General features: G+C 36.1%; 6 protein-coding genes across 7 annotated transcripts; 1 reads left to right on the top strand and 5 right to left on the bottom strand.

Moving 5' to 3' along the window:
* Positions 1 to 3,856: 3,856 nt before the first annotated feature.
* On the bottom strand, positions 3,857 to 13,274 carry LOC129257729 (uncharacterized). The gene is made up of 5 exons (XM_064096511.1): positions 12,927 to 13,274; positions 11,868 to 12,151; positions 11,151 to 11,522; positions 6,583 to 6,775; positions 3,857 to 5,650 (listed from the first exon to the last, which is right to left on the bottom strand). The coding sequence occupies exons 2-5, from the start codon at positions 12,066 to 12,068 to the stop codon at positions 5,514 to 5,516; spliced, it is 903 nt and encodes a 300-aa protein (XP_063952581.1). The 5' UTR covers positions 12,069 to 12,151; positions 12,927 to 13,274; the 3' UTR covers positions 3,857 to 5,513.
* Positions 13,275 to 26,459: 13,185 nt separating this feature from the next.
* Positions 26,460 to 51,656, bottom strand: LOC129257728 (protein DD3-3-like). The gene is made up of 14 exons (XM_064096512.1): positions 51,145 to 51,656; positions 47,886 to 47,939; positions 45,946 to 46,032; positions 43,739 to 43,834; positions 42,577 to 42,715; positions 40,650 to 40,766; positions 39,112 to 39,279; positions 37,923 to 38,128; positions 36,583 to 36,684; positions 35,698 to 35,850; positions 34,840 to 35,010; positions 33,589 to 33,824; positions 31,388 to 31,604; positions 26,460 to 29,846 (listed from the first exon to the last, which is right to left on the bottom strand). Exons 1-14 carry the CDS (start codon positions 51,213 to 51,215, stop codon positions 29,360 to 29,362), a joined length of 2,304 nt encoding a protein of 767 aa, XP_063952582.1. The 5' UTR covers positions 51,216 to 51,656; the 3' UTR covers positions 26,460 to 29,359.
* Positions 51,657 to 58,239: 6,583 nt separating this feature from the next.
* Positions 58,240 to 83,977, top strand: LOC129257727 (protein DD3-3-like). Of its 2 annotated transcripts, XR_010292961.1 has the most exons (15): positions 58,276 to 58,457; positions 61,698 to 61,858; positions 62,771 to 62,848; positions 66,513 to 66,690; positions 67,242 to 67,424; positions 69,296 to 69,485; positions 71,116 to 71,285; positions 73,172 to 73,415; positions 74,345 to 74,407; positions 75,435 to 75,592; positions 76,965 to 77,108; positions 77,992 to 78,063; positions 79,638 to 79,818; positions 80,273 to 82,642; positions 83,185 to 83,977. XR_010292961.1 is itself a non-coding variant. In XM_054896119.2 (14 exons), exons 2-14 carry the CDS (start codon positions 61,709 to 61,711, stop codon positions 80,478 to 80,480), a joined length of 2,019 nt encoding a protein of 672 aa, XP_054752094.1. In that variant the 5' UTR covers positions 58,240 to 58,457; positions 61,698 to 61,708; the 3' UTR covers positions 80,481 to 83,977. The 2 variants fall into 2 exon arrangements, 1 of the variants encoding a protein (XP_054752094.1); XM_054896119.2 differs by having other exon boundaries at positions 58,240 to 58,457; positions 80,273 to 83,977.
* A 2,120-nt stretch (positions 83,978 to 86,097) lies between these two features.
* LOC129257726 (ubiquitin thioesterase OTU1-like) lies at positions 86,098 to 98,079 on the bottom strand. The gene is made up of 2 exons (XM_054896118.2): positions 97,990 to 98,079; positions 86,098 to 91,439 (listed from the first exon to the last, which is right to left on the bottom strand). Exon 2 carries the CDS (start codon positions 91,418 to 91,420, stop codon positions 90,524 to 90,526), a length of 897 nt encoding a protein of 298 aa, XP_054752093.1. The 5' UTR covers positions 91,421 to 91,439; positions 97,990 to 98,079; the 3' UTR covers positions 86,098 to 90,523.
* Positions 98,080 to 116,676: 18,597 nt separating this feature from the next.
* On the bottom strand, positions 116,677 to 119,949 carry LOC135153541 (uncharacterized). Its single transcript, XM_064096513.1, has 2 exons — positions 118,294 to 119,949; positions 116,677 to 117,746 (listed from the first exon to the last, which is right to left on the bottom strand). The coding sequence occupies exons 1-2, from the start codon at positions 119,137 to 119,139 to the stop codon at positions 117,414 to 117,416; spliced, it is 1,179 nt and encodes a 392-aa protein (XP_063952583.1). The 5' UTR covers positions 119,140 to 119,949; the 3' UTR covers positions 116,677 to 117,413.
* Positions 119,950 to 140,915: 20,966 nt separating this feature from the next.
* Positions 140,916 to 142,757, bottom strand: LOC129256503 (tyramine receptor 1-like). The gene has a single exon (XM_054894689.2). It carries the CDS (start codon positions 142,755 to 142,757, stop codon positions 140,916 to 140,918), a length of 1,842 nt encoding a protein of 613 aa, XP_054750664.2.
* Positions 142,758 to 144,179: the final 1,422 nt, after the last annotated feature.

Genomic DNA, 144,179 nt, shown 5'->3' on the forward strand with positions numbered 1-144,179 from the left:
AGAGGTAGGCTATATTGATACTTGCGATATGGTTTTCAATCGGCAAAGAGGAGAGCGAAGGAATTGAAGTAGATGGGAGGCAAAAAGAAAAAAATGTGTGTGCCCAATGATGATCGATGAAGAATACAGAGAGAGAAATTGGAGGGTTGAGTGAAATGTGGAGATAAGAACATGAAAAACGAGGAAAAAAATAAACGAAGAGATATACAATGCCTCTATAATTATTGATGAATACATAGTTCATAACTGTACCCGGCACCTTGTATACCCCCTATCAAAATGAGCATATTGTTGGCGCCGCCACTGGTTATACGGCATGTCCCAAAGATCTGGACTGGGTGACGTAGGTTTTAATCGGCAAAAAAGTTGAAGGGGGATTTGAAGTATGGGAGGCAAAAGTGTGTCGATCCATGAGCAGATGAGGGATACAGAGAGAGAGAAATGGTGGGGGGGGGGCTCAGTTGATGATAGGATGGTAAGGAAATTTGCAGGGGAGGAGAGAGTGAAATTGAGAGAATGATGAGAACAGGAAACACGAGAGGGGGAGAATAAAGAAGAACGAAGGTATATAGAATACCTAGCTATCATTCTATTGAGGAAAACAAAATAAATGACGGTACCCACTATCCCCTATCAAAATAAGCCTATCGTGGTCTGGCGCCGCCACTGGTTTTTGGGCTTACCAAATTCATGGACTTGGAGAATGCGTGGATCATTCCTGATGCAAAAAAAAAATGCTTATTACCACATTGTCAGCCGCGGAAACTTTGGGCGCTGGGAGCTCCTGCCCCTATTTTATTATTTTTTTTAAAACGTCTTAAACGTAAATCACCAAAAATTGTTGTTACATATAGGCCTACATTCTTTTCAACATGTTTTTTTTATTACGGATTTCATCAAAAATCTATTGTAAATCCCAACACCCCTCCCCCTTTTTTTCACTAATCGTTTCTCAGGTCTAATTCTCTACGTTGTAATAATTATGTTTGTACCGTCGAGATGGATATCCATCTCTATAGTGGTGTACAGATGGGGGTGGGGCTTCTTTGCCCCCCCCCCCCCCAAAAAAAAAAAAACATGACCAAGGAGGACAAGAATAATGTATGGTAAGACATTTCTCAATAACTGGAGAAACTGAGCACGGCAATAATGAGGAGAAGATGGAAATGTATTGGGCACATACTAAAGGGGAAACCTGCAAGCATCTGCAACACAGCATTGACCTGGGCACCAGGGGCCCGTTTCATAAAGGACTTGCAACAGTTGTAACTTTGCCATTATGGCAACTACCATGGCAACCTTGATTCTGATTGGCTGCTGAGCCCTGTTACCATGGTAGTTGCCATTATGGAAAAGTTACAAAAGTGGCAAGTCCTTTATGAAACGGGCCACTGATGGGAAAATGAAAAGGGAAATGCCCAAAACAACTTGGCGTCGAACAGTAGGAAAAGATAGGACCTTGGCAGCTGGATGGAGGACGTGGACAGAAGCCAGAGCTGTGGCCTCTCATAGGCAAAGGTGGAGACGTTCGGTGGAGGCCTTATGTGCCACTAGGCATCTGGAGGATGACAACAGGTAACATTATGCATAATAGTATTATGCATAATGTTACTTGAGCTGTTAAATACGCCATTTCTACCTCCCTCAATTTTTTGGCTCATTACGCCACTGCCTCTATAATTTGTACCCAAAATCTCGATGCAACCTTCACTGTCGGTATGGTAAGACATTTCTAAATAACAATAGGCCTACATGCTTATTTTATTTAAAGTTAAACAGCATCATCATAATAAATAGCATATTCATATCCCTGTATTTTAGCATTAAATAAATGGTTCTTAAAGCATAGACCCTCACAACTCATTAAGGGATAGGCCTATACAAAATATAGTTCGATGAGTAATTTCTCAGCGTAAAGGGGATCATGGGCTTATAGGTCCATGCTGAATCAAGTGGAAATGTTCGTGATCAACATTGCTCAGAGTGTAAATTTGCTTCGCGCTCGCACTAATTAGTTAGGGCTTATTATTTATTTATTTATTTTGTATTTGTCGTTTTATTTTAACAGGGTAGCCCTTTCAGTTAGATACAACGATCTTGTTTATTTAAGAATAAAGCTAGGAAGTAACTGTTGACCCCCCTAAGCTTTAAAGAAACCCAAAAAAAAATCAGCTTTGGGCGGGGAAATGTGGATGTGATTGCTGTACACATGCGTGACCAAATTATTTCCAAACACCCCTAAACGGGGTTTTTGTGTGCAAAATAACCCCCTAAACAGGTTTTTCGAGGGCTTTATTTACACATTTGGCCCCTAAACAAGTCGCCAGAATATGACCCCGGGGAAAAAGCTTGGGCACATACCCTAAACACGTTCGGCTAGTCTTTAAAAAAAAAGCTTTGAAAAAAAAATACCCTGAATAAGTTTGACCCCGCGATTGACCAGTCTTTCAAAACCAACCTTTTTCTTGAAATTCGGTGTTTTTGATACCCGTAACGAGTGCACACTCGGCCCGCGTCCACTGAAAACTGGAAAAATACCCCTTAGTTAAGGACGTTCCACATTTAAATGAAGTCAATGGCATATTCACCAAATTTTGCAAAGTTGTAGAGGAAGGTATACCTAAGAGGTGCAAACATTAAAAAATATGGGTTCATGTTCTTGTTTTCAAACTATTAGCACTTTTATAAGAGCAAAATGTGCTTTTTTAAAACACCCCAAAACGTGCCAAAAGCTTTGTATTTGTGTGAGGAAAAATTCCAAACCACTCTACCATTTCTTCAAACTCGGGGTCATATTCGTCATACTTTATAGCACTACATAGTAAAGTATTTTGATATTGTATAGAGGAATGTTTAAAAATGGTCCATGGAATAATTCCAGTTTATTAGCTTCATAAAATAACACGTCGGATCTGGATCGGGAAAATACGGGTGTACTTTTTTTCGCCCCCTCCCCCTTTATTGGCAAAAGCTGATAGGCCCCTGAATTTTGGCCTACTTCAGCACCCCCAGCCAAAAAATCGTTCCTAGGACCCTGCATAGGCCAATATAGATAGGTCCAGATTTTAAAGTTAATGCGCTAGCCTAGGCTAGCCATAGCTTAGCCTAGAATTTTTTTCTTACCATTGATGGCAGTTTGATAGTGTTTAAGAATTAGATCTAGATATAGATCTAAGGCCAATAAGGGTACCGGCCATTTGAAAGTGCTGATTCATTCATTCATGGCAATGCGAACGACCACAATTTTGTAAAGATCAAGTCCACGCGCATGCGTATTCTTCCGAAGACGCAAGTCATGAATATTCATATTGGCTTCCACAACTGCGGTGGGAAAAATCATTTCGCGCCCGGGCCGCGCGCCGTAGGGGAAGTGTGACTGAGGTATAAGAGACACTAACTCTGATTATAATGACGTCACTTCAGGATTGAGATCATCATTTCATTAAACTTGAAAGCACTACTATAACAGTCAGATATCCACAATTATGCTTTCTTTTTAAAGGGTGGAACTTAAAATATTTGTTTTTAATTTAACTTTTCAAAAACAACAATAAAAATATCTGGTGATCATTTCTTGTGGCAAATGGTATTATAAATTGGCGATGGTTTAGTGCTTAAGAAAGGATCACCACAGTCGTCCCTAAAGTCGCTCCTAACTTACGAACAGCTTTATGAAATGGCCCCCGGGTTCATTTGTTTGGAAACAGGCCGCCATGCATGACACCATGGCAACTGACGTCATCGCTTCGGTACTCTGTTTGGCTTGTCATATTCCTACTAGATACAGGAGTGTGCTCAACTTTATGCGCAGCTTTCTAGTTATGTGCCATGAAGGAAAATAACACGAGACTAGAAATAAATGATATTTGTATGATTTTATTGTATCAAATCATGTCATTAACGAAAACAATATATGTCCACGATAGATACACCGTATACAATCAGGAGGATTTTGTCTCCTAATGCAGATCACCTAGATACACTGTAAAAACGCTGTTTGAAATTTTAAGCACGTTGTTAACGCCCGTCACTTACAACTAAACTTTTAAACAATTACAAAAATGTTTAAACAACTTGTTGTTAGAGTGACAGGCTTAAACAACGTGCTATTTTTTTTACTGTGTAGAAATACATTGAAAGATAGATAGATAGATATAAAGATAGATATACATGTAAATAAATAAACGTTACATTACAAAACATTAATATGATTCATGTCAAGACAAAAAATAGAACAAATTTTAGCATATGAATAATTTAGAGAGATTCAATACAGTTTGAGTTATCGAATGATTATGATTTCGAAATAGTAATAAAACAATCGCAGAGTTATTGTTATAAGCCTATAATCAGAACCAAGAATTAATGATCTATATCATAACGGTTTAACGATATTATAAAATATAGGAATATAAGCAATAACGGGGATCAACTAAAATTGGAAATTACTTTATGGACCTTCGATTTTTCATCATTTAACATTGTCGTATGGCAGAATTGAACATGTTCAAATTCAGATAAGAGATAAACAAGTATTTAAAAAAATAGTCAGAATATTTCGATTTATGTATTAACACAGACTACCAGTATGACAGAAATGAACATGTTTGTATCAATTAAATCATTTAGGAATTCTTCACTCTCAAATAATACCAACAAAATGAGTATGTAAGGTCGATTATATTCACGTGCAATATCAAAATGCGAAGGTTTTGGAGAAGAAATCGAGTAAATGGCAGCACTGCGGCAAGACTATTAAAGAAGCAGTGCTGTAATGAGGCTAACATGTTTTGAGGGGTCCAAGTATGCGGTGCACACTATTGTAGGGATTGACCAAACCATTAACATGTACACTAAAAGACAAAGTAAAATACAAAATCAAATAACTTGATATCTCCTTAGCTAATTATGGACGTTGAAATAAAAAAGGAGTTACTTTTCAATGCTCATAATGGCCAGTTAATCAAAGACAATGCGAAAAAAATCACGTTGACAAAATACCTTAACATAACGAAAAGCAAAAAACAATATTAATTGAAATTTCTTTAGAAGGGTCAGCAACTCCTAGCCAAATCCACACCAATAGGTCAGTGAAAAAAATATGGTGCCACCAGAACGTCAACAAAGAAATCATGAGGAATTTCTTTCAAGAACTTAAATTCAATAAGCCCAATTTTACCCCCGAAAATCAAACATAATGATCATCACCTAAAGTAAAAAAGCGTGTAACAAAATTTAGCTACTAACACAACTCAAATTTTAATTTGTGAGTTAAAAATAAGTAAATGGTTTTAAATGCCAGGATATACCTGTTCATCGGAATATCATATATATACAGTTTAGATCCTAAAATTACGAGCAAGGGCATGGCGACTGATTATTCAATGTAGACTATAATATTACCGATGATGGCTGAGTAGTAAACAGCCCGCCCGAAGGTCGTGGGTTCGATCCCAGGTCGAGTCATCCAAAGACTTAAAAAGGGAACATTGAGGGGGTTGATTATGTAATCTTCAGACATGTTGAGTAGGGTCTCCCAGATGGATGTGAAGTTGGGGATATAGATTGTGAGGAGGATTTGATGATGGCTTAAATGGAGGGCGCTCTAGTAGAGATATCTTTCCTTTGTTGCGCTCGTCCACTCGATCAGCTGTAATGGGAGATATTTATGGGCCTTATAACCACTATAAATTACATGAAATAGATCACTACTGTAACTTCAAAATAATTACATGTATTGCAATTTTAATTCAATCTAAAAATCAACTTTATGATTCACTACCAAACAATGTTGGCTTAATTGTAGAGAATAAGACGAGTATGTTAAAGATGGTAGATTGTGGGGGCGTCGAGGTCTAGTGTTAAAGACTTTCGTCTTTCAATCAGTGGGATGTGGATTCGAATCCCAGCCAAGCCATGGCGTGTTTCCTTCAGCAAGAGATTTTCCCTCATTGTGCTGCACTCGACCCAGGTGAGGTGAATGGGTACCCAGTAGGATTTATTCCTTGAATGCTTTAGCCCAATATCGCGGCTTATATAGCTACGGCCGGGGTAATTATGATACAAAGCATCAAGCTAAGTATAGTAGCTCTTATATATTAATCGACCATATTATTGTTGTTATTATTATCATTATCATTATTATTATTATTATTATATTAGATTATACATGCCTATAATGTGAATCGTGTCAAAGTTCACCAGCTACTTCCTGTGAGACTGGGACATGCGCTGAAATTTTGCTTCTACCAAAACGGTCAATTCCAATGGCTTTTTCGTCACAGCAAATTGTTAAACGATTTTTTTTTTATAATGTTTTCTAACTATTTTTCAGTTTGCCCCCCCCCCCCGAAAAAACCGTACCTGGGGTTGGCCTCCCCCCTTTCCTCGCTCGTAAATGACCGGGCTCAAATAATAGTGAATAGCACTGGCGTTTTTGCGAGACTAGACCACGGAAACATAATAGCCCTACATGAAGCATTCCTTAAGTCCACTAAACACTTTAGCCGCTATTGTGATAGGTGTATGTCGATTATCAAAAAGAAAATGTTATTCTGAAGAAAAAAAAAGAAGGGCACATACCGTAAGTTTTTCGTGGTTTCTTGGTCTGGTTTTGCGCCATATTTGTTTGGTTTCCCTTCATGGTTTGAGATGAGTTTCTTCCACCGCTCTGCCTTGAACCTGGTCTTGAACCTGACCTTGAGCTACTTACTCTCTTAGATGGAGCAAAGATGGTGTTCCTTTCAGCGCGGGTGATTGATGTCCAATCTGCAGTCTACCAAAACAATATTATAAATATTAAAAATCAAGAAAATTATTTCAAAGAGAGAAAGAAGTTATAGAAAAAAATCATATCAACTGTTTTTTTTGTAATCTCTTTATTAGCATACAAGATAAATTAAACATTATAAGGCCCTACTATTACCAAATAGATCAAACAATCAATGCAAGGAAAATGACAGGAACATTTTGAAATTTTCTTGATATTTCAGAATGCATTTTATGGAAAAAAAAAATTGTGATTACACTTCCGGGCCGACTTTGTCGAGTAGGATTTGGTTAACTCATAATTTTGTAATAAACAGGTAAGAATAATGTACTAAAAAATAAAAAAATCTTGGCGAAATCGTATACCCCTTAATTGCTCTTTGAATAATTAATATAAACTTATTTGGATAGATGGGTATATACTTGAAGCCTTTGGCTTGTTGTATGTATGCATGTCGATCGGTGTTCGTGATGGTGTAGGGGGCAAAAATCTGTTTGAAAATAAAGTTGCGAGCGAACGAAATGAGCGAGCAAAAATTTTGACATCAAATTTTTGATAGATTTTGAAATATTTAATAATAGATTATATTTCACCCTTTTAGACTCTACAAGACAAGTTGCTTATATACGTGTCAGGAAATTACGATTTGTCACGCCTCTTCTTTCAATGTCTCACTTTTATCTAGTTTTTGAAAAAACAAATTTTATCGTGCAAATTTACTTTATACACAGGCCACCACTATGTCACTAGTGGTACTGGCAGTACTATCCAACAACTTACAATCATACAATGTCTTGTTAATATACTTCAATCCAAGGCTTTTAACAAGTCAAATAAGGAAGCTGTTATATTTTTTACCTTGCACACAGCAAAAACGAATTTGGACGAGCGCTTAAAAAACACCTGCTTGTCCTAACACAGCACAAAACCGGTATTTCTAAACACTATACACTGTACGCCTATTAGGCACAGGTGTCTTTTTTTTCCTACGTAATGATTACACGCGCCGATAACAACTTGCTATTGTGTACAGACGAGCACGTATGCAATTGTTCGCGGATAGCGGTACGGGTTGTTATAGCAACGACAAGCTGACTGGAGTCGTAAATTGGACAGGAGTTGACGTAGAGGGACCATAATCCAAAGGGTCGTCTGCTATCACTGGACGACACCGATAATCATGTAAAAAATGCCAAATATGTAACATATCGCTGTTAACAATGTAAAAAATTACAACAAACAATTCCTGTTTACCCCCACCCCCTTTATACATATCGATGTAAGAGAAGAACTACCCTAGTAGATTCGCAGGAGATGACGTACACGTACGTGAAACTGTTATTTCTTATTTTTCATTTAACTTTTACAAGATGTTCTCTACAAATAAAAGTTGCTTTATTATTTCCCAGTAACGCTTTTCTGTCACACTCAGGGCTTCAAAACACGGTACTTTACAATTGGGTCAAAATATGGTTGGGGTAGGATAAATGCAATAGGCCCCTTAATTGGCCAGAACGTTTCGTCATGTACCTGCAGAGCTCCTCCAACTTGTCCAATGGTTTCATAAGTTTATGTAGAAAAAACCTTGTGCCTTCTTATACTCATCTCAATAAAATGTATACCTTTCTATCGCTACGCACATTACATGCATTACGATGTGCTAGTCACACCATGGTCACACCAAAATGCGATACCAGACCGATTAATGTATCTTGAATGACACATCATCAATCGCTTTGTAGTTGACGTAATTGTCATCTATCTAAGCAAATTAAGGCATTGATATATACTGTCATAAAGCATATCAACATACTCGTTCATTATATCCTCTTTCGTTTTGTCAAACGTCCGGCATTATGCATTAGTTGCTGATAAACGTTTATACTAAAACTGAATAAATAGCAATACACTTGAAAACTCTTCATCAAAATGATGAAAATTTTTGTAGCACAAATTACAATTTTTCAAAAACCCAGAAAACGAATCTATTTCTACTATAAAAAAAAAACATAGTAAAAAGTGTATTCAATTCAATCTTCGCATTGTCTGTGTCAAAAATTTGCAAATACTAGTAATTTATTTTCATGACATGAAAAAAATGAAAAAATGATGAAAATCCATATTTTATTGTTCGAAATAGACATGAAATGAAATACTCCGAAAATTTGCTTTGCCCAATTGATCGTGGGCCCGGCAGCCGCTGTGCAGCGCCAGATCGACGAGGCTCTATCCCTTTAATCGTTGAACGCCAAACAGGGTAGCAGCAACTCCCATCTTTTTAACGTCTTTTGGTCTGACGCGGCCGGGGTTTGAACCCCCGACCTCCCGGTTGTGAGACGGACGCTCTACCAACTGAGCAAACACACCGGTGTGTTTATCAGCGACATATCAAAGATGACCGCCAAAATTGCAAATTTTGAACTCAATGGGACACGATTTGTCAAAGGGAACATACATTCATTAACTAGAGACACTTAAGGGAATTAAATAAAAGTTGCTAAAAATCAGTTCTCCGATGGTGCACGAAAGTCCCCATTTCCGACTAGACTGTCTACTGGTCACGTCTTTCGGGTGGTGATGTTAAAGGCTGGTCCCAGACGTAAATAATCACATCTGATCGATACACATCTGAATAAACTCACCCCCCCCCCCAACTCTTTGATACACGTAAATGACAATCAGTTGAGCAGCGAACAAGATATCAATATTGTGTTCTTGGTTTTTTTTAACACCTAACAATCTAATACCGACTTATCTAGAATAGTTAATACGTGACAAACCCCAAATCATAGGTCAAGCTTTTCTTTAAATTGCCCCCTCCAACTTCCCCCACTCAACTGCTCAAAGAAAGAATGTAAAAGAAAAACGGTTTTATATGTTGGAGCCTATTTGTCATTGACTCCCTGTAAACATGGTAAATGTTCGGACTGTCTTGTAAACCCATGTTAAGATAAAAAAATAAAAAATAAAAATATGCAAACTATATTCAATAGCATTTTAACAGGGCTCTCCATGCACAGTATCTACTTTTGAGGTTACCATTTATCCACTCTTGGTGTTTTTTTTGTTAGTAGTTTATATTATAAACCTCTCTTTAAGAATGTCGAATAATCCGTTCCTCTGATTGGTCAAAACTGAGGTCATGTAAACGACCATGCCTTCAAAACAACAAACTAAGGTGGTAACCAAGGGCAACGGGCATAGTTAACAAGATTTCTGCCCGTTGCCCCCTGACCCGCCCCTTAACGACGGGCATAGCAACATTTGGCTGAGATCCCCATTTGATTGCATGCAAAATGTTGCTTTCTGCGGTGATTGCGGATACCATAAATATCCGCGCGATTTGATCGAAAGTTTTAGACAATTCGCGCATTTACGCGCTTATTGCGCAAGTGCGCGCAACGGATATGACATATCGATGGAACGATGCCGATCTTTGACTTTTGCTTGTTAATTCCTGTTAAAATATATGGCATTTATTGAAAAGAAAACTAACTTATTAAGGACATAACGGATGTATCAATCATCAAGTCTTGTCGCAGACCGCTCAAATGCATGCTCGCAGTCGCAAAAGGTGAGTCGGGTGAAAAGATTAAAGTTAGACGGTCACTGCACTTTCTAAGGTTAACATAACGTTACTCGTTACTTAGCCTTAGGTATGACAAACGACAACGTTATGACGGGTAGGGCCTAGATCTAATGTTAATTGTCGTTAGTTAGCTTAGCAGTTATTAGATCTAACGTTAGATCTAACATTTGGACGTAGGTTTAGTCGACTAGATCTAATGTTAGATTACACTCTAATAGGGATTTATTTCTGAACGTTAGATCTAGCCTAGACCCTTTTCAGAATCAGACCCTAAATAGTAATTTGGTTCCTAAAATATCTAGATCTAGGCCTAGTAGGGCCTATCGGTATGAACTGCTCGGGAACTGCTTATGATATTCGACTTTGAGACCTAACTTCAGGGCCTTCTTATTCTTCTCTATAAGTACAGGCCACCGTCTAGCGTATTGTCGTACTGTCAGTGTCAGGGCTAAGTAAGGGCCTAGCCCTAGACCTAAGTCCTAACGTTAGCTTGGGGCCAGGGCCAGGGCTTTTAGATCTAGACCTACACTAGCCCCTAACGTTAGATCTAATGTTTAATAATTCGGTTCATAAAAAATATATAGACTGCTTTTATATTCGAGACATGGTTGTTTCAATTCGGCTCGCGGGTACCGCATCGGCCAGACCATGCCCTCGGGCAAAGCCCTCGTGCATAGTCGCGTTGCGGTCCCCTTGAACCTCTAGAAACAACCATGCCTCTCAAAGCAGTCCATATATCTATAATATTACCTTACTCTGTATTTTCATGTAGAATGATGTTTGTTTACTTACCGCGTTATACACATCTTGAAACTTGGACATAATAACAGGAATGAGATTGAGAACAGCGCCCCAATCCGACACCTCGCCGGTATTCAAGCCCCGAAGTTTTTCAGTCGTCTTGTGTGAAGCCAACTCGTGGAAGTCCGTATCCTCCTCTAGGTACTTCCGACAAAACTCGATGTTACTTCGGATCTTTTCGGCTTTAGCTCGTTGTTTTTCGTGTACAGTCAGGGCCATGATATTCTCTCCGATACAGCTATGAATTTCATCGCATAATTGTTGAAGAGTTTTTACTGATACGAGAAACAGTTGGAGGACTTCGGTGAAATGGGACGTCCTATCACCATCTAATTTCACAGAATGATCGTAACATTCTCGTACCTGTGAATGTTAATATTGAGTATGAATTATCAAAAATATTAAGATTATTGTCAATATTCAGATGATATTGTGATGTTAAATGCTATAAGGCATGAGTTATGAACGGATAAGCAATTTGACCTAAAAATTTACATTATAGAGCCTATCAGTGATGATAATGATGGCGAAACAAATTGTTAAAATCATGATCTAGAATTCTTCTTCATCTGTTGTAACAGATAATATATATTTTGACCTTATTTTATATTTTCTCTGAATTCTATAAGACTCCTGCCCTGCGTGCTACTCCATTTGGGAGCATTTATTATATTAAAAGTCAAATTCAACATTCCAATATAACTGCACCTGTAAAATTGTGTTGATGCTGGGTCCATATGTTGTATTTTGACCTGCTGGTGAACGTTGCAAAGCACCAATAAAGCTTCTCGTCTTTTTATAAAGCTCTTGACATGTTCCTTCTTTGAGAGCACGAAGTTTTTTAGCCAGATCCGAGTTCACACGATCTATGTACGGCAAGACTTCGTCTGGATCCCGATTTGTAGCCATTGTCTATTTTCCGATCGTAAGCTAATGACGGATGCGACACCCGGGAAGCGACTGGAAACCGGTATCTGTATCTGTAGCAATTCCTGTCATAGTAAATCGATGGGCAGATATTGTGGAATAATAGGGTTAATACATATATAAAAAAATATTCATTTATACCATGTATACTGCATTATGTTCGCAACTTTCTGCCGTTGTTAGAGCTTCCACAATAATATTGTCTGGGTGAGACATATTATTTTCTTTTACTATTTGTGCAGCGTCATAGCCCAGTGAATTAGTCTCCGGACTTTGAAACAGAGGGTCGTGGGTTCAAATTCCAGCCATGGCGTAATTTCCTTCAGCAAGGAATTCATCCACATTGTGCTGCACTCGACCCAGGTGAGGTAAATGGGTACCGGCAGGAAGTATTCCTCAAAAAAGCTATGTGCACATGATTAGGTAGCCTAGCTTAGCCGGGTAATAATAATAGCAGGGCCCGCTGAAAGAACAGTTTGCGGAACTGAAGTGGCTACCCTGGGTAAATATAGCGTTATTATTATTATTAATTAATTAATTATTATCATTATTATTATTAAGAACGATTTGAAAGTGCAATATGTTCAAAAGAAATTGTCATACAATGTATATACTTTATTGTTACTTTATTGAATCATCATCCGCACCGAATGTGGACCGGAGTTCTATTCCTAACTTTGTTTATATATCTTGGTTATACTTCACTTAGAGATTATATATAATATATATCCAAAGTAGCCTCAATATTGACAAAGAAACATGTGGGAGAAAAAGACATTTTGGGTAATCAATGAAGGCAAGACGGTCACGAAAATATAGATATTCCAAATAAGAACAAACCGATGGTATCAAGGGCGTAGGCTGGGGGTGCACTGGGTGCCCCCTCCCGCTGAGGCAGAGGAGTTCCGACACTGGCAAGGAAAACGAAATTTGTACCCCTTCTTCTGCTTTCAACAGGTGATTTTCCAAACTTTAGTTCCGGCTCCCCAAGATGTGCACCCCCATAACACTTTAGCTTCACCTTCCCCAGGATGTGCACATCCCCTGCCCAAACCAGCCTATACCGTGGTACGTTAATAAAAAGCATTCAGCATTTGACATTGTTTCTCCACATTTCGAATGTATGAAATATGTGATGACAATATTCCCAAAATAATATTACCAGAGGAGTGTTCATTGACTAGGACCTCCTTGATATGATATGAGCAAGAACGTGCGCGTGCTGTCACCAGGGAAACGGGGTATATTTTTTTCTGTTGCATCTTCTATTGATTGTGCCCGTCACCACTGATCAAACAACTAATGACCAGCTTCATTGAATTCTAGTAGGGTGTGAGCAGGATAACAATGAGAGCTTCTCTTCAGCATCCATTATTTTATTTACTCTGTCTCCTGTCAAGATGAAGTACTGAGTAATAAATTCATTTTGTGTCGAAATTAAATCCAAATATCAGTATAGTATGTATGATATATACATTTTTTTTTTTTGGGGGGGGGGATTATGACACTGACTGGAAGACCATGATCATTATTTATATTGCTGTGAATTCGACCCCAAAATACTACAAGATGGACCCATTTATATTCCAGTTGAGCTGTCTGATCCAATATAACGATAAATACAACATACATTATCGTCAGAAAATGTTAATAGTAATGACTAATGATGTTAATAATATGATCACAATCAGACTATTAAGGTATAAATAATAACGAATCAAGATCGTTGACGTGGTGTAGGGGAAGGCGGGGTAAGTTGAGCATAGGGGCAAGTTGAGCCACCAGCTCCAGGCCGATAATGAATGAGTCGGGCATTGTGGTGGTTTCATGTATTGATGACCCATAGCATAACCCCTAACCCCACCACATTGTTTTCAACTTTGAAACAAAAAGTACTTTTTTAGAGGGAAAATATGAATTTCAGCCAAAAAATTAAAAAAGAATGTGAAATAGATAAGTGCTTTATACACACACACATCTTTAGGTATAATAAAATACATGATAACAACATTGTTAGTCCAGGTATGGATCTTCAAACTTGTCACAGTCTTTTACATGATGGATGCATAAGAAATGTGTGGATGCGAAATTATCGCATTAAGTTCGGACTGGGGTAAGTTGAGCCAGACAACATGGGGCAAGTTGAGCCATGGTAATTTTTATGGTTATGTATTTTAAAAAACAAACAAACCTTAAAATCCATCGATATGCAGGCTGAAAGGAGCAAATTTACACGACTGTTCATTTCTTTTTAGAGGATGTTAGTATTTATAGAGAATTAGCAAATGAAAACACTTTAAATAAAAAATTGACATGCTGGTTCTTCCCCCATACATTTTGTATATAGTTTTTGTGGCTCAACTTACCCCAGAAGGTGGCTCAAACTTACCCCGCAGATGGGGCAAGTTGACCCATTTGACATCTCTTTTTCAAAGGTGACAATGACTTTCAGTGTGGGGTAGAAAGTTATATATAGGTGAAAAATATTTCAGAAGAATTAAATTTTAAGGCAAGGTACTTATTTCTACAAGATTATTAATCATATCAATTCTAACATGCAAAAAGCAAAAAGTGTCACAACTTACCCCGCCTTCCCCTACTGTTTGATAATCATTGCTAACAAATTTCAGTTACATGCAGTAGAAAATCATATTGTACTTTGTAAGATGTAAAAAATCCAGATAAAATCTAAATACAAGAAATTTAATAAAACTTATAGCTCTTATCAGTGACCATGGGCGGGTAGGTATAAGACGGTCGTCCCTCATATGATTATTCCAAGAAAACAAGAAAGGAAGTGGGAGGAGGTCTTATAGTATATTAATGTTCATGATTGAAGTTCAAAATCAGCATTGAAATTTGTGTATATAGACAATGTATTGAAAAAAGTTGTATTTATTTATTTATTTTGTTTTATTTATTTTATACTGCAGGGTAGGCCTGTTCAGTTCTTAAAACTGCTTCACAAAGGCGCCCTGCAGTCTAAAATACATGTCAAGATAACTATGAACAACAACAGCAACAAACAACATCAAAAATACAAAATACAAAATATCTAACATCAGAAACAATTAACACCAAAATATAGAGTGGGAAGTGACAATTTAAACATACATAGCATTGTAAATCAATGGAATATCATTTCGCTCTTTATCAATTCGTATGAAAGGCTTTGCATAATTTTTTAAAAACTAACAAGGAGGTACAAACTTGTAAATTTGAAGAAGTGCATTAAATAATTTGGGTCCGACATATGCGAAAGATTTTCTTTTATGTTCAATTCTAGCTTTGGGAAGCTGAAGGGGGCATCGTAAAGAAAACCGTGTCCTGTATTTAACGGGCCGTTTACATACTAAAGGTTTTAAATAATTTGGAACTAAATCATTCATTATTTTATATACAAGAACACAATACTGATATTTTATACGCTGATCTACTGATTGCCACTTCAGTGACTGCAACAAAGAAATTTGTGATGTATTATAATCTTTTTTCAAAAGCATTCTGGCATATTTATTTTGAAGTTTTTGTATCTTATCTAAATGTATTTTTGCACTGCTTCCCCAAGATGTAATACAGTAATCAATTTAAGGTAAAATCATAGAAAAGTACAGCTTCTTCATGATATCAAAGGACAGTAAGTGCTTAATCCGCCTTACACAACCTATTGCCCGAGATATTTTACAAACGATATTAGTAATATGTTCGCACCAAGTCAAGCCCGGATCGAGCATGACACCTAAGTATTTAATCTTTTTTACATTTTCTAATTGTATGCTCCTGAATTTCACTGACAAATGAGCACCCCTCAACTTTTTCTTTTGACCAAATACCATGGCTTTTGTTTTTTGCCGGTGTAAATGCATATTATTTAAGTCTAGTCATTAACTTGTTGAATCAAAATCATCTTGCAAATACTTTTGTACCTCCTTAATTGATTCACCGTGATTAAAAATGGCGGAATCATCAGCATAAAGAGACATTTTAGAATGTACATGCAATTTCAAATTACACATGTCATTAATAAAAATACAAAATATCAATGGACCCAGTATAGATCCTTGTGGGACACCTGATTTTATCTTCAAAAATTCACTGCGACAACTGTTAATCATTACAAATTGCCTTCTGTCTGTTAAATACGATTCCATCCAGTTGTATTAATTGCCAGTAATACCATAGTACTTAAGTTTTGCAAGTATAAAATTGTGAGGAATAACATCAAAAGCTTTGCGTAAGTCCAAGAAAATACCACCAGTAACATGTTTTCGGTCCATTTTATCATACAAAAAGTCCGTAATCTCAGTTAGACAAGTGGCAGTAGAATAAGACGGTCTGAAGCCAGACTGACCATTTGCAAGTAGATCATTTACATTTAAGTACTTATACAATTGATCATGTATTGCTCTCTCTAGTATTTTGGACAGGACTGGAAGCACATAAATTGGTCTATAATTGTCAATATCAAATGATCCTCCCTTATATTAATACAGGAGTAATTCTTGATGTTTTGAAATCTTCTGGAATAACACTATAGTTTGTAAAGTTGCATTAAATAAATGGGTTAAAGGGCCAGCTATACTCTCTGCTGCCAGCTTAAGAAACTTAGGGTGAATGCCATCTACTCCGACCGCTTTCGAACAATCAATATGTAATAGTTCTTTCAAAACATACTCCTTTTTTATTGCATAAAATTTAATTTCACAATCTGGAATAAACAGAGTTTGTAAATTGTTTAATAAATCTTTCGAGAAATTACCCGAAGCGGCTTGCAACCTTGAGCCGACTTCATTAAAGGCTTTGTTAAGAACGTGAGCTATTTCATTGTTAGGTATTTGATCATTATCAATTGTTAATTTAACATCATGACTCGTGGTTTTATTTTTCTTAGGTATAAGCTTCGATAAAATGTTCCAGTTCTTTTTTATGTCATTTTCGCAGCCCTTAAATTTGTCCTGATAATACTTCTTTTTCAAATTTTTAATCAAGTTATTAGCTCTGTTACGGGAAAACTGAAATTTATTCCAGTATTCACATCCTTTTCAGCATACAGGCCTCATGGATATTCAAAAAAACTGAAATTTATTCCAGTATTCACATCCTTTTCAGCATACAGGCCTCATGGATATTAAAAAAAAACTGAAATTTATTCCAGTATTCACATCCTTTTCAGCATACAGGCCTCATGGATATTCAAACACGTTGACAATGCGAGAGAGAGAGAGAGAGAGAGAGAGGGGGGGGGGGGAATGAAACAGGATGATGCATGATTATTTCCAGTCAAAGAACAAAATATTGGCAGAGCCCAGTGTTGTCATGGATACAAGTAAACAATCATAGAGAAGAAAGCTGATTCGCTTGATCACCCTATTCTATGCACGCATGGATAAATCATTTATAAATTAATAGATCAGTAAATTAAATTTTAATCATGGAAGACTTTGTGAGGAAAACATTGTTGATAATAGTAACAAAATAACATGATGATATCGTTTGATATTATCCGGAAATACATAATAAAGTACATTGAAAAACCTTCTCGTAGGCAAGCCAATGTCATCATTATTTTTGTACTATTAATTATAGATTTTAGTCGTGATAAAGAATCATTCTTTTACAAGAAAAATCTTTTTTTTTAAATATACAACATGTATAATCTATCATTCAACACAGGACTAATGTCAACATCACCATGATCACCGATACAGACCTACTATACAGTATACAGGATATTACAACACACCATGTTTGACTAGAAATGAATTGTACTTGCTGCGAACTTTGAATACATAAAACATTTTTAACATTTCGAATAAAAGTACAAATGAAACGAACCCCTTTTCTTCAGAGTAGCATACATTCATGTTTCAGAATACTTTAGAATTCGCCAAATTGGAACGATTAAGATGCCACATTGAATACAATGAATAAGTGACAGCATCGAGTTACTTAGAATAAAAATTGTAGGAAAAAAGACGACTCTAGCATCGAAATAACGTAATTGGACTTACAATTTAGGCCGATACACCTTTTTTCACATACTTATACTAACTTTATTTTGATAGAGATAGTTATAAGTATAGTATCCAGTATATGCTAATCGACAATTATCATCAAAATAATTAGTGAAATATACAGTACATGGTGGAATCACGTCGATTTATTTAAATTCACCTATCACAATATACTTGCTAATATTGCTTTATAACTTTCAAAATTTACATCCGAATCTGAAGAAATCTTCAGCGTCATGCCTTTTTTTGAGGGGGGGGGGGGGTCTTTATTCATTTATTACTAGCCCCAACAAGTAATCTACATGGTCACACGTTTGGAGATACACACTGTAAAGACAATGGGGTTTTTTCCCATGAAATAACGCTAAGATTTTCAGCCTCCTCAAAATGAATCATGGTGTTACCAAGACAACTTAATATTTGAGCTTACCTGCTGGTATATCATCTATAATTTCTCACTTGTAAGGCTAGTATATAGCGTACAGGTGAGAGATTGTGTACGCTTGCCCCCCCCCCTAATTTTTCACGACCAAGAAACACAAGAGAAATTTAAAGAACAGAAAAGAGAGAAGGGATATATATGTTATTTTCTGAATATTGCATAAACAAATCTATCTCTAAATTTGATTTTTGCGATAAAAATTTCGATTTTTTTTTATTTATTTATTTATTTATTTTTTATTTATTTATTTTTTTTTTATTGCTCGCTTCGCTCGCTCACAACTTTTTAAAAAATAAACTTTGCCCGAAACGCAATGTCTGGCCCCCTAAAAAATGTGGGCTTTAAGGCCACATTAAGACACACTCACAGCCGGTTGATGAATGACTGTATACAAACTTTAATAGGATAGAGAAAAAATGACGAAATTTGATTAGGGAGATACTCCTCCCATTTATTATTACACTTCTTAGAATTTTCCTGTTGTTATAGGTCTCAATATGATTAAAAAAATCAACTCGGGCTTTGCTCTCGCTTTTTAATCATTATTATTGTTGTTGTTGTTGTTATTATTATTATCATCATTTGGATGTGTCCTCTTCATCATATTCCTACATGTCAAGCAGTGCTTAAAGTTGCTTAAAACGTTCCATTTTCGCTTCGCGCGAGCATTGTTTTTTTTACTGAGATAAGTGGCATTATTACAAAAGATATTTAGGATGTACTATTTTCAGGTCTGAATATATAGCAAAAAGATGGGGCTTTCGCTTTGCGTTAGCACCATTTTGTTAGTGAGGTATTCTTCATTGATTCTTAGAAACGGTCCTTTTATATCTCTTATCAGCTCATGGCTATTGCACGCTTAGTCACAGACTCACAATTTCTGATCGTGCCCTCCCCTCCATGCCGTGACCCACGGTACGCCACTTAATAATGATGATGATAATATATTAATAATAATGATAATAATAATAATAACTGATCTAGTCAATTTGACTGATTTATTTTAAGAGTGTATACTCTATCCATTCTTAATGGATTTCATATCTCAAAGATTGTGTTTTTTTATTTAAATGTTCTAAACTATGATTAATCCTTTTGGAATAACTTGATTCTAAATCTCTTCATAATGAAAATCAAATCTGAATTATATTTCTGACCTTTTTTTTGTATAATTGTAAGTTTAAAACAGGTTTTTCCCCAATACATAATTATCAGAATCCCATGCTAGTAATATCTACTGAAATCTCACTTATGCATGACTCAATCAACCAACTGTTTCTCATTTATATGTGAATAATTTTTTTAAGTGTATATACAATCTTCAAATGTAAATAATAATCAATGTAAACATTGCACAATTAGTCTTCGGACTACAGCATTGTATTCTGTTTTATATCTAATAAACCGAATTGGATTGAATTGAATCCTAACTCTATAACCCTATATGCCCTCTGAGATAATGAAATGTCGTAGGAGCATATGTCGTGTCACTTTCTAGGTTCTAGTAGGTTGGTATAATTTTCACAACATTTTGGATTTGTTTATTATCTAGTTTCATTTTCTTAATTTGTGTACCAGTAACGAGCATGCTAAAATAATTTCGATTGCTGAATTTAAGCCGTGCTTCAAAGTCCACCTTTCTTACCACGTTTCAAAAAAATATATATATCTGTAAGTATGTATCTGCTCGTGTACGTGTACAAACAACTCACGCCTAGTATACTATTTACATCATCATAACAGATTCATTATCTTCCACAATAAAACATAACAAATATGATATTGATAATCTCTGAGTGATAAGTTTTTCAAAGTGCAAACTACTTCATCTTCTAAAATACTTTTTTATTCTCCCTTTCGGAGACAAGAAGATATTAGGTTATTGCTATTCGATACTATGTCAGCAAAACCTGTGACAACTGGGTCATGAACATAAAATATAAAAGCGACCCAAGTCCACGATTTGTTCAAAAAGTTGAACATTAATTACTCGGTTTAATTTTATCGAACGGGTGCTCCAACTTCCGTTAAAGGGATACTCCGGGCTGAAGATATTTATATCTAAATAAATAGAGTAAAATTCGCAGAGCAATATGCTGACAATTTCATCAAAATCTGATAACAAAAACGAAGTTATTGAATTCTAAATATTGGCAGTATTCCGGTAAAACAGTTCTAGGCATGTCTTCATGAATATTCATTAGGTGGGCTGATGATGTCACACCCCAATTTCCTTTTTATGTTATTAAAATTTATGAAATCATGATTGTGTCATTTTTTCATACATGTGTAAATGATGTGTCTCCATTGTGATGAAATAAGTTGCAAACAAGAAATAACTAATGCACTTAATCAGTTGTCAGTCCAATAGTTTTATTTCTTGGTAGAATTTTTTTTTAATAAACCTGATTTCATATAATAAAGTACAAAAGAACAAGTGGTGATATGACATAATCAGCCCAACTAATGGATATTCATAAATTTTCCTAAAACTGTTTCAACGGAATGATGCAAATCTTTAAAATTCAATAACTTTATTATTTATCATCTGATCTTGATCAAATTTTCAACATTTTGCATTGTGAATTTTACTCTATTTATTGAGATACAAATATCTTCAGCCTGGAGCATCCCTTTAAACTCTTATGGATCGACCGTAAATCAGAATTTATACAAGTTATGCTAACCCTTGTTAATTTAGTTTTTACTGTGTACCAACTGTTGGTATATGTACAATACATTCACATGGTCTTTATCCGTGTAGTTTACAGTATAGCCCTTTGATATGTTACTGATGAATAACAACAGTTATTGCTATGTCTGGCAAGCCTCTGACATATTGCATGTTAACACGAAAGAAGAAAAGCATTTGTTTATCTTACTCCAGGGGGCCGTTTCATAAAGCTGTTCGTAAGTTAAGAGCAACTTTAAGAACGACTGGTGATCTTTTCTTACGCGCTAAACCTTTGCCAATGAATATACCATTTACAACAAGACGGGATCACCAGTCGTTCTTAAAGTCGCTCTTAACTTACGAACAACTTTATGAAACGGCCCCCTGGTATTAAAGCCATAGCTCATTCGCATAATAATGCAATATCAACAGCAATGCCAAGAAATAACCACTTCTAAAGCCCCAGTCACATATAGACACGGATCCTCACGGATCAACACGGCAACGCCGGCATGATCCGGGGAGGTCCGGGATCGTTTTGCCCCGGATTAAGCGTTGATGACTGTAAACACGGCATCTACACGGCATCTTCACACGGATCTACACGGACCATGCCGGCAGAGCACGTCGTCAACACGGACCTACACGTCAGCAACACGGACCTACACGTCAGCAACACGGACCAACACGTCAGCTACACGGACCAACACGTCAGCAACACGGATCAACCCGTCAGCTACAAGGACCAACACGTCAGCAACACGGACCTACACGTCACCAACACGGACCAACACGTCAGCTACACGGACCAACACGTCAGCTCAAGGACCAACACGGCAGCTATATTGACCAGCACGGCAAATGAAAATCTGTTCATAATAATGAGCTGATATTTATTTATTTTTTCTCATCCTTGTCGCAACATTATATTATGTTGTTTTTAAAAAAGATATCAAAACTTAAAACTTACTTAACCAGTAAAAACGCTGTTTTTTTTATACAACGCAGTTTACTGTTTTAACAGTAGTTGTTAAGTACTTTAAATATTGAACGACAAATTTAATTTCGATTTGATTTGATATCACTTTATTGAAATCACAGTAAAGGAAAGAAATTTACAAAGCCAATAGAAAACATAATAAAAATTAAGATAGTCCCAGGTCATGACGCATAACTGTCGATGCAGGGCAGTGGTATAAAACTTAATGTACAATTTTGATGTAACAGGTACATAACATTTATTTTAAGAAAATGAAATGTGAAATAGTAATAACAGACAAAGTTGGGGTGAATATAAAAAAAAAAAAGAGAAAAAGAATTATTGATACATGCACTAAGTTTACAAATATTAGGTTGGGGCCAATCTCCAAAGCGTAAGAAAATATCCTGAATCGTTAAATCATCCATTTAATCATAAATAAATTAAGCATGTTTGTGTCAACTGTTTAACAACTCCTGAAAAGTTCATAAAGTAAATAGCGTTGTAAATATTTGATGGGAAAAAAGAACACGGACTGCCAAGGATACTCCAGGCAGCCACACGGACCTACACGGCAGCAACACGGACCTACACGACAGCCACACGGACCTACACGGCAGCCACACGGACCTACACGGCCCATCCCGGATGGCTTTGCCAACCCGGCAGTCCACGGATGACGCCGGATGTTTTTGACAGTCAAAAACTGCCGTGTTGGCCTCCCGGACGTTCAAGGACCAACACGGACCACCCCGGACCTCCAAGGATGCCCAAGGCGCCAACACGGATCTCTCCCCGGACCACCCCGGATCAGATCCGGGATGGTCCGGGGTGGTCCGGGATCTATATGTGACTGGGGCTTAAGCAGTATAGTTAAAATGAATACTACTCACCGTAGGCCGAGACAAGAACAATATCGCAGAGTTCTTTTCAGCTGCCAGTAGTATTGAATAGTCCAGAAATAATGAGGTGCAAATTGCCTGGTGATCTTGATTCTCTAATATGATTTTGATTCGTCAATCCCGCGAGCTACTTTGGTAGCACTGTCTCGGTTGGTCTTTATTTACCAAACTACACCATTGTTGTTTTGCTCTCAATGAATGAATGGGTAATATGAGAGATCGAAGTGGTTTGTATGCTTACTACACACACCCTTTAAGCATTATTCGTATTCTGAGAAACGAATCATTTTTATGTGACGGAGAAGAAAACCTCGCGGAAAAACTGGACAAACAACGTTTTTGTTAACGGTCGGGGGAAAATGCCACAGATGTCAACAGTATAATGTGTCTGTAATAGACACAATTCAAAAATAAGAAATCTCAATAAATTTCAAATCCAAGATTAAAATTAAAATGCGATGACACAATAATTGAAATAAGGCTAGGAGCCCATCAATTCGATGGTGAATATGAGTTCTTTATCAGTCATCTTTGACTGTCTTCGATCGACATTGACCCGATTGGTTTTTTACACCGTTCCAAGTTGTTTTCGATCCCACCCCTGGAATACAACGACGGGAACCGCTGTCAACAATGACGTTGCCATGACAACCGATCGCCTGTCACTCCGCTTTTGGCTTATCCCTTTTTTTCAAGATCGATTTCCTTTCTTTGTAAGATTTTTTTTCAACATGTAATTGATCACTAAGTTTGAGAAAAATCAATCAAGTAGAGAAACAGAGAAAATAATAAAACTAGAAAGTGAACGTTGAACGATACAAAAAAGAAGGTGAAAAACAAGTAAACTAAATAAGTAAAACGAGATAAATGAATAAAATATATTTTTCGAAAATGTACACACCTTCCGCACTTTCACAGTGCCGAAGGTAATAAAAGATTAATTAAAGTATGGTGAAGAAACGATAAATTAATCTTTTTTCTTTCTTTTTTTTTATAAAAGAGGGCCAAAAGAATAGAAGCATATTTGTATTTTTTGTTCGGTCAACAGTGGATGCATTTTATTTTCTATTGAATCCAGGGACGGCGGAGCGAAGTTGAAAGTGGGGGGGGGGGGGGTGCACAGGCAAAAATGGCACTTTCGAAAAGGGCACTATCTTAAATCATGGGGAAAAAAATCTTATTTACAGTGGTGTAATGGACCCAAAATTTTGAGGGGGCTAGATCAATTTTTTTACACTTTTATAATAAAAATGCAATTTTGTGATGAATTTTGACATAACATTCAGAAAATAATTTCATATTTCACCCTTCTCTCTATCCATTTTGTTCCTTTTCTCTTTTTTTTTCTTGGTCGTGAGAATTGGTAGATAAACAGTGGCATACAGATGGGGGGCCTTTGGGGATCTTGCCCCCCCCCCCCCCCCGGACGTCACTGCTTATCCATCCCATTCACATAACTCATGAAACTTAAGGCAGGAATAATTATTCTTAGATTTCTTTTCCTTCAAAATAAGTAACATAAATTTAGAAAAATTCTTGTTTCAAAGGGGCACTCGTTAAAACATAAAACGGTTCGAAAGGGGGTATTTTCTGGTAAAAACTGGCACTTATATGAAAAAGAGCACTTGGTAACACCTAAAACGGGTCCGAGTCCTCAAACAAGAAAGGGCACTTTGTAACACTTGACATGTAAAACGGGTCCTCCTCATGTGAAAGGGACACAGTATATATTTGTGATGCATGGGGCATTTTCCTTTAATAAAAAGGGCAGTTTTTTAAGTGCTTCAAAAAGTGGGGGGGCACTGTGCCGCCCCCAGGATCGCCGCCCCTGATTATTGTCCGACGTAAAAACATGCCATAGGGTTGTGTTTTTATAGCATGATCGCGGACATACAGTACATATACATGACATAGGCTTCAGTCACAACTTACTCAGAGCGCTATAGCGGCGCCCGACCGATTAACGTTAGTTGCTTGCTCGGGCCGCTGGAATTGAGGCATCACCCAAAGAAGTCGAGCGGGCTGTAAAGACTTATCGGTGGCCGAGCAGTGTCATGTCGATTACTCAAGGCCAAATCTGGGTCAAATCGCGGGAGTAGTTTTCTGTTTTGCGTCCGAGCAGTGATCGGCTGACGACCCACCGATTCGCGGGCGGTCTCCCACCGGCCATCGGCCTATTTTTTAATCGCCCGACCGATCTTGAATTCGCGGCGAGATCATCGACCGGCGACCAGCCGGTGACCGCTCGACAGCCTTTGATCCGGCGAGTTCAATTTTTTACCTAAATCGCTCGACGGTGCCCGCTATATTACGTCGGCGCCCGGACGGCAACCACCCGGGCACCGACCGTGGTTAGGGCGGCGACTGAAAAGTGAGCGGGCGCCGCCAAATTTCTAACTCCGCACCAAGTCTTGAGCGGCGACCGAGCGATGCCCATCTACGGCAATGACCCAAAACCAATGGTGCCCAAACGGCCACCGCTCGGTGCCCGGGCGATATTGGCTAAAAACTCGCCGCCCAGTCGCCGAGCAGGCTAATTTTAGGGGTTGTGACTGCATGAAGTCTTAATATTCAATTTAAAAATGTTGAAAAAAAAAGAATGGATCATGGTAACTGAAAATGTTCTCACAGAATTAGAAGTGAATGTATCTAATGACATTCTAGGTCATGTTATATGCACATGTTACAAACATTTTATTACGTGTCATGGGAAAGATGCTTGTACGATTTTCGTTGAAATGTTTAGTTTTTTTTTTGTTTTTTTTTTGCTTCTATGAAAACACAATTAACACGAGGCCAAATTTCTCCTTTTAGATTCACCTATAGGCCTACCTTTCTTTTTTGCCAAAGAAATAAAATCGTTTTGATAAGTGCCCTTTATCTTTATTCACAAAGCGTCTTGGGCATAATATTCAAAGTGGATTATTTGGAAATTTCTTTATTTCTCTCTCTCTCTTCTACTCCACCTTCTCCATTTCACCTCTCCCCTCCTACCTTGTCTATTTTTCTTTAAATGTTTTCTCCTTTGATTCCCTCCCTCCAAACATTATTCCCTTCATCTCTGCATCACACCAGAGATTTGATCCCACACCCTCTCTACATCTTACTAACAGGCTGCTAAACCATTTTGAAGGTATGTTTGTGTGTGTGTGGGGGGGGGGGGTAGCATGCATAAAATCGCAATTAGATTTTCACGCTTTTGTACACTTTTTTTTTTACATACTCTCTCAAACACACACACACTCATCCACAATACTCTCCCCCCCCCATTCTCTAAATTCCTTCATTTTTCTCCCCCTCATTAAATTTCATTTAAAAAAGCTTCATTTGTTGACATACAAGTCAATAACGCTTACAGATCATTATCAGTGCAAAAATATAAATGTATTTATTTGCAAAGAAAAACAATTATCTACACATACAAAGTCCATGAGAAATATTACATGATGAATTTTCCTTTTATACAATCAACCTTTGTATTAGCCATCATAGAACTTCAATTATAGCCACTAAGTAATTTCTTTGAATGAAACCACAAAACTGATATTTATGTTACATTGGTCTTTCTCCTTCCAATTTAAAAATGATATAACACTACCTAAATTTTCAATCAATCATCCAGACATCAATTTTTTTCTTTCATTTCTGTTAATCTGTAAAAAAAATATTTCCTTCTCTTTTAAATTCCAACAAGATAATATAAACTTTCCTCTTAACATCTCAACATCCGGCCAGCGGACAAGATAACTCCATTTCTCCAATCAAGTTTACCTCAAAATCCTCATTCAGACAATATGAAACATATGATTTGTAAGTATTTGGACATTAAAAAAAAATCGCTCTACTTATATGGTTCAAGTCTCAATTTGTCAAAACTTAGTTAAAATGACTAACCTATATTACAATGTCATGAATCATGTTATATATAATGATATTCCTAATAATGTCACTGTTAATGTGATCATCGTTTGTCCCTGCAATTCTGGACAATGCTTAATTTGTGCTAACATTTGATTGGTCTGCTTTTTTCATAGCAAACCCTGTCTCCTTTAAATTTTTGTTTATGCAGCCTCATATCTCATTGAATTTAACACCTTTTACTGTGCTTTCATTGTATAATGTCTGAAGAGGACTTAAGAATAACAAGATTGCAAAATACATGACAACATTCCTGCATTGACATTCAGTCAACATTCCTGCATTGACATTCAGTCAACATTCTTGAGACTCTTCCTCTATTTTCATATCAACTCTTTTACTTCTAACAATGTTAACCAAATTTAAAATGCACAAACAGATAATTCCCACTTGGGGATTTGTAAAAAAAAAAAAAAAAAGCAATGATTTATATGTGAACACTAATATACCTAACAATGAAGTTTTACTGCAATGTTTTACCCCCTCTTGATCAGTTCATCAATTTACTTTTTTCAAAATCAATCCACTAGGTCATTTTCCTTCAACTCACAACATAACATTAAATACCACCAATTGTAAATCAAACAAAATGACTAAATTTATTCATTTATATACAAAGAAATCAATGCCATGTTTACCAGGGCCTAATAACATAAAGCTTTATGATTGATTGTATATTTTTATTTTTACAATTAATGAGAATGAATGAAAATAATCCTGCATATCAATCTTATCATCAATCACTAAGCTATATGTTTCAGGGCCAAGATCATAATCATAATAGTACTTTTTGTTATCACACACATTTGTATTGCAGAAGAGGCACTAAGATAATCACAATGAAATCAATACCTCCCAAAATCGTTTCTTTTATGACATATTTTTTTTAGACTCAGAAAGTCAAAATGAGTAATCATAAAACATCTAAAAGATGAGTTTGGTCTGTTTAAGCCTGACAGCTAAGAAAGCATGTATGCCTGTATGAAAGACACAGTATTTGGTGCAATGGACTTGCCAGTAACAACATTTAATATAAAATTTTCTTGAAAAATAAGACATGTTACAACTAAAAAGTAATATATTGGAATCAGAATTTCAAAAAAATCCTAAAATAAGTCATAAATATTGTATATAGCACTTTCCTCCCACTTTGTCAGAATTTGCAGAATTCAATTTGAATAGACAACTGCAATGTATGTGAACTCTTTACTACAATGAAATATATATTTTTGTACCAAGAAAGAAATTGTGATATTAATTTAATCCTGTCTCTTGCTATTGGAGCCACCACAATGGCACTAATGACCATCAGTATAATGGATACATATATATGTGAGAAATGCAGTTTGACACAATTTTTTGGAAAACCAAAAGGTTAGATATGTTTATTTGTTATCAGAAATACATTTTTTGGAGGTTACACATGGAAGTATGAAAATTATAAGAAATATATTTTTGTTTGAAAAAAGATTTAAATTTGGCATGTGTAACAAATATAAAGAAACCAAACGCTAATATGTTCAAATGTAGAGTGGAAACCAAAAATAGGGCAAATAACTTTTAAAAAAATTGAATGATAACAATGATGCTAAACTTAAGAGTGAGACAAAATTGGGTTTTCAGAATGCATAATATTATCTGATATCAAAACAGATTGAGTTAATTATGTGGATTGTGGACCACATTCATCAGAAGCGAGCCATCCTTGATGACAGTAATCAACCCTTACATTGAAAACTGAAATTTGATCATTTTAGGTCACTTGGATGAAATAAAAGGGGGAAGCTGACAAGATAAAGAGCTGGCTAGTAGAGAAGATATACAAGGATAGAACTGAATTACATGATATACTATATGAAAATGATAGATATATCTTATTTACAATATCCCTTTAAAACTTGAATTATTTAAATATAAACACATGAGAATATCAGCAACATAATACCTAAAGTTACAATGCATGCTTCAGTTTGTAATGCGTCAATGGTTTAGCTTTTAAAATTACTGTGCATGTTACCGCTACTATTATAGTTATATCTCTTTATGATAATGTTTTCCAGGGTTATAAAATCTAATCATTTTCTGATATATAACATGGTTAATTCAGATTAAAAGGCTTTGAACACAACATATTGCTTAGATCCAATCATTACACATGATTGATAATCCAATAAATTTTCTTTAAAAAGGGCACCAGTTTCTTAAGAACAACATATCATCAGAGGAGATGCGTCTATATTACAAATAAGTAAGACTTTGTATTTCATGTTAAACAAACAAGCATCACGAGTCTTGTAATATTCAGGCATGAGGGAGGAATCTACACTGATATAAAGGCGTGATGTTAGACTGGACCAGATTTAGTCAGGTTTGAAAGCTTTTCTGGATGCATTCTGAAGTAAACGACGCCACCAATAATCAAGACGGCTGCTGCTATACATCCAATGACAATGCCAGCAGTCTTTCCAGCATTGCTAGATCCCGTAGCCACATAGGTACCACCCATCTGTGTTTCCACAGCTAGAGCATTACCTTCTCTGGCATAGTCCACTTTCTCCCATGTTGTATAGGACTGCGGGTCACTACGGAAGAGCTCAATGACATCAGACGATGATCCATTGAGGAAGAGACGTAGGGTGAAGGTCTGATCAGCGGTTGTGATTTGACCGGTTGGGAAGATGGTGATAAAGTTACTCTCAATCTTATCTCCAGGGATATCATCTGCTGAGCCACTGACACGCTCTATCTCCCATTTACCTTGCTGAGGATTCCATTCAACTACCTTGATGTCTTCAAGATGATCAAGAGAACCTTGACCAAACTTCAGCTCACTGCAAGTTACATACAGAAAATAAATTATGGTAATTCAAATAATCATCCAATCAATAGAGTACTTGGTATAACACATTTCCTTTGCAGTTACAAAGTAATTTGATGCTACAAAGATATATTGCTATAGCTCTAATTGACAATTTGTTTACACAAATTTTTAACCAAACTTTGCGATGCCCAGGTATGTGGTTTCGAAGGTCACCCAAGTAAATGTCAGACCTGAAATAACTCTAAACCTGTCAATTCGTGTATAAACATATCTAATGCAAAGTCTGTTTCTAGCCAAGATCCATAAATGTATCATTATTTTTAATTTTTGAAAATAAAAATACAATTGAATAAATTTTTTGCCAATGATTTTCCATTTAAAATAAGACAATTTTTTAATTCATAAGAAATTTAAAAATCAAATAAGATTTGATACCCATATTTTTTATGTACAGTTGATAACGATCCTAATCACAGAATGTCTAGAAAAAAATCACAATTTTGGAGGTTTTATTGAAATATTCAGAGCTGAATTCTAACTTCGTGCTGAAATTAGTACATGTATTACTACTTAATAAAGAATTACTTTGAATAATGTTTGAACAATTAATGCTACAACTTTGTAGATCATGTGGTAGGTGACACATCATTGACGGTCATCCGAACCATCGTACCACACATACGACAGTGCAAACCCATATCAGAGAAAATCGACTTCAATGATTACTATAGCTTTCATACTTATAGTTCCCCAGCCTTACAACATATTCATTGCTAGAAAAATATATGGTTGGAAAGACCAAGACAATTGCTTCACATTGGTATCTTTATTTTTACACAAAACCAAGGATCAGGGAAAATATCGCAAAAGAGCTCCATGCTTGTAATATCGGTTTGAGCGGTTTAGATTTCGACTGTACAAAAACGCCATAGGGCATACAACAATCCTGACCGCAATTTCAATGCGCACGATAAGTCAAACGTTGTATCACTTTTTCATGTACAAAGTCAATGCAATGCTGATACGTCGGTTTGGCTGACCGCGTATTTGCATATCAAGTGCTTGCAGCTGTTGTTTGCCTTGCTACAGTACACGTTTCCAATGGGATTTAAGTAAATTATCAACAACTTTTATGGCATCGCCATGGAAATCCCCTCATATCTAAGAAACTAAAATAATTTGCAGCCTAGAAATCTAGTTATGAACAGAATAGGACCAGTACTTTCATTTTCTGCAAAATTCTCAAAATCGACTTTTTGACCAAAATTGATCGATACGACGATTTGGATGAACGCCGACGACATGTGCCGATTTGATGTTGTGATTACACTATCAATGGCTGAGATCTCCACAGGAAGGGGGTGATTTACAAATGAGGGTATTTTCACAACCAATGCATCTATATTTCTTACTTCCTTTTATCTCTCTATTATTTTTTCTTATTCCCCTCCCATTATTCATTACTTGATTAATCATAAAAATCACAGGAGAAGGGTTACCCAGTCCCCCTGTAGTGTGTCCCTAAATCAATGAATGACATTATAAACTCACCTATGCGAGGTAGATACATTGCCTCCAGTATAACCAATAGAAACATACTGGGTCTGTTCAACACCAACCTTCATACGTCCTTTCTGGCTACGGTTGGAGAAGTTGTTGTTCCTTGTGCACATGTAATGGTATGTACCAGTTTCTGTCACCTTGAGGGGCTTGGCATCAAAGTAAGTACCGGCATCATCCAATTCAGACATTTCCCCTCGAAACTGCCCTGTAAGTTAAGACGGTAAAAGTCAAGAGTCAGCCACTGTGAGTCTTGTGAGATGAAATGTAATATGGTAATACTTAAGAGCCAAATGATATTTGGAAAGGCAACTTGCACAGCACAATGTTTTAATAATGACAATTAGCATTTTGAGAAACCAACAGTTCTGGGGAGTGTTTCATCAACATTTTCATCCGACAAGTTGTCAGATCTGACATCTTTCTCTGATGTTGATTGGCTGAGAGGTACTGTTACTATGGTAACTGTCGGATAAAATGGGACTTGTCGGATAAAACGTCCGACAAGTCCTTTCATGAAACGCTCCCCTGATATATGTGCTGATAAGTAACATTATTCTCAATATCATTATGTGACTGTGTGCAGTTTCCTCATGCCTTGAGTCTGATGGACTTACTAAACAGCTCAAGTTCATTGATAGTCCTGACTATGACTTGTTTTGGGGTGCTCCCAGTGTTGGAAAACTCAACTAAGAAGAAATGATACCAATTTGAAATTTACTTTCCTCATTACTGTTTACTTTAACTCTATCAAGTCCAACACCTTGCATTCATTCAGCTAAACTATATCAAGTCCGACACTTTGCATTCATTCAGCTAAACTCTATCAAGTCCAACACTTTGTATTCATTCAGCTAAACTCTATCAAGTCCAACACCTTGCATTAATTCAGTTAAACTCTATCAAGCCCAACACCTTGCATTCATTCAGCTAAAGTCTATCAAATCCAACACCTTGCATTAATTCAGCTAACCTCTATCAAATCTAACACCTTGCATTCTTAGATTTTCCTAGCACCATCTTGAGTTGATCTTCATAAACTTAACGAACAGCTAAAGGTAATAGAAACAAACACATTTTTCCTAGACTATTTGGTAGCAGAATTGGGCTTTGACATAAAAGATACAACACAATGGTCTAAATCAATGAACAACTTTATCAAAGGCAACAGGATATATTTTGAGATTATTTGGTGGCAGCAGTGGGATGTGATATCAATGATATTCATGTAAATTTAGTGAGAATGTGAAATAAATAACAAAACAAATTTATTAGATAAATTCTATACTAAACACTAGACCCGAGTCATCCCGTTTTTTTTTTCTTTTTTGACCAGTGCCAACAGGATTTTTCAGTGGAGCGCAGTGGACTGCTAAAATAAAGAAATAAATAAGAAATTTTGTGTCGCCAAAGACTATGAATGATCAACCATGGACTACATTTCCTTATCTAGATCTATATGTCAAACTTTTCACATGATTATGTCCAAGCCTTATCAACCAAGTAGAGTTGTATTCCCAGTGAGTGTGCACTGCCATTTTGTTCTGTTTGTTTGTTTGCGATCTCATTTTTCCTTTGAGAGGTGTTGTTTTCATTCATGTTTGTTGGTTGCAAAAAGAACAATCTGGTTGCGCACACATGTATGCAATGGCATTAGAAGTCAGGCCAATAATTGAGAAATCCAACTTTGTATTATCATTCTCATAACTATGCTTGGTTGACCAAGGTTTGTAGACAATATAAAAACATACAATATAAATATTATGTATAAAAATATTTTATATACTGATCTAGGTAAGAAAATGTAGGCCGAAACTTGGTTGATAATTCAATTGCAAGTCTATTTTCGGTCCCTAAATCTTAATATACATGTATCTCTTTATTCTGGCGGCGCATTGGTCAGGACAAATTTCCATCAGTGACCACCAACATCGGATGGGCACCGGTGGACTGCCCGATTTGACTCAGGCCTACTGCACACAGTCAAGTTCATAAATCCACAACTGCCAGATCAGATATACTGCATACATAACTTCTAATTTGTGCAATAACTAAGGGACATTGTGACCGCAATATGTTACCAAATCATTGTCACTCCTAAATGTATACTTGGACCAAGTCTATAGTTGATCCCACACATGTTCGTCATCGATGGCCCACAAACAAAAATTGTTGACTTTGGGATTACTCACCTGGTTGAAGAACAGCCAGGTTGATCAGAGTCTGAGCATCTAAGCCAAGGAACGTTGTATCAGCTAGATTCTTAGGATAGCTGTTACCGTATTGCCCACTAACACCGAAAGGCTGATAATAAGCTCCGGTGCCTTCTGGGTAATTCTGTTCCGTAAGCAAAGCAATGTTGCTACGATCAGTACCCTGGCGACCCTGACCGTCATTGTTGTTTGGATTGGAGTTGGATCCAGTCCACCTACATGGTAAAGGACAGAGTAACATTGTCAAGAAGACAGATTTTGTGGAGTGAAAAAGGAAGTGTACCCATTGAGGTACAGTATACATATGATGCAGAGATGGGAGGGCATCGGTATGCTTTGTGAGCATAATAAGTATAAAACTGTTAAACCCATGAGGCGCAGCAGAGTGGGTTTAGACTAGTTTCCATAATTAGACTACCACATGCTCACTATTCCTCTCAATGCACAAACAAACCTGTGTATTATTTGTTTTATAGAATGGTGGAATATTTTGGCTTAAAAATCATTTTTTTACAACCATGCATAAATAATTACCCGACGCATGGCTAGCCATGCATCCTGTGAATTTGCCATGCATTAGTATTGACCAGACTATGGCAAATTTACCGGATGCATAGCTGATACCCATTCTATAGTTTCTCTTACATTTTTTGCAGTTCCTCTTAACTGCTTATCCATTATGGTTATGACATGATAGGACATAGCAAGAAGGTTCACTCTCCTTTTAATAACAACATTTTCATCCTTTTAACAGGTTTTCTTCAGGGGCTTGATTGTGGCATGAGGAGGGGGAGGATTTGATATGGATGCGGTGTCTTCTTGTACACCAAGTTAAATAGAAAACAATTTACAAGAGTTTCTTTGACACCCCTTTTTTTTTGCAAACTGCTTGGAAGTTTCGACCTGATTGCAGAGTGTGCACATCTCATGTTTGAGTGAACCCTAGAATCCAAACTTTCTTTTCTCCTTATTTTTTGAAGCTCTCCAAGAATTTCATCTACATTCAATCAAGTATTTTGACAAGTGAAATATCATTTAAGAATGCATAAAAATGTGTTTTTTTAGCTCTATTTATATCTCAAAATTCTTTGTGGGCATCTTATTGTTGATATTGTGGTGGTTGGTAACAAATATACTTTTTATAGAAATAACACTACCATTCTAGATCTTTAAAGGAAAGTTAAGTGATTGCAAGCATATCAAACATTTCTCTATTACTACGGTACTTACTGGGGGTGAACAAAATCTTCAGGCAACATTTCCAAATTGTTAGGAACAAAGTCATATTCCACTGCGGGGAAGACTTGAACAATGTTACCTCTCTTCCCTCTAACGTTCAGATTATATACAGTGTTATCACCAACATTAGCTGGCTTAGGACGAATTGCAAAGGTGTGAGACCTGATTGAAAAAAAAAATATTGGGTATTAATAAATGACGTAAATGACATCTTTCACATATAAATGGATCATTGAAATATATTGCAATAATACTTATTGTATGAAGACAGCTTATTACAATCATCTTTCAAACAACATATTTACTGAAAGAAAACTAGCTCTATTGAATATTTCTGTTACTCAGGAGTGGGTGCCGATGGGAGGGTAGATTAAAAGCTCCTTTCAGAAACTGGAGTCAAAATGTTTCATAGCTACACCCCAACCTCTTCAACAAAGAGGAATGTACCAGTCAAGAGTTCTTTGTCTTCCGTTCTTGTAGAATTCATATTATCATAACAATTTACAGAATAAAATAAATGAAATAACATGTAGCATTATTATTATTTATATCAATATTGGTGAAAATTTCACAAGCCTAATCTCAAGTGAAATTCCCAATAAACTGGCCACACCACATTCATTGAGATTGAAATGGGAGTTTAATGAATAAGGAAGAACCTGGGTAAACGATGTCATCTCTATTTTATTATGAAATAAAAATTACTAATGTATACGAGAAGTCACTTAAGATGCTTAAGGAAATAGATCAGGTTTTTGTCATCTATAAAATCAGAACAGAAAGTTTTCAATATCTGAAAAGCTTTCAGTAATTCATATTAATAGAAATATATTTTTGTTGTTGATTTACCTGTCTTGGAATGTTCTGCCAAGTTGAGCAGTGTTAATAGCAAGTTGTAGCTCAAAGTTATCACCATTAGCAGCATCAGTGAACATCTGAACCTGTGGGTTATTCTCAAAGACATAACCCCTATCCTCTGCTTCCTCAGCAGTTAAACCATACCTATCAAAAGAAATCAAAGAGTATACTCTACTTATATTCTCTACTAGGACTCTCTTAATTACAATCTACCAGTAGGGCTTACCCCAACTGTTTTGCTTTAGACACATTCCGGCCCTACTCGTTCTTGACTTTACAAAACTAGCCCCGCTGGTTCTTTGTCCAAAATCCAATATCTGAATTAACATATTAATTGTTTAGTGAATTTAATAAGGGTGATTAAAAAATACAATCCCTGCAATGACATTTCTTTGTATTCATACATTGACCAATAAAAGAATCTTGAATGAATTAAATACTTACTGTGAATACTTTACTCTCTAGACTAAGTTAGAAACGTAATTTTTGTTAATCATTTTTTTCAGATGACATGGTGAGTATGATAATCATGAGCTTCAAAGTTTGTCTGCACACTAGTTGGAAGATTATATTTATGTCTGAGGAGTAGTTTTATACCAATGTTTTTTTCTCTTGTGTTTGTGAAGTGCCTTGGACATACAATCAATGGCAGCTAAAATTTCAATGAACTTTGCAATTTTTCAAAGATCCTTGTTTAATTGTCTCTTTTCTTCTTCCTTTATTCAATTTCTGTTGCCCTGCATCGAACATCCTTCTAATATGTGCTACATGTTTAGTTTCTGTTTTTAAAGAATAATGATAATAGTTGAATAATGTAACTGTTGTGATTTACTCGTCATATTCCACCCCATAGGTAATATATAAAGACAAACTTACCTTGTATAAACATCAAGTGTACTTTCCTGATTACCTTCTGCATTCAATTCAGCTGTTGTAGAACCATCCCAACCATTAAATTCACCAGTAGAGATGTTATATCTGGCAAAAAAAACAAATTAATCTGTTATATGAAAACAAACCACCGTTGCCAAATAATTTAAGATAGGATGACAATAGTGACAGTCACATCAGAAAGACTAGAAATTTGACGTGTCCAAAGGACACAGTTGCCCCCGCTTAACGCGGTCAGAAATTCATTCAATATGATTGAACTTCATATCGTGCAGAAACCAATAGGCATATACATAATGAAAAGTTTAGACCTTAGAACCAACTTGCATATATAATGAGATGTGACCTTTGACCTGCAGACTCCGAATTCGAACTTAGCCTGTATTTTGGTGTCATCTACCTACACACCCCAATATTTTTAAATATTGATATAGAAGATATTTCATGGAATGTAGAAAACACGAGACCATATTTAATTTTTATGCCAACTACCCTTTAGCTATCACTACTCATCATAGTCTTCCATAGCTAAAGTTGAAACTTTCTGATCATATTGTTATATTGTTTTGTGGGCACGTCATGGTCTAGTGGTTCTGACTCTCGCCTTTCAAACAGAGGGTTGTGGGTTCGAATCCTAGCCATGGCATGTTCTCCTTCAGCAAGAAATTTATCCACATTGTGCTGCACTCGACCCAGGTGAGGTGAATGGGTACCTGGCAGGAAGTAATTCCTTGAATGCACGAGCGCTGAAAGGCAGCTCAAGCTAAAGCCAGGGTAACAATAGTAATAACAATGCGCCTCGGAATAGATTGTTTCTAGATAGATGGTGCTATACGAATGCCTATTATTATCATTATTATTATAGCAAGGTATGTTTGTCACAGATTGGGCCTAAATGAGACAAATATATCCACAATATAGGCTATACATTCAACCACGTTGTAACAAATGGGAATGTTCCTGGCAGGAACATTCATTCCTTATAACATTTGTCCATCAGCATGGCGGTCGGGCTACTGCCCGCCAATAACGTTAGTTGGTGCCTTGAGCACAAGTTGATTCTCAGTATTGTCATTTAAATGTTAAAAAAGTAGGATTTCCTTTTTTTCATTCCATACACTAATAAAGTCCTGTATTACATAACAAACAGCCTTATAACCGCCCCATCCCTATAATAGTAGTACACAACGATGTATTACCAAACTGGTTGAACATTACAGGCATGCCAGCATAAATCGTGTGAAAAACAAAGCAATATCCTGGTACTAAAAAAAAGAGAGATAATTCGTTCCATGAACTTCTACCAGTCAAATAATGTTAATTACCTTAGACGTAATGCACAACTTTCATGGATGGTGTTTGGTATAGTCCAGTTAAACGTGTTTGGTTGTCCATTGACTCCGTTGCCGAGATGATTATCTCTACTCCAATGGTTTTCTCTACAAACTGGAGCTGAGATGTTGAATGATGGGTATTCTCTCCAAACCCCACGGGTGGCATTACCACCTGCAGGGTTCTCTATCTCTACCGCCTGTAACCATATCAAATAATAATATAGTTACATTTAAATAGTGCTTCATACGTTGGTTTTTAAGCGCTTTACATTGCAATCATTATTCCCCTGGTCATCAGATTCCACACATAAAGTGCACCATCTCCACTCCCTGGGGAGTATCCTGGCCAGGCAGCTGTTTATCATCAGTACACATGTTCCAATCTAATCACATTGACATTCACATCCTACTAATACACATTCATCACCATTTAAATATAATATCAGTTGTAATAACAATATGAAGATGAGTTTGAACATAATGCAATGAAATCAATTCCAAAGTGTTTATAAGTATAAATTCAAGAAAAATATAAGCCACATTCTGGTAGAAAATGTGTACTAGTTGGACAATGAGTTCTCCTCTACTGCAGTACGGGTATGACCTCAAGTGAAGCTAACAATGATGAATGTTTTCTTTTGACATCCAAGAAGGTTCTAAATAATTCTCAAGAACATAAAGAAGCATGAGCGATCAAGCATATCTTCAGTTTTGGTAAAACCCCCAAGAGTGCATGTCACTATGCCCATTCAGAACTAGATTATATGAATAGTTTATATGAAGGATACAAATTAAAATGTGTTTTATTGGATAAATTTATAGATTTTACATTACCTGATTGGGTAGCCAATCAAAGTAAAATATCTGCAAATCTTTATTTTATTTATATGAAATCCATTCTCAAACATGAAATGGGCTGAAAATTTCAGGACATAATCTTTGTCTGAAGCCTATTAATGCCCGTAGGGCTATTTAAACAAATAAATAAAAACATCAACAAGAGGGGGCGTTAGATTCTAACAGCTGAAAAAGTTCCAAATTAGCATTCTACAAGCTGAAAGACATTCCATGATCACTGCACTTTTGTAACATGGGAATGCTAGATGATACTTGAGAACAACTCATATGATTGACCCTATAGCAAAGCTTTAGACAGGATTTAAGATGTCTTTGATCATACCTCACAGGCTTCTTGTGTGATGGGGATGACTGGTTTGTTACGATTAGCATTCCTGTTTTCTTGTAAATAGGAGAAGGGAAGATCACAAGCCCATCTAGATTTCACGTTCTGACTCTCTGCTTGGTAGTATTCACATCGCTCAGGTTCGTTTGTAAAAACAGCAATGTCCTATATGCATTAAAGGTATGATACAATACAATATTTCAAATAAGAACATCAATGTCTTTCAAAAGAGGGTTCAAATGGAAAAGGATATAAAATAAACACAAATGAATCTTAATATAATTTGTCACAATTAATAAAAAGTAGAAATATGAAAATATGACATTAAATCATCATGGATATATATACACTAAAAGTCCTTGTCACTTCAGGGGGGGGGTTATTCCCCCCTTAATATCTCGGCCACTCATCAAGGGATTTTGATAAAAATTTACATGATGGTAGATGACTTAATCTAAGCAATTGCATCAATGGGTAAATCTTATTTAATTCATATTTTATATGAATTATTTATGCTTATTCATTCATTGAGAATGAAAAAAAATCAATACCAATATAGATTTCTTCTTTATTTCATTTTTTTAATTTCTTATGTATTACTTTGTTTTTTAACATTATTTTTATTGTTTTTTTCTACAAAATTTGTTGGTGACATTATTTTACCAATAAAGAGCATCAAATTAAATGACAGATGTCAATGAAGTAGAAATAATTTATTACTGAAAACATAATTCGTATTGAATTTGTTCATGAAAAAAGTTGCGCAAAACTTGAAAATAAAAATTCAGTGAGCAATGCGTTGAAAATGTGTGCAGCAAATATGTGTCTATTGCCTAAATGTCGAGGAGAACCATCATGCCCCCTCCCCCAAGAGTAGTAGGTTTAATTGTACAGTACGTTATGCCCCTCAGCTCCTAGCTGCTCTACATGTATATATTATCCTTTCCACACCTATTACCTTAATGACCGATAAATACACTACCATTTTACTACTGAATAGGGGTAAAGAATTCAAGAATTACTTCTTTCCATACCTATCAACTCATTCAAACATCACCACCTCCTCCCCTATCTGGCCATTACAGTTCTCTACATCTACCACTTAGCATACATGGTGTAGGACCCCAGGTGTAGGGGTAATGATCTCACCCATATAACCACCCCCCTCCTCCATACAACTCTTCTCTACATCTACCACTTACCATGGTGTAGGACCCCAGTAGGGGTAATAATCTCACCCATATACCCCCCCCCCCCTCCTCAGTAAAACTCTTGTCTACATCTACCACTTACCATGGTGTAGGACACCAGTAGGGGTAATAATCTCACCCATATACCCCCCCCCTCTCCTCCTCAGTAAAACTCTTCTCTACATCTACCACTTACCATGGTGTAGGACCCCAGTAGGGGTAATAATCTCACCCATATAACCCCCCTCCTTCCTTTTCACCTACCACTTACCATCCATGGTGTAGGACCCCAGTTGGGGTAATGATCTCACCCATATACCCCACCCCCTCCTCCCTACCACTTACCATCCATGGTGTAGGACCCCAGTAGGGGTAATGATCCCTTTCTTCTGGACATTCATACGCCCTTCTAGTTCCTTGTGGATTCTGTCTAGTGTATCTTGCTGTCTCTCCGTTTAGGTTCTATGGGAGACCAAAACATAAACCATGAGATGAGTTAGAAATTGTATAACTCCTCTCCTCTATGAAATCAAGGCTCAACATTAGCTGTGGAACTATATAAAATTGATGCCGAACCACCATTCTTAGATATGAAACACTTCTAAAAAAGGATGCAGAATGTCACTTTCATACTACTTTGGTCTATAAAACAAAAGATATCCTTTCACTCTTAATGTCAGAGTTTGAAGTGTCCACTGCTGTTAATTTCTTACAAAATGTTATCAAAATATACATGTATATCATAATCACATTTATACTGTTTCTACAGTGCGTCCCACAAAAAACGAAACCGAGATTTAGCGATGATTTATCATAACTTAATCACAAATACAATAGACAAATGACATACCATTGTAAAGCTTAGAATCTCCTCTTTCATCTGAAATTACTTAGATTCTTTCTCATTCACGCATGAGTGAGCAAAAACAATTTGAAGAGGGGATACCAAAAAGTCATATGGCGGGCTCTATCTGGGTTTCAAAAAGAAAACCACATTTTAAAAAAGTTCAATATCTGCTCTTTAATTTGATACCTCAATTACAGAAAATGGTCAAAAAATAACAAAGTTCTGGTTATTTGAAATAAGGCTTGAATTTCAATAATTTCATAAAATGAAGAGGTTCTGCAGGCTAGCGTTCAAACTCACTTGACACTCCGTTTTGTTGACAATCAGCCATGCATTAAGTCTTTTGTTAACCATGCGATAGCTTCTGTGGGAAACCGGTGAAAACATGTTTTTTAATGAAATTATGGAAATACAAGCATAGTTTCGAGGGAACATAACTTGTTTACTTTTTGACCATTTTTTGTGATTAAGGTATCAAATAAAAGAGCAGATATTGAACTTTTTAGGCATGTGATTTTCTTTTTGAAATTCAGATACCCCCCGCCAAATGATTTTTTGGTATCCTTTCTTCAAATTGTTTTTGCTCATTCATGCGCGAATGAGGAATAATCTAAGTAATATCAGATGAAAGAGGAGATTCTAAGCTTTACATTGGTAGGTCATTTGTCTATTGTATTTGTGATTAAGTTATGATAAATCATCGCTTAATCTCGGTATCGTTTTTTCTGGGACGCACTGTATACTGCTGTTATGTAGCAAAATTGTTTTAATGACACGTTTAACTGAATATGACTGAGAGAATTCACATTTATATATAAGTCAAATACATTTACTGAATTGAGGTGGGTCAAATTAATCAAATTACTTTGTATGACTGGTTCATGCAAATGATTGCAATATAGAGGCTAAACACAATTGGGATATACACGTAGATCTCAATTGTTGTTTCCCATTCATGCAAGGGAGACAAACTATGACTGGTTTTGTGTGGGCATGCACAAAGACCGAACACAAATGGAATATTGTTAACTAATAGAGAGGATCAGTGTGTTCTTGAGGCACATTTGTGGATTATCATTATCCTGACTACTAGTAAATACAAATAGAATATGATTAGAAAGAGAAAAATGTTCTAACTAAAATGATACCATTCCTATTACAGCATGGAGCATCATTCCTGAATAAAAGCTTTTTGGACTTGGACTAATAATTACCACTCTAAATTGGCAATTAATGAAAACAAAATCACTGTTTGAAAAGAAAATTGATAACCTTCAGTAAATGCATTCTTTAATCATAAATTTTGATTCATGCTACATCCATACTTCCCTTGTTTTCAAATGATGAAAATAAACAGAAAGTCAATGAGTTTTGCCAATTTGAAGATCAAAGAAGATTACTTTTAACCTTATGAAAGTTACTTACCTGATCAGCTGTAAAGAGGTTATCTTGGCGTTGGCGAATCTTACAGTTGAGGTAGTAATCAAAGTTTTCGTTCATCCCATAACGGATGTCAGTATTACAATCATAATTAGTACATTGGTTGGGATTCTCTGGAATAGTTCTATTGTGAAAGGAGAAAAGTTAAAAAGCTAGTTTAGCCTAAATTTGCATGCATAAATTACATTATATAAAACAAAGCTTTACAGATGTGACTCTAGTAGTCAAGTTTCATTTTTTCATTCCATTGAAAATTATTCATACCTATTTAAAGTTCCTCTATAGTTCTGTTCTATTTTCATTATTCTATTTTATTTTAAAAACATATTATTTATTTCATTTCAAGAATGATGCTGACCTGTATAATTCATTTGACCCCATTCTGTCCAAACTCCAAAAGAATACAATACTTTAAAAATCTACATTCCATTAGGAATTTACAAAATTCAAGTCAAATAAAGCTTCTTTAAAAAAATATATATATAGTTTTAAAGCATTGCATGAGGAAATAAAAACCAAGAATGTGCAAGGAGCTTAATACTGCTTTATTAAAAAAAAAGGCATCAAGATACTACATTGTAGTATACCAATCATCTAAAACAATTTTTTCAGAAAAATCACAGAAATAAAACCCAAGAGTTGTAAGTTGTAAGAGTTAAAATTTTCAAGATCATCTTTAGGAAATGAATATAGAAAACAGATTAAATGTATATGAAACTGAATCAATTTAACTAACAAAGGTCAAATACAACTCTTAATGTACATGTATTACAAGTAATAAAACAAAAAGAATTGAAATTTGGGTGTAAGGCTATTAATGGAGCCCGTACGGTGTCATGTATTAAAAAGGTAAACATTTAATTGAAGGCAATTTAGGGTAAAGACATCTTTAATACTTTTGCTCAGGTACTTAGAGGGAGCAATTTAAGGTAAAGACACCTTTAATATTTATATGCTCAGGTACTTAGAGGGAGCAATTTAAGGTAAAGACACCTCTAATATTTATATGCTCAGGTACTTAAAGGGAATGGAGAGGGAAAGGGAAGAAAAACTAAAACAACTAGTTTAGAAACAAATTACTTAAACTTTCATTTTGAAAATAACATGGATTAACTAGATAACGTAATTTGATATGAATCACACTCACGAGGTAGTAGTCCCGTCCCTGACCCAGTCACCACACATGTATTGCAATACAATCTCACAGTGACAATTTGGGTCTCCACAACTATGTTGGTTTGTCCTGAAAAAAAAATCAAGTGTTTGAAAATAAATCCTCATTTAGTTTAAAGTCAGGCTCTGTAGTGTTAGTACTTTAATCTAAAAAAGGGGTCAACAATGACAAACTTTTTTTTATTCATCACTTCATTGGCAAATCTGCATAAATTTAAGGATAAAGGACAACACAATATAGTTAGTTTTGATAGATTCTTTCAAAAAATCGTTTGAGATGGACAGGAGTCCCAGTTTCCTTCAATAGCTGCTTCAGACTTGTTGCATTTATCCAGTGAGATGTGACCTCTAGAGCCGATTTCCAAAGGAAGGAATACCACTGAATATCCATTGGTTTCTATATCCTGTCATTAGTAAGGGGCATACTGGTTGGATTTAAAATCAAGGACTGATAACATGTGCAAAAGTTTTGTTGTGTTATTCTTAAAATGCAGATATCTGGTATGAGATTGGTGTGCGTGCATTCTGTAGGGATCATGGATATTCCTTCCTTTGTCCATCACCCTTTCTTCCAATCTGTGTACATAATGACATCCACAAATGAGTTTATGCCTTCTTGTATAGATTCGACCAAATACAATAGAATGTTGTCATGATGCCAAGTGTAGCGCCGTATATAGAGCATTCACTCAGCACATGACGCTGGTCTCTATCTTTCAGAGAGAAAGGTTTGTATTTGTATTGAGTGTATCTGAAAGGGAATTCATGAGAAACTTGGCGACTTATTTGGTAGATTATAAAATATAATCTATATGAATTACCGGTACTGATTATGATAAGATGATGAGTTCATATGTGATATGAAATCACTCTTGTCTATAATTTCATTTTATGATCATTACCATGACCATAACTCTAATAGATTACAAATCCTTTCTTGCAATCATTATACAAGGCATTTGAGCAGAGCTACATTGTATTATGCGCAGCACGGCTCCATGCAGCACATGTTGATGCGCGCATTAATTCCCACTGATTAAAGTCAAACCAAGCGCAAGATTTTTACACTTAAAGTGTATGTGCACGCCATGCATGGTGCACGACTGCGTAATAACAATTTACTTCACAATTACTTAGCAATGATTACTTCATCATATCAAGTTCATGAATAACGTGAAATGAGGAGTAAGCTAACAAGCCATATCAATTGTTTCAAATAATATCTATTCTTGCTTTCCCCATACAAATTCAGCAATGTGTTTCCTCAGAAAATCCGACCAGAGGCAGTAATTATCATTACAAAAGCAAATTAAGAGGAATGTTTTGTCTGTAAGAAAAATCTAATTAATTGAAACATATGCCTGACATATTTATAAGGAAATGAGTGAGATGGTACTCCATCATTTTTTTACCTCCACGATCCATGCAACATACTCACCATAATAACTAATACCCCTTTCATAAACCCAATAAAACCCAATTATGCGGCTAATAGCAGCATAATTTGGTCGTAAAATCAGAGGAGGACAAGAGTTATCCGCATTATTCTGATGCTGCTATTATCCGCATAACAGCGGCATCGGGACAAGATTTTGAGTTTATGAACGTATTTCCAAATAATGCGGATAATTGCCATGGTGCGGTCACAAGGTCACCCTTTTCCAACACAACCGCATCGGAGGGGGCGTGTCCAGTTGTCATGACGATTATCCGCCTTTTTCAGGACGGGCGCTCGTAAAAATAATGCGGATAATTTTCGGAGTTTGTGAACGCAATTTTTATTGAATTATCCGCATTACTCTTAGGCGGCTAATTGGAGGATAGGTTTTATTGGGTTTATGAAAGGGGTATTAGATTACTCATCAGCTAATTTTTAACATACATTGTTTGACTAAAATACTTATGAGATCACATTCTTGGCATACAATGACTGCTGCTATATATACATTGTTGGATTGACCATGAGAGGAAGTGATTAATAAAATGGCCCCTGCTTCTGTAATATAATTTCTGTGGTTTTGTAAGTTCTACACCCTTAAATGGTCATAATCCTGATCAACCCCTTGTGGTAAGTGTTTCAAATTATTATGATCATTATCAATATCATAACTGATATTGCATTTTTGGGGGAAATACAATGAAGCGCAATATAAATAAATATCAAAGACTTCTTTTCCCTACCATTCAATTGGCAGAACTGATCCGGCGGTGTAATACAAACTGCCTACATTGTAGCCCCCTCTGTTGTTGTTTTGTGAGTCAAACATTCTGTGAAAATACAAAATAAATACTAGTGAAAACAAAATTTAAGAGCAAAGATTGTTCAAACTATCGTTTGAAGTTTTCTGTTTTCTGGAAAAAAATGAGTGTTCTCTTGTGTTCTAAAATGATAATTTCCATTTGTTCGGGGAAACCATATACAAAGAAGCATGAAACAGGGTCACTCTATCTCTATGTGAACATAACTTCACAATATATGTTATTGAAACAAAACTCAAAATGGAAACTAAGGACCACTGGTATGGTTTCTGAAATCTCTACTGATAAAAAATTATTCTTCTTATATCTGATAGTTAATATTTTGTGTCATTAAACATGTTTCAAAATACACTAAAATTAGTGAAACAGAACGGATACAATTTAATTACAGACATGGTAACAGATGACATACATGGATTAAGGCCCGGATCACACCTTTGCATTTGAAGCTGCATATTGCTGAGTTAGCCGAAAACAGCAATACGCAGCAAAGTATTCAGTTGTAATCATACTAAAAGTTTGTTCGCAGCTCGTACAAATTTGGAAGCAGTAAAGCGAGGAAATTTAAGGTAAAGCAAGCACTAATGCTGCGTTAAAGCGGTACTTTGAGATGAAAATAATTACATCTAAATAGATAAAGTAAAATTCACCAAGGTAAACAAAGAAATTTCATCAAAATCTGATAACAAAACTTGGATTTATTTAATTTTAAAGTTAAGCAATATTTTGTGATTATAGTTAATATGGACGGCGTCATAAATATTCAATAGTTAGGCTGATGATGTCATGCCCATACTTTCCCTTTTCTTATTGAAATATTAATTATTTCATTCCCTTGTAACAAAATAAGTTACAGCAATGAAATTCTTACACATTAAATCAGATGTCAATCCAATATTTTCATTCTTGGTGAACAAAACTTGAATGAATATATAATTTCAAAAGACAATAAATAAATAATCAAATACAAAAGAATAAGGGGGATATGGCATCATCAGCTTGCTCATTGCATATTCATGAAGACATGCTTTAAAGAACTGCTTCACAAAGCATCAAAGTGTCATAACTTTGACACCATTCTCATTATACTTCTAAAACTAGTTTACTGGAAACCGGTTCACAAACCCAGTTTAGGATCGCTTTGCAAGCATTCCGATCTGATCACCTGAAAGTGGTTCTCAAAACCACTTCACGTAAAGCGGTCTTGTGGGATGACAGATCTTGTATAAAATTTGAAATCAAAACACTCAAAAGGTGCAAAGACCGCTTCCTGAAGAGCATCGCGAGGTGGTTTTCTAAAGTGGTTTAGAAGATCGCAGCTTAGAGAGTTCTCAATACACTAAACTAGTTTTCAGTAAACTATTTTTAGGAAGGTAACAAGAATGGGGTCTAAGTTATTCCTTGTCCAATTTTGCTGAAATTTTCAGTGTTTTGTTTGTCTGATTTTTACTATATCTGTTCAAATTATATTATTTTCAGCCTGGACCCTAACCCTCACTCACTGATGTTCATGGTTGTTTTTCTTCATGCATCCTTGCTCACATTTACTTGTTGCCACTTGTCTTTTCTCATATGGATTTTGGTTGCTTTTGGTCATGTTGAGTTGCATATGTTTGAAAAAAGTTCAAAATATTTAGCTAGAATACAGGGCCACTGTGTTAGTCTGAGTATTGCACATCATATTAGCTTATTGCCTTGCATTTTACTGTTTGTCTTTGGAAGCTCCTTGGTTTAGGCAATCTGCAGCTGAATACAAGCCCAAAACACAAAGGTGTGAGCCAGGCTTAAGTAATGGTAATTAACAAAATAAAATATTGTCTGATATACTTCATAGCAAACTATTTCAACTATCAATACCTCACCTATTTCCATTGTTTCTTTCTCTTCCATTTTCATCAAGTCTGTTGTTGCTTCCCCTGAAATTAAAACAAAACAAAAAACATTTAAATTGAAACATATGAAGTTAGATTATTATTTAGAGATCAAGAACTGTTTTGTTGTAAAGTCCAACAAAATAACCGCATGCATGTTTTTATACCAGGGCATGTTGACCCAATCAATCAAGTGAGAAATGAAATAGTTAACTTGAAATCATATATTCAGCCTGAAGTACCCCTTTACGGCATTCATTACTCAAAGGGTGTGTTTATGCTTCCATTGCGTAGACAGAATCAGCGTTTTTGAATGTCGTTTCAGAACGCCGATCGCAAATGTGGTTCTGGAGGTGCTGTTTATGCTTAATTTTTCAGAGGCAAATCTCCAGCTAGCTTTGCATCGTAATTTTTGTTGAGCTTGAAAGCCAGGTCAAATTGGGCATGCCCTTTTTCGAAAAGTTTTTTTCTGAGTGTTGTTATCGTCGACTATTTTTTTTAACTTCAAACAATATTTGATCTTTAGTAATTGCATGGAGCTACTAGATATAGCTTTAGAATTTTTACCATGGTGAGGACCCCTCAGAAGAACAGCCTGTGGCTGAAGAGGGCCATCCAGCCCACGAGTGGAAAATGAATAAATAAAAAATGAATAAAGTAAAGATAAAATAAAGAATATTAAAGACAAGTATATAAGAAAATAATAAGACATCTATTTCTTTATGCTACTGGGGCTTTTGGCTCAGCGATGTCTCCTCATCATAACTCATGTTCGGTTTTTTTGGTGTAAATCCCTCAACATTCATCGTGATGACAAATTGAGGAATAGTAGTAGTGATCGTACTTAACTTAATAATCAAACATGTAATTGTACATTTGTCATTATTAGAACCAGCATGTTGAGAGATAATTCTGTGAAGGTAACTCCCTATTAGAACCATGCGACCATTTGCCCACAGATTTTCATCTCACCGGAAGCATGTGCCAAATGACGTCATTTAAACACGTTTACGACCGTGGTCCTGTTTATACTTCCCCAGAAAGCCTGATTCTGGTCAAACGACGTTTAGAAACGCACCGTTATTAAGTTTACGATCAGCGTTCTGAAACGTCGTTTAAATGAAAGTAAGCATGGACGCAATCGTGTTTTGGACTAATCACATATATGGTAATGCTGATTCTGGCCTGAAAAGTGGAAGCATAAACACGGCCAAAGTTCAATAGAAGTATGAAAACTGAGGACCAGTGCTTCAGATCTTATTTCCTGGTAAATTCATTTGCATAATAATTACTTCAGATGAACCCTGAGCAGTTTGCTTTGACAGTTTGAAATAAAATATACTCCATTGACAGGTTAATCATCAGTGTTAATAAACACTAAATAATCAATACAAAATATAAGTCATCTTTATTCCATACAAAATAGAGAAGGTATAATATACCCAGGTCCTATGCCAGAGATAATTTGATAAAGTTTCTTCTTCACTCTCTGGCAAGAGACAGGGTCATACTGTATTTCAGAAACATAATAAGCAAGTTAACATAAAAATTATATATATTAATATATGCATGTTTAAATGGAATGGAATATGAGGAGAGGTAAAAGGAAGAAGAGAAATATGAAATATAAATGAAGAGAGGGAAAGAGATATAGCAATGTAGCAACTTTCACTTTGTGATTGATATAAAGGCCAACATAGGGCAATCATGACCCGCTTATAAACGGGGTACATTATTTCCATGACTTATTATGTGTCAAGTTGTCAACTATATAGATTTGACCATATATATCTAAATTTCAAAAAATGTTCCAATATTCCGCTTATATTCTTACCTGATTTTGATAATTATAAATATGTGCAAGTACAGAAAATTTATATCACTTTGTTGATGTTTCAGTGTATGTTATACTTATAAACATACCAAAATTCTATTAACCTATAAAGTATTACGGATAACATTTAATGATTCATTAGTAAATTCTTATTTCTCATCCCAGACAATTCAATGTGAAAATTATTTATTGAAAGTTGAATGCGAGCTAAGTTCCTAGTAACTCCCTATACTCTGTTATCTGAAAAGGGGTTAGCATAGACCAAAAGCTTCGGTCTCTGTTATGTTGGTTGTTCTGCTGAACTCTGTTGGCTCCACTCAACAAATACAGAGACCGAAGTTCTAGCTCGATCTGTACAGGGACTCAATGGCCATACATGTATGTTTATGTATTAAGTTCGGATAAAACAGGGAAGTGAATTTGCACGACAGCCGAAGTAAGTCACTGTTTTTTTCCCCTTCTAAGTTTATTTTTCCCCATTTTTGGTGCATTTCACGCAAAACGGAATAATGATCTTTATTTCGGTACAGTTCTTTTTATATATTTTTATGAAATAAAGACAAAATCGATGAGCCCCGTCGGGGGAATTTTGCATTGTTAACCCCCTAATGGTGGCTGCACGATAGCGAGCCGTCTGTGTACGAGGAGAAATTTAAAAAAATAAAAAATGTTAAAAAAACTCCTCGAAACAGACGACTGCCAGCTGTCTAGAGTCAGCATAGCCAACATAGCCAAGTTAGTATATTGATCAGTTTCCAGTGGTCAACCAAGCCCATACCACACGGGGGGTCTTTTTTTTTCTTTGCTCGTCAGATTTTTCGGAGACAAAAATGGCCCCAAACTAAGTTTTTACTGATGAGCTTTTTTTTTCAGCTAAGGAATAGAAGGAGCCATTGCATTCCTATATTTGGTCTTTTACATCATACTTTCTAGAAATGGATAACTATCTACTAGACAGGAATAACCGTCGTTTCTGGGGATTTATTCAACAATTTCTGACATTTTACTGTAATTATGTATGGTGAGTGGAGCCAACGTAGTTCAGCGGAACAACCAAAATACAGAGACTGAAGCTTTTGGTCTAACTATCTACATGCTACATACATGTACACATATCAATATATAAGAGACAATTCGGCAAGACTAGAGTTCCATATGCACCCCCACTAAAATTAAAAATAAAAACATGGACTCAATACATGATATAGAACATACATGATGGGGGAGTGGAAATACATTATCCCCTGACATATTATAATCGTTAAAATTGACCTAGTTGAAACCTATGAACTGAAGTTGACCTATATTTCCTGGTCATAGGTATCGGAATAACGTAAAAACTACTACTATCGGAATAACGTAAAAACTACTACCGGTACTACTACAGGTAGGCCTTACACACAATGAATAACTTACCTTGGGTTGTGCATATAAACATCTGCATTTGCTACAACGATCACCGCTAACATTGCTACAAGTTTCTCCATTATGTTAAATCTCTGACTCTTACAATCTTTCGAAAATAAGACTTCTTTCTAGAAATGACGATAAATGAGCCCGCTCACTTCGACATCTATCAATTTTATTCCATTCCCGAACCTGTGAATGATTCTAAAATAATGGTGTACGGATCTCACGAAGCCCCGCCTAGCCTGCCACTCAAAATGTGTAAACAATGATTCATTCTAGACGTGACAAAGCTGATCTTCCTCCGCGCTTGAATAGAAAGTTCTCTTTTGCAGACTGATCTGTTACTTGCTGAGCAGAGTATTTATAATACAGTTCAGGAGAATTATACATAATATAATAACTTACGGTAATTTAGCAACCATCAATTAAAATATTATTTCTATTTTCTTCAAAATAATTTTGTGTGTAATAGGGGCGTTTACAAAGATCAAACCGCGTCACATAATGAAGAAAGAGGCGCGTTACGACAAGAAGGAAGTTACACGCTCTACGAGGTTTTGATATTTCCGCGTTCCAATGTATTCATGGTGAAAGCTTTAGTATAAAAGAACTTAAACTTCCATAATTACAAGAAGTCTACCTTGATTTTGCGTAAGAGAGACGTAAATTGCCGTACGTAATAATGTCATTATAGGATCGATATGATGCCTAAAAATTAAGGGGAGGAAAGTATAACTTTATCACTAATAACATCGTATCATCATCATCATCATCCGTACTTCCACCGGCAATCATGGGCGGAAATCCCAGGGGGACGCGTCCCCCCCCCCGGGTCCCCGTACTCAAAATAGTAGGGGGGGGCACAATATCAAATGCCCCCATACTATTTTTGGTGTTGTATGATGGAAAGAAATACATCATTCAAAATCGAAATGAAACATGTATTTTGGACGAGATGACCTTACATTTAGGGGAACCTTTTTTTTTGCTTGTCAAATTTTCCAGCCCCTGGGGAAAGATTTCCGCCCTTGCCGGCAATGCAAGAAGAGTTTTACTACTTAAAGGGATACTCCGGGCTGAAGATAATGTTTATATCTAAATTAGATAAAGTAAAATTCACAGAGCTAAATGCTGAAAATTTCATCAAAATCGGATAACAAAAACCAAAGTTATTGAATTTGAAGGTTTGCATTATTCCAGTAAACAGTTCGAGGCATGTCTTCATGAATATTCATTAGGTGGGCTGATGATGTCACATCCCCACTTTCCCTTTTCTTATTTATGTTATTACATGAAATCATAATTTACTTTTTTAACAAATGTGTAAATGGTGTGCCTCCATTATGATGAAATCAGTTGCAGCAAGAAATAACTAATGCACTTAATCAGTTGCCAATCCAATCGTTTTAGTTCTTGGTAGAACATTTGTTTAATAAACCTCATTTTATATAATAAAAAATATTAAAAAAAACAATTGGGGATATAACATCATCAGCCCACCTAATGAATATTTATGAAGACATGCCCAGAACTGTTTCAACGGAATAATGCAAATCTTTAAATTACAATAACTTCATTATTTGTTATCCGATTTTGATCAAATTTTCAGCATTTTGCTTTGTGAATTTTACTCTAATTTATCAGGATATAAATATCTTCAGTCCGGAGCATCCCTTTAATTAAGAATTCTGAGAACCCTATATAGTTTTTATATGCCGGTTATATTGTACATCGAATCTTTCCTTCTGTCATTGTTTTTACAACTTATAGTCAAATTATATGGCAATTATAAAACATATCCAAGGATCGCTAAGGTTAACCCTCATAAAATATCTTCCTCTTTATTTCTTTGACACAATATATGTGTTTATATCCCTTGCAAAGAAACCCCGTTTTTAAACCCTTTTATGGCTCCATTTTATTCTTATTTTTTCCTGATGACAAATGCCCTATTAGTCGGTAGCCGTTATAGGAAATATCTTTCTTCCCCTGCTCACGTTTTAGTTAATCCTCTGTGTGAATGGTCCATATCACTGGCGTAAATCCCGGGGGGGGGATGGGGGGATATATCCCCCCCCCCCACTTTTCGAGGAGGGGGATGGCCTGTACAAACATCCCCCCCACTTTTTACGAAAGAAATGGAAAAAAAAACATCACAAGAGATAATTGTTTTATTGGTGAAAATTCTTCCTGAAATACCGCTTAACAAATAAAACAATATTATTGAATCATAACATGCAAATAAAGAGCCAGTTCACCATTTCCAAACGAAATACTTCTGTCCTTATCATAACATTGAAGAGAAACTTCCGTTTCTTCCAATTCATCAATGTTGGTGTCTTTGGGAAGGGATTAAGATGGAATGTCAATTCTTTTTTAATGTAATCTCTAATAAAACCATTAAACCATCATGGGGTAAAAAAGATTATAATATTGGAGGGGTATTTGCCATATGGACATACAGTGGCGTAACTACGGGGGGGGGGGGGGGCATGGGGGGCACGTGCCCTCCCAATCGGCTGACCCCAAAAAAAAACGGGGAAAAGGGGAAAAGGAGAAAAGAGGGAGAAAGGAAAAGAAGCGTATAGTGGGAAAGAAGAAAATATTATTCATTATAATGTTTTGTTATAATTATGTTATGTTGCATTACATAAGAAAATTTTTTATCATAACTTCATGAAACATAATTTGCCCAGGGCCTACGGCTTCATTGTTCCTGGTGCTTGTATTGTCTGCTAACGAGATATATAATCCTGTTGTACTGAAACATCCCGTTTTCAAGTCAATATAAACAAAATATATTTCCTAGCACTTGAGTTATCATTGTTTTATGTAGTGACATATGCTTCTTTTTCATGACTCAAAAATTGATTGCCCCATGTTAAGGTCTTCTTATATATGAAACATTTCCTGTCCGTGATTACGTTCGCATTAGTGGATTGGTGAAATCCACTCTTGATTACGTTCGCATTAGTGGATTGGTGAAATCCAATCCTGCTCTTCATGAATTCCTAAAATCAGTCCTTAAAATGTCCCTTCTGATCTGAATATCAAAAATTTTCAGCTCGCGCTTCGCGCTCGCATCATTTGGATATTGAATTACGGATGGTCCTAGTTAATTCCTACAAAGAAACCTTAGAATGCCCCACTTCAGGTCTGAATTATCTAAATTTTCAGCTCGCGCTTCGCGCTCGCAATATTTGATTAGTGAGATGCGTATGATAATCATGATTGCAATGACTACAAAAAGTGTTTCATGTGTTCAGATGTAATTCTTATAAACCAGCAAGCGCTTGGCACTCGCATTAGACGACTATGGTGAGATATGCATACTCTTAATGGATTCCTAAAATATATTCCTCAAAATCTCGCTGTTTGGGGTAAAAATATACGAAAACTTCAGCTCGCGCTTCGCGCTCGTATTGTTTAGCGAGACAGGTACCTATCATGATTACACAAATTTGATTATAATGTCTCTTTTTAGGTGTGAATATAAAAAAAAATTCAGCTCGCGCTTCGCGCTCGCATTATTTGATCAGTGAGATGCATATCCGTTTGATGACATTGTCCAGAAAATGTCTCTATTAGGTCAGTATAACTGGCAACTGAGCGCGCTCACTCAGTGATTCAAACATTTTGCTGGTGCCCCCTCCCCAATGTCGTGACCCACGGTACGCCACTGTGGACATACCAATGACAATTCCTTGCATATCTAAAAACATGACTGCAAAAAAAAGCCAAAATATTTCAGTCATCCCCCCCCCCCCCACCCATCAACACGGATTTACGCCAGTGGTCCATATAACAGGAAAACAAGAAACGAGTTAACTCGAGTGAACTAGTGTGAATTTAAAAAAAAGATATCCAAGAATATTATCAATGAAATTAATTGAGAACAATAATTAGACAAACAAGAAATTTATTGAGATAAATAATGCTATGGAGAATCCTCATATCTTCCCCTAACCATGTTAACAATGGGACCAATATTGTGATGTCACACAATGATAACTCTCTCATGTGTACTCACTGAAAAAAAACCCACATTTTTCCTAATTACGATAATAATACAACTTCTTTGTTCATTATATATTTTGTGAAACCTCTATAACATGCCCACACATAGTACAAACATCTACATGTATATCATTGCATGTAGAGAGATTATGATGTATACAAGAGAACATTACGCGATTAAGTTGGTCGCATTTAGTGATCTCTGCATTCAATTCTCGTAACTTTTTTATTCTTTGTTCATTTATTCCAAAACTTTTATTAATTTTAATCTTTGATTTGTCAGTTTTGTTGCAAGAATTTCATTCTCCTTACTATTCTGTATTTGGGGTTTGATTATAGATTGTGAGCTGAATTGACGTCACCCCACCCCCAGCTCCTCCCCCTCCTCAGTTATAGCAGGGGTTTTAGAGAGTTATATACAAGTCATGACCATATTTCATCGGAGATTGATGGTTTAACGCCAGAAATCCTTAAAAACTCTTTCTTTTACTCTTTATTTCCCTTAATCTCTTCTCCATTTTCTTCCTTTTGTCTGATGACCTCCGGCCTCCGCCAGCTCCTGATTCATGCAGACCAATTCAAGTCATAATAATTAAAATGGAATCCAACTCATCAGATGGAAAATTTATTTTAGAGGGACAAGAAAAATCAGAGAAACAGACAGGTGAAAATTTGTATTTAATTTTTTTTTTATCACTACACTTATGGAGGCTTGAAATATTATTTGGTGATACCACTGTGATGAGGGACAATAAAGGGACTACCCTCCCTTCCATTGCCCCACTATATATCTGAAATATTGGAGCAATGGCCGTGGTCTACTGATTACGACTTTTTGGTACAATGCTAGTTTCGTGTGGATAAACAATTTTGTAAAATAATTGTTTTTGGAATTTATGAGACACAAAATCACCTTTCCGGCCTTTTGTTCTAGAATAATATAGCCACTTTGATACAAGTCTAGTGGATTCTGCTTCGCGTCGTCATGAGTCATTGATCGAAGAGATTTCTCTCACAGCAAAGCTTTTTAATCAATGACGTACACGTCGGGGGCACTTGGGGGCCATGGCGTCCAAAAGTTCCACAACCAAAAAGAAAAGGGAAAGGGAAGGAAGGAAAGGAAAGGAAAGGAAAGGAAAGGAAAGGAAAGGAAAGGAAAGGAAAGGAAAGGAAAGGAAAGGAAAGGAAAGGAAAGGAAAGGAAAGGAAAGGAAAGGAAAGGAAAGGAAAGGAAAGGAAAGGAAAGGAAAGGAAAGGAAAGGAAAGGAAAGGAAAGGAAAGGAAAGGAAAGGAAAGGAAAGAAAAGGAAAGGAAAGGAAAAGGAAAGAGTGAAATACTTTGTTTTCTGAATATTTTGTAAAAATTGTATATCCAAACACTCTAAAAACAAATCAGTCCAAAATTACTAATCAATAGGGTCAGCTGGGTGCAAGTTATTCTAGTCATATTTATTTGACTATTTTATAGTTGTATTTTACTAGAACAGAGTCATTTTTACTAGAATATACGTCATCAGTGATTGTCATATCAGTTGCTCCCAGCTGACTACTGTCTAGTCAATTTGACTAATTTGTTTTAAGAGTGAAGAATAAATTTTGGTATGAATAATGCCAATTTTTCGCCCGCTTCGCTCTCTCGCTTGTTTTGCAGAACTTTTGCTCCATTCGCCATATTCGACCCCCGGATTCGACCTCCTCAATTTTTGGCTCATTACGCCACTTATTTTAATTTTATAACATGTGGTCGACCCATCTGATCGCAATTTCACATACGCCATTACAAGAAGTCTCAGTCCAAACATTTATTAAAGAGAACTACGCAGAGACGGATCTATATACCATATATACAGCGTGCCGTTTCCAAAAAAAAAGAAGGAAACCCAAGTTCAAAGATCAGCTAGCCTACTTGAAAAAATACATGATTGAATTGTTCTTGTGATTTCTAGTCTAAGATACTGACTAACTCATCAGCTTTAATATGACACCTTAGTGCATCACCATGTCACGAATCACAGAGGTACGGACCTTCGAAGGTGATCGGTTCAAAGCCTAATTTTTCCAAGTTTTGGGTTATAAGCATTGGCGGCGGAAGCCAAAAATTTAAGGGGGACCACCAAATTTTTTTGACAAGCAAGCAACAAAAAAAAAAAAAAAAAAAAGGTTATCAACTAAAAATTTAGGGGGGGATCGCCCCCACCTAAAATAGGGGGGACACGTCCCCCCCCCCGCTTCCGCCGCCTATGGTTGTAAGATACAAAATCATCTTTTTATCTGTAAGTTTTTGTGTCATCGCGTTTTTCATGAACACTAACTTTGATGAAATGCTATCACTTCTGTTATTATTTTTTTGCGATTACTGTCATCTACATATATATGTAAGCACAACATTCATTTCATTCCTAACTTTTGTACCACCTCTTGCACCGATCTCCTAATCACAGCGCAGGATCAAGAAGAACGTCGATCTTATGCCTGAAATATGTGCTTTCAGTCTTGCTCAACTAAGATTGCAGCTCTATGTCACAGTTATGTAACATTCACTCGCAGAATAGGATAGCAAAAGAAAAAAAAAACATTCACTAAAACTTGATTGCTGCCCCCCCCCCCCCACCCAAACAAAAATGGGGGGAAAATTGAAGCAATGTTGTTTTCGTGAATATTAAAACCCAAAACTTGAAGAAATTATAAAGATAATAGCTATATAGACCCTTCACCTTCGAAGGTCTCTACCTATGTGCCCCTTGACAACTTTGACGCAAGCAAGGTGTCAAATTAAAGTTGACAAGTCTCTCAGTATTGTAGAATATTAAACCATGTAGGGTCCATGATTATGTATTCCTGATATAGCTGACCTTTGAACTTCTGTTACTATTTTTTAAGAAACACCCTGTATATAAGGACAGCACTGTATAAGGATGGCAGAAACAAATGGAAGAGAGCTATGAATGAAACTTTTGTTTGGAGTTAATCCATATCCACAAAAAAAGGTTTTACTCAAGTCAAGCCAAAAATAAAGGATATTCATCTAAGTACGGTACCCAACCTACCCCCCCCCCCCCATCAACTCTCTCGCCAAATAAGGAGCAGTGGTGACAATTACGTCATCCAGCAAGAACCACCTCAGTTTTGTTGGAGATAGAACAGCTAGCCCCGCCTACTCGATACACTATCACTGGAACTACTTTTTTTTTACTCAACTGAAAATATATCTTGCGAATACTAGTATATAGTGAACGATTCAAGGTAGCTGTCTGAAGTAATAATATATCGGCAGTCGATCACGAACCAGCTTGTTGCAGTATATGTGAGTAGCATTATTATGTTTCTAATGTATTTTTAATGTAAACACAAAATTTGCAAAGTCTTAGCTTACTTTTTAGTTATAGAAATAGATATAAGTGAGTTCTAGCCCCACGTACTCAGTCTCAGATCAGATACACGCATAGCTGTGCTTCACTGCACTGTGCAGTTCATACTAGATTATATATCTAGTTGAATGTGCGTAGAACTAGGGATTGACTTGGCAGCCGTCTGTTTCGAGGAGTTTTTTAACATTTTTTATTTTTTTAATTTCTCCTCATGTGTCATGTATTTGGTGAGTGAAGCCAACGGAGTTCAGCTGAAAAACCAACATAACAGAGACTGAACTGCTGAAGCTTTTGGTCTAGGGAGTAGGGATTGACCATCTCATCGCCATCGGGGCCATGATGGTTAATTGCCATTTTGTCTATACTCATATCTCTATTATTATGCTGCTACTTCAGAAGTTCAGTACTTGTCCACTCATGACATCAGTACCAATTAAGTTCAAAACTTCAATATGTTCATGATGGTAGACATATGATCTACTTCAGCTTAGGTAGGCCCTATTAAAATTTTATAGATAACAACAACAACAAAAACGAAACAGAATTTCTACTGAAAAGCATTAGAGTACCTTAATATATTCTTTATTAGCATTGTTATCACAGACATTGCTCTGTCTTAGTCTTACCAGCAAGGCCAAGGGTTCATGCACCCCCCACAATACTAAAAATTGAAAATAAAAACATGGAGAAGGTTCAGAATAATATATTTAGCCCTAGAACATATATGATGGGGTAGTGGAAATACATACCAAAATATGGCTTCATTCCGTCAAATTTCGAGCAGGATCTAGTGCGTGTAATAGTCCATACACGATACACATCGGTTTATTTAGTCAGTACAGGGTCTGTGAGTATTTTTAGTTGAATTATCGGCTGAATCGTTAAAATACCCCTTCTGGTATCAGCGCTTCTTGCTAACATAGCGGGAGGAGGTCTTGACTGCAGATAAAATGAGGTTAGTTCGAGTCCCGACTAAGGTATAAGAAACAACAGTAAAAAAAAATGATAGAAAAATCTGTAGTGAACAAATTGGAACTCTCAACAATCTTTTTTCTTATTTTTGGTGGGGTGCATATGGACATCTTCCCCAAACCTTACCTCAAAATTTCCTAAGTAGTGAAAAATAAGGCTTAAAGGAGAATGAAACCCTTGAAACCAGCTGAATCCATATCAAAGAGAAAAATCAAAGAAACATATTGTTGAAAGTTTGAGGAAGATTGAATGAATAATAAGAAAGTTATGAGCATTTGATTGTCGAGATCACTAATGCCATGTAGATCCTCCCATTGGCAATGCGACCAAGATCTGTGATGTCACACACGTACAACTCCCTCATTACTTTAGTACTAATTTCACTTATATTCTCACTTTTATAGAGTCTATCACAAGGTCGTGAGGTGTTCTCTTTATGAGAGGACAAGTACAGGGGTTTCACAACATTATATCATTGATGAATCGTTTGTCATATGATTAGAATGAGCAAAAGAGATGTTTTGGGGTATATTTTCAGTGTCCAAAAGGGGAGAGTTGTTCATCTGTGACATCATAGATCTTGGTCGCTTTGCCAATGGGAGGATCTCCATAGCATTAGTGATCTCGACATTCAAATGCTCATAACTCTTCTATTGCTAGTCCTATTTTACTCAAACTTTTGTTGATCTTATTCTTTGATTTTTCTGCTTTCACAAAAGCTAACTTGCTCCAAGAGTTTCATTCTCCTTTAAATACTCCATAAAATGTGCCTGGAAATGCATGTAGCATATTTGGTCCATCCCTATAGTATAGGCTATACTGTGTGGGCTAGTGGTAGTGGCTAAAAATGGGCATTTTAAAGTCTTTATGCTGACCTAGACTGTTTGAGCCTCTGTGAGGAGCCATGGAAACATGTCACATTGATAGATAATCAACTTGTCTGTCAGAAAATGTGAAGATGTCACTACATTAAACTACAATATAATTTGAGGCCAACTCACCTATTGACTTTTTGGACACATGTCTACAGCACAAATCTAGTGCCATTGCCTACCCTATCAATGGCTTCATTTTATAATTATAGGCTAAAACTATTATAAAAACTAATTATTAGTCTAAAACTCTAATTAAATCTAATTATGCTATTCCATTTGGCATCCATCAACATTTCGTCTCTAACCACCATCACCATTTGAACCAAAGTTTGGCTATGACCATTTCTTCTCATAACCAGTTTGTCTAATACCAATTTTCTTTTCATTAATTTTGCCAAATTAACAGTTATAGTCCAAGTAGTATGATTCAGAATCTTTCCTACATGTAGATCTAGGCATCTCACTGCAACCATTCTGCCTGTGGGGAATCTACAAGTAGGACTATGGTATGCTAATGCAGTGAATCTAGCACTATAGGCTAAATTATAAAGTAGATCAATACAATGTCAAGAACAAAAGCCATAGCACATTAAGTTTGAAGTAACAGGGGTGGCGGAGCCGGTGGATGAGTTGAATGATAGAATGTTAATTAAACTTAATTAACAACTTAATATAATATGTAATATGACTGTCAGCCTCATATTTCTAGGCAGTTTGAAAGCATGGATTAACTAAATGTTACAAAAATTTGACAATTTTGAAAATATTGATTTCTTTCTTTGGGATCAATTTGTTCAACATCAATGTGTTCGTGCATGGATTAACTAAATGTTACAAAAATTGACAATTTTGAAAATATTGATTTGTTTCTTTGGGATCAATTTGTTCAATATTAATGTGTTCGTTGATCCCTCCTCAACTACTATGATTACTTGATTTCTGAGGTTTTGATTATTATTGATTAATATTAATTTTATGAATCTAATGCATCAAAACAAAACAAGTGTGAAGGAAGTTTCAACTTAAAAGGACAAGTCCACTCCAACAAAAATTTGATTTGAATAAAAAGAGGAAATTCCAACAAGCATAACACTGAAAATTTGATCAAAGTCGGATGTAAAATAAGAAAGTTATGACATTTTGAAGTTTCACTTAATTTCACAAAACAGTAATATGCACATCCTTGTCGGTATGCAAATGAGGAGACTGATGACGTCTTACGCTGTAAGAACGGTTGTCAGAAACTTTCCCCAGATAAATTGTGAGTTATAATTAAATAAATCTAATGATCATTAAAGGTAATTTTCACTTTTTTCCCCCAATCTTCAGGAGCCGTAAAGATGATACCAAGGGAAGCTTATCTCGTCATACTTGCGCTTGTTTTGAGGGTACAAGGAGATGTGTATCTTCATAGTCCTCGAGGTTCTAATAACAGACTCAATGAGCAATCAGCAAATAGACAGAATGCTAACAGAGCCTTTGATTCACAGGTTGGTCATTTCATTTTGTACTTCTGTGGATTCACATCAAAATGTAGACACAAAACACATTTATTTGGGCAGAGCATGTAATTGTACTCTGTTACCCTCCTTTCAAGCCCACAGGAGATCCGGTTTCATGAGTGTGAAACATTTCCCATAGACTCATGTGTTAAAATGGCACTGTTAAAATATTCATAAAAAAGAAAGATGAAATTTGAAGGTCCACTACCAGTGGATAGGATATATGACATTCCTTATCTGACCAGAAAAGGGTACCTCAACCAGCTCGTTTAAAAAATAAATTGGCATTTATAAAGACATCTCCTGACAGGATCAAATTCATCACCTGAAACAGTAAAATAATACTTCCGCCCAGTAGTTAGTTACATGTAGTTCCACAGTCATGAATATTTCTTCCCAATTTGGGCAAAGGAAGTTCAGTAGTTGCCCCCACTAGAATAAGTGTCAGATGGCCAATCATATTCATACACTTTTGTCAATCACCTACATATCAAATTAAAAGATTGGAATGGGTTTGGCTAAATGAATATATTTTGCCTTCCTGTTTTAAAATATGCTCATGACACCATTCATGAGTTTAACCCAGCAAGTAAAGGTCAATCTTAGAGTGTATACCTGAACAGGAAGTAGGTCCGATTATGATAGAGATTTTCATGAAATTTGATTTAGAATGTTTTTATCCATGGGTCTACCGCTGAATTGCCATTGCTCCTGGAGATTGGGATGCAATGTGTATCATTGTTCTGATGTTTTATTAAAGTGCTGTATAAAAGTGGAATATTATTAGTAGTAAACAGAGTTGCCATTACATTTGTGATCTAAAGTTATTGTACTTAACTCATTTCATTGGTCTTGTTGTTTGTATCATATTTTTTTTGTGTGTGTTTTGTTTTGATTCAGAACAACAACAGAGGAGGGTACAATGTTGGTGAAATAAATGCTCAAGGAAACACTCAAGAACAAAACCAATATAGAATGGTAAGTCTTGCTTCCAGTCTTTTAGAATCCTGAATCCTAGTCTTATTTTTTTTACTTGTTCAGAAAAGAGGAATAGGACCACTTTCTGTCAGTTTACCACTAGCACACCCACCCCTCTGATGTAATTTTGCAGGAAGTTGTTTACAATCATCAACCAGGAAGTTTCTTCTAGTTGACACAAAAGGCATTGGACAATGGTGCCACTTACTTTAATTTGACTTACTTTCAAGAAACATCATTAGCAATCTATCATCAGGAAACAGAACAAACATGAATGTCTAGGAGTTAAGAAGCAGGAAGATAGAGACAAGATGAAAGGCTTCTAATCCTAACACCATGCTTATTGAACATAATAGTGAGTTTGACAATGTCTCATTATCCCTGACTCACTCAGTATTTTGAGGACAATGGTCTTAAATGGTTGATTGCTCTTCATTTACTTCCTTGTACTGATTAGATAAAAACATCATCAGTTGTCAGGGGATCTTGGAACTATTTCTTGAAAACTAATTAAAACCAAAATTACATTCATTGTACATACAACAATACAGTATTAGTTCTTTATTGTGTTAGAAGCTCAATAGGGATATAGAGACGATAATGGAACATAAAATCTTGTACATTACCTTTGACTTTTTAAAGGAGAATGAAACTCTTGGAGCAAGTTAGCTTTTGTGAAAGCAGAAAAATCAAAGAATAAGATCAACAAAAGTTGGAGTAAAATAGGACTAGCAATAGAAGAGTTATGAGCATTTGAATGTCGAGATCACTAATGCTATGGAGATCCTCCCATTGGCAATGCGACCAAGTTCTATGATGTCACAGATGAACAACTCTCCCCTTTTGGACACTGAAAATATACCCCAAAACATCTCTTTTTGCTCATTCTAATCATATGACAAACGATTCATCAATGATATAATGTTGTGAAACCTCTGTACTTGTCCTCTCATAAAGAGAACACCTCACCTTGTGATAGACTCTATAAAAGTGAGAATATAAGTGAAATAAGTACTAAAGTAATGAGGGAGTTGTACGTGTGTGACATCACAGATCTTGGTCGCATTGCCAATTGGAGGAACTACATGGCATTAGTGATCTCAATATTCAAATGCTCATAACTTTCTAACTATTCATTCAATCTTCCTCAAACTTTCAACAATATGTTTCTTTGATTTTTCTCTTTGATATGGATTCAGCTGGTTTCAAGGGTTTCATTCTCCTTTAACATTTTTTAATAACACCTGTTCCTTCAAGTTGATTTACAATAAATGAAAATATAAATGCAATATAGGATGTCCTAATTTACTCCTAAAGTTACTATATAATTATAGATGTTTGATAGTCATGATGGGGGAAGGATAAAGACAGTACAATGTAGTCTGTTCATTTTCAGACTTTTGGCTGCATGCAGCGTAAATTACTGTTGTAAATTACAAACTCTCTCTTAACATACATTGTACCCACAACATTTTCAGAATATAGAATATGAATTTAGAGGAAACACTTTGAAAGAAAGATCATAATCATAAAGGCCCTCATTCAAAGTGGTTTTCAAAACCATCGGTTGAACCCTTGGTTTATGCAGATTTCCTGCATAAATTACACTTATTCATACCGCATATATTAAAAGATGTCCAATGCTGATGGCAGATGCGCGCTTTTGTCACAGTGCGCCAAATTGACACCTGTTGCTGTGGATATCCATGCTATTTTATTCATGAGTCCACATGATTCTACTCTTCAAACAGTGGATTCATGAATAAAATAGCGTACATGTACTTATCCATGGCAACAGGCATCAAGTGGGCGCACTGTGACAAAAGCGTGCATCAGCATTGGACATCTTTAATGAATTTGGGCCAAAGAGTTCATAAAAATGACCAGTAATCTATTAAACCATCCATGAAACAAAAAGGAAAGTTGAGAAAGTTACTGTAATTTAATTTCATTAGTAAAAGCTGGATGTTGATTACTTTAACCATGTTTGGAACTTTGTATATATTTGAATGAATATTGAACTACTTCTAACCTTCCATCTTACAATAAATGTAGGAACTGTAACAACTAATAATCTTATAAAAATTGGAATATCATATTTTTTTCACTTTTGGTTAAGTTTGCACGTGGGATTCATTTTATCCAGAAATGAATTCAAACTTTGAAAATTAGTCATATACCTGAGAAGTAGACTAACCAATTGTAAATCAAGTGAATAGAATGAAATGAATAATGCCAAAGATTATGAAACCAATAATACCACCTGCCCACATTTTAGCCAGGATCATATTAACTACATATATATTGTCTCCCTGACTTACCATTTTATGAGTCATTAAAACTTCCTTTCTATCAAATTCATTTTAACAGAGTTGAGAAAATTAATGAGCAATGATGATTCATCATCAGGTTAAATGAATCTGATTCTTCCAACTTTCGTCATTATAGGGTATTGTTATAAGCTACCAAAATCCTGTTATTTGATTGGACAAGAGCCTATTTGTCATTAAATTCTGCTAACAACTGGTTCAATTATTGGGGTCATGTTTAGATTATAAGAGGGACCCGGATATCCTGGATTACTTGGAATTCATTTTGTGTGGTTTTATATACCTACATGTACTACATGTAGTCTTTCCATTGGATGCCATGCAACCTGTACAAGCCACCAAGGACATGGTTTTGGATGTCTTTTTTATTGGCCTCAATATCCCTCTCATTTGCTTTCAAGATTTGTTGGCCCTCATAACTGATTTCCATTTTTACTAAATTATAGAAATATGCCCCCTTCAAATGTAATTTAATTAATATGAATTTGGTTTGGGATCATTGTTCTAAAGCCAATATTCATCCATATATTCATTCGATAAGCTCCTCATCTTTTTTCATACAGTCTAAGTACATAAAACAAGACACACATGGGTGTACACATACCATGTGTGAGGTCATGTACTGTAATATTCCTGTAAACAATATTCAAAGCGATATGCACCACAAGTTCCAGAGTATGCTCTTGCTCTTTCTCATCTTTTCTTTTTGTTTCTATTGTCCTCTTTTATTGATTGGAAGTTTCTTCTTTTTATACAGTCTTTATTACTCTAGCTTTATTATTCAATTTCATATATTTTTGTAAATATATTTTTGGTAAACAAATACAGAAATGAAATATGAGCAATTGTACAAGAGATATATACATGTACAGTGATATTGTGATATCAATAAAAAGAGAAATACTATATGTACATGTACAGTAATTAGCCTGTCAAGGCTACTCCAAGTTCTAATACATTTTAATTTCAATATATTGCAATTTTACTTCATGTAGGGGGAATTTATTACACTATGTTTTCATGTATATCAGGAAGTGAAAAATAAATATAGTCCTTAAAATTTGTGAAATTAAACTATTCAGTTCATACAATGCATAGCTGAGATATCATTGATTGTGATCAAGAAGAAATATGTGCAACTAAAGATGAAAAAAAAGTAGTTCATCATTCATTTTGATTAATGGGAAAAATTAAAGGGTGACATTTTTTGTTCTGAAGTATTTCAGTAATGAAAATCGTTATCGATAATTATATAATGTATTAATTTTAAATTATTTATAGAACTTGAAGTGTGACTTTAACTTTGTTCCATGTGGCTTCTTTGCTCATTCCAGCAATATTTTGCAAGTGCTAACTATGAGACGATGGAGAATGATGCAGGGAAGAGTTTCTATACCTTAGAATGGACCAATCAACATGGTTGTGGTGGATCAGAAGACACAGACCCTCATAAATTAAATTGTAACATTGTCATCCAGTACATGTGCCAACCAGATGCAAATACACCACAAGGTAGGATAGTACACCTCTATACGAGGGCAATCATGGCAAGTTGGCAACAGTTTCCCATCAAGTAAACGTAAGAGGCAAAGCTGTCGCTCACTTTGATGTGTAACTCTTTAAAAAAAAAAGAGTTTTCTCTTAGCTGTCCTCAATATTTTTTGTTACATTTTTGTAGTTTTTAACAGCCCAAAACATATAAAGCTTTGTAAAATATGACATACAAGATCTATAATGTTGAGAATATAATTTGTATTGCCTTTTTCAAATCCAAACTTCAATGGGGCATCATGGTCAAGTGGTTCTTACTCTCATCTTTCAATGAAAGGGACATGGGTTTAAATCCCAGCCATGGCATGATTTCCTTCTGCAAGAAATTTACCCACATTATGCTGCACTCAACCCAGAAGAGGTGAATTGGTACCCAGCAGTATTACTTCCTTGAATGCACTGAGCGCTTGAATGCAGCTTGAGCTAAATCTGGGGTAATAATATAGTGCACCATGGAAAACATTAGTTTTAGATGGATGACATATATATGCGCCTTTATTATCATTTAATAGGAGATGATGACACTATTAGGAATGGCGAGAATACAAACACTCAGAACCACCAGCCAAGAAACAATGCAAATGAAAATCAAAATCAAGCTGCAAACAGGAAGAACAATAACGTCCAAGCCAACCGATTTCTTCAAGAACAATGGGAAGCATATGATGCTTGTTACATCCGAGAAAGAAATGCAGGTAAGAAGCATGGCTAGAAGCAAGTGATGGAACAGAGTAGGAGGGTTTGATTGAGAGAGGAGGATTCACAGAATAGAGTCAAGCAAGTAAAGGAGGGGTGGGCCGCAGGTGTTTGTGGTAGAACTATATCAGATTAAAACTTTTATTACTACTACTATGATGGCAATGGAGATTGATGAGATCACGCTTAGGGGATGACACGGTAGGTCAACCCTTACTCTTGAACAAAACTAGGTATGTTGCTTAAATATCTGACCTAAACCTTACTCATGACTCACAAATTCTAACAACTAAATCAAGAACATTTTTACACGGTAAAAAAACGCTGTTTAAATTTGTATACAATGCTGTCTACTATATGAACCTTGCAGTAGTTGTTTAAACAGTTTCAACAAGTGATTAAAATATTAAACAACAAAGTTTAATTTTTAATATTTAATTCTCAAATATGGGTGTTTAAAACTTTTAAACAACTACTATATTGTTCATGTAGTTAACAGCATTGTATACAAATTTTAAACGTCCATTTTTACCGTTCACTTTTCTCATTACATTTATGGTAATTTCTTATATATATATGGCAACTATACCTTCTAGCCCTTACTTCATGAAGCTTGCTTTCACTAAGAAATGACAGATTTTTAGTTTCTGAAATTATTGTACTACATGAGCTGAGAGCAGAAATGTAACATTCATTTTATCGTGAAAGTATATAAGGAAATCCTATTTGCCCCCTTCTCCATTAAATAGGCTGGTGATAAGTATAGAACTGGTTCTCTCCCAAATTAAATCAGTCATAGACTGGTTCTTTAAACTAAACCAGAGATACTGAACTATATATCCATGCACAGGTATCCCCCTCCCCACTTCCAGGAAAGGAGATGTTATTTATTATTATTTGTGTAATTAATCTACACGTATTTGTGAAAGTGTTACAGATGGTCTTGATAAATGTGTGATAGAAAACATTTTGGTTTTTCAAGGCATAGAGATGTTTTTATTTTGTATTTTATTGCTGTATTTATCTCAAATGTGTTATGCAAAGGAAGATGACATTCCTTATTCATATGGGAAGGATTAGAAATTAGTCACCAAGGAAATTATTCATCGATAGCATTGTTGAAATTGGATGACTCATGACTCATGGATGTAGTTGATACTTTGTCTGTATTCATCAAAGTCAGTTTGTCTTCTTTCCATATTTGCATGAAATTAGTTGATGTGCATGTACTCATGCTCAGGGAAATTACAGACCATTATCATTTATAACCTGTTGGTTTTTAATTAGTTAATGCTTGAGTGTCGAAGTCCCTTGGGAAGGACAATGCCACGGTGATGATGGTGATGATGATGATAATGATGATGATGATGATGGTGATGATCATGATGGTGATGATCATGATGGTGATGATGATGGTGGTGATGGTGATGATGTTGATGATCATGATGATCATCATAATGATGGTGATGATAAGGATGATGATGATGGTGATGATGATGGTGATAAATGATGACGATGATGATGCTGATGCAGATGATTGTGATGGCAGTGATGATGAATTTGATGAATGATGATTATGATAACAATTAGTGATGGGGATGATGATGATGGTGATGATGAAGCTGATGGCGATGATGAAGATGGTGATGATGATGAATATGATGACAATTAGTAATAGGGATGATGACGATAATGAAGGGGAGGAGGAGAATGATAATGATTCTTGTTACTGGCAATAACAATGTCCATAACATAATGATGATTACCGAGAGCATGGGATATCAGCATCAAGCTCTTTCTTATTACTGTGATAAGGAAGAGCTTTAGTCTACAATATTTGTGAGATCTCACAATGTTCTTTTTATTCTAGGTCTCTTTACTGCTGACCAGAAACTAAAGAACAACAATCAGGGATACAGCTCTGCTATCTTCACTCGTCAGAACCCAAATGGACAGAGGAGAGGTTATGAATGCCCAGAGGAACGTGATTATTACCCTTACTGGCATCCAACTCAATGGAGAGATGCAGCCATCTTGGTTGGAGATGTCTCTGAATGCGAGTAAGTTTACTGCTTTCATTCAGATTTGAAGAGCTATGTTCACTCGATCCATACTAAGCCTTATGCTGTGTAACTTTAGCACATGGTGGATGTATGATATTTTTCAGAGGTCTCAAGTTTTTCTTGTTTTCTTCAATGAAACTTGTGAAAGTGAACATTTTACCCTTTTTATCATAAAGTTTTGTGAATTTGGTCATTATGAAATTTGGGTGAAAACATTGAGTTACAAGTTTGATCATACATGTACATGTATGTCAAAACATTTTTTCTGGACAGTTAATGAAAGTTCTAAATGGTGATCAATTTTATTTCGAATACATACAAAAATGAAAATATAAGTTTTTTTTTTAACTGCTGCGCTTCTTTCATTAGGAACCACCTGTTGGCCTTGCATTGCCATTTTGCCTATCTCTCTCTCTCTCGTGGTGGGGTGCATTTACCCCCTCCCTTTCATAGTTGGGTGTCTTAATACCCTCTCCCTCTCATTATGGGATGCCTTCATACCCACTCCCATTCATAGTTGGGTGTCTTAATACCCTCTCCCTCTCATTATGGGATGCCTTCATACCCACTCCCATTCATGGTTGGGTGCCTTAATTATACCACTCTTTCTCATGGGGAGGATGCCTTAATACCCCCTCCGTCTCGTAGTGGGGTCCTTAAATATACCTCCCTCTCAAAGTAGGGTACCTTGATACCCACTCCCACTCATTTCTGGGGTGCATTTGTGGCCCATCCCTCTCATAGAGGGGTTCCTTAATGCCCACTCCCTCTCATAGTTGCAAGAAAAGTGAAAGACCAATTTCAACTAAAGCAAACAAATTAATTCTTGTTAAGGCAAGAAGCAGACAAGCAATTGATTATAAATTATTAATCAATTACATATGTAAAAGACTTGTAATTGATTTTAGTACCTAAAGTTGACTTGCAATCAATTTGTTGGCATTCATCCGAACTGTCGTATCGGTCAATTTTGGTGTCCCTCCCCCCCAAAAAAAAAAAGAAATTGAAAGTAAACGTCCTATTCTATACATACTTAAATTTCTAGGCAGCATTTTATTTTAGTTTCTGAGATATGAGGTGATTTTCATGGCGATGCCATACAATTTGTGGATGAAATTCACGAATCTCATTGGAAACTTGTACTGTAGCAAAGCAAACAACAGCTGCGTGCACTTATAATATGCAAATGCGCGGTCAGCCAAACTGTCGTATTGGCATTGCATTGACTTTACACGTGAAAAAGCGATACAAAAGTTGTCAGGATTGTTGTATCCCCTATGGCATTTTTGTACAGGGGAAATCTAAACCGCTCAAACCAAAATTGCAAGCATGTAGCCCTTTTGCGATATTTTCTCTGAATCTTGGTTTTGTGTAAAAATAAAGATACCAGTGTCAAGCAATTGTCTTGGTCTTTTCAACCATGTATTTTCGAGCAGTGATTATATTGTGAGGCAGGGGAACAAAGTGTAGACATTTTGAAATTGATTTTCTCTGAAATGGCTTTGCACTGTCTTATGTGTGATGTGACGGTTTGGATGACCGTTCCTTGCAACTCCCCAATAGTCTCTATTGATGTATAGATTTGATTAATTGAGACTCCATTCATTGATTCTTTTCTTTTCCTTAGATATTATCAGGCAGAGAGTTTCAATGTTAAGGAGAAGTATGAGTGTGTAGAATATTACACTAATAATGGTCAACGTAAACATGCATCACGCTACAACAATGAGGCTGATTGTACTGCAAATGATGGAGAATGGCTGCCATTTGTCAACTACCTAGAAAAAGCACCTGGGAGTAAGTAATCTTTATATTAAAGAGTTTTACTGTTATTTGACATCAGGAATAACATACTAAAATATACCGAAATCCACATCCGGGAAAATGTTGTTTTTTCCAAGATGGTCGCTACATTTGTTGTAAATGGACATTGTATTGTTTTGTATTTATTTTCTGTCAATTGATTAAAAATTATAACAATGATATATACAGTGCATCCCACAAAAAACGAAACCGAGGTTTAGCGATGATTTATCATAACTTAATCACAAATACAATAGACAAATGACCTTTCATTGTAAAGCATAGGGTCTCCTCTTTCATTTGAAATAACAGATTATTCCTTATTCATGCAAGAGTGAGCAAAACAATTTGAAGAAAGGAAACCAAAAAGTCATTTGGTGGGTGGTATCAAAATTTTAAAAAGAAGGCCTAAAAAACCTAAAATTTCAATATCTGCTCTTTAATTTGATAGCTAAATCGCAGAAAATGGTCCAGAAATAACAAAGCTGTGTTTCTTCGAAACAATGCTTGTATTTCCATAATTTCATGAAACATACATGTTTTCACCGGTTTCCCACCGAAGCTATCGCACAGTTAACAAAAGACTTTCTGCATGGCTGATCATCAACAAAATGGAGTGTCAAGTAAGTCTAAAAGCTATCCTGTAAAACCTCTTCACTTTATGAAATTATTGGAATTCAAACCTTATTTCAAACAAACAGAACTTTGTTATTTCTTGACCGTTTTCTGTAATTCAGTATCAAATTAAAGAACAGATATTGAACTTTAAAAAAATGTGATTTTCTTTTTTAAACTCAGATACTGGCCGCCAAGTGACTTTTTGGTTTCCTTTCTTCAAATTGTTTTTGCTCACTCATGCATGAATGAGGAATAATCTATCTTATTTCAAATGAACGAGGAGACCCTACGCTTTACAATGATAGGTCATTTGTATATTGTATTTGCAATTAAGGCATGATAAATCATCTATAAACCTCGGTTTCGTTTTTGTGGGACGCACTGTATATATATAACAAAGAAATGATCAGTAAAAATACAGAGGGATTGCCCTACTCAGCGTTGATATCAAGGCTGTCTTACAGAGGGGTCCCTTAACATAACTCACTCATTATCCACCCTTGATATCCTATTTCTGTGCATATTCCATGGTTAAGGGGGTAAAAAGATCTATTGATACAGCTATCCAAGATGGTATCCAAATTGGCTGCCGAAGCCTAAAATTCCATAATTCATCTATTTCTTACATTAGTGTCTTTAATTTGGTTTCTTTTCAATGGCTTTAAGGGTCAAGTAGTACAATGGGACTAGTTACAAGGACAGTCAGTGGTCCAGTATGTCCAAAACTCCAAGATGGCTTCCAAAAATGGGAGTCTAGAATGGCTGAGATGTATATCCAATGTGTTTTACAATCCATTACCCATATGAATGGAGAAGAAGAGTGCAATATTCTTCCATCATTCAAATCCGAGAGACCATTATCCAACCAAAATCCGCGGAATAGACAACACATGCAATAAACTGCACTGCAATGTGTAATGATACTATATGACGAAGACGAAGTCATAATTATGAAAATTATATTAGCATTGCTGTTGTAATGGAAAATGATTTATATGTATGCAATCATATTGGATTTCTTTCGTGGTGCATTGATCAGCATGAATATATCTGGTATACCACTCAAGTAAATCCAATATTATATAATAAATTACCAACTGGAAAACAAAAACATCACAAGAAAGCTTTTCCAACCAATACTACTGTGTATATGTTGCTATGTCTGCCATGCTCAGGCAAAGTTCAGGTTCTTAAGGATTTACTTGATTGTTTAAATTTTGCATAACAGCATACTGAGCATTGATTGTTAATTCCGTCTCTAGACCTAAACACAGAGCAAGCTTGCAATGCAGCCAGTGGTAATGGAGTGACTTATGTCTGGGGTCGGCCTTGGAACGGTCAAGATGAAGAATGCCTGGTGGCACTGCAGGCTCCCGATTGCCAACAAGCTCCTTGGACGAGAGTGAATCACAATGGAAACACCCGTGGTGGAGAAGCTAGCCGTTATACCATGACTCTTCCTTACTTTCCTTCTCAGAATACAATGAGATGTGCCATGAGATTACGGTGAGAGGGGACTCCTTCTTCACTGAGAAAAACTTGAAGATTAAAGCATGGCATTATTTTAACAAAAATACAAAGCAAATATATGTAGATATTATGGCAAGGGACTATTGATAAAAAGGAAAAGAAACAAAGTTGGTCAAATAACTGATAATCAAAGCTTTGGCATATCCTATCCTTGGTAGATTAGAATGGATGGTTTCTGTGATTAACAATACTGCATAAATTTAGACTTGACATGGAAATAACAGCATTAGGGCTATTCCACGGTTACGTTACATTTGGAGACACCTTGACTCATACTTGGAGCTGTAACTCCATTATTATTGATAGGAACTAAACATCTCTTTATCACAACAAAGTACACAGTCTGACTATCCTTTGTATAAAAACAAAACTTCTGAAATTTTATTATGCTCCTGGCAAATCTTTGAAATGTGTCGATTACTCATGTTACATGATTTGGACATGCATTAAATGAAAAGTCGACATAAGTGAAAAGTGTCATCATACAAGGCTTTTATGAAAGTTGATTATATCCATTTCAAAGAAGTATATTAGGGAGACAAACTTTGTATATAATTCAAAAATAAAGAACACATGGTTTTTACTAGGGGTGCAGATAAAGTGGTTACTCACGTTACTGTTCAGATAGGGTATACAGTACAAAGACACATTGAGCTCATGTCCACCAACCTATGGAATTGCCCATTATCGTACTCTGTGAAGACATTTATTAAATTATTTTATATGTCAGGATTATCTTCCACAAACTGATTGTCATGGGTAGGATGTGTAAGAGAGGTTGAATTGATTTCTGTATGGTTCTAGTTGTCATGCCACATGAAGGTAAAACAGCCTTTCACTTTTATTTTATGAAGTCTGTTGTAAAGTAATGACTATGTTTGCCATTGTGTTATTTTTTTGTATAGATACAATATTTCTACTGATGATTATGATCCATGGAACACAACATCTGCACAAAACCAGGACACGTAAGTATTACTGATCTAGATTGCCTATAGATGCTTCTGTGTGAAAAAATTCTATCATGCTATAATTTGTCTCTGGATTTCAATCATCAAATGTATTTTTAGTGAAAATTTGACATTTATGAAATGAGTGAAATCTCCTCTTTAACTTGAGACAAAATTCAAACTGGATCCGTCAGATTACAACTAATGAAAATTGAGTCCTGAAACTGTTTGCACAGCAAATTGTGTTTGAAACTGGATCCCTTTTGATTTACACATTTGGTGAAAGAAACAATTACCAAGCACACAGAAGAAATCTGGTTGCCATCTCTTTCTCAAACAAGATTGTCGGATCCTGAACAAATCTTGACCAATTTTCTGTGCAACTTGATTTTGACATTGAAGTATCAAACTCTTCATGCTCCTCAGTACATAGACTTTTCTGTGTTGTATAGGATATTAATATGAACATGAAAAAAAAAGGAACTTTCTCATAAAAGCTAATGAAAATATCATCTATCATTCCCTAGATCAGTCCTTTACAAGTCTTACAGATCAAACTACTTCCTCTGTTATTGCCTATTGTTCATAAGGCTTGCTATAAACAGTCTATTCATTTGAAGATTGTATTTCAATGGATGGTAACAGCATATAATGACAATGAATTAGGGAACAATCTGGCATAGTGAACAACTCCCTCTATTTTGGCCCAGTTTTACACATACTGTTCTTGTAATGAAAATATGTAAGACACATTGTTAAAATCTGCTTGGTACTGCATTGTCATGGTAACCGAGTGAAAAAAATGTTTTAAAATATGTTGCTCAAATGAGACCATTCTGATACTGTGGGGATGTTAATCACAATGTTTTAATGATTATTAGTTTGTGTACTATTATAATAATTTAATCTGTGAACTCTTCCTTTCAAAGTCATATCCTACTTGTCAACACATGCTAGGTCATTACTGATCCATGGTGCATTCAACGTGAACAAATACCTATTCTTATCTGATTATAATTGCCATTAATGTTGATTGTCCTTGCAGTGCCAATAACGTGCAGTCTCCAGTACAGCAGAACCCTTATGTAAATATTGGAGCTGATAATACTCCTCTTCGTCTTGCAATCAACACAGCTCAGTTTGGTAGGGTATTCCAAGATAGATCTCATGCATTCAAGGTCATGCCTCGTCCACAGACTGCAGGTAATATTAGGCTAGCTTCTCAACATTCTCAATTTTTTAGAAACTCAAAGTTAAGAAGAAATTTGTACATGCATGTATGATAATAGCTTTATTATGTACATATAATGTTTTAAGCCCAGAGGAATTGGGCAGGCCCCCAAAATGAACCTTGGTTAACATGTGCCACACTTTAATGAAGTTCCAGTTGTCAACTGAATCTTATTCTGACATGTTTTTCACGACTGTTTCAGAAACAGATTTTGAATTCTCTTTTTTTTGTCAGATCTTGGGAACTGATGAAGAGTGTGACCTTTCATTTTTGAGAGCTACGCTCTTTTTAAAATCTATTATTTTATTTCTGCGGCATTTTACTAGAAACCAAGTGTGATTGTATATATATTTACTTAATATTCTGAAACTAAACCAACATTTTGAGATTAAAACATGCTTTAGATGCATGTAGCTTTAATTTTACACTCATAGATTTTGCACATTCTTGCTAAGAAAGAAACAAAAATAAAACAAACAAAACGGCTTGTTACATTGTAAGCATTGACTCAGATTTCCAGTATTTAAGAATATTTCCACTCATAATACAATGTCAAAACTTCCCTTAAATACATAGTTCAATAGTGTAAAATTTGCAGAAATGCCAACCCTCTTACCATTGATGAAGTTTTGAAATGCCATCATGCATGTAACATCTAGTTCATGAAACTTGGACATAACAGTTATCAAGTATCACTGAACATCCTTCATGAGTTTCAGGTCACATTTTAACGGTCAAAGGTCATTTGGGTCAATGAACTTTGGGCATGTTTGGGGTATTTGGTGAATTGCAATCATAAATTTGAAAGTTTATGGATCGAGTTCATGAAACATGGACATACGGGTAATCAAGTATCACTGATTGTATTGCACGAGTCTTGGGGGCACGTGATCAAGACCAAAGATCATTTAGGGTTAATGAACATAGTATTTTATTATCAAGTGAATGGTGATTTTTGTGAAAATTATTCATCTTAGTTGTTTTCAAAGTCAGCACTGCTGCTGTATTGAATCGCGTAATGCAGGCGAGACTGCTAGAGGCTATTCACTTTTTTTGTAGTTGTATTTTGTTTTCCATTTATTGAAAAAGGAATATTCAATATTTATGTGTAAATTTTAAGTAAAACAGTGGTTGTTTTTTCTTTATGAAACTTGTAAAATACTGCAAATTTAAGCTCAGATTGAACCATAGAGCTTCTAGTAACCCAGAGCTGGACCCCAGCCCCAAGGGTCGAGAAAATTTGGCATCTCAAAGTTGGCATCTCTGATTTTGGAAGGATATTTTGAGTGCATTTCTGTGAAGAAGGTTAAGAATATAAAGCTTACCTTTTTTTGTATTTTGTAGAAATACAAGCTGCTAAGATCTACAATTTGAATGTACGAGGGAAGAGAGGCAACATCGTTCAGACATACCCAGCTGTGGAGTATGATTTCATGCCAAATAGATTAGAAATCACTCCAGAAGACATGGTACATATACAGTGGACGGGTAAGTCAAAACACAACAAGTTATATGTGTGAGTAGAGCGTTGAAGTCTAGTGGGTTAGTCTATAGAAGTTGAAAAGGAGGGTTGTGGGTTCAAATCACGGCATAGTATCCTTCAGCAAGAAATTGATCTATATTAGGCTGCAGTCAACCCAGGTGAGGTTAATGGGTACTGGTTTAACCCTGTATCATCCCCATTCATTAAACTTGATGTGTCTAAAACATAAGTGTTATTGGAAGGAAAAACGTTACTTGAACATTTATGTTAAGATTTGCTCATAAAATGTGGTATATATTGTGATATTGTGATATTTCAACTAAAATAGGCTATATCATGCAGCCATATCAATTAAAGACGAAGCACAGTTTTTGGGAAATGATTTTTTTGGGGTATTGATGTTTAAATGACGATGCTTATAAATATCTCAACGTTCTTTTACAGGGAAAATCTTTAAAGGTCAAGTTAACCCCAAGCAATTTTAATGAATAGATTAAAAAAATTAAACAAAACATGACACTGAAAATTTTACAAAATTAGATGTAACAAAAAAATTATGAAACTTAAAATTTTTTAAAGTTTCACTTAATTTAACAGAACATTTATATGCACATCCTCATTAGGATGTGATAATGAGAGAACTGGTAATGTCACCTACTCACTCTTTCTTTTTTATTTTGTATATGAAATATGGATTATTGCACTTTTTTCTTATAATGTGCACTTAGGTTTAAACATGTGCTTTATCGTACCCATTTTAAACATTGCAATATTGGATTTATAGTGGAGTGTACTTTTTTAAATATCAGTGAACCAAACTTGTATTGAAATACATTTGTTAGCAATAGATTGTTATGGTATCAACAATGTGCTCTATTTGTTTTCTAGGTTCTAATCGTCATAACAACAATGCTCCAGGAGGAGACGGACAAACAGGCGATGCGGGAGAAGGCCAAGGAGGTAGGTATCGCCCCTTGTCATAAGGATGACTATCATCAATATCATTAACATGTTACTCTTTGCTAAAAACCATTATGTAAAGGGGCCAATGGTCGTACACAGGGGGGGTGGGGGTAGTGCCCCCCCCCCCGAAATTTTGAAAATTTGCATTTTTAAAGAAAATATTCATTTAATTCACAAGTATGCACAAAATCCTTCAATTTCAGTTTTAAAAAATTATTTTAGTATAATGGAGACATATAATACACACATGTAATATAGGACACGCATGAGGGCAACGGGCGATTTCACCCTCACAAGAGCCCAAGCAGCCCCCCCCCCAAAAAAAAATCCTCAAAATGCATGCTTTGGCCATTCTATTAATAGCCGTACCAAGATCTGTCACAAACAATGTTCAAGATTATTTAGAAAAATCAATATTCTAACTATGGCAGAATGATGTTTGCCTGTTGCCCCTTAACCCTAATTCTCCCGGGGTTATGGCCCCCCCCCTCGACGATTTTCGCGATATATCTGCTGCGCAAATTTTTTTGACCTAGACGCTCACTGACTTTTTACTTTCAAGTCTCGCACAAATTTTGAGACCAAATTTGTGACGCCCGGGTACGCGGTTACGACATTACGCAACATTATGTAAGTGCATGTCAGACCCAAAATTGCTCATAAACGTGATTTCATGTACAAATCCAATGCAAATTGTGGATTTAGCCAAATTCATAAATGTATCATTATTTCTACTTTTACTGATTAAACTTAATTAATTTTGCCTTGTTTATGATCAGAATTAAGTCTGGAACGATTTCCATCGAAAAAACAATAAAATACATAAGAAATCGGTCTTGGTACCAGAATTTTTTTCATTCACAATTGTTAGGAATGCTATAAAGAATATTTTCACAAAAAATAGCATTCTAGGAGCTAAATTTAGTGAATCAGAGCAAAAAGTATGATTTCATGAATAAATTAGCATAATTAATTCATATAAAATAGAAATATATGAATTCAGTGAAATTTACCAATGCAACTGCGTAGATTACGTCATTCTCTACCATCGTGCAAATTTTCGTTGTGATTGCGCAATCCGCGGCTGAGATCTTAAGGGGGGGCCATAATGGCCCCCCCCCCCCCCGGGAATGACAAGAATTAAAATACCCCGGGAGATTTAGGGTTAAAAGTAGTCCTCAAAATGAAAAAAATAGCCCCCATATTATGCAATTGCCCCAATGTCAAGAGAAGATAGCCCCTAAAAAAATGAATTCCTACCCTGCACACATGTATGAAAATATTATATATTAAAGATTTTATTTAATAAAATAAAGAAAAAAGAAATTGGGGACATGAGATCAGCCCACTTAATGAATATTCATGGCGATGCGTTGTAAGGTGTGCGACAGCCTTTACATACAGCATATTTACTTAGAATTTATTAAAGATACTTTTCATTTACATTGTCTTGTCTTGGAAGTCTCACTTATATATTTGTGAAACAACAAATGATAAACGTTCTTTTTAAATAATTTGGTTTTCAGTTTTTCACTGTTGCAATTCTTCGTATTAATTTGAATTTATCTCAGGAACGGATCGCAGTAACTTTGTTCAGATGAGTAATACCATGGAGAATTATCCCACCCCATTCAACGATGCTAACAGTATGTTTGCAGATGCTGAGGTTCATTGGATCTACTTTACTAACAATCCTAGCCAAGTCACTCCTGAAGATCTGGCTATCAACATGGCTAGCTCTGGTTACTATGAGTAAGTATAATTCATTTGATCCCTTGTCCTACTCACTCAGGTTGTCAATTACTGTTTGGTGAAAAACACTTGCCAAAAGAGAATAATGAAATGAATCGGGAATAGGAAAAAAGAAGTATTTAATGAGAGTCCTAACATTTTTTTTTTAAATAGGTAACTTGTTGAATTAAAATCTTTGGTGTTGGGTCTGATCTTTCTTCATATTTTTATAGAAGATACTGTGCTAGTTATTATTATTTTTTGTTAACCTATCAATCAGTTTGTAATGCTAAGTGTGTGTAGTATATGGGTCAGTTTATATATTAATCTATTGACCATTTCAATCACATTCAGGTGTAAGAAGTAGCGTGTCTGTAGTGTATTCCATCAAACATTGTGTGTATCAAATTCAGATTTAAACACCCAATTTCCTGTGGTGTTCATTATCTATTGATTGTATTTTTTTTTTATTCAGGTGTAAGAACCAGAATGTCTGCGGTGCTCAGTCTGTGCAACAGAAGAATGAAATGAATAACCTTCTAAACAACGCCCCACCCTCGTACGAAGGAGCCCTCATTCAGTTTCCTGCTGGCGAGCACAAATACATGAGCACACGTAATAACAATTTCAGCAATCGGTCACAAAAGGGTATGCTGAAAGTGGGCGCACCTACAGCAGCATAGACTACACTTTAATCTAATTCAGTTTCAGAGTGTTTGTTTATCAAGCGCTGCAAATTGTGACCACCTCGAAACCAACAATAAGTTGCCAGGCAGGATTCCCTGTAATGAGCCAAAATAGTCATTTAGTCTTTGAAAATCATATTTTAGAAAATAAGCTTATTTAAAATAGTAACTCATCTTCTCCGTATTGTCAAAATCTCAAGTCGTAAACTGGAGAAAAAAAGTTACAAATGTGGACCATTATCCTCAAAACTGCTGGAAGTTTAATCCAGCTTGCACAGCACTTTACTTGTCATGTAATAAGTAAACCCCAAACTTCAAACCTTGTTTTTCCATATTCAAAGAAGTTTAATGAATGTCCTGTATATTATAAAGTCAAGTATTTATTGTTGATCAACTGTCACAAATCTGCCTTTTTTAAACTTAATCAAAAATCTATAAATTTTTGTAAGCAGAGTTAATTTACTTTTTTGGGGGCGTACTGTCACAGTTATTCATTGTTGTATTACATGTTTGTATCTGACTTGAGAGGGCATATTCCTGAGTCAATGCTCTCTTAATGACCATGGTTCATCATCCACACACAATTTCATCTGAACAGACTGGAAGTTATATTTAAGAAATGATGAAAAATTTACTTGAACATTTATAATTACTAGTAAATCAATTATAATATGTTTTTAACTTTGGACTTCATGGAAGACTCACCAAAAGAAAACACAAAGTTGTGAAAATATTATGAAGACCATTGAGTATGTAATGATATATATATTTTTTTAAATAAATAATGACTCGAATGCATTGAATGCCAATTCCAGTAACCAATAATTTTGGAATATACATATTTATATAAATGACATATACAGAATTCCTACTTCAGACAATTTTGTGGCAAAATATTCAGCGGAAAGGGTAAGCCAACGGTTAAGACAAACTTTTTTATTTGCCACGATGTCTTCTGATACTGTTTTCTCCCATTTCTGTATTGATAGGAGTCATTCTCTTGATACCACCATAAAGGGTGCTTAATTACTTACATTACTATTATCAGGGCCCTAACGTCCTCAGATATCTAGGGAAGAATATGATTTTTCTTGCTTATGACATTTACAATAGTTCTTAGATTTCCTAAGAAAAATTCATTGCCGTTTTTGTCATTTATGCAAATTTATTTTAAACATACACTAACAATTTTTAATTCATTGATTTTGTACAACATCATTTGATGCTAATATACATATATGAATTAAAAAAATAAAAGTTGCCTTTAAGTTATATCTAGGCATCTATATGTTTTAAGAATCAATAGCTCATGTATATTTTTGAATGATTGAAAAATGTCTTTCAGTAATACTGGGACATACGATCCCTTTCAGTACTAAAAATCTTTATGAATCTGTGAAACATTACCTTTTGAAAGGATATTTTCAATTTCTATGTTTATTCATTTCATTTCAGGATACCATCGTTGTCAAAGTTGATTTAGGAATACATATTAATTTTCTGATATTTGATAACTTGATGTCATCTGAACAGTTATTCAGTTGCGAATTTGTTGTAATATGAAACCTATTATCATAACTAAGACAAATGGATCGTAGGAGCAAGTCATTTCAAGCCTGTATTGTCATTTTGATAAAACAACAGATATTCATGCCTCCTAATCCCTTTGTTATCCCTCGTCTTAACTTAAGATTTTTGCATTGAGAATATACACAAGGAGAAAAAGAACAGTTTCCCATGAAATTATAATTTTTCCTTTTTGCTGTCATGCTTAGTCCATTTTAAGCCCCAGTATTCACTGGGTGTCCCTAGCCTGGCTCCCTACTACAGGCATCCTAAGGTTACTAGCTAGATAGCAGCATATCTGAAAACTTGGATGAAAATGTTCATAACTTGTGCCTTTTTTTTCTTAATTATTTCTGATGAAGTGATGAGGAATGATACAGGTTGAAGGGATATAAAAACAAATATACAATGGCCCATTCTGGAACAAGCTGAAACTATTCATACTCATCAATATTATCATTCTCCCGAGGCCCTCGGAGGAGGGTCCTATTGATGTTCCTTCAATGTGAATAGTTTTAGTCAGATCCTTGAGCTTCATGGTATATTTGTGCAATATGTTATAGATGTACATACATGTATATTATAAAATCTTAGTTTTTATATATATATATACAGAGCTGCCAAGTAGTACGATTTTTCCGTATTTAGTACGTTTTTGCAACCAAAATACGGCAGTACGTTTTTTCTTTAAAAAATACGTTTTTTGTATTTTGAAAAAAAAAAAAAAAAAAAAAATATTTTTTTTTTTTTTTTTTTTTTTTTACAAAATCGAAATTTATTGAGAAAAATCATCTCTATATGTCTCTATTTCATGAAACGTACACAAATATGGTTATTAGATCAATGTAATTTCAGGTAACTTGTTTTTTTTTCAATCATTTTGTAAAAACCAGGGTGAGATATACACAAGTTTCAATGTTTTGTTTTTTTTCATCTGCAAGAGCAGTGCACATTTTAGCTTGCATGCAGCTTGAGCGCCGTGATGGGCAAGTGCGCCAAGCATTTTATTATGAAATACACTTTTTTGGGGAAAAATACAAAATATTTATCTCACACGGTAAAAATACTGATTTTTTTGTCAAAATACTGATTTTGGGAGATAAGAATACTGAAAATGCAAGATACAACTTGGCAGCTCTGTATATATATCATCCTTTTTATATCGAATTTATACCATTGTCGTTTTCAACCGGTGTTTTATAATAGAATTACTTACCTCTGATTAACGTGTGTGATTTAAAGAGAAAAGTTATTCTGATGTATATCAGTGGCATTATGGGTAATACTAGCAAATGGTTGATGTTAATGATAGATCTCAAGAAATACATTACTTGAGTTATTATGTATTATTCTAAGTGCACCTCTCACATACAAATGACATTAATATTACAACTCTGATTTTGTCTCATTTTTACAGGGCAGCAACAGGGTATGGGGTACAGGGATGACCCCCCCCCCCCTCTATGTTAAAAATTAGGAAAAAGAGAGAGATGGAAGAGAAATATATAAGGGAAATTAAATAAACCAGAAAAATGAAGAGAAGGCTGGTTTTTAGAGAGCAAACTGAAGTCACATCTTGATCATTTTCTACAATGTTTAAAATACATGTCATACCAATTACCATATATATCTTTCTCTTTCTAGTTCCTTTCGGTAATTGATAGTATAATCTAGTAGATTGCTTCCATGGGCAATTGATTGCTACCTCTGTTGAATTAATCTCACAAAAAAATCAATCGCTGATTAAAAAAAGTCATTCAGTAATGAGAATTTCTTGGTTTACTCCCAAGGGGTATACCATATGTCTGTTTTTGTATTTTTCTTTGTCAGATAGGTTAACATACACACGTCTGCCGGTACAGACGCATAATGTATACACTATGAAATTTGGAAGCGGTGGATCATAAATACATTTTTCATTATCACAAGGTCTTGTGATCTTATACTTGTATTCTGTTTCTTAAATTTGTTACAATTGATCTAGCATTGTTTGAGGAATGAATAAAATGGAGGGGTAGACTTGTGTGAAACACAGTGGGGCAAAAGTGTATTGAGCAAAAGAGCGATAAGCGAAAGTAATTGGTTTGATTTCCAACAAGAGGAGTTCACAGGCATCCAAAGGAAGGAAAACTACATGTCAGAAAAGGAGTTATGCAACCGAGCTGTTCAGGAGAGTGGTGGTGTTTTTTCTTAGTGGGGGGGGGGGGGGGACAGAGACTCCAACCCAAAGCACATCTTAGGCATATTCTCCCACCAAGACTACCTAGTAAACTGAGGACAGTTGCTCAATGTTAGACCACATAACCATCGCAAAGCTCTTTTCTGCCAGAGACTAAATTTAGATAGTAAAAGCTCTCTCTTTGAACACAACATGATAGGAGTGATGCAGATTCATTTTTGTCAGGCAGGAGATATACAACAAGGGCGAGAAAAATTTAAATACAAGCAAGAGAGCAGATTTTGTTGGAGGTCTCCTGCCGAAAAGCAGGAGTGAAGGAGTCTATTTGAAATAAAATAGAATTAAAGGATCTGATGCTAGATCAAGGAAATGATGTGATTTTTTTTTTTAAAGAGGGGTTTGAAAATTAATGGGGAATGGTGAAGAGATAATTAAGGGAGGGACAGAAAACCAAGGTGTATGTCAAGTAATTGCTTCATACTTTTTTAGTTTTGGCTACTTGTCTTGCTGAAATTTGAATAATTTGTGAAATCCTGGTTTGCCACTGCAAATTGAGAGAGTGAGAATGTGTTTGTGTGTGTGGGGGGGGGGGGGGGGAGAGAGAGGAAGGGATGATCATTTAGAGGCTAAGATATGAATAAAGCAATAAGCATTAAAGGACAAGTCCACCCCCAACAAAAAGGTTGATTTGAATACAAAGAGAAAAATCCAACAAGCATACTGACACTCAAAATTTCATCAAAATCGGATATAAAATAAGAAAGTTATGGCATTTCAAAGTTTCGCTTATTTTTCACAAAACAGTGATATGCACAACTCAGTGTCATGCAAATGAGTCAGTCGATGTCCATCACTCACAATTTTTGTTTTTTATTGTTTGAATTATGCAATATTTCATTTTTCACAGATTTGACAATTAGGACCAACTTGACTGAACCGTATAGTATTAAACAATTCTAATTACACATGTTCAGGGAGGAATTAATTATTGTTTCACTTGACAATAAGGAGAAAAATAGAATATTCCCTATTTCATATAATAAAATACAAAAGAAATAGTGAGTGGATGACGTCATCAGTCTCCTCATTTGCATACCGACCAGGATGCGCATATAATTGTTTTGTGAAATTAAGCGAAACTTTAAAATGTCGTAACTTTCTTATTTTACATCCGATTTTTATGAAATTTTCAGTGTTATTCTTGTTGGATTTTTCTCTTTTTATTCAAATCAACTCTTTGTTGGGGTGGACTTGTCCTTTAATATTTAGACCATAAAACATAAAGCACTTGTTCAGCATTATGCAAGGAATACTGAAATCTATGCTTTGCTGCAAGCCTTGTGGTCGGATTATAGTCCAAATCAGATTAAAGTCACAGCCGATGATGGCATCATTACAATTTGGAATTGAATTTGCTTTTATTCCGAGGGGCTTGAAATAATCTGGAATTCAAATTTTGATATTCATCCCACAATTTGGAACTGAGATCATTCAGGTTTCAGAAGTTGAAAAGTTCAAAATGCTTATTATTTCTTTGAAAATCAGATCGCAACGGATCATGTAGTATGCACTGGGCTTTACAAAAAGTTGTATTCAAGATTTATGTTGATTTTCATGCCTTATATCAGTCATATACAGCAGATAAAATTCTCCCTTCTCTCAAAGTATTGTTCCTCATTGCCCCTTATCTCCACCCCGATCTCCACCCCCCCCCCCCCCACTCTCTCTCTCTCTGCTAGCTTCCTCATGGAAAAGGAGTTTACAACATACTAGAATTGAGTGAGTCCACTTGAAAATGCCCTCATTGTATGACCCAAGAGATAAGAGATACAGGTGGAATGCTCTACATTGATAATAAGCCAACAAACATTTGTATACCAGGCTGAATATTTCATTTATTTACTGCAACTATCCCTTAAAAAAACACAAGAAGAACAAACAAATCTTCAAATTTGTAACATCATATTGGAGGCAGCTCAGATGTAATCAAATTCAAGCCACAATACTGTATTTCAAAAGATGAACCTATTATGCTGACTTGGAAATGTAAACTTTCTTTCAAAGATGTTAAAAATATCCAACAACTGTTCTGACAAAAGTTATTCAAATGTTTGCAATATGCACTAATATCAATCACTTGGTGTAGATCAGGGTAGGAGCAGATGTCAGCTGGAGGATTCCCCCCCCCCCCCCCCCAGAGACTTTATATGGCTCAGCCAAATCAAAGGTCAAGGCAGGCAAAATGTCCTCAAGGCCGACCTTGACTATATCCTTGTTCTATCACCATGGCTAAAATATAAATTTGCTCTACGTCCCATTTGGTCAATTGATAATAATAGGCATGCCCGGGAGGCATGTATATATAAATATACAGGTTTCTTGCTGATCAGGCAATTACCCCCCCCCCCCCGGGGGGGGGGCTCATGAAATAAGGCATACGGGTATGTGCCGCTGGAATTGGTCGTTTTTTGGGAAGAAATCCCTAAACATGGGGTATGGTTTTATGCTGGAAAATCCCAAAATATGGCCCCAAATTTTAGATACTGGCCTTAAAAACATGGGTCCATTGCCCCAATTTTTAGATACTGGTCTTAACCATGGGTCCATATTCTCCTCCAAATTTGGGGGATAACCTCTTTTCTTTTTTTTTTGCTTGTCAAATGACCCATAAAAATGGGTATGGGTTTTGAACCTTCAGCCGCACACCCCTGTCCAAACCAAATCTAAGCACCCCCCCCCCCCCCCCCCGGGCTCCAATCATCACCTGTTCTTATCATCTAAGTTCTAACATCCTTCTCTTCATTCTTTCCATTCATCTTTTAACTCAGTCTTCTGACAGTTCATCTAGTAAGATAGACTGTATAATGTAGAAGATCAAGTCGAAACCTAATAAAAACTTGCTTTGGATAAAATAGAGAAAAAGTAAACAACACTGAAAATTTCATCATAATCAGATGTAAAAGTTATGAAATCTTTTAAAGTTTTGCTTCATTTCACCAAACTGAAAAATTAGCATCCTGGTCAGTATGCAAATGAGGGAACTGATGATGTCACTTCTTCTTATGTATTCAATTATCTAAAAGTTTTCATTCCTGCCTGAACATGTGGAATTACCATGGTGTCATTCAATAAAGAGCTTACTTGTCAAATCTGCAAATATTGAAATATTCATACTCCAGACAATAAAACATAAAAGAAATGGTCAGTTTGTGATATCATCAACTCTCTCTTTTACATATCAACTGTGTTATGTGTTGTTAATATGGATCAATAAAAATGAATGTGATTTGAAATGGCATAACTTTCTTAATTTTACATAAAAACATGTATATGATTTGATGAAATTTTCAGCATTATGCTTGTTTGAATTTGTCCTTCTCACTGCAATAACCTTTTTGTTGGGGGTGTACTTAACCTTTAAGACAAAGCAGGTATTGGATGGGCAGGAGTGGCAATTTGAGCAAATTGGATTACAGTAGACCAACTGGGATTCAAGAATAAATCAGATGAGACTTTGTTGGTACTATCCTTAAAGGTCAAGTCAAACCCAGAAAATGTTGATTTGAATAAATCAAGAAAATCAGCTTAGCATAAGTGAAAATGTCATCTACATCGGGTGTAAAATAAGAAAGTTATGATATTTTAAAGTTTCACTTATTTTTCCCAAGACAGTGATGTGCACAACTCGGTGACATGCAAATGAGACTGTCAATGATGTCCTTACTTTTTCTTTTTTGTTTGAATTATACAAAATATCATTTTTTAAAGATTTGACAATTAGGACCAACTTGACTGAACCATATATAAGTACACATTGCTAATTCCACATGTTCAGGGAGGAATTAATTGTTGTATCACTTGACAATGAGAAGAAAATTAGAATATTTCATATAACATACAAAAGAAATAGTGAGTGGATGACATCATTAGTCTCCTCATTTGCATACCAATCAGGATGTGCATATATGATGGGGTGTCCAAAGTTCGCGGACTTTTAAAGAATATTCATCAGGCTTAAATTTGTTCACAAAATATTCACAATTTATAAAAAAACAATTAAAAAAGAGTTACCACATTGACGGCAAGATCGTAAACCATAAAATCATTGATGAAAATGTGAAGTAGGTCAAGGGGTTTCGCCGTAATCGCGATCTCAAAATTCTCTTCCGATCGACAAATGCGCGCTGTGCTGGAAAACCGTTTTGAAAAAGTGTGACCTAACTTTGTGGACCAAAGTTTTTGTGGAGATTTAAACAAAAATTCAGGCTCATAAGGTGAGATATTTATATCAGATTGACGAAAAAATGCTATAAAATCAGTCAGTACCACACTTAAATCGCATTTTTTATGATATCTGCTTGCAAAATGATATCGTGATGCTTGCTGAGAATATCAGATTTCTTCGGAACGGGCGCTAACGGTGACAAATTTGCCGATCTTTTTTCAATATTTTCATAAATACTGAACTCATCCTAAAGAAACTTACGCCAAGGGGTAATTTTAGGTCGCTTTTCACATTGATGATGTCAGATTTTAAGGATATTGGCTAGTTTTTGAGATAATGACCGTCCGCGAAGTATGGACACACGCAAAGTTTGGACTCAATTAAGCGAGACTTGAAAATGTCATAACTTTCTTATTTTACATCCAATTTTAATGAAATTTTCAGAGTTATGCTTGTTGGATTTTTTTATTGGGGGGAGGGTGGACTTGTCCTTTTATAATGGCTTCAATAGTTCTGAAAAAATCTGTATACAAACTTAAAAACTTAAAACTAATTAATAATAAAAAAATAAATAACATCTTTCAAATGGTGACTTTCATAGCAAATTTCTAAAATAACCCATTCATATTCATACATGTAGATAATAACCACTTGAATATTACAAATTCACACTTTAACAGTGATTGTCTCCAAGTCCTTTAGAATGGCAAATTCAAATTGTAGAATTAAAAAAAAATCTTTTGTGTGGACACCTAAATGAGGGACCAGCCCTAAGAACTAATACATGAAGTTGATCTAATTCATATTCAGACACGCAATTGTCAACTTTACCCTGATGTTTACATGTAAATATGAAGTAAATAATGAGAAATAAGAATAAATAAACCTGAGGCAATGAAAAAAACAAGCAAGTCATTGCAAATGTATAAAAACAATTACAAAATGTCAGAGATTTCATAGTATCCAAAAATAAAAATATTAATGTTTCACACACAATCATATTCCTGAAACAGGGGCTGGTCTATGCAGACAAATACTTGCAATCTTTTTTCCAGTTTGCACTACAATGCTTTGAACACTAGCACCAATAACTTCCATTGCTAATGAATGGTAATTAAAACATGAGAATAAAGAGCGTAATTATGAACGAGGGAATTGACAATGCAGGGAAATGGAGGCTATGATCAAGGGGACACACCCACACAAATGCTGTAACTGAACTGGCTTTCCAACTACTTTTGACCCCGCGATGACATTTGACACCATCTCCCTCATGGGCACACACATGGTATTCCCCAAGGATCATATGCACCAAGTATGAACTTACAATGTAATTGATGAAAAAATAAAGAAATGAGAACAAGTTAAACAAAAACTTTAACATTTTGGAACAAACTAATGGACTAACAGACTTACAAACTAACATGCCAAAAGGAAAAGTGATTACAAGGCCTCTGCCAAACTTTGTTCAGACAAAACAACAGGTGAGACAAAAATATGTCCATGAAAGTAGCTGCAGCTAATTCTGGTTCATTGTGGCATTGGCTCCAGGGGCCCGTTTCATAAAGAGTTACAACTGTTGTAACTTTGCCATTATGGCAACTACCATGGCATCAGGGCTCATCAGCCAATCAAAATCAAGGTTGCCATGGTAGTTGCCATAATGGCAAAGTTACAACAGTTACAACAGTTGTAACTCTTTATGAAACGGGGCCCCATGTCTTTCTACATCCTATGCCCATTTCATAAATCACTTTCTATTTAAAGTAAAATTTGATAAACTACAAATACAAACAACAAATACTTGAAGGTACTATACTGAATCGTTACCCTACCAACATGGAATAAATGTTAGCCAATACTTCAAGTTTCTAATATCATTGACTTTAATGGAATATCATGGAGCCTTAATCATTTTTATAATGAAATTCCAGCATTGTAAATATTTATGCATATAATGGCACTGCCTTCAGACAAGAAATAAGTTATATAGGCCTTCACTTTTAATTGATTAACCTGCATATGGGTGGGTGTGTCTCCTTTTAACATCAGTATCCCCAAAGTAAGAATTCAGTATTCTGCAAAGTTAGAATGTCCTGTCGCTATAGCATGCTGCTGTGCTTGTCTTTGCCCTCGAAGGCCATCATTACAAACAAGACAACGCAGAGTAAAACCAGAAAGATCTGTATACTGTCTGCTTTTCTGGGCCTCTGTTGCAAGCTTCAAGACTTGTGAGAGAACATCTTCATCATCAACTCCAAACACCGTCTCTGTACCACCTCCCTCAAGTTCCTTAATCAGAGGATCATAGTGAACATTATCATATATCAGGTAAATACGATGCTTGTAACCATTGTTTTCTCCAAATTTGTCAACACGCACTGTCTGGGTATCAACAACTGCAATCTCTGTCTCATAGAACTCAGTCAGGATTGAGATTTCTATGGCACCACCCCAAGAGTCTGGGTTCTTAATCCACTGGCAGTACATGGAGTTTGATTTACCTAGGAAGGCTTCATTGTACAACTCAGGATTACTGCTGACGACACTGACGATAAGGTTGCGGAGTTCTTGAGCACGCGAACTGTCCGTATTACCGCCTTCCATGAGCAAGGCTATGCCCATGAATAGGCAAGAGTTATCAGCTGGAACAACACGACGGGTCATCGTGGCCTCTGCGTCGCTGCTTCCTCGAGTACCATCAGTTTGATTACTGATGACAACCTCCTCTACTATGACCATATCTCCCGACTTAAAAGGAAGAGAAGCTAATTCTTGACCATGGTTTGATATATCTAGTGGTTTGGGAGGGTACCCATGGAGTAACTTCTGTGATTTGCTTGGTATTTCTGTGAATTCTGATATTTTCTGGAGTAGGTTGCTGATTGTAGACTTCATAGTGAGACCTTCTAATTTTGTCCGTCCATTCTTGGCCTTGACCATTACAAGAAACGGTGGAGAGGTCATGGCTCTTATCTTGGTTTTTCTGAGAAAAAAAATATTGAAGCAAATCTTATATCAGCATAACAGAATCCATACTTCTGTTCAAATGACATTTTCTGGGCTGGCACCTTTTTGTGAAAACGGTAATACACACATCGTCATGAATATTCATTAGGCGGGCTGATGATGTCACATCCCCACTTTTCCTTTTTCTTATGTTATTTCATGAAATCATGTTTTATTATTTCATACATGTGTAAATGATGTGTCTCCATTATGATGAAATAAGTTGCGGCAATAAATAACTAATGCACTTAATCAGTTGTCAATCCAATTGTTTTAGTTCTTGGTAGAAAATTTTTTAATAAACCTAATTTCATATAATAACATACAAAAGAACAAGTGGGGTTATGACATCATCAGCCCACCTAATGAATATTCATAAAGACATGCCTAGAACTGTTTCACCGGAATAATGCAAATCTTTAAAATTCAATATCGTCGTTATTTGTTATCCAATTTTGATCAAATTTTCAGCATTTTGCTTTGTGAATTTTACTCTATTTATTGAGATATAAATATCTCCAGCCAGGACCATCCCTTTAAAATCACTTTCGTAACAAAATGTACTCAATTCCATCCAGTTATCATTTTTTCCCCCATCATTTAACTTGGGAAATGGGGATCATTTATTTTATTCACCAGCAAGCTCAAAAACTTTGATTTTGAGGATGTTTTTGTGTAGGTCCTCTATTGGTAGAAAATAAAGCTACTTTACATTGGAACCAAACAATCTCTCTTTTTCATTTAGAAAAGATAATTGAAATAATTCAATTTAGTTCAGAGTCATGTTATATGATGAATAGCTGTAATGGAAACTGACAGTGTCAAAAAATCAAGCATTTGTCCCAAAGAAAAGGAGAAAATAAGCCAAACATTGCCACCTTATTTTGCCACACATGGAGGTTAAGCCCCAGTCACATATAGACCCCGGACCACCCCGGACCATCCCGGATCTGATCCGGGGTGGTCCGGGGAGAGATCCGTGTTGGCGCCTTGGGCATCCTTGGAGGTCCGGGGTGGTCCGTGTTGGTCCTTGAACGTCCGGGAGGCCAACACGGCAGTTTTTGACTGTCAAAAACATCCGGCGTCATCCGTGGACTGCCGGGTTGGCAAAGCCATCCGGGATGGTCCGTGTAGCTGCCGTGTAGGTCCGTGTGGCTGCCGTGTAGGTCCGTGTAGCTGCCGTGTAAGTCCGTGTGGCTGCCTGGAGTATCCTTGGCAGTCCGTGTTCTTTTTTCCCATCAAATATTTACAACGCTATTTACTTTATGAACTTCAGTAGTTGTTAAACAGTTGACACAAACATGCTCAATTTATTTATGATTAAATGGATGATTAAATGATTCAGGATATTTTCTTACGCTTTGGATATTGGCCCCAACCTAATATTTGTAAACTTAGTGCATGTATGAATATTTTTTTTCTCTCTTTTTTTTCTAATATTTACCCCAACTTTGTCTGTTATTATTATTTCACATTTCATTTTTTTAAAATATGTTATATGTATATAATTTATGTAATGTACCTGTTACATCGAAATTGTACATTAAGTGTTATACTACTGCCCTGCATCGACAGTTATGCGTCATGACCTGGGCCTATCTTAATTTTTATTATGTTTTCTATTGACTTTGTAAATTTCTTTCCTTTATTGTGATTTCAATAAAGTGATATCAAATCAAATCGAAATTAAATTTGTCGTTCAAGATTTAAAGTACTTAAAAACTACTTTTAAAACAGTAAACTGTGTTGTATAAAAAAAACAGCGTTTTTACTGGTTACGGAAGTTTTGAGTTTTGATATATTTTAAAAAAACAACATAATATAATGTTGCGACAAGGATGAGAAAAAAATAAATAAATAGATAAATAAATAAATAAAAAATTAGATAAATAAATATCAGCTCATTATTATGAACAGATTTTCATTTGCCGTGCTGGTCAATATAGCTGCCGTGTTTGTCCTTGAGCTGACGTGTTGGTCCGTGTAGCTGACGTGTTGGTCCGTGTAGCTGACGTGATGGTCCGTGTTGCTGACGCGTTGGTCCGTGTTGGTCCTTGTAGCTGACGTGTTGGTCCGTGTTGCTGACGTGTTGGTCCGTGTAGCTGACGTAATGGTCCGTGTTGCTGACGTGTTGGTCCGTGTTGCTGACGTGTTGGTCCGTGTAGCTGACGTGTAGGTCCGTGTTGCTGACGTGTCGGTCCGTGTTGACGACGTGCTCTGCCGGCATGGTCCGTGTAGATCCGTGTGAAGCTGCCGTGTTGATGCCGTGTTTAGAGTCATCCGGGGCAAAGCTATCCCGGACCTCCCCGGATCATGCCGGCATTGCCGTGTTGATCCGTGAGGATCCGTGTCTATATGTGACTGGGGCTTTAGATGATCTTAGATCTATATATCATAACCTTGTTCATTGTCATTGAATCAATGAATGAGTGTTTTTTTACAAGATTTTTGGCTATAAAAAGAATATAATAGATACTAAGTAAAATTGTAGTGAAAAAATAAATCATGATTTATAATCTTAAGACTGTTAAATGCGAAGACATCCCCACCCTCTGTACGGACAGATAATTTTGAATATAAAGTTCTTAATAGAGGAATGAATTAGAGCTGGCAGCCGTCTAGTTTGAGGAGTTTTTAACATTTTTTTTTTCTCCTAATACACAAACTGCTCGCGATCATGCAGCCGCCATTAGGGGGTTAACAATGCAAAAAAAAAACAACGGGGCTCATTGATTTTTTTCTTTATTTCATAAAAACATATAAAAAAGAACTGGACCAAAATTCTGTTTTGGCCTGTAACAGGAAAAAATAAACTTAAAAGGAAAAAAAGAACAGTGACTTAGATTAGATCTACCTGACTTACTTTGGCTGTCGTGCAGTCCCACTAACCTGGTTTATCTGAACTTAATACAAAACATATGGCCATTGAGTCCCTCTAAAGATTGAGTTAGAACTTTGGTCTCTGTAAATAGTAAATGGAGCCAACGGAGTTCAGCAGAACAACCAATAACAGAGACCAAAGCTTTTGGTCTAGGGCCAAATATGCCACATGCATTTCCCGGGGGGGGGGGGGGGTTCTCGACCAAAAAAGTGGTAGATATGTGCCGCGGGCGAGACAAAAACCAGGGGCTTTGGAGCGGGCTTATTGTATAATGGAGGGTCCTTGGAACGGGCTTCGGAACTACAAATGGTTGTGAAAACGGGGGTCCTCGGAACGGGTCACCTGCCTGTCAGTGCGTATGCATCCCCATGCCTATGGAACGAGCATACGTACATGCAGCTAGCCCGGCTCGCGCAGAGGCGATCGGACAGCACTCTGCAGCAGCTTTTCACCAAAATTGCAGCTCATTTTATCGGAACATTGCGGCCGGAATGGCGTAACGAAAAATATGCGAACCTTTGGAGCAGATTTCTTTCTTCTTTTCTCTTGATAAGAAGAAAAATGCCATGCTTTGGAGCGGCTTTCTGTGTTCTTTTTCTCAATAAGATAAAATGCTATGCCTTGGAACAGAAATTTGAGTGTAAAAAAAGGGGGTCCCCTCCGCGGCACATACCCATCACGCATTATATACTGAGTGCCCCAACCCCCCCCCCCCCCCCCCGATGCATTTCTAGGCCAGGCACATTTTATCATGACATTGTTTATCAATATCATGCCTGGTTTATAAAGTAGCTGAAAAAAATCCCCTTCGCCTCGATGTCAGATTTTGTAGATCGGACGCGTGTAAGTTGGAATTGGCTCATGTGAAAGTCTAATGTTGTCTTTACCATCGTTACCAGCCCTGAAGGTAAGTTTTGACAGTTTTTAAACCTATTTTAACAGCTTGTTCATATATTTTTCTTGGTGTGTGGTGAATATAAATTGAATCTAAAAATCCTATTATTTATTTTTTACATCCTCAAAATTGATTGTCAGAAATAGCAAACTGCCGCGAGAGTTGCGTGCTACGCGACCATCATGATGAGTGCAGTGTCGCCGGGAGCCCTGGCATGGGTGCACCGGCTCAGACGGGTTATGCTAGCAGTTTGTGCATCGCATTGATTGAATTATTATTTGCTTTTGAGATCTAGAGTCTACTTGTTTATATTTATATTATTAGTTATTACATCCTTTGATGAATGTGAATATACACATTACACAATTTTAGCTTGTTTTCAGTATTTTGCTGTAAGATAATTGGGATGTCATTTATCATGTATTAGGCAAACTTAAATATACCAAATCAGGATTTTTTTTTTGCAGCAGTGAGATTTGAATAGATAACTAATTATTTTACTAATTGATAATTACTAATCAATACATTTATCAAATACTGCAATACCGAGATCTTTCTGTAAGTATTCAATGTTTTATCATTCTGAAAGTTTTTAGAAGACGCGCTGTTGCAGAAGTTCCTGTCAAAAAATTCCAAACAATAAGGAAATTATATAAGTTTGTATATGTTCGGTAATGAGTTTATGAACAATTAACATATCAATTTACTATTTGATAATTACTAATTAAATATTTAATACATTGATCAATTAAGACAAATATTGATATCCTTTCTCATCACCTATTTTTACTCAGTCTTATAGAGTAAAATGAATAATTTGTATAATTTTGTAAAAAAACATTTTTTTGGTCACGGTCGGTCACACATTTTGAATGGTCGCAATGCCAATGGTAAGACAATGGCAATAATTAAATCAGATTTTTAATATTACAAAAATCATAACTCTCTTAATATTTGGCCTAGAGTAATGGTTAATATACCATTTTAAATGTTTTTTTCAGCCCTTTCCAATGGACTAGGTTACAATGTAATACCATGATTTTTTATTTTTTTGTCACGTATTACCAGGCCAAGTTTATGGTCTTTTCACTATTTTGTATTTTAGGAAATTTAAGGTAAGTTTTGAGCAATAGACTGGAACCTCAAAAAAACGAAAAGTTCTCTCCTCTACCCCAGTCTCGATCGGCCATTTTGTTACGATTTTTTACAAAAATGGCCGATCGAAACGGGGGTAGAAGGAGAGAACTTTTCGTTTTTTTGAGGTTCCAGTCTGTGCCCAGATGTCAGGAAACTGCCACTCGTTAGACCTTCATCCATATAATCGTGGTAATTGTATACTTTCTGTTTTCACAATTCATTTGGAGAAATATTTAGACCATAAATCACCCTAGTCCGGTGACTATGGTCAAATACACGGTAAGCTCCTGGGCTCCCGCCCGTGCAGCGGGCGGGAGCTCCCTGAGTAAATTCTAAGTATTATTTGCTTTTTTATATCGAATCTGAGCAGATGTTGGTAATAAATTCGTGTTTGATAACTTATTTTATTTTGTCTTGTTAGCTGCATGTTCCATGGCACTTTCCAATAATAATATGCTCGCGTTCGTATCGTGACGCTCATCAAGTTCTATCGATGCGCTGCCGATTGACGGCTCTACTCACGGTAAACCTCGCGCACGGGTACCTTGAGAACTAGACCAAAAGCTTCAGTCTCTGTTATGTTGGTTGTTCAGCTGAACTCCGTTGGCTTCACTCACCAAATACAGAGACCGAAGTTCTAGCGCGATCTGTACAGGGGACTCAATGGCCATATGTTTATGTGTATTAAGTTTGGATAAAACAGGGCAGTGAAGTTGCGCGACAGCCGAGGTAAGTCACTGTTTTTGTTCCTTTTAACTTGATTTTCCCCGTTTTTTGGCAATTAATGCCAAGAGGGAATATGAATTTGCATTTCGGTCGCGTTAATTTTCAGAAGTTTGATTCATTAAAGACAAAAATTGATGAGCCCTGCCCCGACGGGGGGATTTCGCATTGTAAGTCCCCTAATGGTGGCTGCACGATAGCGAGCCGTCTGTGTACGAGGAGAAATTTTAAAAATAAAAAAAGTGTTAAAAAACTCCTCGAAACAGACGGCTGCCAGCTGTCTACTTGAGAACTAGCCATCGACGATCACCCACAATACACCACACCTCGTCATTCGATCGAAGGAGTGGACGAGATTGAAATTCGGCAAATCAGGCCCATATTTCCGTTAGAAAATACATCAATTGTTAATACAAAACTATGTTATATGATATTTTAAGCATTTTCTGTCATTTTTAGAAATTTAGAGATAATTAGGTAAAGTTCAAGTAAGTTGGATTTTTCGCATTGTTTTTGCAATCTTGTTCTATGTATTGCTCTGTGAGTGTGAAATTGAATTGCGGAAGTCTTACAGTACGAATTTGTTTTAGAACGCAGTAATATGCGCGTCCGGAATCATAATAGTGTCCGGTAATACAATACGTGACTATACCTACTTTTGGTCTACTCTAAGCTTAACCCACGTAAAATCGTATATGCGGGACTAGTGGTACTAGTAGTACCAGTATTGGCCGAAATAAATCCTAATTTAACTTTGGCCTGGGCCGACCACCTATTAAAAATATCAGGGGTCTTTGACATTTCGTCTGCTAAGAAAAACATAAATCACTAAAAATATTATACAAAAATCAGAACATTAAACCACACAAAGAAACAAATTTGCAAACTCACAAACTTCAAATGCAAGTGGCCAGTGGAACTCTTTCTGCCTTTTCGGCTTCGCCTCCTTCTTTGTTTACGTACGCATTTGTTTACGGTCTACGCCGCGCTAAACCGTGAGAGAGGAGAGGGGGTTTAATCCGATATACTAATAACGCGTAATTGTATGGGTATAATCGACTTCAAAGTTCAATAGTTGTCAATAAAAACTACTGAATACGAAATATAATAATCGATTGAGACCTTACCCAGCGGCGTAACAGGGGTCGGTGGCCAGGGGGGGGGGGGGGGCAAAAGCCAAAAATAGGCGTAACGGTGTAATAAGGTAACAATTTTGAGAGGGCCAGATATTGCGTATCGGGCAGAATTTAACTTTTTTTTTTTAAAGTTGCGAGCAGGCGAAGCGAGCGAGCAAAAATGTTGATATATATATATATATATATACATTATATATATATATATATATATATATATAAAACAAAAATCAAATTTTGTGATATCCAGAGAATAATAATATTTCACCCTTCTCTCTTTCCATTCCTTTTTTGTGTGGTCTGTACACCACTTTGAACAGGATTCTTTGCGGCAATTAGCATGAAGGGTAAAAAAAAACGAGGGGCACAGTATGCGCATGTGCTAAAAAAGCTGTTTAATATAAGTCCCGAGCGAGCGAAGCGAGCGAGAAAAAAATCACCTTTTCATGAGAATCTAACTTTGAAATATGTGTATGACATTATATTCAGTAAAAAATCATATCCTACACTTTTCCTTTGCTTTGCTTTGCTTTCCTCCTTGTTTTTTTGTTGTTCTTGGTTGTAGAACGTTTGGGGGCCATGGCCCAACCCTACCATACTCATATAAGAAAGTGCTATGTGGTTGGAGTCCGGGCGGAGCCCTCGGAATTTCTTGATATCAAAGCCATTTAAACCTCGCAGATTGCCGCTATTTTTAATCAAATATCGCGGGTATGTAATATAGCTTTTACACAACACATTTATTCAACCCAGTTGCGTAATGAACCAAGTATTTTGAGGGGGCACAACATAGCAATGTGGAAATATTTGTTAAAAGTCGCCAGCGAGCAAAGCGACCTGGAAAAAAAGATTGCCTATTGAAATCAAATTCTAATTATGTGATAGATTTTTTTCAATTCAGCTAATCACACATTTCATTGTTTCCATTCATTTCATTATACGTTGTCTCCTATAATTTCTTTTATTTCCTCTTGGGTGTGGAACCAAGGCGCCCCCACGCCTTTACGCCAGTGATTGAACGTAACAGTTGCCATTTTTACCTCTGCCATTTTTACCTCTGCCATTTTTACCTTTGCCATTTTTACCTCTGCCATTTTTACCTCTGCCATTATTATACGTCTGCCATTATTACCTCTGCCATTTTTACCTCTGCCGTTATTACCTCTGCCATTTTTACCTCTGCCATTTTTATCTCTGCCATTATTACCTCTGCCATTTTTACACCGATCCCGGACATCTACATCCGGACATTTACCCCCCCCCCCGGACATCTAGCCCCCCCCCCCGTACATCTACCCAAGGATTGTTTGCCGGATTTCACGGAGAGGATGCTTATCTCAGCTAATAAAATCATGCAGCGCGTATAAAGATTTTTTTTTCCATCACTTTTTAGTGAGCATGAACATGGTGCGTATCTCTTTAAAACGAAATAATGAAGAAATCGATTCGCGAGCAGAGTTATTTGTGCATATTGACTTTAAGACAATTAAAGCTACATGTTATCACATTGAGCAGATTAACGTCTCACTCAATTTTCCTCCCCTTATTTCGTTCACTTTTCTCCCTCTGCGTACTTTTTCTTCTTATATGTTTTCTTCTCTCCTCCTTTTTCCCCTTTTCGTTCTTTTTTTTTCTAGTAGACTTGTTCAGAGATCGAACGCTTCATTTTTTTTTGTAAAAATGCCCCGCTGGACAGAAATGTTCGTTGGGTCAAAAGAAAAAGATTCATCCAATGAGCCAAGCTGTCACCAAGGGCGCTGTGTGACCGCCCATGCCATGCCCAGCCAATCACAGACCCGTTGCTGGGGGCGTCCTTGCACTGTAAAAAATGGAGTGCTAATTTAGTACTTACAGTGCTTGTATAGTGACTGCACCATGAGTGCTGATTTAGTTCAAATTTAAACTAGAAAATCAGCACTCGTAGTGCAGTCACTATACATAATACAAGCACTGTAAGTGCTAAATTGGCACTTCATCTTTTACAGTGTGGAGAATTCCCGCGGAATCACAGGGGCGCGCATTGTTTTCGCGGGCCGTGTATGGCTTGCCAATAATTGGTTTCCTGAGAAGACCTGTCTTCTCTCGCAAACTATCTTTCGCTTATTCGAATAATCTTATTATCATTAATATTAACAGGGAGAGCCGGGAGAAGCGGGACGAAATGGCACACTGATGGTTGCCCATATTTTTTTTTTTTTTTTTTTTTAATTATTATTTTTTTAATTATTAGAATGACATTTTCATTTCATCATTCTAAATAGTGAAAGCTACATATAGCCAGGTAGGTATCACTCCTAAACCTTGAGATTTTGGTAAAAAATATGATTTTGGAACACCTCTTGCGCTGGGTAAAGTGGGACATAGGGTGGGGTAAAATAGGACAGTTGTGGTAATGATGGACAGGCAAAAGTACTGTGCAAACAGAATGGTAATTACACAGAAATACACATATCATCAAGGGTTAAATGTGTAACACCACAACGATGATAATTTTAATCATTAACACCCAACACTGGAAACAACAACTCTAACTTATAAGCATAAAAGTTCAGTGTATTATGTCTTGGAATGCTTGTAAAGATAAAACAATCATTTTAGCCTTACAAAGGTAAATTGCTTTTGGGATTCTATGTAGCCCTTTTCAATAAACACCAAAGTAAATCAAAAGAAAACGGGTCAACCAGGCTTTATTGCTGATAGCATTAAGTGTTGAAAATGTCAAAGGGCAATTTTATCAAACCGAAGATGATTCGTTTCCTTTCATTGAAGAAAGGGGACATTTTGCATCAAAATTTCAAAATGAATAAAGATAAGTTCAGCTTTGCATAAGAATTAGTTTTTTATGCAAAGAAACATAATGTACAAAAAATGAAGTGCTAATTTGGCACTAAAGGAGCTTTTATAGTGACTGCACTTCGGGATGCTGATTTACTAATGCATATTTGAACTAGAAAATCAGCACTCCGAAGTGCAATCATTATACAAGCCCCGATACAAGCTCTGTAAGTGCTTAGAGTGCACATGAAAATGAGATTATATAGACTAAGAGCGTGTTCATTGAGAGTGAATAATGATATCACCGAATCCTGGTCATGGCTATGTTAGTGATTATTTTGAATTGCCAATTTTCTGAACAAATGGAATAATCAGAAAAATTATAGATCAGAACTAGAAATGCTCGGCGGGTCGCGCGGCCGAGCACATGCATTGGGCTCGGTGTAAAAATGGCAGAGGTAAAAATGGTAAAGGTAAAAATGGCAGAGGTAAAAATGGCAGAGGTAAAAATGGCAGAGGTAATAATGGTAGAGGTAAAAATGGCAGAGGTAAAAATGGCAGAGGTAAAAATGGCAGAGGTAAAAATGGCAGGGCTAAAAATGGCAAAGGTAAAAACGACAGAGGTTAAAATGGCAGAGGAATAAATAGCAGCGGAAATAATGGTAGAGGTAATACTGGCAGAGGTAAAAATGGCGCGAGGTAAAAATGAAAACACTTGAGTTGGTATTTCTTTCCTGGACTTACATGCACGACCTTCTCATGTTAAATCGCTCTTCTAATATTCAATTTTGAAGAACACTTTGAATCTCAAATATTGTACTTAATTCATTAAAGGGGAAATTCACACTGACATAAAGTTTATTAAAATGATATTGGTGAGGGTTTTAGGGAATCCATCAAAGATCTAAAAAGTTACTAAAATCTTACGTTAATGGGGACGTCATTTGCGAGCAGTTTTCCCCATTATATATGGTGTAATAAAAAATATCAATGAAACGTCATTTTCTAAAACAGAAAATGAAAATGGTTTTAATTGTACCTTAAGTATATTAACATACAAATAATTTCACATTCGCTCCTGAAAGATTTTTTTATTAGCAATCATGAACCACTGATTAAAAAAATTGAAAAGTAGACGTTTTGGTGCATAAAATACGGGGTAGTTACTAGTTATGACGTCAAAGATCGTAAACTCAAACTTCTAATAACTTTGATGGGTTTTCCGCACACCTTCACCAATATATTTTTCTGCTATTTTCAAAGTAAACCAATCGTCAGGGTGAATTTCCCCTTCAAACAGGCCGATAGAATGGTTCCTAACAAACACCTATACATTTAAATCCCTGATTCGCTAGACATTTCAAATTTCATGCGGTAACCGCGTTACCATAGAAACTAGTTAAGGAACCTGATATCCACTTGAACTAGCTGTATTACTCTGAAAAAAAGAACACTAGTTGCTATTATTATATCATTCACATTAAACTATATACGTATCATATCAATATCTATTCGGATCCATTATGATGTTAAAATATGAAAAATTACTTTTATTACAGAACGTTTTGTTATTTTTCTGTTATCCAAGTTATGCAAGTGGTTCAAAGAAATCCCGAACTCGTCTATTTCAGTGTGTTAATGGTAGCTCACATTGGTGATTACATTACAATTCGTTTGGTATGTATGTGATGAATTCCTGTTTTACTATACGAATTGGCCAAGATAAATCCTTTCATCACTCACTAATTGAAATCATTTTGGCATGAAAATGTTGAAGTTTAATCATATCAACGATAAAGTATAGACCTAAAATGATTTTAAAAAATCCAAATAATATCTCATCAGTTCATAACACTAATTTTGTCGATATAGGAGTCAATTCAAGGTCAATAATTATGACTGATATTAACTAGAAAGCCTCTATCTTTTCCTTGCTGATCTAGCATGTCATGATCTTTACCTCTATCATTTTTGCCACTGCCATTATTACCTCTGGCATTTTCACCTCTGCCATTATTACCTCTGCCATTTTTACCTCTGCCATTTTTACCTTTGTCATTATTACCTCTGCCATTTTTACCTCTGCCATTTTTACCCGGCACCGAGCACATGTATCCCCGAACCCACCGCATCATCTATCATTGATATATTATATCATTCACATTAAACTATAGAGCTCACGCAGAAATTTGGCAAATAAATACAATTATCATGGCAGCAATGACCCTGCCACATTTTGCCTCTGGGTACCAAATTTGACGACAATAATATGACGCAGCAGCGTGACTCTGCAGAACCTAAAGTATTCTCCAGTAGCACCTGTTGGCAATACATGCAATTATAGAGTAATCTGGATATATTTTGTAAACCTAATCCTCTTTCAATATCTGATTTGGATGAAGTTGGGACAAATATGTATAATATAGCGATAGGTGATAACAGGTTTCAATGCAGACAATATTTTTGGTTTTGATTTATTGTTACCATGGCAATAAAGACCACCCCCACCAAAAATAATAGGCATCTTCTCTCTACCTTCTAATATTGCTTCTGTGTGCCAACTGCTATCATATGACAAACTTTCTATATGGGAACAGCATGGTATCATGATACATGTAGCTTGGAATGAAGTAAGCATGATACATTGGATTGTCATACTAGTAGTTATTGGTAACACTCACTTGGATTGTTACCATGGCAATAAAGACCCCCATCCATAATGATAGGCATCTTCGCTTTACCTTCTAATATTGCATCCGTGTGCCAACTGTTATGACAAACTGGAAAAAAAAGTTACAGGTTTTACCAAATTTTCCACAAAAATATGGTTACGGCATGGCAACGATGTCTCCGCCCACACCAAAATCAATAGACGGCTTTGCATTAACATAATGGACCTTCATGCCAAATTTGAAGATGATCGGAGAAGAAACGCTGCCAGTAGAGCACTCACAAGGAAATCTCTGTTATTACCACAACAATTCTTGTTACCATGGCAACAATGTCTCCGCCCACACCAAAATCAATAGACGGCTTTGCTTGACCATAACGGACCTTCATGCCAAATTTGAAGATGATCGGAGAAGAAATGCAGCTGGTAGAGCGCTCACAAGGAAATCTCTGCGGCGGGCCGGCGCGACGAGGCCAAATCCATAGTATCCTCCGAACTCTGTTCGAGGGATACAATTATTCGCAGAGTACTAATTTAAAATAATTTAGGTCAAAAGGATTTGTCGGCCATTTTTTATAACAATCATTTTTATACGTTAAGTTTGGAATTTGCTTGGTGTGTTTGAAGCATCAAAAATATCAAAACTGTTCAAGGAATAGACTCCAAACAAAAGTTGTGACCTTATTAAAATCAGTAGTAAATAGTTGTTGGATCAAATCATTGGTCTATTGGCCTGAGCATTGGATGAATAGTTTCATTGTCTTATACTTTGATACAAAATGAGGGATAAAGAAATTGAGGAATCAGAATAAAAATATATACCTGATTATAGCTCTGAAGCACAATGCAGGTAAGATTGTTTTTATTCTTCAATATTGGATCTCACTTTTTACTCAATCGGCCATAGGGGTGAAGTGGGACAAGACACGTATAGCTGGTACATTTTGCCCCATTTCTCTCCACCAGTCACAGAAATAAAAAAAAGGCTTCTGAGATATTTTATCAAATTATTAAGGCATGATATGTCTAAAAAATGAATTATATTTAGGGCCTAATAGGTGTATGTAGTTAATCGGTAACTTAAATGGCAATAAATGTACAAAAATAGGTAAAAACTGGGAAAATAGTAAGTTCGAATTAACTTTTCCCGAAGGATCGTGGTGTAGCTCTTGACCTGGATTTGATGGTTGCTAGGTAATACGTATTGCAGTCAAACTGCATTGCTGATTGGTTCCCTATATACTTTTATATGACAGAGGAGGTGTACCACTTCTCCCGCTCTCCTATTATTATTATTTATAATTATTATTATCATTTATTATCATTTGTAGTAGTATTGCTGCTACTACTACTACTACTACTAATTATTATTATAATCATTATCATCATCATCATCATTGCGTTTGAAGATTGTACAAATTTTGTTGATGAAGAAAACATTTCATTGACAGTAACATGATCAAGATGATAACATGTGTAGTAGATTCACGTCACATATTAGACATGTTAGAGAGTCTACTCTACGGCCATCTTGTATGATCTGAGCTATACTACGTAAAGACAATTTTGACAATTCCCATAGGATTCTTATTCTTGATTTTTTTTTCTTTCTTTTCAATTTGTTTAGTTTTTACAAGATAGTTACAGATTTTATTGGAAATATATTTTATGTTGCAAAGATGGAATAGATTATGAATAGAAATGAATCAGAGTGAATTTAGTAAGGGTTGATCAGGGGTAGAGGAGGAGAACAACGGGGAAAGAGAAAAAGAAAGTGAGAGAGAGAGAGACAGAGACAGACAGACAGACAAACAATTGGGGATGCTGTTTTAACGAAGAGTATAAAGGGAGAATAAGAGACGAAGAGAAAGAAAAAACGGAATAGAAAGAAACATAATCATAGACAAAATCTTTTTTTAATGTGAATCAAGAAAAGGAGGGCGGAGGGGGGGGGGGTCAGCAAAAAGAAATGAAAATACTCAACTGAACTAACAGTGGTTGATAATTATATGAATACAATTTCATTACGTACGACCATTTCAAAGCAACATAAAGGCCCAATCCTTGTCTCGAGGACCGTGTTATGTGGCAAGGCGTTTATCTACATAATACCACTGAATTACGGAGCCCGGGAGGGGACATGCATGACAATATTTTTTTGATAAGTCGTTCCCACCACTTATAAGTCGTTCCCACCACTTATAAGTGGTTCCCACCACTTATAAGTCGTTACCACCACTTATAAGTGGTTCCCACCACTTATAAGTCGTTACCACCACTTATAAGTCGTTCCCACCACTTATAAGTGGTTCCCACCACTTATAAGTCGTTCCCACCACTTATAAGTGGTTCCCACCACTTATAAGTCGTTACCACCACTTATAAGTCGTTCCCACCACTTATAAGTGGTTCCCACCACTTATAAGTCGTTCCCACCACTTATAAGTCGTTCCCACCACTTATAAGTGGTTCCCACCACTTATAAGTCGTTACCACCACTTATAAGTCGTTACCACCACTTATAAGTGGTTCCCACCACTTATAAGTCGTTCCCACCACTTATTTATAACTACCACCTGATGGCATATAATTATGAAGAAGGGAGCAGTACGCCGCGCCCTAACTCCAGGAAGCTCCGACGCCGAAGCTCTCAAACCAAGCCTGGCGAAAATCATCGAAATCGATGGATATAGCGCCAACGTCAACAGACCTGGGTACCCAACATTATAACAACAAGAAGAAGAAGCGTGCTACTGACGATTTTCTGAGTGGGGTCGGTCATGCATGCCGAGGACGGAGACAAGTAAGACCTGGATAGATGTATTGGTACGTTTACTTTATTTTACTGCTTTTAACGTGACTACAGATCGACTATAAACCTTTATCCTATAGGCCTAGGATAGAGCGATTTATATTTAATTGAGAGTCTTCACAGTCTTGTAACGTTAGGACCAAAGCCACTGGTCCGGATAACATCCCAGCCATCCTTTTGAAAGAGACGGCCTCAGAAGTAAGTCCTATTCTCACCTTCATCTTCAACCAATCATTGAAATCTGGAGTTCTTCCAAAGGATTGGAAAAAAGCGCATATAGCTCCGGTCTTCAAGAAAGGCGACAAGACGTTAGCTGAAAATTACCGTCCTATCTCTTTAACCAGTATAATCTCCAAGACACTGGAGCACATAGTTGTGTCGTCAGTGATGAAGCACCTTGACTCTCACTCCATCTTGTCCCCCTGCCAACATGGATTTAGAAGAAAACACTCTTGTGAGACTCAACTATTGCTAACATCCCATGACCTTGCTGAATCGTACAAGAGTAAAAAGCAAGTTGATATGATTATGCTGGACTTTAGCAAAGCCTTTGACAAGGTCCCACATAACCGCCTCATCCTGAAGTTGAGACATTATGGGATCCAAGATCGCAACCTCAAGTGGATACAGAGCTTTTTAACTGATCGTGAGCAGTCGGTAGTTCTTGAAGGCGTAACATCTAAAGCATGTATCGTTGCATCGGGCGTCCCCCAGGGGACTGTCCTCGGCCCCACACTCTTTCTGCTGTATGTTAATGATCTTCCCCAACAAGTTTCATCAGCAACCCGGCTCTTTGCCGACGATTGCATGTTGTATCGAGAAATCTCAAGCAGTTATGATGCTCGGATGTTACAGAAAGATCTTGATGCACTCCAGAAGTGGGAAAACACCTGGCTAATGTCATTCAACCCTGGAAAATGCTTTGTTCTGAGGTACTGCCCTTCTCGGTCTTCAGTGAACTACAGTTACTACATCCACAACACTGCTCTTCAATTTTGCAAGAGTGGAAAATATCTCGGAATTACCCTATCCAACGACTTCAAATGGTCAACCCATATCTCAATGATCTGCAAGAAAGCTACCCAACAACTAGGCTTTGTCAGGCGTAATACAAGGTTTCTACCCCAATCATTCAGAGAGGCAGCATACAAGTCCCTTATACGCCCTCACTTAGAGTACTGCTGCAGTGTTTGGGATCCTCACTCTATCATGGACACACAGAATTTGGAAAGAATCCAAAGGCAAGCGGCTCGCTATGTCTTAGCTGATTACAGTAGAACCAGCAGCGTAACCAGCATGCTCACCAAGCTGAAGTGGCCTAGTCTGTCTTCTCGACGCACTTTAAGCAGACTCAGCATGGTGTATAGGATTGTAAATGACCTTGCTGCAATACCCCAAGACAAATTCTTCTCCTTAAGCACCACTGTCACTAGGAAAAATCACAACAAGTGTTTTCAGACATATCGTCCAAGAGGCAATATTGACAAATTTGCCTTTGCCCAACGATCTGTACCTGAATGGAATAAACTCCCTTTCCAAATAGTTAATGCAGTCTCGCTTGACAGCTTTCAAAGGCTTCTGCAAAATCAGCTTGAAAATATTCCTCACTCCTCCTCATAACGTGCGTCCAAGTTTCAGTTCATCTTCGTGATAGGCTGCAGAGCCCTTTGAAGATTACAGCAGATGATGATGATGATGAGGTCTAATTAGGACTGACTTCGTTCCGACCAGGCCGGCGAAAAGGGTATCAACGGAGGGTGCCGCTGCATCCCCAGGCCGGTTAGCCATCGCCGGCGAGCTCCTCCTTCAGCGCTTAGCCATCCGAATGTATGCAGCTTGATTGTTTTGAAGCTAGCTATGGCTTGAGTAGCCTTAAGGGCTTGGTGATAATGTGAAATATTGATATCAATATTTCACATTATCACCAAGCCTTGAGTGACGTAGGCCTATAGCTCTAGACACAAAAATCCGTCTGTTCTCCTCAGAGTCGGAACAGATTTTTCTGTCTAGCCTAGCCGACGCTAGTTCGGAATCGTATCTAGATTTGACCCATAACTCCGGCGTGGAGATATCCTACTAAAACATACCCAAAATCAAGAGTAGGCCCATAATAATTATTTTCTTAATTAAGAATACCTCACTAAACATTTATATACCGTGGTCATATCTACCAATCTCTTCTTAATATCATGATTAATCAACCTCGATCCATATATAGGGAGAGAGTTGGATCAAGAGAGGAATCGAGAGAAGCGGGGAGGGGGTCCTGTTATAACTATAACAAGTCAGACATTTCCAAAGCTTAAATAATTACACTTCCAAGTACTGTTGTGAATGTGATTGCCAGCTAGGTGAGTTTAAAAATTAACGTAAACCCACACAATATCATTTTGAAATATTACTTTTCTTAATTACATATACTGATATAGGCCTAGATCTACCTCACCTTACATTTACCTCACCTTACATTTACGTACCGTCATCATATATATCAATCTATTCTGATTATCATGGTAATCACATCATGTGAACCTATCAATATAGAGAGAGGGGTAGAGAGAAAAAAAGAGAGAGGGAGAGAGAAAGAAAGAGGGGGCAACGGGGGGGGGGGGGGGTGGCGGTGGAAAAAAAATAAGCCTTCTCATAGTAATTTTTTTTTGGGGTGCCCCCCAAAAAAAATTGTGCTCACTACCCCTGGCGCCCAAGGGGGGGGGGGGTGGCGGTGGAAAAAAAAAGTATTCTCATAGTAAAAAATTTTTCGGGTGCCCCCCCCCAAAAAAAAAAAAAAAAAAAAAAAAAAATTGTGCTCACTACCCCCCCCCCCCCCCCCACTAGGCCAAAAATCGGCCGGCACGATTTTTAATTTTTCGCATGAAGTGGGCCCCTTTTTAGGCCCCCTCCCTTGCCACCGGCTGGATCCGCCCCAGGGCTCAGTTAAGACAAAAAGAGAAAATAAAACTATAATGTCAGTCAGACGTATTCACAGTCGAGAAAGAGTATAGAAATGTGTTTTGCGTAGCCAGGGGGGGGATATGGATACTTTATGACAATGATAGAATGATGATCGTGGGCTGGAGGGATTATTTGCTATTGACGGGGGTCGACCCAAGTGTGTGTACACAAACATGTGGTACATAGCCTACTCACAATATCTCACATCTATTAATGTTCTTATTATAGTAGTATTCTTGTTGTTACTTTTGTTCTTTTTTATTGTCATTGCGAGTACCGGTAACTGGGCTTGAACATACAGGAAAAGTACATCTTTAATGTTCTATGTGACTATAAGAAACTTTGTTAGGATACTCACATAGCATATCAATGATGAAAGAAAATACTGCAGTTATGAAAATATTAGTGGAATATATGTGATATATCTGCTGTATAACATCCAATCCCTTCACATTCGAACCTGGTAAGGATGCATTATGCATACCCAAAACTTTTTTTCTTTTATTCATCACTTTTCATTTATTTATTTCTATTCACTTTTCTTTCCATCTGCAGTATAGTCATCATGGAGAAATTGAAAGATTTCCTCAGACAGAGAGGGCTGAAGGAAGACATAATCCAGAAAATGGTTGAAAATAAGGTTAGTACCTGTACAAGAGTTGGCTGCAGAGTTTTGAGCATAACTGTAAAGAAGTGTTGCTACTTTTCTGCCGTCCAATGACAAAAGGACGCCTGGGAAGCACCCTACATTGCTTCATCTCCAAAGAAGGCAAAATGATACCATCTCATCCATCTGCTGGAAATGTGATGAAATGCTGTTGGAGAAGTGATGCTTGGGGTGCAAGTCTTGTGTCAAAGACACACAAATGCACACACACCCTTACACACCTGGACACATGTACACCCACACACACAGAAAACAAAGCACACATCTAACAAGATACTAAGGCAGGGTTTGAAGAGAGACATATACAGTTCAGTTCAACAGTTCAAATGAGGTTTTATTTCCAAAAATTCAAAACATAAAATGTCTTTTTAACAGTAATTTATGGACTAAATTTCGAATTAAAAAAATGTCTACCCCCCCCCACTCCCCCAACAAAATTTGTAGTGAATGCTGAACTGACATCATTTGTGGCCATGCCCTTTGATAACCCAGAGGGGCACATGAGATTTGAATTTAAAAAAGGTATGAATAAAATCAATGAATTATAAATATTAAGATAAAGGGATACTTTTTATGGGAATTTAAGAAGGGGAGGGGGAGGCTTTAGACTCCTCTCTTTCTATTAATTATAAATATTATTATTATTATCATCATCATCATTATTTTTATTATCAGAAGACCTATTATCAAATATCAATATTATAATAGAAAAGTCCTAATGCACCCATTCGGCAAAACCGGGGGTGGAGGGGGGGTGGGGGCATTCCACGCAACGTGACGCGACACTACCCACCCTTTCGCACAGCACCAATTTGGAGAAGAAAAAAACAATGAGTTGTGATGGGGAAGAAAGAACTTAATTAGGAAAACTACATTTAATATTGCACCTCAAAAAAATTATTCGCAAGTCCAAAATGCGTGCTTCTGATTGGTTGAAATTGAATCTCAAGTCCAAAATGTGCGCTTCTGATTGGTTGCAGGGGGTGGTGCACAATATTGACTTTTGGGGAAGATATCCAGGTGTCTATCATATCATATTATTTTATGTTAATTCAATATTCAGTAAAGCTAAGATTTTATCTTTTTGTTTGTTCTTATTAGGTTGATGTGGAAATAATCCCATTGCTTGATGATAAGAAACATCCCAGTACATCCCAGCATATAGAGACCGGGTAGCAGTGGTAACATTTTGCAAGTGTGAATCAGGGCCATCATACTCTACTAGTTCACCAAAAGCAGCAAAGCCATCAATGGTAGACAGATTAAAAATTAAGATCAAGAAATCTCAGAAGAAAAATATTGGTAACAGGAATGCAGAAAAAGAGGAAAGGAGGGTGGAGATAGGGTGGAAAGACTTTGATGTGGCCAGTATGGAGTACAAGCAGATTCGAACATCTAAGGGTGGCGGAACGAGGCATCTAAAGTTGGGGAAAAATGCAACAGCTGGCGATGTCATCAAGGAGGGGAGGAGACTTTTCTTTCCAGATAATATGTCATTCAGAGGTCATGTGGATGATTTCTATTTCCATGTGGAAGATTTTCGAGGAAAGCTATTTTCCGAGGGTAATGTAGAAGATCTGTACCTAGAGACAGAAGTAAAAATGTTGCGGATATATATTTGCTCAAAGAAGAAGGGAAAGAGTCAAAAGACATCCAATGACACTGACGAAGACATCTCATTCTATCCTGATGAGGCAGATGAGGACTTGGATGAAACATTACCAATGATTCCGTTGACTCCGGAAACGGGTATTAGCCATACTGCCATTGAGTCAGTAATTGATCTAACCCTCTTTGAATTAGTACCACAACCAGAACAGGAGCAGGAAATGGAGTCCAATCATGAGCAACCGAGCACTAGCAATGCTCCACCCTCAAGAACTGAAGGTCTTGCTATTGAGGAACCACTACTAACACAAGGTCTACAAATTCTGGGAGAAGAGTTGGAAAAGCGTTCATTGGTAAAGCTGCACAGATGCATGGTTATAACTGAACTCCTGTGTATTTTCAAAGCACCTGATATGATGACATCCCCTCTAAAATTCGAGTTTGTGGACGAACTTGGAATTGATGCAGAAGGAGTGTCGAGAGATGTTTACACAATCTTTTGGAAACAATTTTTTGAAATGTATGCTGATGGGGAAGATTTCAGAGTTCCAGGTTTGTGCCCAGAACTAGGGCCAGAAGAGTGGAAAGCCGTTGGAAGAATCCTTGTGAAAGGATTCATAGACCACAAAATTTTCCCTCTTAGAATGGCACCAGCTTTCGTCATTGGCATGCTATTTGGTGAAGATGCAGTCCTGCCTGACACTTTGATGGAGTCTTTCAAGCTTTACCTAAATGATGGAGATCGAGCTTGTGTTCAGTCTGCACTGTCTGGAAACACAACAGAGGAAGAGCATGAAGCAGTCGTTGACCACCTTGACCGAGAAGGTGGGCATACCATACCAAAAGAAGGGGAATCGTTAGCACTTATGTTCCAGTTGGCGCACAAGGTCATCATCCAGAACGGGAGCTATGCGATGCAGTGTATGAGGGAAGTTGTGACTCCTCAGTTGTTAAGCAAGCTTCCAACCCCCTCGGTAGTTCTCAGCATATACCAAGAGCTCCAACCTACAACAAAGAAAGTCTGTGAGATCTTTTCAGCTATTCCATCCAACCAGGAAGAGTCAAACTCGGTGCGTTTCCTCATGCAGTACATTAAGGGGCAAGACAAGAAAGGATTGAAAAAATTAATGCATTTTCTGACAGGATCTGAAGTGATGAGCGTTTCCAAAATAATGGTTCAATTCACGTCTCTAGAAGGTACAGGCAGGCGACCAGTGGCACATACATGTGGGCCTACTCTTGAACTTCCAAGTACCTATGGAAGTTACCGGGAATTTCGCCAAGAGTGGGATTGTGTATTAGCATCAGGATATATGAACTTTGATTTTGGTTAATGGCTACTGGTTACTCGTACATTTCCTCCAGGGTACTGCACAGTTTCAAGTTTAATCTTGAATTTTGTTGCTTTATATCTTAAATTAATGCGGGAAACTGTCAAATATCGGTGTATTGGCTTTGAGAAACATGAAGGCTTACCCAAGTTCAAAGTTGACTTCCCGTACGCAGCATACATCATTAATTAAATATGCAGCATAAACATAACACTACCTGACTACATTTTGCAGAAAACCCTTTATTTTTGTCCTTTATTAAACTTCCTCAGAACAACTCATTGCTTTATGAAGATGAAAGTAGGCTGTCTTCTCTAATTGTTTACATTTATTAATTAGCTTGAAATTTGTAGGTGTGAGACATATGGCAGTGATAGCAATTGTGCATATTTGCAAAGGTTTAGTATTAAACATCTTCATGCTTCAGATATGGTGTTGAAACACCAAAAAATTATATTGAATGAATTAATATGCAGAAATCAATCTGGTATTTATACATACAATGTAGTGTATCACAAAAGTGTACTCTCAGAAAATGGCTTCCCAAGTAACTTTGGTACCAAATGTATAAACGTATTTCACCATTTCAGATAAATTTGGGTGTGCGTGATTCAGTGATGATCTCATTTTGCCATTACATTCACTCTTTGGTGGGCATAGACGATTTTTGTGAAAGGTGAACAAATCTTCTGTGTCACTTTTGGAAAATCTGTTTACTAACATTACCATAGAGACAACCACTTCCCGCTGCATTTTTTTTCTTGCTCCGAATATGCTTTGATTGGATGAATATAGATGTATGTACATTATTCAATTTTCCTTTTAATAATGAGCTCAAATTTATCAAAATGGTATTTGACATCAGAAAGAGACAAAATTGAAAACCAATCCAAAGAAAGAAGTATGTGCAGCAATAAAGCCCCAATTTAAAATAGGTAGATTTTATGTCGATTCACTCTTAAGTAATCGAAATGAGGTATTCTACCCTATAATTAAAATGATCTGTTGTTAAAATGTACATGATACAAGGCATATCATGTTCAAAGCACTTAAAGAGAACCTTCATTTTGAATTAGATTAATGTAGGACCAATTTGGTTCACGAAGAGAGTTCAAGAGACTGTAGAATATCAATGTTTTTGTACAATGATGGTGTTAAATTCAATGACTATAATATGCCAAATATTTTGTACATTTTGATACACTGCACTTTGTTTTGATATTGGCTCTTCTTGTCAAGATTTTCCCTTGTTTTCATTGTATAAATGGGCTTTTTTAACATGATGTTTCTATAGAAGAGAACCCATCTTTGTTTAATTAACAAGTGAATTTTGGTTCACTGTTTTGAGTTTAAATCATATTAGACCCAGGAATTCCACAAAGAAACACAGAACAGTCATAATATGATGTTAAAACCCAAGGGGGGGGGGACTCAGATTTGGTTCTGATGGGAGTGTGTCGCTGAAGCCGCAAAACCCAACCCATTTTTGTCTCACCTGCATAGCAGAGTGAGACTATAGGCGCCGCTTTCCGACGGCGGCGGCGGCGGCGTCAACACCAATTCTTAACCTGAGGTTAAGTTTTTGAAATGACAGCATAACTTAATATGTATATGGACCTAGTTCATGAAACTTGGCCATAAGGTTAATCAAGTATTACTGAACATCCTGCATGAGTTTCACGTCACATGACCAAGGTCAATGGTCATTTAGGGTCAATGAACTTAGACCATGTTGGGGGAATCAACATCAAAATCTTAACCTAAGGTTAAGTTTTTGAAATGTCATCATAACTTAGAAAATATATGGACCTAGTTCATGAAACGTATACATAAGGTTAATCAAGTATCACTGAACATCCTGCATGAGTTTCACGTCACATGACCAAGGTCAACGGTCATTTAGGGTCAATGAACTTTGGTCAAATTGGGGTATTTGTTGAATTACCGCCATAACTTTGAAAGTGTGTTGGTCTAGTTCATAAAACTTGGACATAAGAGTAATGAAGTATCACTGAACATCCTTTGCGCATTTTAGGTCACATGACCAAGGTCAAAGGTCAATGAACTTTTGCCATAATGGGGGTATCTGTTGAATTACCATCATAACTTGGAAAGTTGATGGATCTTTCTCTTGAAACTTGGACATAAGAGTAATCAAGTATCACTGAACATCCTGTACGAGTTTCAGGTCACATGATCAAGTTCAAAGGTCATGTAAGGTCAATGAACTTTGGCCACGTTGGGGGTATATGTTGAATTACCATCATATATCTATAAGTGTATGGGTCTAGTTCATAAAACGTAGAAATAAGAGTAACCAAGTATCACTGAACATCTTGTGCGAGTTATAGTAGTTTTCAAAATCAGCACTGCTGCTATATTGAATCGCGTGATGCAGGTGAGACGGCCAGAGGCATTCCACTTGTTAAGGTTCATTTTGGCGGAGAAGGGAACCCATTATTAGGGGTTTTATTAAGAATAATTACCTTTTTGTGCAATTTATCGACGAAATGGGCAAAAATATATAGTATAATTTTTTGGGCCAAAAAGTCGCCCATTATCGAGCGTCACACTCCTGTACTGTGTATACCTTACTAGGCATGTACCCCCCTCCCCCCCCCCCCGGTGTTCAAGGATATTGGATTAAGTGGGTTTATGAAGTGACATGAAAAGAACATTCAGGGTGGTGTGTTTTAATGTTGGACCCAAGGATATACATGTATCGTGAAGATCCAAGAGAACCTTCATGCCATGTTTTATTCGGATCAAATGGGTTTAATATGGTGTTGTGTTTTAATGTTATTGGTCCAAGGCATATAATGAAGAACCAAGAGAACCTTCAATTCGTTTACTTTACGGTATATTATTGGAAAAAGTTAGTTAAAGAAGAATTGACCCGTTGAAGACGAGCTTATTTTGCTATAACACACATTTCCCGTAGACCCCAGCCGGAGTATAATCAGGACTAGTCTTCAACGGGTTATTAGGACTTTCATTTTGTTGTGTTTTGACTATCTACCAATCTTGCAAATAACCATGAACATGGTAGGTAGGCGTATTGCTTTGAGAACAGTTATGGTGTTGTGTTTTAATGTTGTTTGGTTAAGGCATATCATAAAGTACCAAGAGAATCCTTCATGTTGTTAATTTTAACTGGACCAAATGACCATAGTGAAAGAACGTTTATGGCGTTTTTGTGTTTTATTGTTATTGGTCCAAGGCATATTATAAAAAACCAGAGAATTTTCTTTTGTTTACTTAAATATGTTATTGGAACAAGTTGGTTTAAGAAGAATTAATGATACGACTTTCATTTTGCTGTGTTTCACTATCTACCAATCTTGAAAATAACCATGTAGTACATTGTCCCACTTGCAGATTCCATTGAATGTGTGTTTTTGGTAACATACATGTACTTGTAGGGCTCCACAGTCCACAGTAAATTTGTTTGGTTCAGTGCCACTTTCCATATAGGGTCAATATATGTTTTTTGTTTTAAACTTTGGGGCCTTAATTAGATGGTCACAAGTAACGCATACCCACAGCTGCTGGCCCATGCAGTGCCATAATGCTACTGAGTCCATGAGTCCGAGTTGTATGTATAACACATAGAACATCAAAGGCAAGTCTGGAAGATAATCAAGTTGATTTAATTACATGTAGTAATATGACATGAACAGAACAATTACAATATGTCCAAGGCGAACAAAGCAGTAAGAAAGTTGAGTATGAAAAACTTCAATAAAATGCTTAAGATGCCTACAGAGTGCCTATGTAGTCCTTATAGATTTTGTACCGAGATCTGTGTCAATCTTTTTTTCTACTTTCAATAAAAAGTTACAAGAAATCAATACTTGTCCATCACTTTGAAATGTAAACCTCCATTGACTCATTGCTGAATTATTTTAGTTCGACCTCGGTTATCTGGTCGGGACCGGCCTTCATCCAGATAATTGATTTGGCCATATATGAGAGACAAGTCCTAGACAACATGTCTCTATATAGAGCATATCCTATTACTTAATTAAACTGGTATATGAACAAACTTATACATTTAAATGGCAAGCTTTTGTTCCAGACTTGTTTCATTTTGTTTGTACAAAATTTAAATAAAACAAAGTAAGAAACTTTCCCTCAATCTTGAAGCAAAGAGTGAGGAAAAAAAATTCCTTGCCAGATAGTGGCCAGATAATCTAGGTCAAACTGTGTACAAAACCAATGATTGGCGAGAAGGCAATTAGACTATGCTTATTTCCTTAAGAAGAACAAAAAGGAAAAACTTAAAACACACCCACATGAACAGGCATTGTTTGTATTCCTTGGTTAAGTTGGTTTGAACCTATAGCTGCTGCACCTTCAGACAGAATTAATTGTTAAGCAAGTGTGTTATCTCACGTCGAAGAGCTACATAAAGAAGTCGAGCACCGTGTCGGTCTCTTGGATACTCGTACCCAACTTCATTCATCACGATGCAACAGAGTTCAAAGATGTCTTCATCACATGGTATTGTTTTTCTGAAAACACATTCCTCTTTGCATGCTTGCATACGTTCCTGGCTCACACCATGCAGATAATCTCTTGTAGTGTACAAAGACGGCAAGTTGAACATGATGTTTGGGCGGCCGCTAGGAGCTTGGACGTTCCTCGATGGTCTAATGAGATGCCGATCCCATACATCTACCACTTCATCAAGCTCAGCCTGCAATTGAGATGGGAAAGAGATAAAACGGCGTCATTTAATATTTTAAGCATAAACCAGTATACCGTCAACAAAAGACACAAGGGAGGAAACATGAAATTTAAAATGTAAAATGTTTGGCAATATTCTATTCGGCACTGAAGCATGATTAAACATCTATGGCTTCGGTTACTAAATGCTATATTAAATCAGGCCCCTGAGAGCAGCACCCCTGACCCTTTGGAGGGGGGGGGGGCAAAGCTACCCTGCAAAACGCCCCAACTTTTTTTTACATTGATCCTTTTGAAAGTTTGATCAATATCCAACTTCGTTACTTCTTGGGGATCGACATTCTCAAATGTCCAGAACCAGATCCTTGCGCTGCTTCAATTCATTTGCAGTGCGAACAAAAAAGTTGATCACTGTAAAAGAACAATTAAAGGCCTAGATCTATATGATATTATAAAGTAAAGTTAAAGATTTTCTTCTAATCTTAATTTCTGATTCTTAATTTTGGTCGATGGTCATGCAAATCTAAAATGGAGGTAAAAATTGCCATTGCTCTTACCTGGATAAGATGTAAGAAACAAAACCGTAGGAGATTGACATCTACGAAATTGCCAATGAAATCACCGTCATCTTGCAAATCGCGAAAAAAATAGATCCAAAATTCCATGCACTCCCTTCGAAGGAAAGACCACCAGTACTCGATCCTTTGATTGGCGGTGCTTGGACCTTCTAGATAACTGCGAATGCCCGCCATGCCATCTTCGTCGTCCTCACGGAAGAACCTTTGAAAGTCACGCACATATCCATTCTCGGTACCTAGATCCCCACGTACAACAGATGGACATCCTCCGATGTCTGACACCTTTTCTATGTAGTACCCTCCAATCACCTTCGGGTCTGATGAAGTGTGGTAGGCGTTCATCCACATTATTTTCCTGGAAAACCCATCGATGCAGCCATTAATGCATATTCCAAATGCTTTCAGTTTGTCGTAGCTGTCCAGATGCCACAAAAAGTTTGGCCCTTTGGATGAATACTGACGTCGCCTCAGTCTTCTCCTTCTCCTCTGAGTTGTCCCTTCTGGGTCGACAACTCCAAGGTTTATCCTTACATCTTCCTTTTTACAATTGATATGATGTGCCCGACATTTTTCAAACATCCATCGGTAGCCATGCAGACGACCCGATCCCTCGACCTGCTTTAGAATAAAGTCTACAACCTCACCGATGTCACTGTAGTTTTTTCTCCTTGACAGGCCATGCTGTCTGAGCAGCCTTTTCAAATGACGGAAAGAAATTACAATTCCACACTCTGTGGCAAGAATCGTAACTATGTCTTTGTACATGAGTCCCATTTCAAAGCATATCTTTATCACTGCATTTCGTTCTTGCTCTCGTTCATCCATTTTTGGCTAAAATGGTCAGAACAAAGTCAGTAGTTTTAAAGAAGATGACTCTGAATCGACTCTAAATCGCTCTAGCATAGGCCTTACGAAGAATTTAGTCCAGACGCAGTAAACGAATTATAAGTGGTGGTAACGACTTATAAGTGGTGGGAACGACTTATAAGTGGTGGGAACGACTTATAAGTGGTGGGAACGACTTATAAGTGGTGGGAACGACTTATAAGTGGTGGGAACGACTTATAAGTGGTGGGAACGACTTATAAGTGGTGGTAACGACTTATAAGTGGTGGGAACGACTTATAAGTGGTGGTAACGACTTATAAGTGGTGGGAACGACTTACTAAAAAAAAAATGTTCATGCATGTCCCCTCTCGGGCTCCGTACTGAATGAATGAGTGGTAGGAAGAAATTTCTTGAATGTAACGTATTTGATAGAATAGCCATAAGGGGATTTTAGCAATCACTTTCTAAACGCTTTCTATAACACTGATAATATTTTGTCAAAAGACCTTCATAATAAGCAGCCTTTGTCAAAAATCGGTGAATCAAAACAGCAACATTGTCGCCGTGGACTCTGTACAAACGACATGTTTGCCATTTTATGACGATCGATGTACTGTCCCGGTCCACCAACTTTCGATAATGACCTGTAATCTGTCCATTGTGATTTGACGGTCATTTTCAATAGATTCTGAACGTTGCAGAAAGTGTATGCGAAGTGGATACTAAAATACACTATAGCCGTAATGACTAGAATCACGGTCGATATTGTCGTAATGTCTCTCCATTTTGACTGGATAATTAGTGATCGCTCACTTAGAGTAAGACTAATGACAATTTCCCATCAGCAATGAGGTGTATTAAAGTGCAATGACTAGTATCAATATTTACAAAGCATCATGAATACGCCGCAACTCATCGGTCTAAAACACTCAATCATGAAGTCGTGTTTGCTATAGTACCCATTACACCTGCAGATTAGTTTGCCAACATGCTATTAAGGCTGAATGGATTCATCGGTTTTGCTGTTTAATAAAGAAAGATAGAGACATTGGCTGCGGAGGCATCAAAATTTAGGGGGGGGGCAGAAAAAAAGATATTTTCACCCACATTTCCCCCAGTCGGCTGCTAAAACCTGTCTTTTTTATGTTCTGTTCAGGGGGTAGCCCCCACTAAAGTCTGAAGTTTTAAGTACATCCTAGTTTGTTTTTTTTCTAACAAACAAGATCAAATATCTGATAAGGCAGGCGTGTGTCCAAGATTCTGCACCAGGGGGCCCGACCTGATTTTGGTGCCCCTGTGTACTTTTCGAAAATTGGCGCCCCCCCCCCCCCTCCCTCATGAACATGAACCATGAACACGACGGGTATCTAAACAAACATTTTATGCGAGCGCGTAGAGCGAGCTGACAATTTTCGATATTCCGACACGAAACGGGACAGCTAGCTATCTTTTATAACCATGAATAAGGATGGCTATCTATCTAAACAATTGATGCGAGCGTGGAGCGCGAGCTCACTTTTGGTGATCGTGAGCAAGACGGGTATCTGACTAAACATTTTATGCTAGCGCGTAGCGCGAGCTGAAAATTGTTGATAATCCAAACCCCAAAACTGGACTTTCTGAGCACATTTTGTAACCATGAACAGGAAGGGTATCTACATGTATATAAACAATTCATGCGAGCGCGAGCGGAAAAAAAATGATATTTTGATTAAAAATTTGGAATTTTTTTAGCACTTTTAGTAATCATGAACAAGATAGGTATCTAACTATAAAACATTTTAGGCGAACGCGAAGCGCGAGCTGAAATTTTTTGATATTCCGACCCAAAACTCGTGATTCTAAGCACTTTTTGTGACCCCGAATAGCTAGGATGGGTATCTATCTAAACAAGAAGCGCGAGCTGAAAAACTTTGATATTATGACCTAAAACTTGGACATTCTAAGCACTTTTGGTAATCATGAAAAGGATGGATATCCAACTAAACATTTTATGCGAGTGTGAGGAGCGCGATAAGTGATATACTGAATTGAAAAGGGAACACTTAATTCAATTTTTTGTTTGCTGTAATTCATAAAGAGAATGCGTATTTTTTATATTCAGTAATTTTTGTAAGCAAGAACAGAATGCAATGAAAACTCGATTCGCGAGCAAAACGATTAGTGCATATTGACTTTTACATGGGATATTCAAAGCTCCATGTAATCCTCATAAGCAGATTATTTTCTTGTACAGGGAATGCGAGCGCGAAGCGCGAGCAAAATTTTCATTTTTATGGACCCGATTTTTTTTATTTTCCTATTATTCCCTGAAAATGTTTATATTCCAATCTGAAAAGCAGACATTTTGAGCACGATTTCTGTGTAACATTATTTTATTTTGCACACCCGGAATTATTGGGGGGGGGGGGGCAAAACGATATGTTTGCCCCCCCCCCCCCACAATATTTTTTTTATTTTTCTATTATTCCCCTCCCCTTATTTTATTCACATTTCTTCTTTTTTATCTTGTTCTAATTTTCCTCTTCTGCCTTATTTCCTTTTTTATTCTTCGCGTAGCGCGAAGCCCGCGGTAGGTGGGGTCCAGGGAGCAAAGCCCCTGGCACCTTCATAATTATGATATTTCCAGAGGGTATTGTGAAAAAAAAAATATTTCAGTTGACATTCTGAAATTGGTAAGTTAATCTGATTAAAAAAAAAAATATATATATAAGACCAGGCAACAACCAATAACCATGTTTTTTTTTCTTTTAGATGTATATCAAACTGAAAAAAAAATTATCACTGATGATGCACTATATAAACCTAAAGTGCAATAATTAATCGTGCTCTATAATAATTTTGATAGTTCTTATTCGATTATATTTTATTAATTCGCAAGTAGGCCTATCTATTAATTTCATGTATTTTTCTATATTCTGTGAAATTTGTATGCAATAAACCGAATTGAATTTGAATGTGAGAAATAAAGGACCCCTCCACATGTAATATATCTCCATCAATGATTTGTATAAAAGTATATCTTTTTAACTGTGGAAATAAATATGATTTTTTTTTTAATTTTGAACAAATCTATTTCTTTCAATATTTTTGTGTTTCCAACCTTTTCACAACTATTCATTATTTCTTATAACATTGCATTATGAAGGATAATAAACAAATTCCCGAATTAAATACAGAGGGATTTGATCTAAACATCCTTCAAAATTTTTGATTTACTGATATTTGAAATATGTGGACACATTTATTTATTTATTTACATTTTTCAACTATTTATTTAATCATATTCCACAAATCAGTATATTGCATTTCATAATAAATAATTCCAATTAGAAAAAAATACACTTCATCTGCACGGAATATGCAGATTTTGACACGCACTAAAATGGAAAAAGTACAGGGCTCTACTGAAAAGCAAAGCTTGCAAGATGTAGACCCCCTATCCAAATGAACATAAAAACAACACTGATAATACAATGATAATTAAAAAAACTGAGCAAATCAGCAAAATTATATGGCCCGAATTCACAAAGGTGGACTAAAGTTATACCGGGGTATAAAACGCGTCATTTGACGTCACGATTTAGTCTGCTCTTTGGGGTGGACTAAATCGGTGGGTTACAGTTTCCTGTGATGGCGACGTTTTCATATGGCCCTGCTATGCCCTGGCCCTAGCAGACTAAACTCTCAAATTTCGGCACTGAGCATGCTCAGTACTGCTTTATTACACTGAGCATGCTCAGTGCAGTGTTCATGATTTAATCCATGGACTAAAGTTAGCACCAGGGAATAACTCAGTCATGGGTTAAATTCTACCCCGGATGCTAAAGTTAACCCATAGATTAGTTAGTCCGCCGTTTGTGAATAGCGCGGTGGACTAACTTTATACCCGGGTATTAGTTAACCCATGCTTAAACTTAACCCCGGTATAACTTTAGTCCATCTTTGTGAATTCGGGCCTATGAGTTTATATAGAAATAACCACTAACACATATGTAATTTGTTCACTTGTTGATTCTTTCTCATTTACTGTTTAAAAAAATTATTAGTTATCAGTAAGATAACTCATTCACCACTGTAAAGCTTTCCATCTAATACCGTAATTGGATGGCTTATATAAAAGTATTACGTGACCTATTGTTTCGAAAGCTCAGCCGGCGGTTCGGGGGGGGGGGCAAAATAGAAGAAATCGTTAAAGCCTCTCTCTCTCTTTATATATATACCTCTGTTTAGAGCGATTTCACTCGTTGACAATACTCTATTGTGAAGATATTGGACAGATCACGGGGTCATGTTTTTTTTTTGTTTTTTTTAGGGGGGGGGGAGTCTGCATGTTGAATATCCCCATTCAGGAAGAATTAAAGACATGTTTATTCATTTCGAAAATCATAATAAAGTGCTCCAAATGCTAGCTTTCACTTCGAAAAAAATTTCTCCCGGTCTCCCGGTCTCCACATTCCCTTGTAATATTTTCAAGGGGGTGCCATTGTCATTAAAACCCACATTCACAGCATGTTCTATTACACTTTATGTTACGTTCAAAGGTCACTAAAATTTGAAAATATCGCTCTTGGGAAGTAGAAAGTTTTAGCTCGATCCCTCAAGATGAAACGAATAGATGAACGCCTGGACAGAGTAACAACACAAACCCCTTGTTACGGTACATTTTAGTAAATTGCTTTGTTTATTAAATGATTTAAATGTGCAGGATATGAGCGGATCCAATCGCGGTTTACGAAAATCAAAGCTTGATTTTAAGGGGGGTGTCACTACCACAAGCGTACATTAGGGGTGGGGTGTGGCCCTGGCTCCACCTCCTCCCCTCTTATACACTTGTACACCAATCACAGCTTCAATCTCATCAACGAGAAATACCTAGCATTTAGCGACGGCCTTATATGAGAAACATCCATGAATGACATTAATATATACAAATGACATTATCATACGTCGTTACTATGACAACGCAGTACTCGTCACACTCTAAAAATTTATCTTGTTCGTCTTCAATTCACCCCAAGATCATATCACTTTACTCCATGATTACTGTCAGATTTGGTTTTTGATATGTTACCAATATGTCCATATTGTTAAAGACGTGCAGGCACATTGATAGAACACCTTTAAAAGGGATGCTCCAGGCTGAAAATATTTATATCTAAATAAATATTATATCTAAATAAGAATATCTAAATAAATAAATGAGTAATATTCACAAAGCAAAATACTGAAAATTTCTTTAAAATCCGACAACAAATAGCTAAGTTACTGAATTTTAAAGTTTATTGTGAAAACAGTTATGCACGTCGTCATGAATATTCATTAGATGGGCTGATGATGTCACATCCCCATTTTCCTTTTTCTTATGTTATTACATAAAATCATAATTGTTCCGTTTTTCATACATGTGAAAAGCTATGTTTCTTTTATAATGAAATAAGTTGCAGCAATGAATATCAAATGCACTTAATCAGTTGTTATTCCAATATTTTTGGTTCTTAAAGGGAAAAAATGATTAAACCTAATTTAATATAATAAAATACAAAAGAACAATTGGGGATATAATATGACATCATCAGTTTGCTCATTGAATATTCATGAAGACATGCCTCGAACTGTTTCACCGGAATAATAAATCTTTAAAATGCCATAACTTTGTTAGTCCGATTTTTGATCAAATTTCCAGTTTTTTGTTTGTCTGATTTTTCTTAATCTGTTCAAATCATATTATTTTCAGCCTTGAGTACCCCTTTAACTGCACATGTTGGTAACAATAGCAAAGGTGCCCTATAAGTATCGGAACATTTTGGTTACAAATTTATTTTACCAAAACGTGCCTTAACCTTCTTATTGCGCATTTTGGTATATTGCACATTTTGGTAACTAATTTACCAAAATGTGGTGTAACAAATGCCTTTTTTCCATCTCTTGAAGGTAACGATTTGATGTGTTATCGAGAAAGGTTCCCACGCTATGGTTTTATATAAGGAGATTGCCTTTGGTCGAACAGGTTATAGTCATGGAAGACTTAAAACAAACAGCAATTTCAAGGACTTTGTGTAGAGAAAGGGTATAGTTCGAAAATAACCGCTAATTTTGAAAAGAGTTCAGTTCGGGTCACAAGAGGGTTTCTTCAACCAACAATGATGTGACATGAAAGCATTAAGATGAAAGGACTGGTGACTGCTCTCGACAATCCTTTGCTTGATGTCTTAAATGTTATTAGATCTAATTGACATGACTTCACTCTAAAAAAATATTGGGTAAATTTTAACTAGCACGAGGGTTATTATTTGTCCAACCAATTATTTGGGGCAGTATTTTACCCAATGCGGGAAGCATTTTGTCCAGTAAGGTTAAAAAATAAGCAGCAATTACTTTTGAATGGGCAAAATTTTCATCACACTGGATAAATAAAAAAATAAAACTTAACGATATGGCAAGGAGATCGTTATTTAGCATTTTATAGCATTTTGGGATTGAACCATTTAATGATTTTATATATAGTTTTATGACTAATAGAGAACTGCAAAAGGGGGGAAATAAATACATGAAGGAAAAAATGAAGGAAAAACATGAACTATAAACGGAACAGGTGGGAGTTGGATTATGGATTAAGAGGTATGAGAGAGGATAAGAACAGAAAAGCAAAAGAAAAGAAAAACGATTAGAATCTAAAAGAAATGGAAAATGCAATGATAATACTCACAACCGTTTTTGTTTTCCAAGCACATTTTGAAAGCCATATTTTGCTGCAAATAATCTGTTTTTATTTTCTTCACCTCAGAGCTTACATGTCAAGAAAATCGGATTGATAAGAGGGAGAAATATTGTAATCGAATGTCAATCCATGCTTAATTTAGATTTTAAAATCTGTTTTATTAGACTTGCGAGGCAAACAAGTCTTTACATTGCTCGATAGACAGTTAGTATGTCTTTAACAACAATGATAATAATAATAATAATAACACTATAACAAGAGTAATAATAATAATGACAAAAATAATAATAATAACAATAATGGTAATTATAATGATAATAATGATAATAATAATAATGATTAATAAAAGCAATAATAATAATGAATGACGATGATAATAACAATAATAACATATTTAATCAGGGTTCATGAATTGTCAGCTCTAATGAATTGTTCTCTCAGTAGGCCCTGCATAACATATGTTACTATTTAATATCATTTTCCTTCCTACAACGTCTGGCGCCTGACAAGAAGACAGAATGTCCTATTTTTTTAAGTCTTTGGTATGACTCGGCCGGGATCGAATCCACGGCCTCTCGTTAATGAAGTGGGAGCTCTACCACTGCGCCACTGTGTAAACAAACGAACAAATTCCAATTTCCAACAGTTGAATGAAAGAATTGTCAAGAAAATCATACGTAACTTCATTATCATGAAAACATAAGATACTGTTTTTACTGCAGTATTACCACGTATATTAGAAAGGGGGAATTTAAGGTCAAGTCCATCTCAGAAAAATGTTGATATGAATCAATAAAGAAAAATCAGACAAGCTTTATGATGAAAATTTCATAAAAATCGGATTTAGAATAAGAAAGTTATGACATTTTAAAGTTTCGCTTATTTTTCACAAAGTATAAATGCTCAATTTAGTCATATGCAAATGAGAGAATCGATGATTTCACTCACTCACTATTTCTTTAGTTTTTTATCGTTTTAATTATACAATATTTCAATTTTTACAGATTTGACAATAAGGACCAAATTGACTAAAAAATGTTAAAAATTGTAATTCCACATGATCAGGGAGAAATAAAACTTTGTTTCACAGGACAATAAGGAGAAAATTAGAATATTTCATAGAATAAAATACAAAAGAAATAGTGAGTGATTTCATCAGTTCCCTCATTTGCATACCGACCGGGATATGCATATAACTGTTTTGTGAAATTAAGCGAAACTTAAAAATGTATCATTTTGCATCCGAATTTGATGAAATTTTCAGTGTTATATGCTTGTTGGGTATTTCTCTTTTTAATCAAATCAATTTTTCGTTGAGACGGACTTGTCCTTTAATTTAAGGACAATGATTAAATGAAATATCTGAAGAAGTGAATACAAATAAAAGCGGAGTTAAAAAGGTGAGGTGCTGATACACCAAAATCCAGGATAAATTGGTGTAATTCATAAAAAGAAAAAAACTATTACCAAAAAAAATCCTGAAATGTCATTAGAAATATAGCAATATTAGTCAAAAACTACCGAACGTCACTAAAATCTATAGCCGTGCATAAATCAATTCACACGTTAACGTCATAGTTTTGGTCAAATACGTTTGACGACTGATGTGGTAATTACAAGCAAGATCAATAATTCAGATGGTATAGCTAATGACCAAAAGCACAGCTGCACACTGGCAGCTAATTGGATAATGTACTATCCGTTGATTTGCATCCATCACAGTACATCTCCCTTTTCCCTTTAATTTTCGCGGCACGGCATTTTTTTTTTAATTGTTAATCACAAAAGCGAATTTTACAGGCTAACCTATTCGAAGAGTGGTTAAAGTGGTGGCCTTAATCGTTAATTGCGGGAACTGCGAATTTCAAATGAGTTAGCCATACAATGAATTGAATCACATAACAAATGTGAAATCAATGTACGTGTCTGGTGAAAATAAGTTTGAAATTATTGATTGCAATCCATGTTCCTAGGCCGAAGAGTGTACACCGATTATTAGCTATAGCTATCACCTCAACATTCGAAGGGATAAAGTGGGAGAGAGACACACACCCACGCCCCTGCATATAATACACACAAACAGAGAGGGAGAGAGAGGGGGAGGAAGAAAGTGGGGTATGCGACGGAGAGAATAAATTTCTTTCTTCTGTAAGCTGAACAAGCTGAACTACAGTAGCTTACCCCGAGGAAAGTGCTTGAAACTGAACTTTTACATATTCATTACGTGCAATATTTTGTTATAAATATCGTTGATTAGCGAATATATCACCACGAAAGACTGGGAAATGGTTAATAAAAAAAAAGAGTTCCATTAGCATGATTAGGGACGTCATTAAAATTAAATAGCATACCCGTTTTTCTTCTATTTGATTTTGTTTCATCACAAAACGTGATTTTTAAAAATAATTCACTTTGGACTGTGATTTTTTACTAGCTATACTTGATAATCAAACTGTATGCACCAACTAGACCACAGGCGCCTGTAAATTACAACAAAATCAACATAATTTGGAGTGTGCAGTCCATGATGTGAATGCAAGTCCTTCGAAAGAGACAATGAAGTTCTATTGAATTTAATTACGAAAAACATGTATCTCTGAGTTATGTTTAAACACAATATAGAATTGAGAATTCTATGAAGGAAGGACTTTTGCTACGCTCAGAATACTAAAATGAAAATGAGAATAATGTTGATAATCATAATCAAAAGAAGAATGATGATATTACTAGTATTTAGGGGTGAGGATATTGATACAGGTATAAAAACGATGAGAACAATAATAGATACGTGATAGCATTATTTACATCACCATTAGTATAAGAAAAAAAATAGAAGTAGTAGCTGTAGTCATAGTAGCATTAAAAGTAGCTTTTAGCTTAATTATTTTATTTTCATTATTATCATAATTATTGTTACTATTATAATTGTTATTATCATTATCATTATTAATATAATGATCATTAGCATCATCATATTATTATTTCGTCGTCATAATATTTTCTTAAATGAATATTAAATAACGATATTGAATATAATTATAGTTCCGCTCGGAGTCAGTCAAATAGAATAAACTCAAGATGAAATAAAAACTCCGAAATGAAAGAATGTTCACGAATTTTCGCCCATAGGGCTCTGTCAAGTATTTAAATGCATATATACAAATTATTACAAATTTACAAGTTCTGGTGAGAGTACCAGCATATAGGCATACATGTTTAACGGCAAATTACCTTTATCATTGCAGTTAAGAATAGATGACCATTCAAGTATCAATTCCATCGCGAGCCCCAATATAGAATCAACGTGTACTAACACTTTAAATACAAATCAGTCAAAAATGACTAGTTAATAGGCTGGGTGCAACTGTTATTCTAGTCATATTTGACTATTTTATAGTCGTATTTTACTAGCACAGTTATTTCTGACAAAAATATATGTCAGAGATAAGACTATGATTGATTATCATATCAGTTGCAACAGGGACGCGAGAGGGAGATCTGGTTGCAGCCAGCTGACTACTGGTCTAGTCAATTTGACTGATTTGTTTTAAGAGTGAATGCTGGAGAGGGAATGGGTTAGTAAGGAAGGCAAAGTATGTGAAAGAAGATAACCATTCCTTATGGTGAAAATATGTGACCCCTCCCCAATCCATATCTGGTAACCGTATTTGAGTACGAATGTTTGAAGGGGAATGTTATTTAAACAGTTGTCATATTAGTGTTTACATTGAATTAATGGAATGGAAAGAATCTAGCTGGAGTGTGTTTGGTTGGTGAGTGAGACTGCCACATTACATCGCTATATTGAATTTATTTCTGATTATTGACACATAGTCACGACGTGCTTTATCTTGTCTGTATATCTTAATGACTCAAAAGTGTATATAATACTCTACGAACAATATGGCGTCTTTGCACACACCAAAAGCTATGGGAAAATTCCCTCAAAATATAAAAGAAACCTTTGATTGTGTATAACGACATGAAATAATTCGAATGGTTCAATATTTGCAATCCTCCCATTATGCATTCATGTATTATGAGCTTTATCATATATATTATATTACCCCGTATGAGAGCCCTGCTTTCCTTTCCTTTCTTTATAAAAAAAAAGATAATCCACACAGTAAATACGCTATTAATACAACCCTGTTTACTATATGAACATTACATCAGTTGCATAAACGCTTTAACAGGTGTTAAAAATCTTAAAGGACAAGTCCACCCCAACAAAATGTCGATTTGAATAAAAAGGGAAAAATCCAATGAGCATAACACTGAAAATGTCATCAAAATCGGATGTAAAATAAGAAAGTTATGACAATTTTAAGTTTCGCTTAATTTCACATAATAGTTATATGCACATCCCGGTCGGTATGCAAATGAGGGAACTGATGACATCAATCACTCACTTTTTCTTTTGTATTTTATTATATGAAATATGATGTATTCTAATTTTCTCCTCATTGTCCTGTGAAACAAAGTTTTATTTCTCCCTGAACATGTGGAATTACCATTATTTAACATTATATGGTTCAGTCAAGTTGGTCCTTATTGTCAAATCTGTAAAAATTGAAATATTGTATAATTCAAACAATAAAAAAAAATTAATAGTGAGTGAGGGAAATCAACGATTCTCTCATTTGCATGTGACTAAATTGTGCATATAACTATTTTGAGAATAATAAGCGAAACTTTAAAATGTCATAACTTTCTTATTTTACATCCGATTTTGATGAAATTTCCAGCATTATGCTTGTCTGATTTTTCTCTGTTGATTCAAATCAACATTTTTATGAGGTGGACTTGACCTATAAACAACAAAGTTTGATGTCTAATAATTAATTCTCAATAAATTCTCAGCAAATTAAGCATAGTTGTTTTAAACTTTATACAGCGATATACAATTTTAAACAGCAGCTTTCTACTGTGTATGCATACAATTATGAGTGTGTACGCTTTACTGATAGTTGATGAAGAAAGGTAGGCCTATTATTCCTACCAATGTGTATAGGCATCTTAATGATAATGCTATTATGATACTTAGGGAATATACTGATATACTTAGGGAATATTATGATACTTAGGGAATATACTGAACGAAGTCATTATGACTCTGTATTCAGTTCCAAATTCCTTCTCGGTTGGCCAGACCATGATAATAATCGGATTTATATAGCGCCTTTTTCAGAGGATACAGAGCGCTGTTAATGGCATAGGCAAGTTAGGGTTTATCGTTATACAGCGCGCATCAATAAAAAGTTTACACCTTGAAAAAATCCTGGCAATTGTAAAAAGATACAACATGAAGATAATTTTTTTCACCTATCAAATGGAAGCAAAAGTGTTGACAAAATTTTACACTTGAGTGAGCACTGTCCATTTTTTAATGCCCGCAGAAATCGGTTTGCACAGACATGCTCATTTTCATGTTGTGTCAAGGAAAAACGGTGAAAACAAACTGACCGTGTGGTACATTTCTCGTATTTTTTTCTTTCGCATTTTCAGCCAACTGAAATAAAACAAATACATTTTTTAACATTTTGTAACAACTTTGACACCCAAATTACCATTTTAACCATAGGAAAGCACAACCTATATCCTTTTTGTGCCAGATGTATCTGACTCATTTGAGGACATAATAAATGTAAACAAAACTTTGTTTCAGACATCTCCAGTATCTGTTTTACTAAGATTATATAATTTTTATCGTTTACAATTCACATTTTATTTAATACTTGTTTCTCCACACTTTTACCAAGCATGACATTGATTAAAAGAAGGAAAATCAAGCCTTAGCAGTTTCATGTGAATCACTACTACGTGTAAAGGCGACCGCACACCTTACGATTGGTCTGCGACCCGATTTCAGAATAAAATGTAGTAGAATTAGATGCTAATATTGAGGCATTGAATATCTTAGTGTAATGTTCTAAATCACCGCACAAATACCTATGTTCAAATCTGTGACTATGCTTTCATCCTTCTTAGAATAAAAGCAAATTTAATATCTAGTCGTAATGACGTCATAGCAGTCGTACGATTGGCTACGATTTGAAACTAATTTGGCCTTTACTCCAAAATAAAAGCTTGCAATCGTTCAAAATGGTTATATTAGTATTCTTTCAATTGATTTTAACCTCAAATAAAATGATATGTTCCATTCACATTTTCAGAAAATGAGCAAAATGCGATTTGTTCCAAAATCGGATCGCGAACAGTCGTAAGGTGTGCGGTGGCCTTAAAGCATAGAATGGGCTTCATTACACTGTATAAATAAAAATGCCCAAAAGAAATGCCCAATGTTGGTTCGACACGTAATTACCCTCATGGAGCATTTTTACCCAATATTGTTTAGAGTGCAGATATATCATCATTCGCTAAAGAGACCTGTACGTAGAAAAAAAACGTCAAGATGTCATTTTAAAGTGTAAACTTGTTTTGATACGCACTGTACAGGTGTGTTTTCAAAGAGGTCAAGGGAAGACATGTTTCGGAGAGATGGAGGAAGATTGTTCTAAAGATTGGGGAAAGAGATTGAAAAGAATTGAAGCCAGGCTGTTTTCTGAATTTAGGTATGACGTAGGAAGTAGCACACAATAAGAACGAAGAGAGTATATGTAGATCTTTGTTGCTGAAATAGTGAAGAAATGTAAGAAGAGAGTGGTTGACAGAGATTTTAAGTATCGTGTACAATTATAAATGAGGACCATTTTGTACAAAATTTGGCTTTGCTAGTATAGAATGCCCATAAATGTGAAGTTTGTGTAAAATACTGTGTGACTGACAATATGACTTCTAATGATATATACATATTTATTTGACATGTACTTGATGAATGTTGTATTTGAATTTTAAAAATTTCATCCATAGAACCTAATTGTTATGTACAATACGAATGGGAAGCGAATTCTCGCCACATTTGACCTCAAAATTGACCTCGTTTTTGTCAGGGTTTAAAAAAAAAAAGGCTTGCGCCAAATGGCATAAAATATTGATCAACAGACTTCTTGCTATTTGCTTATTCTTTGTGTTCTATTGGAAATAAATCTGAATCTAATCAGCAAACCTCCTTTTAATCTTTTCATTATCTTTGCCATAATTTTCGAATTCTATTCATTTTGAAATCTATTCATTTACTTGAATTGTTCTGTTGTTTTTTATATGGTATCTTTCAGCAGTGAATGTTTTTTTTTTCAATAGTAAAAGCAAAAAAAAATTGTCGACCCAATGAAGGGGATTCGCATTATTAATAGGAGAGCTAGATATTTCATCAAAATAAGACATGAATCCTTCTGTTAGAATTAACATTGTCCTGTCGAGCACACAATTTAACTTGTTCAAGGAATCAACGTCCCCTTTACAATAGGATTTATGTCTTTCAAAGGCACCATAATCTTTGTTGCACATAATAATAGGATATTAATAAATTACAAGGATTACATGGATACACATGTAGTATTACACAAGGATCATATTTACCAAGTATGAATATAATTGATGCAGAAGTTAACAAATGAAAGCAAGTTGAATAAAACTAGCAAGAAGCCTTCGTCTGATGATCAATATTTTCTAATTTTATGCCAATTGGCGCGAGCCCTATTTTTTAAACCCTGACAAAAACGTTTTGTGTTCGCTCAAGCATGAACGAAACTTATTTTTTTTAATGGCATTTGAAAGATAAGACATCAGAGCATCTATTAATATCAAAATATAGACATCATAATTTGAAACAAAATTTTTTGATAGACTTCAAAACTGTCCCTTTTTTTTATACGCACTGTATAGTAAGGGGACTACGGCAGCCAAAATACAGCGTTTATCACATTGATAACATAAGAAATTATACATTTTGTTAGCAGTCATGTTTTCAGACATTATTCCACTCATAGATCACAATTACAGTCACTCTTGTGAAAATTATTTTTCTCCATTCAAATTGTACATAATAGAGTATACAGGGGTCTATAGAGGCTATTTTAAATATCAAGAAAATAAAGATTTTGTCCAAAAAACATGTTTTAGACAGTATTTCACTCATGCGTCATAATTACAGGTATTAAAGTCAATATGTGTGGAATATTGTGATTTCCATTGGCAATTTACATATTTTGGCTGCCCTATTGGATTTTACCAATTTGTGGTAAATTCTAAAAGTTTTACGGGTGTGGCATCATTCAGATTAGAATCATCACACTCAAATTACAAATAAATCATAAAAAAACATTGTTTACTGATAAATAGTGTTCGGTCCCTGATATCTATCTATTTATTTATTTTTATTTTTAGGGGCTAACCCTACCTCTCGTTTTGTATTTGTATTGTGTGTTACAGGCATATCCCGCCACAAGGTCTCTTCTTTTAGGGAATTATGCATTATTATAATAATAATTATAATAACGGTGTATTTACCCAAGGTAGCCACTTCAGTTTCGAAAGCTGTTCTCCCAGTGGGCCCCTTCTTCTGTTAATAAAGCTTTTATATATTAACAGTATTCTATGATAAATGATTTTGTATGGATTATATTGTAAATTGATATCTTGTGAAAATGGAAGAAAATAAATGTTTACTTGAATTGAAAAATGGCTGATGGAGCAAAATTTCTAAAAGGATGCGAGCGAGGAAGCAAATATTTAGAATTTTTTAATTAAATTTTTTTTTTGATAGATATTGACATGAAATTTAGAAAATAATACGATTCGTTCTTTCATTTCGATTTACATTTTGTCTCCTTTATTTTCTTGATCATAAAACTTTTTTGGGGAGAGGAGTCATGACCCCAAACTGTACGTCATTTGCTTATTGCATTTGAATATTATTTCAATTATTTTTTTTAGCAAAAGAAAGAAAGATAATAGGAGTAAATTTGTATTCCTTTGATTCATGTGAACAAATTTTCATGGCTATTATTATCATTATTAATTCATTCCAATAATTTTTGAGCTCCTCGGAATTACTTTTTTAAATTCTCCTTTGTTCAAAATCGTAAAATAAAGGGAATTACGAAACTAAATCGAGTTTTTTATGCTAAAGCTAAAAAAACAGCACTGAAAAGAAAAACACGGGGACAATTTAGAAAACAAGTAACTGACATATTCTACAGTTCATTGTTGTTTTGTTATCAAGTCAGAATTGAGATTGATGTGTTCCCATTTTATTGAAAATAATTGACCTTTGAAAAACAAGTTCCTTGTCAAATTAACAATCACTTAAAGGTGCGATGGAGTTAATAAGACGAAACAGAAATTATTCAGGTTACATGACATGGCGTACCGATTGAGGATGAGACATCTTTGTATAGCAGGAGGGGTATTTCAAAGATAAATTAAACCCTGCTAAATAGAGCACAATGTAACACACTGTGTTGAAATTGTGTTCACAGTGTTTCAAAGTGCGTTCACAATCTATGCTCTCAGTGTTTCAAAGTGCGTTCACAGTGTATGTTTACATTGTGGTCACATCGTATTCAGTATGTTCACAGTATGCTTACATTGTATTCATCATGTGTTCAGTGTGGAACATTGTTACACTTCGTAATTCGAAAGATTCGTTATTCTGAAGGTTCGTATTCCGAAGGTTTGTAATTCCGAAAAACGTAAATTGCCTATACCTCGATGTTCGTTAATCCGAAACAAAAAGGTTCGTTAACTCGGAACAAAAATGGTTCGTTAATCCGAACATTTGTGGCGTTATTCCGAAGGTTCGTTGGTCTGAAAACGAAATAAGGTTTGTTATTCCGAAGGTTCGTTTATCCAAAAACGAAATAAGGTTCGTTGTTCCGAATGTTCGTTAATCCGAAAACGAAAAAAAGGTTCGTTGTTCCGAAGGTTCGTTATTCCGAAAAATGAAATAATTAGTGGCGAAGCCGGGAAAACCGAAATAGTAAGCGTGGTGGGGGGGGGGGGGGGAACACCGTTGCTGTTCAATTTTGATGAGGATGGGGAGGCAAAAAGAAGGGCGGCGGAACGAATTTTCGTTTGGGGGCAAAGCCAAAAATGGCACTCATGTCAAAATGGGCATTTTTGTGATATTTTTACCATGAGATTAACATCTGCGTGAAGTCATTGTGTGTTTTATAGTAAAGAAGTAGAGCAAAGCCCTTTTCCTTTTTGAAGTGACTTCTGATTATGGTAAGATTTACATTGAGGCTTTATTTTTCACGAGAGAGTGTAACGAGCAAGCGGTTTTGAAAAAAAATTCAAAGCTGAAGTTGCAAAACTCGGTTTTTGGTCAGTTAGGTCTACTGTTAAAAGGGCATCCTTGGGACGTGTTGCGAGCGTGAATTGCAAGCTCAAACTTTTGGACATTTCAATAAGAAATGAAAATAAAACATTCTGAGCAGTTTTTGTAATCATTAAAAAGATATGCATGTAACTAAAGAATTAACACGAGCGCGAATTGCAAGCTGAAATATACTGACCAGAAAAGGAGTAAGGACTGTATTTAGTGACTCATGAATAGGATACATAGAATATTGGAGTGCGAAGCGCGAGCAAAAATATATTCCAGCCTGAAAACTGGACATTCCAAGCATTTTTAAAACCAGAAACAATGAGTATCTTGGTAAACAATAACTGATGCGAGCACGAAGCGCGAGCCAAAAATATTGGGATTTTCTATTCTAAAATGTATACTTTAAAAAGGGTATTTTCTTTCGAAAAACGGCACGTTTCATTTTGAAAAAACATAAGAATTATCCCATTTTGGAAAATTAGCATTTTTTTCCTACAGGGATTTTTTTTTCGGGGGGGGGGTGCAGGTGCCCCCTGCCCCACCCCCCCCCCCGCTTTCACCGCCCCTGTGGGAAGGGGCTGATCTATCGTTACCAGGGGCGTTACCGTGTGCAGAATTCTCTCAAATGGATGATCATAGGCTTTTGAGGCTAGTTCATGTTTTTCTCTCATTGCTAGACCTGTAAATATTTATTTTATTATTCATTTTATTTATCTGGTTTAAGCATAGATACATGAAGATGAAACAAAGGTACAAGGACCAAACTGAACATGTTCACAATAATAACAACTTAAAAACCAGACTACTGAACATCGAACAAATAAAATATAAGTGCATTCAACGAGAAAACTACTATTAACGAAAACCAGTATAACAGCAGACAGAAGTTATCAAATCAAATATCGCTAGGGGCGTGTTGATGCATTTTGAAATTGTTTTGTCAAAGCTCAAAATGTCTACGAAAATATCCATTCTTGATTGAATGTTAACCACTTATAAACCTAACAAAAAAATCGTTGAGTGCGTGGGGGGAGGGGGTGATTGTTTGGACAAGAATAGGGTATATGCATGTTATAATATACACATTTAGTTATACAGATGTGGATCGAGCTTTCGCCAATAAGGGGGGGGGGTTCATTCACATTTTCCTCGATCGGCTGCTCAAGCCTGTTTTTTAAGGGGTTGTCCAAACACTGACTTCTTATTCTTATAACACAAGATAATTGTATCTCATAATCCCTGATTGAATAATGCGAACGTGAGGAGCGAGCTAAATGTTATAGAAATTTCAGGAATTTTGTCCTAAAGCTATAGCATTCTGAGCAATGTTTGTGATTATGAACAAGACGCGTATTTATATGGAATTAGCTAATTACTTCGAGCGCGAAGTGCGAGGTGAAATTTTTGATAAACTGTCATAAGGGAAGGATTTTTAGTAGTTTGTTAGAAGTCATATAGAAGTAGGCCTATACTAATGAAAATGCGAGCACGCAGCGCCAGCCCATAAGTTTTGACGATCAGACCTGAAAAGGAATATTTTGAGAACTTCATAGAACATGTAGAATACATGAATAGAATAAGTACTTCAAACGGACCTTATTTCATTTTCCGAGTAACGAACCTTATTTCTTTTTCAGACTAACGAACCTTCGGATAAACGAACCACATTTTGTTTTCGAATTAACGAAGCTTTGGAATTACAAACCTCATTTCGTTTTTCGGACTAACGAACCTTCTGAAGTGCAAACCTCATTTCGTTTTCGGACTAACGAACCTTCGGAGTTACGAACCTCATTTCGTTTTCGGACTAACGAACCTTCGGAATATTCGAACCTTCGGAATAACGAAGCGTCGGAATTACGAATGTATGAGATGGAACACAAATGTTAATCATTGCGGCCGTGCTGCTTTGGCCTTAAATAGACAATATTGTTACATATATTGTATCAAATAAAGTTTTACTTTTGATATATCTATCATTTTCCCCTAACTCTCAACTTCTCTCAGTCTCCCCCACTCCTACTCTTAACTTATCTCTCTTTCCTTTTTCGTATGTGCATACACTCTTAAAACAAACCAGTCAAACTGACTAGACCAGTAGTCAGCTGGGTGCAACTGATATGGCAATCACTGATACTCACTTTTCTGACATAATTATATTCTAGAAAGTCAAAAAGGGGCCTAAGCTTTCGATCCTAGCAGAATCTTCGTCGGAGGCAAAATGACAAACATATGTATCTATCTATACATATTTATATTTATGTCACAACAAAACCGTTAAAATGAATGCAATTAATACACCGCCATATCCATCTCGTTAGAAATGCTCAAGGTGTAAGGAAAAAAGCAAGATAAAACTTAAAGGAATATTATATTCAAATCATTGATAAAAATAATTGGAATGAATTCCATTCCCAGGATTCTATTGCGAGGACCTCGCATAAACGAAAGCTTTCCAATTTGATATACACCGAGTCACATGAGTGTAGAAGCCTATGAAGAAGATTCGTGATAAAAAAAGTAAGGGCAGTATGTACAAGATTAATAAACCCGGTGAGGGTGTCCCCCCCCCCAATAAAAGAAGAATTTTCAGCTCAATATACTGTTATCACCCCCCCCCCCCATCACACGAAAATCAATTGAGGCACCACGTCGCTTAAAATAATATAGATCTACTGCAGTCTGCAGATATTATTGATAGCCAGTGTTACACATCGATGGCAGCGAGCTTGAAAACTTTATGTTCTTTATACATCTTGTACAGAAAAAAAATCGTCTGGAAAATGTTAATGTTCCTTTCAATTCAATTCAGTTCAAATACACATTTATTTTCTTTCATTTTCACAAGATATCAATTTACAATACAATCCATACAAAATCATTTATCATAAAAGACTAAATATATAAAAGATTTATTAACAGAGGAATTATCAAATAATCCATGACATCATTGTACAATGTTCTTTATCGTGGAAACCCTATTAAAAAGTACATCATCTAACAGCAAAGAAACAAATATTCAGAAGGTGTAGAAATATTTTCTTCAAAATATTGAGATAATGAGGTAACACTTTGGACAGCTGGATTCAACGGCTGTAAAAGATTAGATCCGTTGAAAAAAGGTTTTCTGTTTTTGTCACCTATAAATGGTAATTTATGCCTAGGTAACATTGACTGCAAAAGTATGATAATAATAGATGCTCTGTCCTAATCCAATACATTGTTATATCTGGAAATGTTTTTTTTTAATGTATATATCTGTTTCAACAGGACATCGATGAAAAACAGCCCTGCTGAATCGAATGTTTCTTTTTATTCCTGTGTAAATATGTTGAATAAATAAATAAATAACTCAAAACTATGTTGTATGTATTTATGTCATCTTTTTCCACTCCAGTGGCATACCGTGGGTCGAGGCATAGGGGAGGGGGGGGGGGGGGCACCCGCAAAAAATTCGGGTCACTAAGTAGGCGTGCGAAGCGTGCCTAATTGCCAGGTATACTGACCTAATAGAGACATTTTAAGGACTGTGCCATTAAACGCATATGTATCTCACTGATCAAATAAAGCAAGCGCGAAGCGCGAGCTGAAATTTTTTGATATTCAGACCTAAAAAAGGGATATTTTAAGCAAACCTTTAAAATCATTGTATGTACCTGTCTCATTAAACAAACAACGGGAACGCGAAGGGCGACCTGAAATTTTTGAATATATTGACTCCAATTAAGGACATTTTAAGGATTATTTCTTAGGAATTCAAGGAGAGCATACATCTCATCATATTCATCTATTACGATTGCCAAGCGCTTGCTGATTTTGTTATAATTACACCTAAACACATGAAGCACTTTTTGTAGACATTGTAATCATGAACATGATACGTATCTCACTAATCAAATATTGCGAAGCGCGAGCTGAAAATTTTTGATATTCAGACCAGAAAAAGAGACATTTTAAGGACTGTTTTTAGGAATTCAGGGAGAGCAGACATATCTTACTAATCCACTTATGCGAACGTAAGCACGGACTGGAAATATATTTATATTCGGACCTTAAAGGGGGGGGGGAATCATTTTAAGTAGTCATGAAAAAGAAGCATATGTCACAACATAAAACAATAATAACTCGAAGTGCGTGGAAATATATTTGATGTATTTTGACTTGAAAACAGATAATCCGAGCACCAGGAATGATGAACACATAAGCCCTATAAGCAAATTATGTTTCATAGAGTTATGAAGAAAAAATGTTTCTTATGTTATATAATATATATAAATATAAATAATACAACATAATATAATATACAATAATTCATACTTTCCTCATTACGTTTCTCTTTGTTTCTCCCTTTTTTCCTTTTCTGCCGTTTTTTTTGCCAGCCGATGGGGGGGGGGGGGGGGCACGTGCTCCCCCGTAGTTACGCCACTGACCATTCTGTACTTATAATGATATTGCATTTCTGTCAGAAAATTTCAGCAGCTCCAAAGCTAGCCTGATATAGCTTTGTGGGCTTGCCGAGGTAAAGGTATACCCTTACCCTACGCTTGCTAAATCTTACGGCCTTTCAAAAGCACTTCATTTCGTCATCGTGTTCTTTCATTTCCCCTCTGCTATCACACCAATTATCTAAATGTCAACGCACAGACTACAAATAATCGAGATTAATTACTAGCATGATAGGTAGGATTTGTAAGATATTGTGACAATTGATTTAATTTAACATTTTGACCACCCCTAACACGCTTATTAGCACTGATGATATTCATGTTATGCAGCCGTTTTAATCAAAGTCAACTGATCAAGTTCAATCAGTTTAAGTCATCTGTGGCATATCTTCCTTAGGAGTCGTTTAAACTCGTTCCTATATGCCGTGTTAATGAATGTATAGATGATAGGATTAATAACAGCGCTCAGAAACGAAACGGACAGAAACAAAATCTTGACTTCTACCGGAAGATCCTTCATGATTTCAACGTAAGTTACGATATTCATAGGAAACCAACAGATAATAAAAGCAGCGATAATGAACAATGCCCTTTTGGCGGTCTTTGCTTCGATTTTTCGTCTTCCTCTTTCTTTTGATCTCGGGTTCATCATACAGACGTCACCACAAATCTTTGTTGATAGTTCTTGTGTCACCACTGTAGAATCTTGGATGGAACTGGAAGCACCCACTAAGATTTCACTGGCTAGCCATACTCTGTTCTTATTGGTCAAAACGCCCTTTCCCTCAACCGATGAGGCAGTTTCTGGGTTAATATCTCGGAGAACATTAGGAGATCCTCTGTTGTCTTGGACATCTTCAACTTGGACCGGGGAATTTAAGCTTTTCTCTGAAATGAAGTTGTCTCCTATTTTCGCCGCATGCTCACCAACTCGCGGTTCACTCTTTTTAATGTCCAACACTGGCGTATCCTCAAGCTTTTCGCGCTTAAGATATTGACTATCATCAGATTTATCAGTCCCACACTCTGTATTTGCCCGACATTTGCTGACAATTGTGTCCTGTTCAGAATCATTTCTTTCTGTATTCATATCATTGTTGGTTTCTAATGATGATAAAGAATACTTCCGAGTTTCTCTATTATCTGCTGCTTCACTTGAGAAGTGAACAGCTCTGTCTAACTCTTGATCATCCAGCAGTATGGAAGGTTCATGATCATGGTCTATAGACTCGTGAGGCATTAAATTGTTTTCTGTATCAGTCACACCATGCTTTATAGATGTATTGTCTGCTATTTCAGGCACAGACATGTTTCTTGTGTGTTGTCTTTCAGTTGATTCAACGGAGCTACTACCCTGCAGAAGATCGTGTCTAGGCAATCCTATAGAGCTATTTCCATCAATTGGTGCAACAACATTCGATTTCATGCCTGCTCTGAATCCGCAAATACTACAGCAGGTAAATGCCAAAGTTCTCTTGTTGGCAGTACGGCTCGGTTCAAGTGATGAACCTCTTTTTTCTTTAACATGTTTCCTGACAGTTCGGAATATCATGGCGTAAAAGGATATGACTACAATGAAGGATACCGTACCAAGTGGGCCTAGGAGGTACATGTCAACTAAGTTTGTTGGTGTCCCAGGATGTAAACTACAAGGACATAATTCATAAATTGGCGAAGAATGCAGATAGATTGCCGCTATGGAAATGGACACACTTATTAACCACGATATTACTACTGCAGCTAAGACACGCTCTTTGGTACCTTTGCGCTTCAGTGGGTGAACAATAGCCGCATACCGCTGAGCGCTTATCGACGATAACGTGATCTGCTGAACTGCGCTGCAAACGAACCGCAACCAGCCCTGTAAAACACACAAAGACCGCGGCATAACTGCTTCGTGCGACACCAACGATTGAATGACGAGCGTAAAGAGTAGCGGTGTGAAAAGGAAACTAGCTAAAAGATCAGCAGCAGCCAAGTTCAACAAAAGAGCATTGTTGGCAGTTCGTAAGGAACGACAGGTATACATACTGACGCAAACAAGAACGTTTCCTAGAACGCCTGCAGACATTATCACCATCATGATTAATAAAGAGATTATTAAAGTCCATGGATATCTTATTAGTTGGCAATTCCATTCTCCCTGGCTGGTTTGGTTGTTAAACTCTGACATAGTATACTCTAGCCAAGCTAATGATTCCTCTAACATCCCCATTCTCTTATGAAACTTCTACATCCGAAAGCTTCAACGCGGTACAGGCCATGAAGAAAACTCCTTAAACAGAACATCCATCAGTCATCACCCCGAAGTTATATCAGAATAATTGATCCAGTAAATAGATATCCAGTCACTAGATGTAAAGAAGTTACTGCATGCAAGGAAATCCAATATTCCTTCATAAAAGTGTGTAAACAAATCAATACATCAGTAATCGCGGGGTCATTTTCCTCTCACAAGTCTTTCTAAGAAATGCTGAGTGGTTAATGAATTAGTATTTCGTTAACAATCGTAAAAGAGAGAGAGAGATTGGAGAAAGAGTGAATGCGATGGCAAATTAAAGTGCCCTCTTTGGCGACGATATACGATAATGATTAGTGAAATGAAAGTGTATCCCTTAATGATATCCAAATGAAATACTATACTCCAAAAGGGAAAAAGGCGAAACGGCGCGTAATATCCATAGGGTTATCCATGTGCATCAACGAGGCGTACACCACAATAGATTCTTTCATCATTGTATTTATAAAAATATATATCAATTGTACAGTCTCGTCGTTGGTAAATGATTCATAACATATAATTGAAAATAAAAAAATAAGTCCTTACGTTGGACCGCGAATCGTATACAAGAAAGGCATTCACTGTCCTCTGGATACGCCGCGCGATCGATGTGTCGCGAATGAGAGGATTCTGAACTCGGATGAGCAAGGGTGGGTAGATGTTTGCTATTGCTGCATGAATTAGCTGTTTCCGGGTAAGTGATGTCATTCGTTTCCCGCCTCCTCCCAACATCGTGAAGAATGGATGAAATAGAGAAAAATGGCATTTATCTTTCTCAGCCATTCCCATCACGGAGTAATTCAATCACCTGAACCTCTCACGATAAGCAGTAGATCATATTGCTTGATAATGAAAAATAAGTGACCATTATAGTATATCAATTATTTAGGGACTTTTTTTTCTTGATCTCGATTCGGTCGTTGTTCAATTGCCTGTATAATCGAAAATTGCTCCAAACTGAATTGTTATTGATTATTAAAGAATATAACAAAGATACCGACTACAGCTGCAGTATAATTGATTCTTAATATTTTGTTTATTCTTCTTTAATAAACCACTCTTTCCCTTCTTTCCATCATCATCCCTCCATAGAAGCACGCATACACTCAAATAAAATACACGTTCTTATCCCTTACTCACGTCCTCTCTCTTTCATCTCACTCCCCCACCCCCCCCCCCCTTCTCCCTCTGTACAAGTCTACACGTAAGTCTCTATTTCGCATTTGCACTTATATGAGATTAAAAAGTAATGCTTTACTGTGTGACGTGCATGGGGGAAATATTATTATTATTATCATTATCATTTATTTGACCAAATCATGATACAAACATAGATGACAGTATACATGGTAAAAA

The sequence above is a fragment of the Lytechinus pictus genome, chromosome 3 (assembly GCF_037042905.1).
Source record: "Lytechinus pictus isolate F3 Inbred chromosome 3, Lp3.0, whole genome shotgun sequence".
Taxonomy (NCBI): Eukaryota; Metazoa; Echinodermata; class Echinoidea; order Temnopleuroida; family Toxopneustidae; genus Lytechinus; species Lytechinus pictus.

Coding starts and splice junctions, on each gene's coding strand:
- LOC129257729 (XM_064096511.1), bottom strand. CDS start 12,068: ATGGCTACAAATCGGGATCCAGACGAAGTCTTGCCGTACATAGATCGT. Junction 11,523..11,867: donor GCATCAACACAATTTTACAG/GTGCAGTTATAT, acceptor TAACATTCACAG/GTACGAGAATGTTACGATCA. Junction 5,651..6,582: donor GAAACCACGAAAAACTTACG/GTATGTGCCCTT, acceptor CTCCCATTACAG/CTGATCGAGTGGACGAGCGC.
- LOC129257728 (XM_064096512.1), bottom strand. CDS start 51,215: ATGGAGAAACTTGTAGCAATGTTAGCGGTGATCGTTGTAGCAAATGCA. Junction 42,716..43,738: donor AGGGACGGGACTACTACCTC/GTGAGTGTGATT, acceptor CTTTCACAATAG/AACTATTCCAGAGAATCCCA. Junction 40,767..42,576: donor ACCTCTTTACAGCTGATCAG/GTAAGTAACTTT, acceptor GGTCTCCCATAG/AACCTAAACGGAGAGACAGC.
- LOC129256503 (XM_054894689.2), bottom strand. CDS start 142,757: ATGGGGATGTTAGAGGAATCATTAGCTTGGCTAGAGTATACTATGTCA.
- LOC129257727 (XM_054896119.2), top strand. CDS start 61,709: ATGATACCAAGGGAAGCTTATCTCGTCATACTTGCGCTTGTTTTGAGG. Junction 69,486..71,115: donor GGAGATGTCTCTGAATGCGA/GTAAGTTTACTG, acceptor TCTTTTCCTTAG/ATATTATCAGGCAGAGAGTT. Junction 79,819..80,272: donor GCTAGCTCTGGTTACTATGA/GTAAGTATAATT, acceptor TTTTTTATTCAG/GTGTAAGAACCAGAATGTCT.
- LOC135153541 (XM_064096513.1), bottom strand. CDS start 119,139: ATGGATGAACGAGAGCAAGAACGAAATGCAGTGATAAAGATATGCTTT. Junction 117,747..118,293: donor GTTTCTTACATCTTATCCAG/GTAAGAGCAATG, acceptor TCTCAATTGCAG/GCTGAGCTTGATGAAGTGGT.
- LOC129257726 (XM_054896118.2), bottom strand. CDS start 91,420: ATGACCTCTCCACCGTTTCTTGTAATGGTCAAGGCCAAGAATGGACGG.